This window comes from Colossoma macropomum, unplaced genomic scaffold (assembly GCF_904425465.1).
Source record: "Colossoma macropomum unplaced genomic scaffold, Colossoma_macropomum, whole genome shotgun sequence".
NCBI classification, from domain to species: domain Eukaryota; kingdom Metazoa; phylum Chordata; class Actinopteri; order Characiformes; family Serrasalmidae; genus Colossoma; species Colossoma macropomum.
The window spans coordinates 34855327-34977766 of NW_023494802.1; the positions used below are offsets into that span (position 1 = coordinate 34855327).

The 122440-nt window shown below is 39.1% G+C and overlaps 1 protein-coding gene across 1 annotated transcript; it reads left to right on the plus strand.

Moving 5' to 3' along the window:
- Positions 1–2277: 2277 nt before the first annotated feature.
- vwa5b1 (von Willebrand factor A domain containing 5B1) lies at positions 2278–95945 on the plus strand. The gene is made up of 23 exons (XM_036591535.1): positions 2278–2387; positions 13475–13667; positions 19920–20081; positions 21120–21339; positions 23207–23361; positions 24989–25120; positions 35469–35593; positions 37879–38055; positions 44510–44620; positions 47559–47761; positions 54109–54223; positions 54741–54926; positions 63002–63200; positions 66199–66392; positions 73673–73886; positions 74719–75012; positions 78993–79130; positions 81508–81639; positions 84325–84393; positions 84700–84769; positions 92696–92698; positions 92898–93021; positions 95253–95945. The coding sequence occupies exons 2-23, from the start codon at positions 13529–13531 to the stop codon at positions 95943–95945; spliced, it is 3855 nt and encodes a 1284-aa protein (XP_036447428.1). The 5' UTR covers positions 2278–2387; positions 13475–13528.
- Positions 95946–122440: the final 26495 nt, after the last annotated feature.

The following is a 122440-nucleotide window of genomic DNA, read 5'->3' on the forward strand; positions in this document are numbered from 1 at the left end:
AAGAGGAGAGAAGGAAAGAAAGGGTGGCAGAGAGAGGGAGAGAGACAGAGGGGGAGACAGAGAGAGAGAAGGGGAAGAAAGAGAAAGAGGGGGTGGGAGAAAGAGAATGGGTAAAGAGAAAATGAGAGAGTGGGAAGTAGAGAGAGAATGAGAGAGAAAGGGAGAGAGAAGGGAGGGAGAAATAGCTAGAAACAAGAGGGAGAGAGAAAAGGAGGGAGAGGGAGGAGAAAGACAGAGAAAGGGAGCAAAAAGAAAAAGGGGGCTATAGAGAAGAAGAGGGGAACAAAGACAAATAGAAAGAGGGAGAGAGAAAGAGCATTAGATTGAGAAAAGAGACTGAAATAGAGAGAAAGAAGGGGAGGACGACATAAAAAAGGAAAGAAAAAGAAGAAGGATAAAGAGAGAGAGAGAGAGACAGGGGGAAAGGGAGAGAAATAGAAAGGGGAATAGAGAGCAAAAGAGAGACAGAAATAATGGAGTGATAGAGAAGGGGGAGGATGAGGGAGGGAGAGAGAAAAGGTAGAAAGAGGAAACAAGAAGGGAGAAACGGGGGGGATGAGAGAATGAGAGAGAGAGACAGGGAAAAACAAAGAAAAAGAAAGGAAGGGGGATATTGAGAGAGAAACAGAGGGTTGAGAGATTAAGAATGAGAAAAGAGGAAAATGGTGGAGAGAGTGAGAGAAAAAGAGAAGAGGTGGAGAAGAGGATAAAGGAAGGAAAGAATTTGTGATGAAAGAGGAAGAGAGGGAGAGGAAAAGAGAGACATAGAGAAAAATGAAGGGGGAGAAAAAGAGATGGAGAGAAGGGAATAGAGAATGGGAAAGATAGAGAGACAAGAAAAAGAGAGACAGAAGAAAAGGAGAGAAATATCGGATAAAGTGACAAAAAGGAGAAGCGATAAATACAAAGGTGGGGGAGAGAGAGAGCAAAAGAATAAGAAAAGAGAGGGAAATGGTGAGAGATATAGAGAAGGGGAGAGAGAGAATGGGAAGGAAGAGAGAGAGTGAAGGAGACAGAAGTAGAAGAAAACGAAAAGACAAAAGATAAAGGGGGTGAGAGAAAGAGAAAGTGAGAAAGAGCAGAAAAAGAAGGAGAAAAGAGTGAAAAAAAGAGGGAAATGGAGAGTGAGAGAAAAGGAATAAAGAGAAAGAGAAGGGGGTGAAGAGAGAAATAATGGGAGGAGAGGGCCAAAGACTGAGAAAAGAGAGGGAAATGGAGTGAGAAAAAAGGGATGGAGAGAGGAAGATAGGGAGACTGGAAAGAAGGAAGAGAGACAGAGGGGTGATAGACAAAGACAAAGAGAAGAGGGAGAAAGAAAGGAGAAAAAACAGAGAAAGAGAGAGAGAGGGAAGAATGGGGAGAAAAAGAAAGGGAAAGGAGAGAGAGAGAGAAAGAGAGATAAACAAAAGGGGGAGAGAGAGGGAAATGGTGTGTGAGTGTGACAGACAGAGACAGAGAGGGAAGGAGAGGGGGAGGAAAAGGAGAAAAGGAAGGAAGAAAGAGAGGGGAGGGAGAGAGAGAGTGAGAAAAGAGAGAGAGAGAGAAATTAGGGAGAGAGAGGAGAAGAAAACCACCACATGAAAATCATGAAAGTGGACGTTTGGGGCTCAGCAATCAGCGAGAGAGAGAGAGAGAGGGCGAGAGAGATCAGATAAAAGATAGCTTGGCTGTCTTTGGAGGCCAGATCCAGGCGTGCTTTATGTTTATGTTTTCCTCTATCGGCGCTCATCGCTCTCTTTCTTTCTCCATACATGCTGCTGCATTTCATTTAGAGCCCCCCAGTGCCCCCCCCACCACCACACACCTCCCGAACGGCTATCAAAAAGGACACATGAATAGGCTCCATCGTCACTGATTGAGGTTAGGGGAGGGGTGGAGGGGTTGGAGGGGGAGGGAAGTGGTGGTGGGGGGGATTGGGGGTGGGCTGGAGGAGTCGTGGATGGATGGACGGATGGACGGATGCTCGTCCCTCTCTCCTCCCACCATCATGCCCCCAACTCCAGCCATAGCAGCATCAGCAGCAGCATCAGCGCCAGACTGGGCTACTTTTTATAACCACATGTTGCTGTGCCGACTGACTGCATTAGTGTTAGCCTGCAGCTGCTGCTTTCTCACTCGCACACGCACTCTCCCTCCCTCCTTCCCTCCCTCCCTCTTTCTCTCCCTCTCCGATGTTTTGTCCATCAGCGAGCGCTAGAGTGCTTCAATTTAGAGTTTCAGCCACCTGTGACAAGCTGATGTTTCCTCTACGCCATTCACACGGACAGCGCTGAGAGAGAGAGAGGTAGACAGAGAGAGAAAGAGAGAGAGGGGCTGCTTTTCATGCTGCTCCTTGCGAGTATCAGAAGAGAAGTGACCAGCAACAGCTTAACTGACCCAAATGTAAGGTAAGATCATCGCTTTTCAGATTTTTCCAAAGTCTGTGGTTATTATTCTGAACTACAGTTGTCTGTTCTTGTATGTCTTTTGGCTCTTTGCTGGGAAAAGTGTGAAGAAGTGGGCAGGTAGAGCATGCACAGATGTCAAAATGACCACTAATGTCGCTCAGAAATCTGACAAGCCGGTCAGCTTTGCTGGCATGATTCTTGCACATTCTTGCACATGCAAACCACAGCAGGATTGATCAGAGAGCAAAGTAACCGGGTGGTGATGTGTACACAGCAGCAGCAGAGCTGCATGTATCAACAGGTGGCTGCCGTGTCCGTGACGCCTCCTGCGGTGTTGCCCGTCTCCCAGCATGAATGGAAGCAGGCAGCGGGGGTGTTTATTTCTGATGCTCTGTAACGCTTCCGATCCAGACTGCTGTGATGAGCAGGGACGGACGATACCGCTGACTGTCTTCATGATCTGATACTGAGGAATACAAAAGGCTGCCTATCCTGATACCTACTGATATGTGCTGATACTTTTAAAAGTGGTATTATGTAAATAGAAAGAGGAAATTCAATGATTGTCCAACTCCTTCTCTATTAGAGGGTTAATCTAAGTAGCCTTTTTGTCCATGGCCATGTTATAACAGGGGATTTCTAATTCCAAGAAGAGTGCAATGAATATTTACTTTTTATCCTTTAAAATATGGTTGAAAATCTTCGCATTAGTCTTAATTAAACTTGTCCAGGCCAGCACCAACCGGACTCACCACAGGGTCCAAAAATTCAGAACCACTGTTCGTGATGAAAGTGCATACATTGCACCGCTAACCAGTGACTTCCAACACTGAGTGCGTTTTCATGTGCTTAGTAATCCGATAACTGCAGAAAATCAGATTTCGTCAGTTACCCATTCAATGTGTTGACATGTGCTTGGGTAATCAGATAATGGGAAAACTCCTGGTCTACATGAGTCAGGCTGTAATCAGATTTCTGCTTTGCAACCGGCCGAAAAACTCCCAGAATAAGATGCGATGTGAACGTAACGTAAATCTCATTTTTTCAAAAACATCGAATCACTTTAGCAGAAAATGTTAATCTACGTCATCTAGAGGATAAAAAATATTCAAGTTCTTCATTTTGTTAAACTCTGCTGGCTGTTTCCAAGAGAATGTTTGTTTACACACATGTACAGAATGAGAAATCTGAAAGAAATCAGAGTAAGGGTATGCATACACTGAGAAACCTGGATTTTCTAATTGGATTTCTAGGCCTTAATCCAATCAGAGAAATCGGAGCATACTGTTTACATGACCTCTTGAATAATCAAATAACTGCCAAAAGCTGATGAACATTGCATTATTAAGTGCATGTAAATGCACTCATTGTTCAATTTTTCTGACCGCTACTTAGCATTTTACTCTTACTGCCTTAAATAAAACCCAGAATGAGATCCTAGAAATTGCTGGTAGCTTGAAATTTACCCCAAGAAAGGCAGTCACTCTAAAATCTTTTAGATGAACAGACAAGTGCTGATGGTTTGTTACCTCAGATAACGTTATTAGCCGCCGCTGACATTGGGCACTGATGTGAGCCACTAGTTAGTGACTTCCAACACAATTTCTCTGAGTGCCACTCTGCATTTTACTATTACTACATTAAATCAAAGCCAGAACATGACTACAAAAAATGCCAGTATGTGACATGTCTGGAAATTTCCAACAAGAAAGGCAATTAAGGTAAAATCTTTAAGATAAACAGAAGAACGCTAATGCTCTGTTACCTCAGCTAATATTACTAGCCTAGTTTTTTCACCTCATTTCTTTTATCTTGAAAACACTGGATTTGTGAAGAGCTAGTCAGCTGATCTGAAATGTGATAAATTCAGTAAATGATGTTGATAGTTTTATTTCACTAACTATTTATGAGTAGAGTGTAAAATGAACTTGATTTTGATGTTTATTAGCGCTCTCACTGTGATGTGTTCTGTGCTGCACTCTGCTAAACAACGCTATGCTGAGCTACACTCTACGTCTGATGTGCAGTGTGTATTCATTGACTGAATTGACTGAAGCAATTATAGTAGTTTTAAGGTGTTAAATGATTAAAATGACTTATTATGAGGTTCATCATTACTTATCTAAATAATCCTTTTCCTCGTAGAGGAGAATTCCCCTTTTTTCACAATATTCTGCACGCTTCAATAGTTGAGGTTAAAAACAAATTCATGCTACACTGTAGAGAAAGTTAGCAATATCTTTAGAGTGGTCATGATAGGAACCAGGTGTCCCAATGTTCACAATGCAATGGCAACCATTTTATTTACTATCCAAAATGACCAGTGACCCTACATATCTTCTAAGTTTTATATGTGATGTTGATAATGATAAAATAGTGGTACTTCTGAAAAAATATCTCAAAACCCTCTGTATAAATGGATTTTAAAAATATGTTTTAAGCCAAAATCTTTTCTGGAAACTATCGTAAAACAGTGTCTTAGGCATCAGGCAACATATTGATAACCAGTTTATTTAATAACTTTCTTTGAGGAAAGAGAGGCTTTAATGCATTAAACTCCTGAGATGTCTGGTTCCTATCACCACCACTGTGAACAATTCTGTTTCTCTATAGAATGGAGCTTTTTCTTCAACATTCTACTACATTTCATTTTACAGAAATTTTGAAAAAATTGTGGAATTCTCCTTTAAAAGGACTGTGAAATACATGAAAAGAATAGACGATTTCAGTGTCTTTCATTTGCACTGCAACATCTACAGCTTAACTCTAGGACTGCATTTAAAACTATGTACTATGCTATACTGTATAATACAACACTATACTATACTATATAATACAACACTATACTATATTATACTATACTGTACTGTACTGTATAATACAAGACTATACTATATTATACTATGCTATACTGTATAATACAACACTATACTATACAATGCTGTATTATACAACACTATGCTATACTGTATAATACAACACTATACTATACTATACTATACTATATTATACTATACTATACTGTATAATACAACACTATATTATACGATCCTATCTGTATAATACAACACTATACTATACTATACTATACTACACTGTATAATATAACACTATATTATACTATACTATACCGAGTAACACAACACTATGCTATACAATACCATACTATATACATTATACTTATACATAACCATGCTATGCTATGCTGTACTATATTATGCTATCCTATAGTATATGTTCTGTGCTACTGAACATGCTGCTAATGGTGGTGTGCTATTTTTACATACTATTTGTATGGTAATATACAGTTTTGAATGCCGCCTTAAAAAACACAGAGAGTGACGTCACAGCAAATGTATGAATATGTAATGACAAGCGCATCTACCTTGAAGGCATGGCAAAAAAATTGACCGTTACAGCCAGCGCTCCCTCATTAGCTTCTCCCTCCAGGCCTCATGGGCGATTCGGCCATCTAATTCTCATGGGAGTGAGGGAGAATTTTTTTTCTCTCTGGATTCTGAGATACATGAGACAAGTTTAAACACGGAAAGCATTAAAAATGAATCTCATCACGGAGATGATATAATTGAATTTGCAGAGTGGGTGGGGCTCCGAAGTTCATGTCAGAATCTTAACGAATGATGGCTGATGGGATTATAAGAAAGGAAAAGCTGAGCGTGAAAGACAAGGAGGTTACTACACATATCCAACGTTTCTTCTGGTTTCAATAACAGTAACAGCCTCTACTCTTCTCAGAAGCCTTTACACTAGATGTTGGAATATTGCTATGAGGATTTGGTTGCATTCAGCCACAAGAGCATAAGTGAGGTCAGGTACTGATGTTGGATGATCAGTTCTGGATCACTCTAGCTCATGCCAAAGGTAATGGATGGAGCTCCATCACTACAGAGAACACGGTTCCACTGCTCCACAGCCCAATGCCGGGGGGCTTTATACCCCTTTAGCTGACACTTGGGTATAGTCGGATTACATGTTTTGTTGATTTTCTAAGTAAAATTACTTCAAAACATTCTATATTTTCACTAAGAAAGTCAGCAAAGTATCATTTGATCAGGGGTGCACAAACTTTTGCATGCATGCAGGGCAAAATACCGGGCCTGTTTATCTTCTTTACCAGCTTGAATTCACAAGTTAAGACGTCTGGGACCATTTAGGTTTTTTTTTGTCCGCTCTCCCGGTCCTCGTCCACCGCACTCACCCTGATAAATGAGTTACCGTCCACTCAACCTGACCACTGTGTCGTTTCTTCCACAAGGCTACAATCAGATTAGGAGAAACCTGTTTAGAGCAGCCGTACCTCTGGACACATGATGGCAGTCTTGGCACGGGCTGGCTGGGAAGAGGGTTAATGCACTGCGTCTGTCCACTCTCATTGTCACAACACAGCAGAATGCTCCTGCCTAATGAAACAGCGTTTCCTCTGTCTCTGAGTTATGGATGGCTCTGCTGGATGAATGGTCCTGTTGTTGCTCTGCTCAGAGTGATGTTTAATCTTCAGCTGTAATGTCTTTCCTTGTTCTGGGACAGTGATTAGCTATAAATCCTTGCTGCGTATAATCAAGTCCAAAGGCCATCTTCACAGGAAGTGCAGAGATAGAGGAGGAAGGCTATTAGTGGCTCCCATTCTTTCTCCATGCGCTCACCATGAAGTCGTTCCATTCACTTTCACAAGATGTTGTTGCCAAGCTTCGTGTATTCACAGAGCTGTGGAACCGCTTCTTATTTACAGAACCAGTCAAAGGTCTGGACACACATAATCGAAGTTGCCAGCTCACAGAGATCCATCCCATGGCTAGTTGTGTGCAAAAGTTTTGGCACCCGCCTCTGGTCAAACGACATGTTTTGTTGATTTTCTGAGTGTAAATAAGTTGACACTTCCTCTACAGAGGACACACTTCTGCATATTTCAACCCCTTAAATGGCCAGGGCCCACCAGCAGGCCCAAAGTTTAATTACACACTTCTATAACCTAAGAAGTCCCTGCAATTACTGAATAATGAGCCTTAGTATGTAAAAAGCCTACGATGCTTGTTGAATTTAACTTGTTTGGAAAAACATAAATAAAACATAAATGTGTCTAGTGCAAAAATTATGGCGCATTTTATATTTTATGTGTTATAAATTCAGCAAATAAACAAAAACTGTGCACTAAAATTTGCAGAAAATGTCATATTTAGGTTTCTCTGTAGAGCTTAAGTTACAAAACTTACAAAACATGTCACTTTACTTGAAGTATTCAAACTTTTGCATACAACTGCCACCCAGATAGTAAACAAGGGATGGCCCAGTTTTGGCCCACACTTACCACTTTCATCTGGCCCACATACTGGCTGAGAAATGATGGCGATGACTTCTTCTGAGTCTGGGTGTTGGAACGTTAACTTACTACTGAATGTTCAATGAGCACAGAATTTTCAGTCAGCCAGGAATCATTTTAAACCAAATTTGAATTTAATTTTAAACTAGGATATTTAGTAGCTCTTGTGCTGGACTACCTACTTTTTTGGTTAACAATAGAATATCTTACCAATTCCAGTATGCTGCCATATCATGCCATCACATTGATGAAACATTCTAATAATGTTACATAGCCTTGATAAGAGGTCCCACAATGTTAATATAAAGCGTTTTATGTTTGATGTTATATGAATGTTCTTTTAACTTTTTTTTTATCGAGATTGATGGGGCATAATTATTCCAGCTAATAAATTCACATCCTAAAAATATTTCCTTAGCGTTCCATTATGGTTGTGGAAATGTTGATTTGGAATGGTCCCAGAGTGTTCAAAATATCAGGTTTCCTTTATGTTCCAAAAATTTTTTTAAAAAGAATTTAGAAGTTAGAAGACATTTTAACCTCATTGGAATCTTGTTTTGGAATCTTGATATAAAATGTGTAGTTCTCCTAATGTTCCCAGGACCTCCAACTTAAGAACAACGTTCTGGGAACATTAAGAGAACTAGACATTTTAGATGTTCAGGGAACGCTCCAAATCCACATCCCCACAACAAAAATGAAATGTTAGGGTAATATTTCAGAAGGTAAACTTGATGCCTATGTATTCATTTATTTCCTAAGCAAACATTTTAAGGGGTCTGTATCATGGAGTAACAAATGGAAACCAAGCTGCAAAATCTGTAGCTTGTTTATCTTATATTGCATACAGACATGGACAAATTTGTTGGTAGCTTTACAGCTCATTGAAACAAGGCTTCATTCCTCCTGAAAAATGATGAAATTAAAAGCAGGTGTATCATGTATACCTGCATGCCTTGTATCACACGTCTTCAATCTTATAATCAGTCATTCCGTCTGTTTAAATGGAGAAAAGTAGTCGCTCTGCTGCTTGGTGTCATTGTGTGCACCACACTAAACATGGACCAGAGAAAGAAAGGAGAGAGTTGTCTGAGGAGATCAAAAAATATATATACAAGCATGTTGAAGGTAAAGGCAATAAGACCATGTCCAAACAGCTTGATGTTCCTTTGACTACAGTTGAAAATACTATTAAGAAGTTTAAGGTCCATGGGACTGTAGCTAACCTCCCTGGATGTGGCTGCAAGATGAAAATTGACCCCAGATTGAACAGAATAGTGTGAATAGTAGATAAAGAGCTAAAGTAAACTTACAAACTTCCTAAGAGATACAAGTTGAACTCCAAGGTCAAGGTACGTCAGTGCCTGATCGCACCGTCTGTCGTTTTAAGTGACAGTGTGCTCCATGGAAGAAGACCCAGGAGGACTCCACTGTTGAAAGAGAAACATAAAAAAGCCAGAGTGGAATTTGCTAAAATACATATTGATGAGCCACAATGCTTCTGGGAGGATGTGCTTTGGACAGATGGGTCAAAACTGGAGCTTTTTGACAAGTCACATCAGCTCTATGTTCATAGATGAAAGCAAGTTTTCAAAGAAAAGACCTCAGTTATGTTTTGGGGCTGCTTTGCTGCATCTGGCATGGGGTGCCTTGAATTTGTGCAAGTCACAATGAAACCTCAAGACTATCTGGAGCAAAACGTACTGCCCAGTGTCAGAAAACTCTATCAAAGTTCATAATAACTCCACTGTGATAATGATCCTAAACACACAGCTAAAAGCACCCAAGAGTGCATAAGAACAAAACATTGGACTATTCTGAAGTGGCTTTCTGTGAACCCTGATCTGAATCCTATTGAACATCTATGGAAACATGCAGTCTGGAGAAGGCGCCCTTGAAACCTGGAGCAGTTTGCTTAGGAATAGTGGACCAAACCAGTGCAGAAGTTTCACTGAGAGCTACAGAAATTGCAAATTTGCAATGATTGCCTCTAAAGCTTGCGCAAAAAGTATTAGGCTGAGGGTTCCATCATTTTTGTCGTTTTATTATTTAAAAAATTCAAAAATATTTTATTGCAAAGTCTGTTTTCAAATATGGAATAAATAATGATGTATCCCAATTACTTTTGTCAGTTGCAAGCTTTTTCAAAGAAAATTGTGTGCTCTTCTTTTTCTGTGTAAGGGCACCAACAATTTTGTCCCCGTCTGTATATCTATTCAGCCTGCAGCAGTTTAGCCCCTCCCATTTACGTTGACATATAAGGAGTGTTTCAGCCTGGACTGCGCAATACAGGACAGCCAATCAAAACATACATTGGCATTAAAGGCACAATAACAAACACAGCTTGTTTAAATCTAACAGAGGTTGGAAAATGGTCATGTAAAAATGAATTATGGCTGGTTCCAATGCATGAATCAAACAAATGTCGTAAGGTCAAAAATAATAATAAAAAAAAAGACATGGGCCCTTTGAGTTCTTTTTGAAATGCCACCCAACAAATAGTCTTCAACAACCAACAAGGTCTCAGAGTATGTGGAACCATTTGAAAAGCATCCAGCATCTAGCTTGAGAGGATGCCAAGATAGTTTTGCTGTCCACTATTATTGTAAAATGTAAAAATGAGTGAAAATGAGGAAAACCTTTCATGTCCAAACCTTTGGCTGGGACTGTACTTTGGCTGGGATCTGCCTATTTTTCTGACCATGGAAATGGGTCACAACATAACAGTGATGCAAAAAGTGGACTTTAACTGTAGTGACACCCGACTGTTTCGTTCTGTCTGCCTGTATCAGTGTGCCATATGGCTCTTTTGATGCGCAGGAAAATCTGATTCACTTTGATGGAGCTGCTTTCTTAGAAGTTTGCGATGGGCGAGTGGAGTCGACGTTTGGTGTGCCAGAAATCTCCCAGCATGCCTGTGGGGTTCTGAATTTCACATCACAGAATGGTTATGAATGATGCATGATTGGAGAACAAGAAAATAAGAAAGGCTGAACATGAATGAAGTGTGGGTCGGCCTCGTCTCGCCAGCTTTAACAGTAGAACATTAGACAGCAGGGCGAAATACTCGTCTTAGTTCATTAGCCGATACGTTTGGTGTCTGAAGTTTGCTTCTTTAGTTTTGCGCTGGAGCTACAAGGCTAATTTAGCTAACAAATAACGGAAGTTGACAAATAATGATATTACTGAACAGTGTGAGGCCAGAGTGTGACGATTTAGGTATGCAGACAGCTGTAAGCTTCCATTACCTGTTAGCTGCATTAGCCTTGTAGCTCCAATAAGAAGCAGACTATCAACATCAAACATTTCTTGGCTGATCAGCTACACTCTTAAAAAAGATGGTTCTTCAAGGGTTCCTTGGTAAAGACAATGATTCTATATAGAGCCATAACCACTCAAAGAACCACTTGCATGCTTAAAGGGTTCTTTGCATGGTGAAATGGTTCTTGAGATTGATGGAGAATATGTTGTATATGGTTCTACATAGCACCTTCTTGAGAATGGTTCTATGTAGCACCAAAAAGGGTTCTGCTATTGTTACGATGTCAAGCTTGCAACAATGCAACAACCATTTTTGGTGCTATATACAACCCATGTAAAGAACCATTAAAGCATGCAAATGGTTCTTTGAGTGGTCATGGTTATACATAGAACCATCATCTTTATTGAAGAGCCATACTTTTTAAGGCGTTTGACCCCATTCCCCATTTGGCTGAGGGGAAAATGGTGTAAATACAATTTTTTCCACCAAACTATCCCTTTATTATGGATTTATGACTATTTGTTGAAATGTCTGCAGGTGAATGTGGTCCAGTTGGGATAGTTCTGATTAGACATGATTGTGAGAGCTGTTTTGACTGGGAATAAAAAGACTAGATATGCATCTGATGCATGCAAAAAGTCAGGTTTGACTATGTGTCTGGATCTAGCCTTAGGAAAGCAATGGTGCTTTAGTTACAGCCTTGGATAAACTCTTGGGATTATGTACAATTAAAAAAGATTAAAAAAAGATATTGCCTCACTGCTACATCTGAGCTATAATGCGAAACCTCATATACACTGTAGCTCAAATCTTTAGAATTTGTTTTAATATTGTTGTATATACATAAATGTATTTGCCATTAAACCATTAAGTTATTTATTTTTCAGTGAAATGTACACAAAAGCAAGTACTTATCACATTTTTCAGTATTTGGTGTTTCCGCCCTTTGACTTTGTTACAGCTTCCATTCTTTTTTCAGGAAATTTCCTTTAGTTTAAAGAAATCTGCTGGGATATTTTTCCACACCTCTAAAGTTCAGTCTTAGAAGTTGGTCACTTTCTCTGTTTCTCACAATCCAAGAAATCCCAAACACATTCAGTGATGTTGAGGTCTGGACTCTGGGGTGGACAGTCCATTGTTTTCACCAGCAGCTTCTTTGTCTTATTTGCAAATATTCTTCTTTTTTTGACTATTTCCTTTTCTCAGTAAGGGCTTCTTGACAGCTACCCATCCTTTCAGACCCATAGTGTTGAGTTGTCTTCTCACAGTGGAAGCATGGACAGAAACACCTGTGGATTTTTTCAGATCTAAAGAGAGTGAAGCTTGATTTTCTCCTTTCTCTCAAAGATGAAAGCATTTAGTACTATTTATCTGATGGGGGCAGTTTTGGTGGTCTACCAGGCCTTACACAGTTGTTAGGAGTCCCATTTTTTTGCTTGTTTTTCTTTGCTGTTTCTGACGTGACAGAGAAAGCTGTATACAGGGCTGGAGTGGTGACTTGTTTTCAGACTTCGACTTATATGATTTCTCCTGCCACACTCACCCACACAGCCCTGCCTTCGAGCAAAGTAACTTTTTAAAAGATCTGCGCATTTTCATCTTTGTGTCTTACTCTTATTTAATATTTCTATGCAACACGGAGATAACCAAGGTGGTCAGCTTGTGATAAAATAAAAACTGGCTACATCTTAAATTTGACATAGTCATAACGATCAGTATGCTACAAAGCAATGATCACTATCTAAGTTAAAATTTTCACTGCCCACCTGCTCGGATATGTCCTTTTCCTCTTTAAGTAGCTTTTTCATTCTTGTCTTCTTGGTGCCATTTTTGCTTTTTGCAGTTTTAGTCAATCTTCACATGATTGACGTATGAAAATTATGACATTATGACATCGTCATTCCATATGATGTGCTAATCTCTGATGTTAGCTTCTGTTCTTCAAATTTCTGTTCCACCTTAAATAGTGCAGCAGTTACATGCTAGAGCCTGTACAGGCATCTCAATGTAACTGCTACATCATTTAAGGTGGAACTGGAAATGAGAATAAGAAGCTATCTTCAGCTTCATGTAATGTCAATCCACAGTATGAGAGCCAGTTATGATAAGCAAATAATGGATTACACTCACAGTATCCAGCCCAACATGCTGCAGGCCCATTGACTCTAGCAATGGCTGTATAGCATTGAGAATGAAATTATAATTGATTAGTATCCAGCAAAGTGACTTTATACATACATAGGTAATTATATTGTTCATCACCTGCTTCTTGATGCCTTTTCCAAATGCTAATTAAATTAATATGAAATATATTTGTAATACTTTTTGGATACTTTTAATGTTTTTATATCATTCATGATTCTGTGTAATATAATTGACTATATAATCCATTGATATGGTAAGTGTGTTGACATATATAATTGAAGTGACTCTGTGATATAAGTAAGTGTATTTGACTGGGTCTTTGTTGGTGGTCTGTGTTTTCAGAGACTTTGCCCACCGCAGCTGTGTTTGTGCCAGAAGTCCTGCCAGTCTGCAACCATGCCAGGCCTGATCAACAAGGCCAAGCGTAGCGCCCTGCCGCTCAGCGTCTCCGACATCACTTCCTGTGTCCGGGGTTACACACTGGCCATGACGGCCTCCATGACATATGAAAACATAGAGGACCACCCCATTGAAGGTGAGAGTCTCAAGAACTGAGCTAACATGGCGCAGCATTTGGGAGTCACTCCGCAAAGCAGGTTTTCTCAGTTTTGCTGGATAATTTATGGTTAAGTTACTCCTTACCTCTCCTCCTGTCCAAATGACCACACCATGGTTCTCAGGGTCCAGTGCTGGGTGGCACATACAGTGCACATTATTTGTAGACAATGCTGAACTGTACAGTACATGGATCCCTAAAGGGCTGGAGTTACAAACACTTGCTGAATATCAAAATATTCAGTGGCGAAGTGTAAATATTAGAACTAGGCTTTTAGTTTGGGTAAATGTCAAAATTCAGTTAAACAAAAAAAAAACACGTCTATGACAATTTCTCAATTTTTCTAATGCCCCTGTGTGATTTCTTAAAGTATTGCAGTGGTGAACTAATGCTTGAACCTGAACATCTTTTGTTGTTCTAGATTAAACAAAGACATTTGAAACCTGTAAAAGACATTACATGTTTCTTTGTTTAAATTAAAGCTTGCAGCAGACAGTAACATGTCACTGCTGTTGGAACAAAACCTCATATCTCCGAAATGGTAACTGTAGGAGCAAACTTTCTGAGATTTTTTTGGACCATTTCTGCAGGTCGATTCATTATGAAATTTTAACTGGAGTTTTCAAATTATGTAGAAAAGAAAAAACAACAAAAGTGGAGATACAAGGTTTTTGCATGACAGCAACGATATACATTACACTATAGCAGTGACTCTTTCAGTAAAGAACTCATAGAGCTGCCACTGTTTTCTATTTCTAACAACTGACTGAAACCTGATTAGACTACAGCTCATATTCACAGTCAGTAATGGTCTAAGGCAGAGGTATTGCTGGGGGGCATGGATAAGAATTGAGATAGAAAATTGCAAAAAGTAAATATTTAAACAACCCTGTCATAATACTGTTTTTTATGTAGCTCTTATTGCCCTGCTGCTTTTTATTTTATTTACTATAAAAGTTCTGGACAAATTGGATGATTTGACCTGATTTACACATGTGCTGCAGTAGTTTGTACATTGACACGTTTGTTTTAGCTTAGGGGGTCCCAAGTTCTCAAAAAACTGGAAAAGGAACCTCAGGAGAAAACGTTTGAATACCTCTGGCCTAGAATGACCTTTATTCTTACGAAATTTGGTCCCACTCACTGTAAAGCATTGATTGCGCTGTCACTTCTTAATTACTTTGGCAGTTAATCTGATGCGTCAGTCCAGCTCCTAAAGGCCTAACCAGTGGAAAGCCTGTGAGCTGTGTCTAGGAAGATGCCAGTGCAATTCTGTTTGGACAGTTTTCCTTTTGCCATTTTAAGTTTCCAACCAAAACTTAACAAAGTAATAAGAGTATCACTTGAGGAGTTTAAATGCAACATGCATGATGATAAAGTAAAAAGAACATATTTTTTGGTTCCCAGAAACCACTAGGCTTTCTCTGAAGGCCAAGCAGGCCCTCAGGGTTCCAGGCTTAAAATATCATAGGAGAACCTGTATTGAATCTCAATGTTCTTGCACTGTGTATTATCAGATAACATTACTGCTTTGTTACATATCCTCTGTAATTATGTTCTTATATTATTTGAATGTTACTTTATGATACATATTACAGTATTAATTCCTTTCAACAACACAAGTTAATTGGAATTGGGATGGGTCTACTGTTACCAACACATCCTTTGAGGACCAAGCTGTGCTTTCTTCATACACTTTGAGTCTCAATCCTCTGACTGACACACAGTCACTTTAAGACACACATGAATGAGCAAGCATAGCCTGAGCAGCACCCCGAGGAGCCACAAAGACGTTCATGGCAGACGGAAGACATTCCTCTGCCACCTTCCTTCCATCTGGGGAGAGCTCAGCGCTGTCACCCATGCTAGCATTTCAACATTAGCCTGTGGCACACACACATACAGAACACCACATGTACCACATATACAGATCTGTTCAAAAACCTTTAGACACCTGAGAAAATTACAGTTAAAAGCTATTTAATTGGACAGTAAGTGTTTATTTGCTTAGAAAAACTGATTTTAGAATAATAGAATAAATACAAATAATAGTAATACAACTAGAAGAGGAAAGTTTGTGAGTGAACTTTAAGTTGGCATGACAAAGCAATTGCTATGAAATTCTAGGTGGTTGCTAGGGTTTGGCTATGGTATCCCAGGTAGTTGCTAAGGTGTTGCTAGGTCAATGCTATGGTGTCCCAGGTGCTGCTTGCTAAGCAGGCATATGGCATTGCTATAGCGTACCAAGTGATTGCCAAGGTGATGCTAAGCCATTGCTATAGTATTCCAGGAGATTGCTAAAGTTTTGCTTGACCTCTACTATATTATCCCAGGTGGTTGCTAAGGCGTTACTACAGCATTGCTATAGCATCCAAGGTAATTGCTATTGTGATGTTAAGCTATTACCATGGTATTCCAAGTGATTGCTAAGGTTTTGCTTGGCCTTTGCTATGTTATCCCAGGTGGTTGCTGTGATGTTGCTAGGCCTTTGCTTTAATATCCCAGGTGGTTACTAATTTGTGTGTATACAGATGCTAGTATGTATATGTATCTGTATGTAGCATCTATGAGGGCCAGTTTGAGAGATGTCCCTTGTGATATAACTTGGGGCAGTTAGATTTGAATTTTCTCAACATTTTTCTATTCATTTCCAATAGGAAAAAAATGAAAAACTTATTACTATACTCATACAAGCACTACGATCCTTCAAAGTTTGGTTCGTGAAAATGGTAGAATTATAAAGCAAAGAACAGTAAGCTAGCATTGTGAAGCCAACTCAACAAGCTGTACCAAACCTCTCTTTGTTGAAGCCCAGTATTAACTGTAGTCAACGTCTGCAGTTGCAAAGTCATAACAACATAAATTGTGAACAGCTGGGCTTCAGGGTGGAACTGCAGACAGTTTAGGGTCAACCTAAGAAAAATTATTGTTAATGCTGTTGAAAAAATGTATGCCCTTAATTATTGTTGCCTTATGGCATTATTAACATGTTGGCTTTGACACCACTACCAGGAAGACTTTGTAGTCCCAACTGGTATTTAAAAAGTATGTTTTTTCAAAGGTAAAGGCCTAAATCTTATTCTTGACCACAGAAGCAATTGAGAAAATGCATCAGAAGCCTTATCAGCCTACTAATCTTTTTTCTGAATCTGGTGCACTGTGCTTCAGAAGGACAGGAGTAGGCCTGGAAATGTCACTAGTACCTTATGTTTATCAACATTTACATTTATTTATTTGGTAGATGGCCTTATCCAGAGTGACTTTGACTGGAATTTGATGTGCAGGTGTAGTTCTGAATCATGGTGGTGAGGCAGTGTGAAACTGAGCTCTTTAAAGCCTTGAATATCACAGGGAGCCAGAATCAAAATATTTAAATATCAGAATATTTATTCAGACGTACAAGGAATTTCTCTTGGTGCAGGTGTCAACACAGACAAACAAACTCAAGACAGACTAAGATATACTGCATATAGACATTAAACAGACAGTACAGAATTTCACATTTCTTGAGCTGTCACAGAAAATACACACACTGCAGAGCAGTAGGGCTTCTTCATAACTGCAGTGCTGTGTCTGTCCCATTTTAGATTTTGATTAATGGTGGTGCTCAGGATTTTATAAGAATGTGCTCTACTGACTGTGGAGCCATGTGGTTCCAGTGGAGCCAGTGAAATGATCTCAGTAGAGGAGCTACATAGGAAAACTTCGGGAGGTTGTGGACCAGATTAGTTGTGGACCAGATGAGCTTTGCGGAAAGAAATTGCATGTGAGTGAACATCAGAAAGCAGGGAACTATAATAATCAAGTATGTATTCGCAGTCATTAGGAGAAATTTTCTACAGATGTTCTGAGGTAGGAATCTGCAGGAAACACTCCAAGATTTTTGGCCATATATGCTGGATATCCTAATAGAGAGGCAAGGAGTTTAGTCCTGTCTTACTGGGCCTCAGTTTTACGCAGTGGGTCTCCATCTACAAAGAGATATCAGATGCGGAGCGATATCTTCTGTGAGATTTGAGAAGAGGAACAGAAGTAGAGCAGAGTATTATCAGCATAGATGGAGTAGCCATTTGAGCTCCTCACAGCTCCCAGTTATTTTGTATACAGGGAGAACAGAAGTGGGCCAAGAACTGACCCCTGGGGAACTTTGAGGCGTTGCAGAACCGAGACAACTGCTCCAGGCTGTCTGGTAGGATTGATCATAACATAAGGGAAAAAATACAGAGCTGTGCTGCCTAAGTTCCAAAGCTTTGGTGGTTGACAGTGTCAGAGCCAGCTGACACGTCAAGGAGAATGAGGACCATGAACATAGATTTCCTCCTGGCTGAGCTTGTGAAGAGCTTCTGTGACTGACAGTTGAATGGCTTCCGTGGAGTGTCCAAAAGCTGGATTCTCAAAACAGGACAGTCACCCACTTGGGCCATCCTATCATCTAAGTCTTGGTCATAAGTGGCTGCTCCAGAAATCAAAAGTCAAAACATAGGCACCTGAAAGCAGCAGAATAGGTATGCAAGTCGCGTCGTTTTAAAGAAAAATGTAGGCCCGTGATTGGTCAAGAGTAATGAATGAATGAATGACATAGCATTAGAGTCTTCCTGGCAGAACTTTTGATAAAGCTTCCATTTCTCTGCAGTTTATCCCTTTTTTATACTTTTATATGTCAGTAACATACACAATCAGACAGTCACATGTACATATATATACATACATAAAGCATAAAAATAACATTAAACAACAATAAGTTCTTGCCATTGTTGTCACCAGGCCTCATGATGCATTGAGAAGATCGCATAATGATCACAAAGTGGTTCCAGGTTTAGAAGGGTCAAAAGACCATCATTAACAACCTCCACAATGCTTTGAAAATCCAGCCAAGGCTTGTATTTGGTCTGGTTAGTGTTGGGAAGGTTGTTCCTCTGGAGATGAGAAGATGTGCCAGTGGGAATCTGGTGCCTGTTCTGTGGTTTTGAACACTAATAGAAGGAGTGAAGTGGATCAGTAGTCTGCAGCATTTGTTGGATTGAGGGTGGCTTTCTTGAGGCATAATGGTGAGAGGGATTACAGTCATCACTTCATCCTCAGTGAGTGATTTGAAGGTTAGCAGAGTCAGGCTAGAGTTATGTGTGTGGGTTGCCTCTGCCTTGGATGGATGATTGAAAGAATTGCGGATGTCGCGCTTCTGTTCGAAGTATGTCATGAAGTCAATTGCAGCATGAGACGATTGTTAGTAGGAGGGGGATTAAGCAGAGAGAAGGAGGAAGGCAACAATTTATGTGGGTTTGAGATGCAACCATTGATTTTGGAATGAAAGAAAATCCAGCTTTTGCCACTGAGACAGCAGAAGGAAAGGAAATGAACAGCTCAGGATAGTTGGTCAGATTCCTCAGAGATCTGTATATTTACTTTTCCTCAGCTCTGTTGTAGCATTGTTCTATCAGGTCTGAAAATGTCAGAGAACCAAGGACTAGATCAGAAGTCTTCAATTCCATGCCTTGAATCCAGTTCACTGTCCTAGTTGTTGTAGTCACTGGTAGTTAATTGAACAGTTGTTGGTGTAACCGATTGGCCACCTTGTGTCATACATACCAATGATTACAAAATCCAGACCAGAAGCTGGAGTCAGCTGAAGATCTGTGATCTAGGTGGTTTAGAGCAGGGGTCTTCAACTCCCAGCAAAGTTTGATGATTTCCTTGCTCTAACACTCCTGTTATGGACTGTGGTGGACACCTGGCCTCCAGGCCTAGAATGGAAGACCCCTGGTTTAGAGGTGAAAGGGCAGAGTGAATCCAGAGAACAGGCATAGGCAGAAAGTCATGGTGGAGTCACTGTGTAGATTGAAGTTTCTAAGCAGGACAATTATCTTCAAGAAAGACCAGCCATCTTCACGAAATCAAGACAAACGGCTGCATTTCCCAAAACTTTCACAGCACATTAGCTATTGTTACAGAGCAGTCGGAGCACTCAAAATGATACTACAGCCCAGTATTCTTCAAATAGATGTGGTCCTGTATTGAACAGAAAAATCCAGACAACAAAAAACGACTTCTGAATCAATAGTCCCGCCATTGAATTCAGCAGTAGAGCCCACTTTGTCATAACAAAACTTTTTTAAGCAGCTGATTGACATTAAACTACTACCTTTTATTTTCCTTATACTGATGCATTTCTGTGCACATGTATTAACATTTTATGGTTGTGTCATATATCGTTTTTTGTCCCCTTTCTTGAAGGTATCTTTATTTACCCCCTGGAGGAGGGCGCTGTGGTGGTGGGCTTTGAGGCGATGATATCCACTCAGATAATAACAGTGCAGATCAAAGACAAGGCGAAAATCGATGACTGTTACTTCGACTGCTGCACAGCCACCAATGGAGCCCTACAGAGTGGGAGCGGTGAGGCTTCATGCTTTTCCTTTAGTCTTTAGTGTTCCATTTACCCAAAATGTAGCCATGTTTGGTGTCTAAAGTTTGCTTCTTTGGTTTTGCACTTGAATTATGAGGCTAATGTAGCTATCAAGTATCAAGCCTTGCCTAGATATTGATTAGCAAACTTTAGTCTTGCCCTTGCTGGATGTTCTTTTTAGACAGCAAAGGCTTGCTGATAGTGCACCTCACATGTAGGTCAAATTTGTGCAGTCTCTTTTTAATTGTAGATGCATGCACTTTGACAACAGTGGCAAGAGCTAATTGTAGATCTTGTCATGAAATTTTGGGGTTCATGAAACACTGGGGCGGCCTGGCCTGGACCAGTTGGCTGTGGTTTTAAATTATCTCCTCTTGTAGATCATCTTCCGGACAGTGGAATGATTGATTTCCAGTACTTTGGAAACCAGATAGACATCTACAATCTTCTTTCTGAAGGCCAACCTTTTGAAGAATGACAAACATGTTTATTTCAACTGTCACTTATTAAATTATTTCATGTTAATCCATCAATATTGTTTAAATGAAGATCAGATACCTGGATGTGAAAATAAGTTCAAAAAGTACACTTTTCCTGGGGTGTACTTACTTCTTCACAGGCCTGTATGTCCTACAGTATCAGAAACCGCATTACATGTGAGTTACATTAGCTTTGTAGCTCTGGTATAAAAGTGAAGAAGCACACCTTGGTGTAAAACCTTTTGATGTAATGGATTTTTCATTTCCAACTAGCGCTTTGGCCTCTTGCTGAATGTTCTGTGTGGTTGTCCTTGATTTGAAAAGACTGTCATTAATATCATAAGCCCTACTAGCAGATGAGTGCTAAACTAAAGGGAGGTTTTGCCTTTCATTTCTTAATGAATACCTGCATAATGCGATCCCTTCTTGAGAACTCTTGGTATAAGACACTGTGGCAGTGACTCCACTTCATTCCTCATCAAAGGTAACAGAACACGTAGATTACCAGGTCTGGACAGGGGCTTGATTGGATTTGCAACTGTGCTGCAGGTCAGGTGCTGTTAGACGAGGATTTGGAGCGGAGGGTGCTTGTGGTGAACCTGGGGGTCATTCCCCCTCTGGAGACCGTTAACGTGCTGGTCAGCACGTCTTCTGAGCTGTCGACCCTTCCAAACGGAGGCATCCGGGTCACCTCACCACCTGTCTGCACCCCGAGGGTCCAGCGTTCCATTAAAGAGGAGCAGGCCTTCTCTCCAAGCACAAGCAGGAAGTAAGACCCCAGTTACCTCTTGCCATTTGAGACATTTCAGCAGCTAGCGCTTTTCCATTAGTCATTTCTTAGCCACCAGTGCACACTTGTAATGAAAACTGACTTCTCGGGTATGGTGCTGGGGTTGCTAAGGGCTGCTGAAACACCTCCTGAAAATCACTCAGCACCTCCACTAGCACCCCCTGCAGAATGTTCACATGCAGTAGGGAACCTAGAGATTAAGGCCTTTTTCATTTCATTTCAGGCCACAAATGTAAAAACTCAGTCAAAAACGAGAAGAAAACACCTCTTTGATAATGCTAGCACTATCAGAATTTCTGCTAGCACCCTAATGGGATTTTAGCAGTTATGCTAAGCTTCTGATTCATGTGAACATTTCTGGGCTGTTAAACGTTAAATGTGTGCATGTGAAGCTTGTAAAAGATGTTCTATGTTTTATTTGAAGCTTTTAAGAGATACATTATAATGAGTCCAAAAGTCTGAGACCACACTGAAAATCTGTTTGTTTTTTCATTTAAACTTGGAAATAAACAACAGAAAGTTTAAAATCTCGAAAAATGTAAAACAAAGAAAAGTTATGAAAATTAAACTGAAGATTTCTGGGTCAGTATTCAAATTGAAGCAAATTTACAACACTGCCCACATTAATGCTTTTGTACGAAAGGTTTTCTTAGAGCTTCCAGTGAAGCTTTTGTTCTGACTCTTGGATGGATTTGATTTCCTCATCAGAGGCTTTCACACAAACTTATTGAGTCTATGCCAGGAGTACCAAGTGCATGCTGTCTTTAAAGCAAAAGTGGGGTAAACCAAATACTGAGAAATTCTGAAATTCATGTAAATATGAAAAATTCTACTTTTCACTGAAATTGTTATGCTGATATCATTTGTAATTAAATTATTGTATTAAAGAAAATAAATTAAACTAAATGTAACAACCCCTTAAAATCCCAGGCTTATTAGATACTAAGGCTACAGTAACTACAGGGACTTCATTGCAAACTGGCTGAGCTATTCTTAGGTTATAGAACTGTGTAATAAAACCTTGGGCCCACCTGAGAAGGAGAGTGATGCCCACCTGCCATTTTGGGTCAGTAGGTTTCAGTTACAGTACTGGTTCGGCATCCACAAGTTTGTTTATATCCATAGCCTGTGCTTGCACTGGGATAAGTGAAACAAGCGATAGTATCCTGTCAACCCCAGTGCTGGCACATCACCACAATAACTGGATTTTTTTTTTGGAAAAAGAACATATAATGCATCAGTTGTGGTACACAAACTTCATGAGTGCCATCATAAGCCATCATAAATAAAGAGGAATCAGCTCTAACATCAGTTATCCAAGCTTAGAATACCAAGCTTTTGTGGAAAGCAAGGCTTTAGCTTCACTATGGCCATGACACAAACGCTTCTGGACATTTCAGCAATCTTATGGATTAATTTGTGGGAAAATGGCAAAAACTGTACTGTAGATGATTGTCAACTGACTGGAAAAGCTGCATAACTTCAGAAATGAAGTTTTGGTTTTTAAGTTTTTTTTTTAATTATCGTGCCTTGTAGTTTGAAAGTTATTGTAAAGAAATAATTACAATTATTTACTGTTTAGTAGCTTCTTGATGTTTCTAAAAGTACCCTGAAGTATTGTGTCATCATAATATTTGTCTGCACTATGTATGTTATTACTGTATATAAAACTAACAAAAATTATCAATATAAGTGATTCCAAACCTTTGAATTGTATTCTAAGCCCTGTATGTATCTCTACCAGTTAAAGGGGACAGTACGTCATGTTGTAAGTATTGTGCTGATATTGAGAAGAATAAAGCAGTGAGATCAGAGATTTGTTTTATTTTCTTGTTGTTTGACTCAGGAGAGACAAACACCACTGTGCTCTGGGTTCTCATGAGCAGATGGCCTTGAGCGGCCAGCTGTGTCTGGCCTGGCTGTTGGAGGAGGAGTCCATTAATTCCATCGACTATGAGTTCAACTTTCAGCTGGAGATCAGAGGGCCGTATCTGTTGGCAGGTCAGAAGCTTACATAGTCTACCTGTTATTCACACAGAGAGACAGACATAGATACTACAGATACATAGAGAGTTGCCAGAAAATATTTTATGGTAGTGACAGTTCTTAATGTTAAACACCGTTTTTCAGACTTTAAAACAGTGGGATCTAACTACCCACGTTGTGGCCATAAAGGACAGGGATGCAGTCTCACTTCCTGCTCTAAAATGCAGGGACGTGGCTAAAATAAGACTCCGCCTATGGACTAAAACTCTTCGTTTCAGTAGTGACATGAAAAAAATTATAATAGATTTCAATGGATTCTAACTAGGCCTGGGTGATATCTAAAAATAATTAGCACAATATTTTCTAGTTTAAAAAATTGTGATTCTCGATTATATTGTGATCGCACTCGCTGCTGGAGGAACTTCAGGATGCAAGAGATTTCGAATGCCATGTTCACGCGCGTATTTTCATTTTTGGTTGTTACAGCAGCTTTTTCATTATTCAGCTAACAACACGCAGCTAACACTAAAGCTGTACGAAAGATACAGCAAATTTTACTTAGTAAATTGCACATAACCGAGACAGTGGGAATTTATTCTGCTATAGCATTTTAAAGGCCCCATTATGCTTTGAACAGTAGAAGTGAATAAAACATTATATGTACATATTATTTAATATTATTCATCATCTTTTTCTGATCCTGTTCCCAGCCGTAGATGGGGATCAGAAGAACTTTCTCTCCAGGTTAGCGCTAACTGCCCCATGGTCATACGCACTGTAGCTTGGTTTTTTTACTGTAGTGAGTCACATGGAAGCAAACAGAGGCTCCAAAGCATGGCAGCATTTATTTTAAACTTAATGTAAATTCAATGCAAATCAAAATAAGTAGAAAGTAAGGAGCCGTGTGGCAGGTAAAGCTAGCATTGCAGTGTGTAGCTAACACAGGCAGCTTCTTGGCAAACTTCTCTCTTTCTTTCAGAGAAAACTTTTGTGGAACATCCCTGCACACGTCTTAAATGTGAACCCCAATTTTCCAACATATTTAACCCAATTTTCTCCCCTAATTTGATCATGTGCAAATCCACCCACTAGCTAGGTCTCCCCCAAACACATAATATTACCACCAGCGCTAAGAGGGTAAAAGCTAGCACAAGCTTCCTTCAAGGCATGTGAAACTAGCCACTGCCTCATTTCGAACAGCTGCTAACCAAACGTCATTGGACAGCTGAACGTGCTTGGAACACTAACTGCCAGTTCTGTTCGGTTCTGTCTGATAGATAGATAGACAGACAGAGAGACAGGCTGGCTGGCTGGCAGACTGATCCACACCACATGCTGACTGAAAAAGGCACATTTTTTCTTATCATGTCTCATTCTGTTTGATATGCCATGTCGTAGAATCAATATTTCAGAATAGGATGTATGATAAAGTGTATTTCGATAGACGAATAGTCAAATCTGTCATTCACATACAGATTCCCTCATACATATTTAAGGCTTAGGTTTTTAATCACTAGTAATAACTGCGTTGCAGTATTTGCTCTTTGAAGACAGTGAATTGATGTCCTTGGTGTGGTATCTTCATGTCCAGGCCGCTGTGCAGCTACTGGTGTTACATGCTTTGGCTGTGTGTTTTGTGCAGGAGTGGAGAGCCCCTCTCATGCCATCCGGGCCGATGCTGACCCATCTGCCCGCTCTGCTACCAGCATACTGGTCACCCTGGCAGACAAATACACGTACGACTGTCCTGTGGAGATCCTCATCTACCCCAGTGGTGTGTAGCACACACATACACACAAACCAGAAACATGTACGCCCATAAATAGACATTTACACACATGTACACATACACGCAAACTCATATACACAGTTAAGCTAGTCTATTATACCTACAGATGGTTCTGGTTTAGTGGTTTAGTGGCTGTTGATGTGACTGTATAGTCTGATTACAGCTTGAAATATAATGAATACCATTCATATAAGGCTTAGTCAGGTTCAGACATCTTTATGTATATATATATATATATATGTATATATATATATATATATATACACATATATATATATATATACATATATATATATATATATATATATATATATATATAGATATATGTATATATATGATATTTGTCCAGTTTGGATTGGGTTCATATTTCATGCTCACATTTCTGGTAACCTTTCTGCCTTCTTTTGGTTCCACCTTTGGTTTAGTGGTGGTCAGGCTGGGCTCGGGTTGGGACACAATTTTGTGAGTCTACAGTAAAGGGTTTAGACAGAAATTTGTCAGGCTAAACTTGGGCTTAGTTAGAATTTTCAGGCCACAGATGTGCATATATTCAAAATTTGTTACCATGGTTTGGGTTGAATTCAGGCAGAAAATGTTTCTGAAAGTCTGATCTGAATTTTGTCAGGCTACACTCAGATTTAGACAGCATTTTGTTGGGCTACAGTTGAGTTAACAGAATTTTGTTGGGCTACAGTTGAGTTAACAGAATTTTGTTGGGCTACAGTCGAGTTAACAGAGTTGTTTTGGGCTCCAGTCGAGTTAAAACAGAATTTTCTTGGTCAGGTTTGGACAGAATTTTGTCAAGCTACACTTGTGGTGGGATAAAGAACATAGTAATGCTATATTTAGGTTTCGTTTGAAATGTCAGGCCCCATTAATGCTCAAAATCTAATATGACATCCACATTTTCAATGTCATAAACCTGGGATGTGATTTCAGGACGTTGTATAGCAGGGGTAGCAGGTATAGTCATGTTTTTCTGCTTATTCATCCACAGTAATGGTCATCTTCAGACTTCAGCACATCATTCATGGCTCACTGATGCCTCTGTGAGATGGAGAGTAGATGACCCTCTTGTATGGAGTGGTTTAAAGGCATGCGTACTGAACGTTCTGCCTGGATCTTATTCTTGTCCTGATATGACCATGGTATAATTGCACATAATTAGAAGTTCTCAGAGTATCTGATATTACAGCATCCTCATGACATGCCAGCTCAGTGTAATCAGTAGTGAAGGACTGTTTTAATATAGCTGTAGTTTGCTCTGGCAGTTATATCTCTGGAACACTGTATCATATTATGCTCAGGATGAGCTGCAGAAGGCTTCACTGTTTTGATATGTCAACTGTACAAGATCCAGCTTTCACAGCCGTAGAGTAGTATGGCAAAGACAAATGGCTTGGGATTGCAATCTTGGCGTACAGATGGTGTTGTTTGTTTTAGAGTACACTCTTCTTCTGCTTGCCAGAGGAGAAAGAGGCTCGCTTGGTCCGCTTATTTTTTCTCACTCTGTACTGCAGTCTCTTGTACTGAAGCAAGAACAACATCAAGGATGCTTTTCTGAAAGGATAAAGAAACTAGAAGATCATATGTCTACTGGCATCACACCTCTGTTTTGGTGATATTACAGAGAGTTCTATGTTGCTGCAGGCTTTCAAAGCAGCTATGAGGGTTTGTTGTGAGGTTTTGCTGCACTGCCTATCAAAAGTTTGGCCACACAAAGCTTCTCAGAATAGTTTTGATACAAACGCGCTAATGATTCTTTGTCAATTTGGTATAACAAGAAGTTAAAGGCTACCAGGTTAATTACAAAAAACAGTAAATATTTGTGACCATATTTGGAGAAATATTGGGGCAAATCCTGTTATGGGGTCAAAATGCAGCATGCATATTTTATATACCTCAAATAGAATGTGGTCATCTTGTTGGCCACCTTGTTGTCATTTTGTATTCCCATAGCAACCTTGTCTGCGAATTTATGGCCTTACCCTTCAGAATGTTTTTGCCGCATAAAGTTACTTTTTGAGTATTTTTAGATTACTAAATTGACTGTTTAAGTCACAGAATTTACACTTATTTTATTAACTTTCTTCATGGCTATAATTAAGCACCATTTTGAAGCATGTAAACAACAACTTGTAATGAGAGTTAGCCAGTTAGTACGAGCTAGTACAGCCTCCACACGGTGGGGTTAGTTTCAACACAGTGTTCCAACTAAGCCTTCCAGAGAAAACATGAGAGAAGCCAGTATCACCATATGAATTCAGCTCATTTTTTCAAGGTTTTAGTCAGAGCTTTACCAGAAACGTACTAGGATGCATGCTTGCCTACGCAGAAGCTTAAGGGTCCCAGGTAATTTTTAAGATTTATTAATTCTCCCCCGACTACCTGGGCCTACCCAGATTGATCACAGGCCCACCCAATCAAACAGGGAAAGAAAATTTATTAAGCGATTTTTTTAAGATAATAAAAATTGCTGTCACTTTTGTATGGCAAATTAAAATTATGCTCTTCACCAAGCTCTGCCTTATTTTCTCAACCCTCCAGTCACTGCACAGCTACCGTTCGTATCCACCATTGCTTCAGGCCTCCGGTTCATTATGAGCACGCCAGTGTTCATATGTCAAGGTTAAAAGATGTAACTGATGACTTCTGATAGTGAGATTCCATCAAGTAGAGTTATTTCTACTCAGCCAAGCTGAAAGAAACATTGTTATCATTAGTTTTCAGTGAATTTAGTAATTACAGTACTCTTTTACAACAAAGGCTAAACTGGGCATTGTGAAAATGTCGGTACAAACATTTAATGTTAATGTTATTTCAGTGCATCAAAGGAGAGACATGAATGCACTATAAATGTTTTTCACGCCTGCCATGGCAATATGTTTTTGCCTTCAATGATTAGGTTTTTTAAGTTTCCTGTGTTGTTTTCTCATCTTAGTACATCTCAGCTTCTTCTTTTTTGCCAGCTTATTTGAATTTTCCATTCCACCTTAAATAGTGCAGCAGTTACAGGTGCCAGAATGTAACTGTGGCACCAGTTAAGGTGGAATATAAAATTTTAAAAAGAATCTGGCGAATAAGGAGATCATTTTGACTTAGTTAGGGAATCGACTGCCTTCTCAGTGCAGTGTTCCAACCTTGTCTGGCCATGGCTTTTAGTGGTTTGGTTCTGGGCTTACGTTTGTACAGTAATGGAGCAATGATGAATGGCAGTGACAGAAGAAGTTGACTGGCGGCTGTGCTGAGTGCATCTTCTTTAAAAACAAAGGTTTTCAGTTTCTGGTACTGTATGTTACTACACCCCTAGGGCCCACGACCACATGTACACCCAGGGCCTATGAGCAGGTTAAAAAACCCTTGTAGGAATGTCATATAAATAAACTACTGTACATTCTAAATTTATATTATGCTTATATTTGCTGTTCTACTTTGTAGTTATTAAAATGAATTTGTTTCAAACTGCCTCTTTTCACTAATCATGTTTATTTTAATGCATGTTTTTACTGTATTTAGGTTGGATTGCTTGCTTGGTTCAGACAACATTAAATGGTGTTTTGCATTGATTTACCAGACTTTTTAGTGACTGTTACAACTAACCTCCCCAGTCTGTTACTGTTAACCCTGCCCATGGGGTAAGTTGTAATGTTTGCACTTACTCGACCTTTGGCTGAATTGTAAATAAATAGTGGCTACTGCAAAAAAAATCATAAACTTACATTGCAAACATTATAACTTACCCCATTGTCGAGATTAATTGTAACAGACTGGGGGGAAGACAGGAAAATTGTTGAAAATTGAACTATTTAAAGTAATAAATACATTCTGATTAAGCTTACTTTGGCCATTCATTTAGCTAAAACAAAATGCACTGCTTTTAAAATGGAAAAAATCTCTTGTTCAAATTTGAGCAAATAAGACAAATGTGATGAATCATAATTGACCACACAAACTAATTATTTTAATTGTTTGACAGCCTTATTAATTTTATGGAAATGTTACTTGTTTCACCAGATTGTGTGGGCATAACAAGCATATGCCATGGGCACCCAAATGCCCACATGCACGTAACTAGACACTGTGCTCATGGGTTTTATAGCCGTATTCAACCCAGTGTGACGCACATGCTGCAACACCCTGGTGCACGCCACACTCAGAAAGTCCTGACCACCTGTGGTCACACAAGCCATCCTGATATTATAGAGCTGGGCAGTTGGTGGTTTTCTGCAGGCACTCAAAGCTGAGGAGGACACGCACACACACACACACACAGACACAAACACTCTGTTCTCTAACCTGTGTGTTAACAGCACAATAGAGCCTCTTGAAGCCAACCAGCCTTAAGGCTTCCCCTTAATGCTTCTTAATGCTTCTGCACACCCCCGCTGAGTGTGGGCCGCTTATTAGATCAGAAACTATTGAAACATCATTCCCCGCTCCGTATCCTCCCTCGCCGCTGCCTGGTGTGGGCTGCTGCGCAGACATCTTCAGGCAGCTGCGAGCTCTGAGGCCGCTCGCTTTTTCCTGCCTTCCATTCTGCCTTTATTATGCTCTCCTCCCCCAGCACTCGCTCGTATTGACCTCCATCTCTTGTCGCAGTAAGGGAGAAATGAATCTGCCTGTTCCGACCTCCCCTCCTCAAGACTGACTCGCAGCCAGCGTAGCACAACCAAATCCAGCAGAGTGTGTTATGGTGCGGGAGGGCCAATAGGTTCCCCTGCTGAGAGCCAAGCCTTTTTATTTGATTTCAGACCCATGAATTCCACAGTTATCATCTCACATTTTCTTTCATCTGAGCGAATCACACTGCTTCATTTTTAACCCAGCAAATTTTACAGTATTGCTTCTGTAGCAGCCAGTTTTGTAATGTTATTTATAGAAATGGTTGGACAAAAAAATCTAATGCAGGGGATTGAAGGGGACCTTCTGTGGGGGTTCAGGGGCATGTAACATGGTTTGGTAAGCTAATTGGTGGATATCAGGATGTGCATTCTGACTGACTTTGATATTCGAGTATCTGTAAGTGTTCATGAATGGATTTTTGGTTAACCGCAGGTTAACTTTGTAGGGCTGTAGGATTACATTTGCAGGTAACGGCACTGGTGTCGCACAAAAACATAGAAAATTTCCTGTTGGATGAGTAAAAGACATGTCTCTTAAGATGAGCTGATGAGTTAACAGAGCTAACAAGCGTCATGTTGGATGCTGATGAGGACTCGGTGTCTCCTACACAAGGTATTCTCACCTCAGTGGATGATGTGCCAACATGTTGTTTGTCAGAGAAATATATTTACATGGTTTCTGGACCTAGCTAACATCAGCTAGAGCAGCTAGTCTAGTTGGCGATACAGCCATGCTATCTCTGCCGTCTTATTCATGTCTTTAATAGCGAGGACTTGGCAAAGCGCTCACATTCAGGCACTCATGTTTCAGCAAATATACTCACAATGAAGAGAAAAAAATTGTCATGTTTCTCTGAATTGAACTGTAAATTTTCTCTGGTGATTCAGTACTTGAATACTGGCACCTCGACAGTTAACTGAGTACTTGAGTACCTGTGCACATCCCTTGATGATATAAGCTTCCATTATTTGTTAGCTACCTAAGCCTCGTAGCTTTAGTGCAAAACTAAAGAACCTAACTTAAGACACCAAACAAGTCTTGGCTGGTTGACATTTGAACTAAGCGAAAATTACATGAATTGGGTTTTTCACCAAACCATTCCTCAGGAAACGTCACAATATTGTAGTGTTTTGATCAAATACTGTTCTTTTATGTGAACCGCTGTGTCCAGTTTTTTCCCACAAATGCACAAAAGAGGAACACATGCTGACTAGGGCTGGGAGTTTGCAGAAAGAGCTGATTTTCTGTATCGTTGAGGTGCTTTGTGTGAAATGCATACGTTTATTAAATGCCTTTAGAACTTTTCAAAGAAATGAAAAAAAAAAACAGTTTTCTTGTGTTTTCTGTATTTCATATCTTGAAAGTCTTTAGTTTTTTCGTTCTAGTTCAAAAATAGTGCCATTTTTTTATTAGTAATTTAAACCAATGTGTCTTATTAACAAATTGACCTACTAAATTAAATGGTTTAAGACTAAAAATTACTGAATAACAGGGTTCAGTCCTAGGTAACAGGGAGTAACAGGGTTGACCACAGAGATCATATTTCCCATTGAGATGATATTAATGCAGTACAGTATAAAGTATAGTATAGCATATAACACAGATCAGAAGTCATTCAATTATTTGTTTCAAGCCATTTCCATTTGATTTTCATTTAAAATAATTAAAGGTTAAAAAATTTAGCCTAAAATAAGCAGCATTCAGTAGTGGTTTGCATGTTGCATATTAACTACTACTAATAATAATATCATTTACATACATTAAAAAAATATAAATGTATATTCTTCTTAACAATAATTTTGGTAACAGGGTTGAATGGTCAAGCTATTTATATATATGAATATATATAGACATATCAGTGTCAATCAAGATGTTCACAATAATTGGAATGTTCGGTTTTTACAGGTCTGGGTAACAGAGTGGCGCATAAAATGTGGGACAGGTTAAAATGACTATTAAAACGAATATACTAAAAAATAATTATTTTAGTATTTCATTGCTTAGAAATGAACCAAATAACATTTTAGTGATAGTTGTACTGGAAGATTTTAATGAATGTATTTCATAGAGAAGCCCAACATCACCATATTAAAGGTGAATACAGACATTTGTTTTTATGATAATTTAAATGCTAATTTAATCATTTTATTTTAAGTACAGATCCCTTCACTTTTCACAGAAATAAAAAAACCAACAGCAGTCACTTTATCGCTGATAGAAAGGCAATGGGACATAAACTGTACCACATTTATGATAAGTGCCATATTCTGCCGTCACTCTCTAGACGGCCAGTCTGAAAAATAAATCCTTCCCACAACACTCGTATCACTAGACTGGGTCTATTTTCCTTTGGACAAAGTGTGAAATTTGTAAGAAAACAGTGGCTTAGAGTCAGCTTGGCCAGAGCTAAATCACCTATACCACCTGAAGCTGACACAAAAATCAGGTACTGTTTAGTGAGCCCCCAACAGACAAGTTAACTTGGCTAGCATTAGCTCTCTTGCTAAGGTCATATAATTAAACTGGCATCTTGTGTCCCTGAAGAACAACTGTGGTGGTAGCACATGAAGATAACCTGTAAAAAACTGACTCTTGGAATCAACTGTCGATTCCCTCACTTGGAATCAGATTGAGTTGACTTTTAAATGGTTGCATCTTCTCAGATAGACTGCCCTAGCCTAAAAAAAACATGAAAGAAACAATTATTATTCATATCCTTTGCTGCTGAATGAACTTGTTTGCCTGTGGACTACAGATGGACAGCCACAAGCAATCTGTTCCCTGTTCCCCATGCCCCCCCAGCATGTGTGAGCAGTGCTAATAATAGAGCTAATATTATCATATAATGACATGCTAACTCTCCCCGAAGGCTTTTTCCACCTCTTTCCTCTGCTCTGCAACTCTCTTATCACTCAAGTCACCTGTATTGACTGGCTGATGGATTGATGAAGCAAAAGCACCAACAACAGATCGCAGGTTAAGAAAGCAATGATCTAATGACCACTTCTCCATGAAATTACAGTCTGGCCTCTCCATTCTGATGTGCTCACTTGTGATCATGAAATAGCATAGCATGGAAGATCTGTTCCAACGTGAATTCACAAAAGCCTTAAGATCATCTTAAAGCTTGGAATTCTACATAATTCCCCTTTAACCAAATGTGGTCACTCAGTTAAAGCTAAAGTTAGCTTTTTCAGTTTAACACTGAAGCTATAAGGCTATGTAGCTAGCAAGTAATGGAAGCTAATTCATAGTATTCAATTATGTCCAGAATGACCACGAAAAACATTAAAAGATACTTGGACATTTTAGATATACTCTCCAGAAAATGCTGAGTGGAGACCATTAGCTAGGTTGGTGGCCTGGATTCGTCATCAGACCTTTAACTACATTCAAATCTGACCTGTTTCTACATCAACACTACATATATCCATTTAAAATTAAACCATTACTTTAAGTAAAATATAATATATACAAATATAATTTTGGCATAACGTATTCGTAAAATAATGCTTTGTCACATAAAATGAATTGAGCAGTGACAACATTTAAGCCTTTGGAGGATCACAGACTGAAAGCTGGCAAGTTCTGCTTAGTTCAGTATTGATCATTTGTCTCTCCTGGTCATCCTACTCTAATGAGGACCGAATACAGTCCACTTACAGAGAATATAGAATACAGACAAGTTAAAAAGTGTGTTATCGGTAACCAGCAGTCTAATTCCTCACCTGGTTGCAGCTGATAGGGACTAATTTCAAAGCTAACAGCTACACAGTGAAAATGGGTTAAAGTAGCCTGATTAGCTAAAATTGTTTAGCTTGTAAGTAAAATAGAAACACATTCATTTTACCACATAAACTGAGCTGCTGTGTGTGGTCATGAATGCTGCTCTTGATCTTATCATTTTATTTATAATTTTTTTATTGATAATGTTTAGCTTACTGACCAAGTTAGTTATTTAATGTTCCTTTTTCCTTCAAGTCTGGATAGTTAGGGCCGTTTGTCTTGCCTTTAGCGAAGATTTTTCTCTTCTCTCAGACACGAGTGTAGTACGTTACATTCACGCACCACAGAAGTGATCTGTCTTCCAGAGACAGTGTTCTCGCTCTTTTGACCCTTGCCCATCCAGAGTGTTTTTAATCAGTAGAGCTGGAGTAGTGAGAGACTTTATGAGCATTCAGAACCATCGGAAGGTCATTTTAACCACTTTTCCACTGCATGGTGCGACTCGACTCTACTCGACTCTACTCACTTTTGGTACCAGCTACATAATTTTCTACAGAGCACTGCTGGTGGCATCCTATACAAATAAAAATAAGGTGTAGCCAGCATCCTAACGCGTGGCCAAGACTTAGTAAAATGTTGGAATGAGATCATGCCTTATTAAGCTGTGGCAAAGGCTTAATTATCTCATTCCCATGCCTATCTTGTTTCCATGCCTTACTAAGTCACAGCCATGCATTATTTTTATTTATATGGAATGTCACCAGCGGGGCTCAGTAGGTTTTCCACTGCAGATTTAGTAAGATATCCACCTCAATGCAGCTAGTCATCATAGTGATGCCACATGAAACTGCCCTCCTTCTGTTCAAAGGAGGCTGATGGCAACAAGCCAAAATACTGCTGGAAAAAACAGTAGAGTTTGGGAAATACTACATCAGAGTTCACATGACGAGATGATCCTCAAAGGCGACGCAAGAGGGTACGCTAACCTGTATTTAGCGTTTCTCTCCGACCAATCAGTAGTCTTCAACGTTTTTATGACACCATTTGATATCAGCTCAGCGTGCCTGTAACCTCAACAGAGGTATACCAAAAATAGAACCAGGTGCTAGATTTCCCTAATGGAAAACAAAAAAAGGCAAGCATAGTTGAGCTGAACCGGTGCCATGCGGTGAAAATGCAGAGAGATAAAAAAATCCGTGGGAGATATCAAGTGTGGCATGAGATAGTGACATTACAACAAAATGTGTGAGTCTCACAGCCAGTACGTGAGAGTTGGCAGCCTTGGTTTGGGAAGCGGCAGTAATAACGCAGCAGGAAATCTCAGCTGTTTAGACTTCAGCTTTTATGTGTTATCACTACAGCAACAAATCAAATAAAATCATTTAAATATAAAACACTCAAATATATTAGTTAGTACGCTTTAAAAAATTGTTTTAAACTGAGTGTTCCTGAGTGCTCAGTGAGAACTGTGTACACTTACCAGGATTGTAGAAACATGTTGGGATGCTTGGTCTTGGTTTTATCCTCATTGATCGTTTGAAGCGAAACAGGAGTCAGCCCAGTATTTGAACAGGCTATAAATGGATTTTTCAAAGGCAAATGAATTCCACTTTAAGACGGCAGTTCTTGAAGTGTAAAAGTACCTATTTTCCCTTATGGTATTGGTGCTACAACTTTAGGTTTCATTTAAGTAATAATTTCTTAAAGCAAGAATTTCACCAACAATCACATTGACATAATGTTTAGGCCTGCAGTTTGTACAACTAATTAATAGCCATAAGCTTCCATTATTAGTTAGCTACATTAGCCTCAAAGCTCTAGTGAAAACTTAAGACACCAAACATGTCTTGACCTTTATATTTGAGTAAGAGGATTGTGTAAATCAGATTTTTGGCTAATATATCACGTTGATCCGTTGAGTACACGGTTTAATGAGAGATACTGACATTGCTCTGAAGTCCAGTTTCCTGTTTGCTGTCTCTAGAGCCGCACCTGCCCCATGTCCTGATTGAGGATGGGGACATGACACTGGAGGAGTATGACGAACATCTGAAGGGGAGGAGTGACTACATAAAGGCCACCAAGAAGGACTCCAGCAATGAAAAGAAAGTAAGAGAGAGAGAGGATGGGGACAGAGAAAGGATGAGGAAGGGGTGAAAGAGGCAAACTATTCATTATGTCCAGCAACTGCAGTAATGAGTTATGGAGACACAGGTGGTCAGGATAGGACCTTAGGCTTTAGAGCTCTAGTCTGAATGTGTGAAGCTGACAAATGACTTATAGCAGTGAAATAAGCAACAAACCTAATGTCTATAATGAGCTGATGATTATTTGATGTAGTATGCTGATAATGGGCTGATAATTAGTAGCTTATCTGATGAGTTCATTACTCAAGAGAGTTGAATAATGAACCAATAGAGCACTACTCTGAAAGGAACAGAGACCAAGCACAGCATTGTTCTTTCATATCGTTTGCCCGTTAGAACCTACTTTCTGCAGCTTCACTGAAGTGCAGACTGTGGAAATTATGGCAGATATATAAATATGTTTGCTTTGCTAAGGAAATGTGAATCATATCTTCAAAAATTAAATAGTGGAAAGGAAACTTGCGTAATTGGCAAGAATTTTAAACATAAAATATATTCTACAAAGAATATAAAGAGAACATCCGTCAGCAAGAAATTTGAAGGCAAAATAAAGTATAATTTCTTCACTGACCAAAAGTTTCCTTACTTTTGGATAGATTCTGCCCTGCTAGATCTGCCCCAGTCAACTGTAAGTGCTATTATTGAGAAGGATTTGGGAGCAACAACAGCACAGCCATGGAACGAATGCTCAGAGTGCTAGCACATAAAAATCTTCTGTTTCATCAGTCACTACAGAGTTTCAAACTGCTTCTAGAAGGAACATCAGCACAAGAACAGTGCAGCTGCTCACACACCTGAGATCACTATGCACAATGAAGGCTTTGGCTGGAGTGGTGTAAAGCACGACATTACTGGACTCTGGACCACAACATACAAAGACATTTAAGACAAGCGTATGCTTCCAACTTTGGGCCAACAGTTTGGGGAAAGCCTTTTCCTGTTCCAGCATTACTGTGCCCCTGTAAACAAAGTTAGGTTCATAAAGACATGATGAGTTTGGTATGGAGAAACTCCAGTGTCCTGCACAGAACACTGACCTCAACCCCACTGAACACCTTTTGGATGAGCTGGAATATCGATTGTGAGCCAGGCCTTCTCATCCAACATCAGTGCTTGACCTTAGAAATGCTCTTTTGACTGAAGGGGCACAAATTCCCACACTCTAAAACCTCGTGGAATGCCTTCCTAGAAGAGCAGAGGCTGTTATAGCCACAAAGGTGGGGCCAACTCCATATTAACACCCATTGTCTTGGAATGGGATGTCAAGCTGATATAGGTATGATGGTCAGGTGTCCACACACTAGTGGCCATATAGTATGTATATATTATGAATATATAAAATATATAAAAAACATACTTCCTTTTCTTACATTGTTAAGAAAATTAACGTTAGAATATATTATAACTGAATGAATTTGAGAAACGTTCATGAAGTTTGCCAGTTATGGCCCACTTTTCTGCAATTTTATCTGAAAAACCGTATGTATTTCACAGAGAAGTATGAGTAGATGTATTTTCCTTGCCAGACTCGCACAAAAGCAGGTTGCAATTAGATCCTCAAGTGACCGTTATTCCTCAACAGGAGGCCGAGAACATTCGGCTGCAAAAATGATGGGCAATGAAAAGGGGTTTCTATGGAAACCACCCAAGGTCTTCGGTGGAGTGGTCTAGGTGTTTCTACCTACAGAGAGGTAGAAGAGGGCTTAAGCACCTTTTTTATTCTTCTGACATGTTTGCACCAACAATTAAAGTTTGAAAAAAAAAAGATCACCACAAAAGATTTTAATTTTAGAGAGAGCGAGTAACAGTGAGTGCTAATTTGCTGGGATATGAGATCCATTAATAATGGAGTATAGCTAACCCTGTGCACATTCATTTAACTGGATTTCATATCGCCGGTTCCAGCAGCATTGGAAGACATAAACACGTAAATGTAATTTACTGACAAAGAACGTAATCTCTTGAAAGGGTAATTGCTACTTTGTGCGCTCGGAGGAATTGAATTATTTAATAGGCTGGTCCTTTTTTAAGTGAATCTTATGGCATTCTTTTGCACTCAAAAAATTAGGACCACATTGTTAAACAATGAGAAACATAAACCCAAGAATTGCTTTGAATTAAAAAAGGCATTTTAGCATTTTAGAGATGCTAGCAGTATAACAGGATGCATGCTAAGCACTGCTTCAGCTACTAGAAGGCAAGGGTCATCTCTAAATCTATCTATTGGTCATCATGTTTCCTGTGTAGGTGGATATCATCCATAAGAGGCTCCACAAGGACATCCTCCACAACCCTGTGGTCATGCTGAACTTCTGCCCGGACCTGCAGTCCATGACATCTGACCTGCGGAGAGTCCAGGGAGAGTTTATCTTCCTCATTGACCGCAGCGGGAGCATGAGTGGGGTCAACATTAGCCGGGTTAAGGTGAGGACTTTCGAACACTGTGCATTTCAGACTTTGTCGTTTGTGGGACTGGTGTAATATGAAGGTTTGAGGACGTAGCGGTGAGCAGTACCAAATTTAATTTCAATATTTTTCAAACACATTGGCCATTTTATCAGAAACAGCTACAATATAGGTGCTCTTTATAGGTTTATTACTGACTGTACCCCATCTGTTGCTGCAAAATTTATCACCCACCCTCTATTAGCAGAAAGGGGCCACCATAGGACCACTGCTGACTCAATATGATATGATATGATATGATATGATATGTCGTGGATGATTCTCAGCACAGCAATAACTCCAGCATGTTAGCCGCGTGGTAGTGTGTGTCACAGTTACAGTTTCTTTTTCTGCAGTGCTACAAAATTAGGGTAAAGAAATACAACAGTGGCTCAGCAACAGCTAATAGGCTAATGCCCAGTACGTGTTGTCATGCCAGCACCAGCCACTGGATGTTGCTCTCTCAGATATGAGTCTTAGGCTGGGATTACACAGTGAAACCTTTAGTTGCTTGAAATCTACATGAAACTAAATTGCACCTGAATTACATAATGTAAAGCATGTCAGCTTTGTGAAACAAGTTTCACAAAACAGCCAATCAAAACACAGATAATGCATCTTTTGGACACTTGAAAAGTAGATACTCCTAACTGCCTCCTTATGTAAGGTTAGTAGTTTTATTTTGTCAGTTAAGTAAGGGCTAACAAGAAACAAATGAGTGTTTCTTGAAGCTAGCATTTCTGTAACCAGCTGGGAAAACTAGCCGGCTATCAGTACAAGCTGTTTAAACTTGTTTCTCTCTTTTCAGTAGTCAGCCTTTCACTCATACTCTGTTTTCTTCGTCAGGCATGTTTACAAGTAGTAGCGCTGTGAAAGCTCTCTTCCTGGTTTCTGACACAGCCATTTCAAACAACGACAATGACAGCTGGGAAAATCATGCAAAGACAATAAAAATGCAACGTAATATTCATATATAGATTGATTCCCCACCGCAGATGACTAAAATCTGTTTTATTTGGCTAACTAGTGGAGTGAACGAATGTGTAGCGTGGGACTGTCAAATTACACATGGAAATTAGGTTGCAGGCAAGTTGCATGAAAGTTTCACTGTGTAAAACCTGCAGAGCAGATTTACGAAGAGACTAGATTCTTTTCTCGCAAGTTTACTTCTAAAAGTATATTATTTTATGTGCTTCAGGCAGCTGTGAGAATCATTCAAAACAATTCATCTTTGCAGTAAGAGTGTTTTTGCCAGTCCAGTTATGTCTATGTAGGCTAGAATGATGCTGCTTGAAGAACATAGATTTGGGTCCTGACTTTACTGCACTCCACTCATTGCATGGATTAGTCCATCAGTAGCACAACTGATTTAATTTAACGAAGGACTGATTAGACAAACTAGGACTAAATCTCAAGTGGCTCCCTGCTCCCTATATAGTGGACTATATGAAATATGAATTGTGTGGCTATTTATTAGACATATTATGCACTGTTAGGGTTTGAGAGCTATTATTTTAAGACCTATGGCTCCCATAGGGAGTAGGGAGCCATTTGAAATTCAGTCTAGGTATTGGATGGTAACTGTAAATATGGGCTTCCCTTGAGGACACATCTGGAAATGGTTAAGCAATCACGCTGACACATAAAATCACAATGGTTGTTTACTTTTTTGGAGTTTTTGATTTTTTTAAAAGAGTTTTGTAAAGTATGTATGCGATTGAATAAATCAAATTTACAGCTAGTTTAACTTCTGGTGGGTGGGTTCTGAAACGTAACATATGCTGTTTTTTGCTGGTGACCAGCCATGCAGGTTTTATTAGCAGGGTATATACCTTTATAGGAATAATGACCTTTCCCCACCATAATCAAACTGAAAAAAACTGAACCTGTTTAGCATTTTAATAAGACTTATATGATGTTTAAACAGCGTAGATAGATACAGATACTGAAACTAATGAAGAATGCCAGTGAGAGCACATGCAACATGCAAATGTGTTCTCACAAGTGATGTAAGAAGATGTAAGAGTTGTATTGAAATGTAAGTGGGGAAAAAAGCAGTAGGTAGGAGATGAAAGAGTCTTGATACGAGAGAAATGGAAATGCAGCAGTCTTTTTGTTTGTAATGTAGAAATAAAGTCACTTTGAAGGCATGCTTGGTTCTTTGTTAAAGACACAATAATAAATGAGTCATCATACTTATGAGGATAAACTCCTGTTAAGTGAAAAGTCTGGCAAAAAATGACATTCACACTGTACACCAAATGTAGTCAGACTGATGAGAGATGTTTGGTGTCTGAGTTTAACTTAGCTAACAAGTAATGGAACCTTATGTACAATTAGCATTGTACAAAATGCATGCCTAAATCATCATTCACCTCAAACAGTGTTAAGTTGTTAAGACATCTCAAATAGACTTACCTATGCAGTGTCTGACACTGTATGACAACCTATTATCTATGAAAATGGACAAAAGTACAATATGAGCACTCTAAATTACTGTAGAAATGACTGCCAGTAAATTCTATAATTTTTAGGGATGCATCAATACCATTTTTTTCAGACAGAGTACTAGTACATGTACATGTTTAAGTCATAATGAGTAACACAGGGTTACTTACAATTAAGTAGTTGTTGGTGTAAATAAGTGCAATGTACCTTAACAGTAAAAGTACTAAAATCCAGCTGATTTTAAATGAAGTGCATTAGCTAGCTATGCTACATTTGTTGCCTTATATCAAGTAGTGTTGCAGTGCACAAGAACAGTTTTGTTGCACATCAGAAAAGTGCTTCTGTTCAGCTGTAAGTAAAGTACATTTCGTAGTTTTGATCTCCGCTCCTCATCTGTCTCTTTCGACAACAGTCTCTGTAGCACAGTGAAAGTAGGAATCACATCCGAGGCTAAAGCATCCACTTATCAAGTTTTACGTCTTGTTGGAGTCTTTTTGGCTGGTTGTTTGAGCTGTAATTGAATGTCCTCTAAAGTCAGGCATACACTGTGTGAATTTTAGCAAGCTTTTGTTTTAGAACCTTCACCTTTTTTTGGTCACTCACACTGCACGTTTGAATTGACCGTCTTGTATGGACAAAGCCTACGATTTTATACTCACACTGTACAAAGACGCTTGGTCAGACTGACATGCTATGTGAAACGCAGCCCCTACAGACAGCTCTGTCTATGGACAGTTATCAATAAAACTGCTTAATTCAAAAGCCACATCCGCCTGAGTACTGAGCAAACATGCTGAGAAACTGTGATACAGCAGCGTTGCTAACTTGTGTCAGACTATTCACTGAAACTAAAAGCAGGCAGTGGTGTACACAATAGGACAATATGACCTATCCACAGCCTACTTTACAAAGACAATATAAAAAAATCAACTTATTATCATTTATACCTCGCAATTCTACTCAGTCAAACAGAGTAAAGTAAACTCTCGTGCTGCAAGAACTTTTTGCCTCAGTTTTGTTAACCTATGTGTGTCCACTTGTATTGGTGGAACGGAACGGATTAAAATCGCGCCCTGTATGCCTGGTAAAATGTTTAAAGTGGCCAACGATTTGGCGTTCAACTGCTACAGCGTCGGCTACGCTTTGCTGTGAAAGCAGACCCTCGTTCAATGCCAGTTTGAGTCATTTGTTTAGAGCTACCTGATGAATCAGATATTTGTATTGGTGCATTTTAAATACAAGTAAATGAGCATGGTATCATGGCGATACCCAATACCACTATCGGTATCAATGCATCCCTAATACTGTTACACAAAAACTTTTAAATCCTTTTTTATTCTATGCCTCAACAGCTAATGTAAAGCATAGTTCGTAAGTAAAATGCATGCTATTGACATGTTGCTTGGCTGTACTGAGATACTGAGCCACAATCAGGTCGATAAAGTCCTGCAGACACCAGACACCACTTATTGAAACATGGGATGCTGAAGAGGTCTGCACGCCGCTGGCTGCATGAGTGATTTTGGTTGCGGTGATGGGTGTGTGAGTGTTTGGGAGCAAATGTTAAACACGCTGCGGAGTGTGTGCTGCTTGCTGAAGCCAGGCGCGTGACGCAGGAGGCAGCGATGACTCACTCTGGGTTTGATTGAGGATGCTCCTGCACTGCCACCATAGTAGCCTGCCTTAAAGGAGCAGGTCAGCCTAATGAGAATGATACCCAACAACCCCCCCCATCCCACCCCACAAACACGCCTGACCTTGGAGATAACTTCATCCCCAAAGAAATGTCAGACGTCCAGGTTTATCCCTCTGGATGGGCAGGGATGGAGGGAGGTGGAAAAGGTCTGAGACAGGTTCACTTTTAGAAATTCACTTTCACAGAAAAACAGTTTCATTATGTGTGTGATTTGCTACATTTACAGACTAAACAATATAAAGAAAGCATTAATTTAATACTTTATTAAGAAAATTCAAGGCAAAATCTATTCTCTACATTAAAATATCCTTTTTGCCTTTGTAAAGAAAACAAACATTTTGTTTTCACAAACTAAAGAAAAACAACCATTTCAAGTATTTATACACATAGAAATTTAAATATCCCATCAAATTTCACTATAGTCTGTCTTTTTTTTTGTCTAGCACCCAACGCTGCAACCAAAATCACTTATTCTGAGAGTAGATCCTTCTTACTGTGGGTAGAAAGCCAAAAAGACAATTGAATTTGTCGCAGTAATGTCCAAAATTAGATACCAGATATTGCAATATACCAGGGGGGCACAACTCCAGTCCTGGAAGGCCAGTGTCCAGCACAATTTGGAGATTTCTCTGCTCAAACACACCCACTAAACCTGACAATTAACACACAAGTCTAATCCGGTGTGTTTGAGCATGTAAATGAGCAAACTCTGCTGGACACAGGCCCTGCAGGACTGGAGTTGTGCACCCCTGCAATATACACAATAACACAATACGTCCATCAGAAAAAGGCTGGAGTTAATATTTGTCTTTGAGCTGAATATTTTTTGAATATTAAATGTGAGCAAAAATGTCTTACTGCCCAGCGTTCACTCTCTGGTTCAATTTGATCCGCCCTTTTTTTGGATTGGTTACCTTGTGAAAAATAACACATGACGAGCGGAGCCTTTCCAAAGTTGAAAATTTTCAATTCGATAAAAAAAAAAACGTTCCACAGCGAAACGAGTGGAGCCCATGAAATCCATATCGTGCCCTATATATGTATGTGGTTTTGGGCGAGAACCATGTTTCATGAGCAGCAAAGTTGGTTTCACTTTCTCATGTTTGAGCTTCTTTCTTTAATAACAGTTGGCAAAAAAGGTTAATATGTGTGAATTAACACTGCAACAAAAACAATCAGCTTTCACTTTGTTTTTGTCTGAAATTGATTTCTATGGGACTGTCGTAACAGCTATGACAGCTTAGTGACCATCTATAAATTACATTGCAAATCGCAATCAACGGGGTCCAAGCACTACGTGCCTTTTTGGAGCTACTAGAACACAAATGATCAGCAAAATGGCCGCTATGTATAACAGGTGTAGGGTCTGAATAGACGAAATCTACCAAATTTTATACACAATAAACTTTTGGACTTGGTAAGGTAAGAAATCAAAATACGCAACATGAACGCTTGTTAGCTGGTGCCCCATAGAAATTCTGGCTATGCCACTGGATCGAGCTGGTGACAACCAAGTGAAACCAATCTCAAGTCATTCCTTGAAGAAACTTTGGTGATTTAGGTCAACATTGCTGCAGTGAGGATGATGACCATGAGCTTGCCTACTTCATTATAGCTTAATTGTTATAAAATTACCAACTCATTACCATAATCCGAGTGCCTTTGCCTTTTTGCATGAGAGGCAGCAGTTTGGGAAATGTGATGATGTAAGAAGAGCTTTATTAGTCTCTTTTATTAATAGTGTAAAAAAAAGTCATGAGAATGCAAGCAAAACAGCCCCTTCGCCCATGATGACCTTACATTGGAGGACTTTCTTTTTTAACCAGTCAGAAATCTGAGAGAGCCTGGCTTACAAGTGTGTTGGCCTAGGCCCCCCATGCCCCTTCATTGCTATGCCCCTGGTTCAAACTAGATCATCCTTGAAACCAATACCTGATATCGAATGCCATCTATACTAGAACCCCCTACCTTATAGCTCCTCTTTGTTGGTGACTGATGCACAACTTTTGACCATCTGCTATTCCTGAAACAGTCATACAACTCATAATTTGTAGTGGCCAGTTAGTGAAAGAAAAAGGTGTGTGTTTCTAATAAAATGAATGGTGAATGTTTTTTCTTTTGTATGACAGTATAAAGAGGGGCTCTAGTTTGACCTTTTCTTAGGACCTCCTCTGTCCTCTTCTGCTCTGTCCTCCTCCAGCCTCCTTTTGTACCCTCTCCATTCAGCTTTTACTTCTTCCTCTCTCTGCTGTTCCCTCATTCTCTTGTATTTCTTTGCTGTGTTGCCAGGATGCCATGGTGGTGATTCTGAAAAGCCTCTTCCCCGCCTGCCTGTTCAATATTATTGGCTTCGGCTCGACGTTCAAAACACTGTTTGCAACCAGCCAGAGCTATGACGAGGTACAGCGCCCACCAGGAGCCACAACAGTGCAGTCGATTCACCCCGACCTGTCCTGTTCTCAGTTTGTCACTCTAATGGTGTTTGGCAGTAATTTCTATTGAGGCAATATAGTTTACATTTTTTATAGTCGTATGCAAACATTTGTTCAAATGAAATGTTTTGTTGATTTTTTAATTGAGCTTAAGACAACACATCATCTAACAGGAAGTTAATTATGGTCATTTTATATCATTTTTAGTGCACAATTTCTATTTATTCACAGAATTTTATTGGAAATAAAAAAAAATACACAATAGAAAATGTGTGATAACTTTTGTACAGGCCACATTTTATGTCTAATTTTTTTCCAGTATGTTAAATTCAGCAAATAAACAGTAATTCTGCATTGAAATGTGCAGAAGTGTGTTCTCTGTAGAGGATATGTAACTTATTTTCACTTAGAAAATCAACAAAACATGTCATTTGATGTAATTTATATTATATGCATAGTTTACTAAATAACACCTTCCCTCAGTGCTGTATAGCCAGTTGGTCATATTTTATTTTATGTAGCATAATTATAAGTATATTCATCATTACAATGTATATACAGTACTGTGCAGAAGTCAGACCACCCTTTAGTTTATTACAGTAAAAATAGCCATTACATACAGGTTGTTTACAAGTTTTCAGTGTCAAAAATGAGAAACATATAATTAACAGCAAATTACACTGAAGCCTCAAGAACTGAATATAATTTTAAATCTATCATTTACACAATCAAGTACCCAAACACAACTTCTAGAAATTCCTTTCTTAAGCAGAAAATGCGACCAACTTCGAAGGCTGAACTTTGGAGGTGTGGAAAAATATCCCTGCAGATTTCTTTGAAAAACTGAAAGTGAAAAGACTGGAAGGGTGGACACATTAAATACTGAAAAAAGTGTATGTCGTTGTTGAGGCTTCTGTGTAATTTTCTATCAAATACGTGTTTTCTGCTTTTTTCATGCCATTGAAAGTGAATAACTTTTTAATGGCAATTTGGACCGGAAATTAAATCAATCAAAGGATGGTCTCTGACTTTTTCACTGTATGTTTGTTTTCTGTACCATTTTATGTTTAATGTTTCTAGGTCTTTGTAGGATACTGTAAGGATAGAAATAAGATAAAGGCAAAAATGGAAAACCTCCATAAAAAATGTTAATAAAAAGGAAGTCCCATGTAGCATTATACAAGTTAGTTCATGCTAGCTGCTCTTCACTCCCTTTGATTCATTATTAACAATATTGGCATGTTAAGTGAAGTATCTCTTTAATGCTGATTGGTCAGGGTTAAATTCCTGATCGAATGTAACATCAAAACTTATTCAGAGAACTTAAATTGGCTGTATAATTGTTCGCTTAAGTCCCTGTAATGTGGTTTCAGATAACGTTTCACGCTGAAACCTGTTATTTGGCCATTACCTTTTCTGAAGTGACTCATATACTCAAGCAGAATAAGAACAGGTCTGCTTTCATTAGCAGAAGTGTTTTCATCAGTGCTAAAGAACAGCACAGAGAGGCTTTACAAATTCACACTCACATTATGTTTAAGGCCAAATACATTTTAGTACTTTCAAATCAAGCTATAAAGACAAGCTTCACTGGTTCATTATTGACCTGTATTTCTGAGCAGATTTCTCATAGTTTGGACAAAAATACACTTTACAAATGTAATCGATCAGCCAAAACATGGTTGGTGTCTGGATTTTGCTTCTTTAGTTTTGCAACTGCTGCTACAGTGCTAATGTAGCTAACAATGAATGGAAACATACACAGATCAGGCATAACATTATGACCACCTCCTTGTTTCTATGCTCATTGTCCATTTTATCAGCTCCACTTACTATATAGGTGCACTTTGTAGTTCTTCAATTACAGACTGTAGTCCATCTGTTTCTCTGCATACTTTGTTAGCCCCCTTTTACCCTGTTCTTCAGTGGTCAGGACCCCCAGGGACCCTCACAGAGCAGGTACTATTTGGGTGGTGGATCATTCTCAGCACTGCAGTAACACTGATATGGTGGTGGTGGTGTGTTAGTGTGTGTTGTGTGTTGAGTGGATCAGACACAGCAGTGACCACTGATGAAGGACTAGAGCACTACAGCAGCACATGAGCTATCGTCTCTGACTTTACATGTACAAGGTGGACTGACAAGGTAGGAGTGTCTAATAGAGTGAACAGTGAGTGGACACAGTGTTTAAAAACTCCAGCAGCACTGCTGTGTCTGATCCACTCGTACCAGCACAACACACACTAACACACCACCACCACGTCAGTGTTACTGCAGTGCTGAGAATGATCCACCACCCAATTAGTACATGCTCTGTGAGGGTCCATGGGGGTCCTGACCACTGAAGAACAGGGTAAAAGGGGGCTAACAAAGTATGCAGAGAAACAGATGGACTACAGTCTGTAATTGAAGAACTACAAAGTGCACCTATATAGTAAGTGGAGCTGATAAAATGGACAATGAGCGTAGAAACAAGGAGGTGGTCATAATGTTATGCCTGATCGGTGTACCATTCAGCATTGTGCAAACTGCAGCCTAAATCATCACACGCCTGCCTCAAACTGTGTGCAGTTGTTACGTAATCTCAAATAGACTTACTCATGTGGTTTCTGACACTGCATGACATGCTGTTATCTACAACAATGGACAAAAGTACATTAGCATAGCTAAAATCAGTACTAGCAACAATCTTGAGGCCTGAACCATCACTTTAAGTAATTAACTAACTCAATTAACCTCATGAACTCACATTTTCTGATTCTAAATTGATGGATTTGACCTCAAGTCTGAGTTACGCTGCTGAAATACGCTCAGAAATGCTAATGCCTTTCGTAATTAATGAACATTAGGCCCATGTAGCATTACGCAAATTAGTTCATGCTAGCTGCTCCTCACTTCCTTTATAGGAAAGCTTAGCTGCGGCTTGTGAATATATGAGGAAGATCCGGGCCGACATGGGCGGCACCAACCTTCTGGCTCCACTGAACTGGATCCTGAGGCAGCCTGTGCAGCGCGGTCATCCTCGCCTGCTCTTTCTACTGACCGATGGAGCGGTCAGTAACACAGGGAAGGTCATCGAACTTGTCCGCAGTCACGCTCGATTCTCCAGGTATGAAGTCCCTGACTGTGTGGTCATAGCAGTGAACATATTGACTTTGATGTAGAATGTTAATTAAAAAAGGAGTGTGAGGGCTCAGCGGATGTAGAAGATTTGTCAACAGTATCAATTTTAGTCCACAATATCAGGAGATATGTTAGTTGTTTTGGTTAAATAGTTGCTTTTCTGACTGATACGCAGGCCTGGATGATGAAGTTATCAGCCCCTGGGTACAAATGTTTGGTGGGCCCCCTACATGGATATCTTCTTTTGGCAGATTATATGAGGGCTGTACATGCTGTTGGTTCAGAGTTGAAAATACATTTCAGACTTTTAACTGACTTGGACTTTTAACTAAAATCCTTTTGTTATGAGTGACCTCATACCTTAATTATGTTTATTTTACTAAAATGAATGACTGAACATTCCATTTTATCACAACTAATACAAAAATAACACCTTCAAAGCTTTACCAAATGTTTCTGTAGTGACTGTTTTGGTGATGACAATTTTAGCAGAGCTCAAATGCTAGCCAGCACATGACTAGCAAACACAGCTTTAAATAGTTGTACAACATAAAATCATAATATTTTTCATTAAAACACAAAAAATTACTCAATTGGAAAATATATATGTTTTGGTGGTGACAAGTCTTAATGTTACACACTGATTTTTAGACTTTGGGACACATTTACTTCAAACCTATGGGATCTACCTGCTCACCATGAGGCCACGAGGAACATTTTCTGGAATTTTCTGAGATAACAAGATACGTAACTCATTATTTCAAGATAACAATTTTGTTATCTTTAAATAATAAGAGAAGTAGCTCATTATTTCAAGATAACAATGTTGTTATTTTGAGGTAACAAGACAAGTCACTCGTTATTTCAAGATAATTATTTTGTTATGTTGAGATAACAAGAAAAATAACTCATTATCTTAAGATAACAACTTTTGTTGCCTCAAGATAACCAGAAAAGTACCTTGTTATTTCAAGGTAATTTTGTTATCTTGAGATAACAAGATAAATGTGGAAAAGCATTTTTAAATGAAGCTTTTTATGTAAATTTAACTCATAATAAATCTAGGTCTTTCAAGTTCACTTTAAAAGAAATTATAAAGATCTTTAGGAAAGACAAAAATATTTAAATAAAATTATAAATACAAAAAAGTAAGTATTATTTTCACAAGTTGAAATTTAGAGGTTAGGGTTTGGGACAGACACCTCCCAATAAAAAGTACCCTATAAATGATGTGAATGATGTGAATGATGTGATAAATTGATTATATTTAGCGTATTACTATCTCAATTAATGCCTTGAGTTTAAATAGATCATAAAATTACATGTTTCTTCTAAATACTTTTCTCACTGTGAAACCGAACTAATTCAGTAGATCCCGTCTATATTCCTCACATTTGAGAGAGCACTCATCTAATATGAATTGTAATAGCATGCATACCTGCATTGTTTGTGCCTGTAGTTCATTCCAGATCAAACTAAACAGATGTTTCTTGCACATGCAGGTGAAGATATATTGCAGAGCTGTGATTTTTACACCTCTTACTGGAAGTTAGTTTGTCACCCACTGATCTCCTCGCTGTCAGATCAGATTACAGCAGGAGTCAGAGCCCTTTCTTTTTATTTCTCACTTTTTCTGCTCTCAGAGGCAAGGTTAGGCTAGATTACTTATGTCTGAATTGCAGCAAAATAACACAGGGTGCTATTTGTTCAACACAGTCGACATCAGATCATGGTCCAGCTCACAAAGGATGGTTAAAATAATCTTGTGTTATTCAGTATGGAGCACTATTCATCATTGAGAGTGGAACTAACAGATGATGAATCCTGCACCTTCTTACAGAGATGGAAAGCAGTGAATTAACTATTCATGTTACAGTACATGAGTACATTTTCACATGTAATAGTGATTTTTGAGAGTGCAATTAAATTATAATAGGTTTATTTTTACTTGAATTCATTTCTAATGAAGTATTAAACTATTCTGTCCTGTTCTGTTTCAAAGTTATGCCAGTTATGCCTTACTGACCACTGTAGACGTGCCGTCATTTTGTAGTTGGCACCATGCTCTTATGTCCATATTAGGACCTCCGGGTCTGAGCTCCATTTTTCTATAGCCAGAATAAATAGGGTTTTCGAAAAATCGCCTCTATCGCCCCCTGTGTTAAATAAAAATGTTCAGAACCCGATACGTTTTGTCCTGTGAACATTCTTCTCTCGAATACCACTGGATCCTTTGAATTACGAGGTCGTTAAAGAGTTGAATTATGAATATTGCTACATGTGAGCTAAAGCTACTGCGCACTGAATTCACATCATTAGACTGACAGCCTCCTTAAGCAGGTTATCACCCCCTGATAAACTGATTCAGGCTCTCAGAATATCATAATTTTTATTTTAATGCTGGTAATATTTTTCTGAGGACATTTTCTCAGGACATTCGCCAGCGACTTTTCCCGTTCCACCTTAAGTGGTGCAGCAGTCACGTTCTGGAACAGGGAAATTCGAACAAGCAGCCGGCGAAAAAGAATCTGACTTCAGCTTCATGGAGGGTTGAAAGGCATGATATGAGGAGGTTTCTCCATTTCCGTTGCACAGCCGAGTAACATTAACTTATTTTTGCTGTTTTACAGAACCGACAGGTCAGTATTTTGTCTCGTTTGCTAATGTTTGTGTTAGCTAGCCACAGCTGCTGCACCATTTAAGGTGGAACAGGAATATTCAGACAAGAAGCTACGAAAAAAGCTTAATTCAGCCTCGTAGTTTTAACACGGGTAGTATTTTTGATAAGGAGTTTTAGCCTATCAACATATTCCACCTAGAGGTTTTATTTACGAGTATACCCGTAAATATGTGCTACTGTAGAACATTTTGATAAGGTAGTCAGCTCAGCTCGTCAGAGCACAGCCACAGCCCTCCTTAGTTTCATGTAGCTTAGTGAACAGAACAACGCATGACTACAGTGGTCTAAGAATTTGGCAAAAAAAAGTACATGATCTTCCATGTACCCCAAAGCTACAAGGCTAACATTGCTAACAAACACTGGAAGTCAATATTCAGCCAAACCATTTTAAGAAAAGAAGCCAAACTGAGGTAAGATGTCTAGATTGTCCCGTAGCTATCTCGCTAATTTTGTTAAAAAATTACAACTCACCTCCAAACATCCAACCCAAAGCTGTGGTAGTTTTTCAAAGGTTCCTCTCACCTTCCAGATACATCATCAGAAGGGAGTTTGTCTAGTCTTTAAACCAGAACATCTCACGCTGGAGACTTTGGCACCACAGTAGGAGGCAAATAGGCACATTTGCAAAAGATGTATTGAAGTTTATGCTTCTTTTATTTTGGATAAGGTGTCCTAACAAAGAGAAAAAGGCCAATTTTCATCACAGGGTGACTCTAAACTAACTCAAAGTAACTGAGTATTTTTTCTTCCAATAAACTTGTTTACACATGCTTGAGAAATCTTCTTGATTAGTCCTTATATTCAACTGAATCAACCAATTAACATTACAGTAGCACTCCTCTTTTCAGATGATCAGCACTCCTTCCACACCTGCCCTCTTGTCAGTAATTCTCCTCTGCTGGATGGAGGCAAATCGGACGCTCTGTCCTTTTAAAGGATGAAAGCCAGTCAGTGATTTCATTAGGAACATGCAGAGTCTGCCCAGACTTCCAGTGTGTGCGGAACTGCACACTGAGCAAACAGCAATGAATCTCCAGCTCTGATGTGTCCTGCGGATGTTAGCGACAATGCTAAAGGTTGAGCTGAGTCCTTAATCACTTTGCCTTCATCTGGTATGCATGAACTACCCCAGATGCAGCAGATAGGGCCGAGGTAGCAGTCCAAAGCCTCCACATTTTCATCATCAAATCTAATGAGATTACTGATTAAAAAAAAAAAGTCAGGGCTTCTTTATCTTGGCACGGGTAGTGATGGAGGGAAAACATGACTAATTATCTTTTTTGGCTTCATGAAAGTGGTCTACTTGCCAAATTTCACTATTGATAAAGCAACAGTCTGCAGTGAAGCGGATATTGTCCGGGGAGATATCAGGAAGCTCAGGGAGATTCTGTTTTTTAATCAGGTTTTCAATTTGGGCCTGATCTTGCTGTTGTTCACCCACAAACACATATGCAGCACTGTGCCACTCTTTCTTTATTTAATTTTCAGTCAAAACAGCCATTAAAGAATAAGTTATTCATTTTTTTAGAGGCATCCATCCAATCTTAAAATCAAGCAGTTACAGCTGTGTCCTCCTGCTGCTCCCAGTGGAGTCGCTGACATCATGCTCCCCTTCAAAGACACTAATATCCACACAAGCAGCTACCCAAGCTCACCTCAGCTGCCTTCAAATTTCTTTCTCAAGAGCATCTAAAATGAACAAAGGAGATATTTTGAGTAGATGAGATATATGATGATCCACTTACATAAGGAAGAAAACTGGAGTTCAAATAATTCTTAAAAGATATAGAGAAAATGGGAGTCCTAACAACTGTGCAAAACCTGGAAGACCAAAACTGTCCCTATCAGATAAACTGTACTTAAAGATGTCACCTTTGAGAGAGAGGAGAAAATCAAGCTCCACAAAAATATGTACTAGAATACTAAACTGTTTTATGGACTGATTAGTCTAAATTTGAAATTGTGATTGCTTGGATCGTGAGAAGCAGGAAATGCAACCAACTTCTAAGACTGAACTTTAGAAGTTTGAAAAAATATCCCTGCAGATTTCTTTGAGAAACTGGAAGTAAGTCTCCTGAAAAGAATGGAAGCTGTAATAAAGGTAAATCGTGAGTACAATAAATACTGAAAAAATGATATTGTAGTATCAGGATAGAGGAAGACACAGGAGAGGCCATGAATCCACTATGAGAAGTGCTCTTTATTAACCACAAGGGCAGAAAAGCACCTACATATAACTGAACTCACGTGAAAGGTCACCACTTGCCGTACACTTCACTCTCACAGTGACCACCAATCCGCATAACCTAAACCCACGCTCCTACCATGAGCCTTCACATGTGGCTGTCTGCATGGCCACACCTCCAGAGTATCTGTGGCCACGCCAGCCAGTAGCGGGACATTACAATATTATGTTTTGTTTTAGAGCTTTTGTGTAATTTTTGTTAAATATATATTTTTTGCTTTTTGAATAACTTGTACTTAATGACCTTTTTGACTGGAAATTAAATGAAGGGATGGCCTCTGACCTTTGCACAGGACTGTACTTTGCAAATCCATTTTGTTATTAGAATATTACTGTTAAACATATTTTTTCATGCACAATTTGTGTTGGCCATCCTCTATCCGTTTGTCAGTTGTCAGTGTATGACCACAAGTTTGTTGTTGGCTTGTTTGGGTAGTGGACCACTCTCAGCATAGCAGTGACACTGACGTGCAAAAACGGCCTAAGCCAAACCGCCACCATATCAGTATTACTGCTGTACTGAGAGTGATCTGCATTCATTTTGCAATATTAGAATAGATTAAAAACATCAAATGTACAGTATATATGGATCATCCTACTGAAATGGTTCAAAGTCAGAATTGAACACACATTTCAAGCTTTTAACTGACTTTAGACTAAAATCCTTTTACTTTGAGTGACCTAATACCTTAATTATGTTTATTTTATTAAATGAAATGACTGAACATTCCATTTTATCACTAACATTACTATCACACCACTACTAAAACTTTACCAAATGTTTCAGTAGTGACTGTTTCGATAGTGACTAATTTTGGGCAAAATTCAAAAACACCAGCCTGTACATGACTAGCAAACACAGCTTTGAACAGCTGTACTCACATAAAATCATTAAAACACAGAAAGGGTTACTTAATTGCAGAAAATATGTGTTTCGTTAGTGACAATTCTTGATGTTACACACTGATTAGACTTTGAGACACATTTACCTCAAAACATTGGGCTCTAACTTTACCATGTGGCCATGAGGGACAGTTATGCAGCCTCACTTCCTGCTCTAAAATGCAGGGGCGTGGCTAAAATAAGGCTCTGTCTATGGACTACAATTCTTTGTGTTTCGGTAGTGACATGAAAACGTGGAACAGCATTTTTTGAATGAATTTTTATATGTAATCCTTAAAAAATGTAAGTATTATTTTCACAAATTTAGGGATTAAGGTTTGGGACCCAATTTTCCCAATAGAAAATACCCCATAAATGATGATTTTGTATATGTTTCACTTCTTACTATCTCAATTAATGCCTTTTTAAAATAATTGTTTGCTGAAGTATTCAAATGTAATTTTTGTGAGATGGTGGTGTAAGAGTTACACCGCTACTGTTTACTGTATATGTGCATGTTTTGCAGGTGCTACACGTTTGGAATAGGGCAGGGAGCGTGCAGACGGCTCATAGAGGGTCTCTCCTCCGCTTCCAGAGGCACCGCTGAGTTCCTGGCAGAGGGAGAAAGACTGCAGCCCAAGGTTTTCATTCTCACTGACATGTTTATCCTCCACTGTGACAGCTGGCTATTCAGAACGTCACTGCTGTGCAATTACAGCCTGGATATAAATTGTGGAGTCCCCACAACTATTAGCAATTAACATTTCATTCTGCTTAGTTAAAACATAAATTAGAATAAATGGTCAATCCAGACAGCACAGATCTTTTTCCTCTGCTCTCTAAGAGTCAGTGCTAATTGTACATCAACACTACCATTTAGGTGTTTGCAGTCACTGTTTTCTATAATGTAAAACCAGTTTGGTTGCATATACAGTATATTGTTTGGCTATAGCTAACAAATTTACTTGATTTGTTAAAGTGCATATTGCTAAGTTTAACACACACAGACATGTATATATATATATATAGTATATATAGTATAGTATAGTATATATAGTATATCAGTAGTGTAGCTTCATTATATGTAGTACACTTGGTGTGAAAACACAAGATGTATAAACCCCCATTTGAGCCATTTGTTTGTTTGTGGTCTTGCAGATGATTAAGTGCTTGAAGAAATCCATGGCACCTGTTTTGAGTGACATCTCCATTGAATGGCTCTATCCTGAGACGAAGGAGGTGTTACTGTCTCCAGTGGGGACGACTTATCTGTTCCCTGGTGACCGGCTGATTGGGTACAGCGTGGTGTGTGACACTACCCGCTACCACCCCAACCCCAAGTCTGTAAGTACACTCCAACAGAGCACAATAAAACCACTCAGAACAGAGTGTACACTCCAACCGAGGGCAATAAAAGTGCACCTGGATCTCACCTTAAGCATTCACTATAGGTAGAAGAACAACAAAAAAGTTTTGTGCAACTAAATTGGTTTTATATGATTGTAAACATTGATTCCAAGCTTTTGAGCAGCAAATACAAAGTTCTGAATGGTGATGTATGCTGTTAACCTTTAGTCATTTGTTGTCATTTTGTCATTTTATATTAATTTTTAACTCATAGCTTGCTGAAACAAGCAGTTACTAGGCTGCTAGGTTGCTATGGTATCCAGGGGTTGTTAAGGTGTTGATAGGCCATTGCTTTAGTATCCCACATGGTTGCTCAGGTGTTGGTAGGCCATTGCTATGGTATCCCAGGCGGTTGCAAAGTGTTGGTAGGCCATTACTGTGCTATCCCAGGTGGTTGCTATGCACCCCATGATGCTTTGACTTATGTTCAGAACTTCTGGCTTAGCAAAAAAAAGACAACACATTAAATACATGTAACATCCTAATGTGATAGAAATGGGGAAATAAGTCAAAATATTAAAAATATTCATTTGAATGCTAGAAGTGTCAGAAAGTTAGATGCTTGAATGCCGATGTTTGTATTCAATCCATCAGCTGAAACCTGAACCTTTTAGTAGAAAGAAACCTGAAGAGAAACTTTTTAGTAACCAAAACCCTATTTATAGCCTACACAATTTACATACCCTAATAAAGTCGATCTAGCTTTGTAGCCTCTTAGCCACTGGTGGTTCCAAAATGCACTTTGTCATATTCTTCATAACTTTCATATTTCATAAGCTGCATTCAAAAAGTGGGTGTCATATGAAAGCTGTAACTGTCTTCTTTCCAGTCAAATAGATGCGTAATGTAATTTTAAACCCTTATAATAAAAAAAGCTGAACTCACAATTTTTTCTTTGTCTACTGAAAGTCGACCCATTTTTCCACAAATCTGGGCTATAAACTATAAACAGATGGCGTCTCTTCAGTGATCTGCCCTGTAAAAATTAAGTACAAAGAGCGTCTAAGATTTTTGGCTTTCAGCAGTAAATTGTAAGCATACAGCGATATGTGTATAATCATAAAACACATGTTCTGTTCATTTGAGATGAGCTTTTACAAAAAAATAAATAAATAAAATAAAAATTTGCAGATACTGAATAATTTGCCTTACGATTTGGTCATGTGAATTCAGATGGACAAGCCAAAATATACCCTGGAGCATAAGAGGTTAATTGTGTTTACACTCAGAGGCAGAAAACCATAAAGCAATGGCATTACATAGCAATGTGTAATGTAGAAATCTTTAAAACGTTTTTTAAACAACAAGAACTACAGCTCAGCGCTATATTGGATTTTGATGTCAGCTAAACTTTAAATAGACGTTTTAGGCTTGTGAAAGACTTGCAGGTAACATTTGTTACTTTGACATTTTTAACTAACTCCTTCTTCAAAGTCTTGAACTTGAATTGCTTCCTTTATTATTGCAGTGTTAGCATGTTAGCCAGTTAGCTTTCTGTTGACCTGCTCAGCCTACTTTACTGAGGGCAGAATATCAAGTTATAAAGAGAAGTGTAAACCAGTATCTGTTAATCTGGAGACAGTGATGATGTGAAAAGTAAGGTGGATGGGGAAAAATGGAAACACAAGCACACTATTCCTGCAAAGTTTCATGGTTCTAGCTTGAAAATTGTGACCCGTGAAAATGGAACCAAAAACCTGTAGAATAATTAAACACAAAAACGGCAGGTTTGCTTTGTCAAGCCCACTTAAATAGTTATATAGAAAAGTTACTTTTGTGCTGGGTGCGTGGAGGAATGATGGGTCTGGAGGCTGTTCTGCCGCGTTGCGAAGGGTGTGTGGACATGTCCTACACCAGTATAGTGAATTACGACAAATGCAGGCGGGAGTGGACGAGGACAATAGGCATACACTAAAAGCCCTCATGTTATTGGTATATTAAATCATAATTAATTATTCTCTTGCAATTAGTTGCTATCACTTCATCCAGGCAAGTACTTTGTATTATTGGGTTGAAAATTCAGATTTCAGATTTTCGGAAAATTCACTAATTTTAGCAAATACTACGATCTCAAAAAGACAAGCAATGAGAGAGTACAGGGTGGAGTTACCCAGCATTCTTGGCGAGTTAGTTGAATTCTGTTTATTAGATCTTCTAAAACATATTCACATGTTATATATAGGTTAAGTGTAAGTTTGGATGCACTTTATATGTTTTAGTTATTCTAACTAATATGTTTTGTGTCGTTGCTTAGCAGTCAGTTTGGTTGTAACAAATTTATAGTTTGGATTGATATTGTTTATTGTTTATGTTGATATTTCAGTCAAATTTAAAAATGAATGATGGTGTCGTTACTTAAACTTAAAAGCTCACGTTTCTGCAACAGTATAGTTTATGTGGTGCATATGTATACTTTGTTTGAGTGTATTTAACTCCATGTATAATTTCAGACAACTTAAAAAATTAAGTTCCAATGCTTAATTAATTTGAGTTAATGAGTTACCTATAATATAAGCTTAACTTAGGGTTTAGAGTGTAGGCAAAGAGAGCGGGTGTTGGTGGGCATGGTGTGTAGTTGAAGCAGGCAGGTGCAGGCAAAAATGGCGCTAGGTTTTGCAGTTAGGCGTGGGCAAGAACGACACTAGATTTTGCATGCGCAGGTGGGCACGATTGGTGGTTGAAAGCGGACGGCTGCGGGCATTAATAATCAAACCCCTGACCTCTACCTGCAACTTTATGATTGTGTAGATGAGGCAGTTTACCACCTCAGCGCAAACCACAGCTTCCAGACTCTTCAAAATATAACCACTGCTATGTTGGCAGGGTTTTTCAGACTTTGAGGAGCAATTGGAAACATCTTTGGTTGCATCCAGGACCCCACGGCCCTCATTAAGAAATCTTTAATGCAGTGGTCACTCTCCTGGAGATCTGCCTACCTGCAGGTTTCACCTCCAACTCAAGTATAACACACCTCATTCAGCTAATCATGGACTTCTGAAGGCAATAATTAGACAGATCAGGTGAGGTTAATTAGAGTTGGAGCTAAAGTCTGCAGGACAGTAGATCTCCAGGAGTAAAAGTTCCTGACCACTGCTTTAGGGTATTTTATGAATCATAGTCTCAGAGGCAGAACTGCTTAATTACATTTAATCAAATTATTTTTTATAATAGTCTTTTAGCAGCTTTCCAGAAATCCAGGTCCAAGCACCCAATAGTGAAGTTACAGTCTCAGATTAAGGTTGCATGAGTGGGATTTAAACAGAGGTAATCGGATTATATAGGGGAAAGGTCAGAAATAAGCCAGTGACCAATGTTAAAAGTCTGCTACATCCAGAGGGACCGCTGACTGTGCTGGACATACACAGGATGTTGGAGGTATTAGAGCATGGCAGCTGATATAGAACCAAAAGCAGATTCCTGAGGCAGCCAAAGGCCCACGAGGCTTGTTAGGACCATAAAGATTACAAGGTCATGGGGGATGTGAGACAGACATTGATTACAGACTCTGGAGCGTCCAGGAAAGGTTACAGAAGGCCAGAGCTTCAGGTGAAGTTATTGGAGGCTGGTAATCATCTCAGTGTGGATGAAGGACGTGGAGACAAACATGACAGAACACAGGAACACAAGGCTTTAATCTAACAAGATGAGGGCACACAAAGCAAGCAGAAAAGACAATAACAAGAAGGTGCTAGAACAGTACAATGATACAGAAACCTAAGGAGGTGCTCCTGTTGTAGTACAGCTACTGTAGCGGCCAAAGACACCTGCTTATAAAGAATTACTATTTTTACATAGAACATTATCAAAGACATCAAAACTTTGTAATGACTCATATGGAATTACGCAGAGATCAAACCGTGTTAAAGAAATCAGAGCTATCTTCTATTTTAGGAACCACCCCCCCACCTCCGCCCCCCAGCTTTGCTTGATCTTTCTCTCAAGCTGCTTCATGACGACCTGAGATGTTTTTCCAACAGGACTGAAGAACTTCCACATATGAGGAGGCCTTGATGGCTCCTGAAAATAACTGTTGGGGAGCAACAAAGGGTTCTTCTACTGCTGTGATGTCAGGCTTGTTACAATAGAAGAACCTTTTTGTTGCTATATAGGACCATTTTCATCTACAGCAGATTATCAGTCTGAAGAACGCTTTCACAATGCAAAGAACCTTTTAATCATGCAAAGGCTTCACTGAATGTTTATGGTTCTATATAGAACAATTTTCTTTACCAAACATCCACCAACCACCGTGATGACGGTGATGACAGATGACGCGCTTTGGATCATGAGCAGTTCTTTCCCTTCTTCATACTCTTTTTTCTTATCATTTTGGTACAAGTTGATCTTTGTCATATTTGTCTGTGGGATGTTGTTCCAGGCCTTTCAGATGTTTTTTTTCCTGTTTTGAGGCTTACTATTTGTTTACATCATGTGGTAAACCCTCTGTTTTTACTCTGAACAAGTCTTTTCTTGATTGTTGAGTTGGCACAGATACATCTACCCCCTGGAGGGTCTTCTTGATCTGGCCAACTGTTGTAAATGGGTTTTTCTTCATTGGGGAAATAATTTGTCTGCCACCATCACAGTTATTTTTTGCGGTTTTCTGGGTCTTTTTGTGTTTCTGAGCTCACCAGTGCATCACCAAAATTGAGGGGTTGTGTGCAAATGGTTGTAATTTCTACACTGTGCTCCTGATGTGGATATAAATACCCTCAAATTAAAGCTAAAATTCTACAGTTTGAGCGCATGCTATTAAATTTCAACTCTAATAAGCTGTAGTAGACAGCTAAAATAACAAATCTTGGTTGATGTCCAAATATTTATGGACCTGACTGTATTTTAATGTCTAGAGTCACACACTGAACGTAGGACAATACATTTAGGCTTGATTCAGGCCTCAAGAAATCTAAGTAATTGTTTGAACAGGTTTATTATAACCTGGAGTTATTGCTACTGTTTGTTTTATATCAGGTAAAAGTCACCAGAATCCAATGCAGGCATTTGCAGTCTAAAAACTGGCATGGTGGATTTGCACGGGACTAAAATTGTTGAGAAACATCGGTAATAATTACACCCACCTCTCTTGTCTGAGTAGTATTTTGGAAATTTTACACTTTTAGGCATTCTGAAAGCCTTCAAGATCATGAAAAGCGTACATAGTCAGGTGTGTCCAATCATTTGACTGGTTCTGTAGAGCAAAGTTAATTAGGACTGTAATTAGCTACAGATGTCAGTACAGAAGCAGAGCATTGGGACATGCCCATGTCAGGTGAGTGGCATATGTAAATGGCCATAAGCAGCCAACAGGTTTGGCCCACAGAGCCGGAAGAACGACAGCAGGGGCACCGTAGCAAGACCTCTACTTTTGCCATATCAGGCAGTCCTGTAGTGATGGGGAGGAGGCTGGTCCAGGCAGTAGCAGGAACTAACATACAGTTACAACAAAGACACAGTTCAGATTGTCAGTGTGGCTGGGACAATACATAAGAAATGGTGTATGACATGTTATTATCCATAAAAACAGTGTTATGTGTTGTACTTCGGTTCATTTTTATACAAGATAGTATGTCTTACAGTGTTAGAAACTGGTTTCTACCAAATTCCATCAATTTTCCATAAATTTCTACATAACTAAACGGTTAAGATGTAAACAAAGTCATTCAGAGTGGTTTCATGTGAAATTCTCCGTTCTAGAGAAAAATACCGAGTGAGAATTGTTCACAGTGGTGGTGATAGGAACCAGAAGTCTCAATGCATCTAAAAGCTCACTCACAGAACGTAATTAAATGAAATAGTTACGGATACGCTGCCGGATGCCTGAGAGTTTTGAGAAAAGCTTTTGTAACCTGTCTTGCACTGCCTCGTCTTTTTCTGTTTCAGTCTTTGTTTTGTTGTTTTTCTGGGCCATGTGCTTTTGTTGATGTCTTCTATCATGCGCCTTTTGTCTTCTCGTGCCAGGTGCTTTTGTTGTTGTTTTGGTCTGTGTCTCTTCCCTGGTCCTGCTTCCTTGTCATTTGCTCCACCTGCCTGTTGTCTGTAGCCCCGCTTTCTCATTAGTCCCAGGTTTTTCTTGTTTCCCCTCAGTGTATTTATACCCCTGTGTTTGCTCAGTCCCTTTGTCTTGCGTTGTCGATATGTTCACTGGTCTTATTGTTAGGTTTTATTTCATCATGGACGAACCTCTGCAACAGTGGTTTTAAGGTCCAACAATGCACCTTAGATAAGTTTTTCCTGGGTGAAAAGTACATATTTGTATCTCATAACCTAATGTTTTAAAACAGAACAATAAAATAAAAAGGCTGGAGACGAGACGGGGGTGTGTGTGGAGTCAATACAACTTAGAAAATATAATTTCAATGGAATATGGTACAATAATGTTCCCTGACTAAAGGTACTGAGATGTACCCTTGAGGGTACCACCTCAGTGACAAGAGGGGCACTGCCCCAGTGACAGTTTCATACTTTTATTTCTGAGAGTGTACAACTTCTGAAGTGGGGAAACTGTATAAATTGGACTCCTTTAAAAATGCTAACCCAAAGCTTTACTAAAGACCTAGGTTTTTAGCTCAGACACAAACTCTGTGATTGATTCTGAAACTGTACACTGACAGGAAAGTTGTTCCACAGCTGGGAACCTGCACCGTTTAGTGTTTCCTGTTCTCTAATACACATTCAGCTCATCAGCTAATTATCAGGCCCTTCGTGAGTTGAAATCCCAGCACTGGGATTGAACACCGGTGCTTCAAGAACACTTAGTTTTACCGTCAAACACACTCTATCTGTTTTGCATTTCCTCAACAATCAGTAGGCCATTTCTCTTGACACTTATCATCTGCCACATTTAATTCAAATCATTTTTCAGGATATTTCATTAACATTTCCGAAATGCCAAGACGTCAGCTTTGTTTAAGAAGCTGTCAATAAAGAAAAGAAACCTCAAAATCAGGGATTAGAAATAGTTAACTGAAAACAAAAGTGAAAAACAAAAATGAGCCATATTTTTCACAGAATTCCAGAGAGTGATCTTTATTTTAACCCCCTTTTCACAGTCACATGCAATTTCACAGTCTGCTGTTTCCATCTGTTTTAGAGGTCCCTCAGTTGATAATATTGATGGAATATATCTGTATGATGGAAATGTGTCTGACTTACAAAACCAGAGGTGAACTGAATTTTCATCTTTGTAGGTGAGCAAACAAGTTAACCTTTTATTTAAATGCTATTTTGTTGTGACACCAAGAAAGCTGATGTTGTGCTGACCATTTTATCTCAGCACAGCCACTTTTGTGCAGAGATGTGATTGTTTCCACAGCAGAGGGTTCTCACAACCTCCCTTTCACCCCTCTTTGCTTGCTAGCAGCTCAGCACAGTCACATTTCACACACACAGAGCCAACAGTGTCATAGTTTACCTTATATGGGGAAAATATTTCATTTTTATTATTTTAAAAGAAAAATATCTGAGGCAGTTTTCATTCCATCAGTGGAATAGTCTCTGGAGGGCCTGCAGACAGAGGCTACAATGTGGTAAACTTGTTAATAACATATTTATTTTTCAGTAAAACGTTTACTGAATACATATATACCAGTGAAGTTATTGAGATGTTTATTTAATCTACTCACAGTATGATAAAAAAATACAGAAATATTGAAAGACTGTTCAGATTAACCAAAATTAAACGATATTCATTCCTAATCACTTTCATTCTATGAAAATTAAATGGGAGGAAAATAGATCATTATTAACTACCCAATTTAAAATAGCTAAAGTTTTCACTCCATTTTGTTTGTTTTGTTGTTTTTATTCCTTGTTCAAAACTGTGCTGTGGTCACCAGCCCTCCTCCTGGAGATTTACCTTCCTGCAGGTATCACCCAATTTAACACCTCATTCGCTAATCAGACTTCTGACAGGTCAGGTGGGGTCGATTAGATTTGGAGCTGGAGTCTGCAAGCAGGAAAGTCTTCAGGAGCAGGGTTGGTGACCACCGTTCTATGGTTTGCTCTTTTTCCAGGACAAGCGGCGACGCTACAGCATGATGCGCTCCAATGAGTCGGCCAGCTCCGTGTTCTACCACTCGCAGGAGGAGGAGCCTGGGAGAAGCGGCTCGGACGGACAGGGGCCTCCCAAAGACACACCGGGCACCACGTTTGACCCTTACCAGAGCAACATGTCCGAAAGCAGCCCTGTCACTGCAGAGCAGGAAATCATCGGTAAGGATCCACAACCTGTTCCAGAATTAATGCTTGACTGCCTCACAGACCTCCTTTGACTTGTTGCCTCATTGTTAACTGTATGACCTTTTAAAAACAGCCTGCACAAAAAGAGTCTCACCGAATGTTCCACCAACAAATCTAAATATTTCCCCAAGTGAGCTTAAAAGTCTGGTAGTTATGTGATGGTGCAGTCAATGACTCGATAACTGTTGGATTCTGCTTACTATACAAGAGGTGGGTAGAGTAGTATAAACCCATGCTCATGTAAAAGCACTGTTACCTCTGAGAATAATGGCAACATGAGTAGAAATATAAAAGTAGCAGGTCAAAAAATTACACAAGATCTGAGTAATATATACAACTGCGGTTGAGCTTAATCCAGCATTTGTCAGGATAGGAAGTGAAGTTTGTTAGGCCCTGCTCTGTTTTTCATGCAGTCTCGGTAGAAATAAATTGCTAAAGCTCAAAAGTAGGGTAGTCAGGTGTCCAGTTTTGAGATCAGTTGTCCTGTATCTGGTTGATCCTCTTGACTAGACATTGAAATCCAGTTGAGTCTCACTCTAAACACATTCCATCGATTGAAGTAGATAAAAAGCCGTTATAGTCCTGTCAATACACTTCGGTCTCTCTTATGCTTGCAAGGAGCGCATGATATTTTTAGGGGCAGGTGCGTTCTGCGGCTGTGTCTCAAATCACATATAGCACTAAATACAATTTTAATTAATGGAGTTAGAAAATAATGGGGGAAGGACCACGTACAAAAACTCCTCCTCCTCTACAGTCTACGCCCTAGAAATTCTCTCCCTCCCTTTCGTTTCCTGTGATGGAAACTTTGCCATCCAACTTCTCAGGCACTGATCTTCCCAAGGATACCACAGCTACATCTGCTCACGAATCCAAGATCTCAGACAAGCTCATGAGAAGCTAGCATCAGCCTAATCTGGAGTTCCTTGGGGGTCCGGCTTCCTTGATCTCAGCAAGCTGCACCAGAACTCCTGCCTAAGCTTCTCAGAGTTTCTTCCTCTCCTCCAGCTCAGTTTTGGGTGTGTATTCAGATTGAGATGCAGCCTGTGTAAAACGACAAAAAAGTCTCTTTATCTTATACATCAATAAGACTACAGAAGAGTAAACAATAGTTATCTCATAGTTTTATCGAATCAAATCAAAATCAAATCAAATCACGTTTGTCACATCAACATGCACACAGGTGTGCAGGTGAGTGAAAATCGTAGGCGTGTAGTCTCTTCAACAAAATATGAACCCACTGATATACACCAGTATTGCACCATTTTCCAAATATACAACTTTCATAGTAAGTTATGAAAATAAAAAGCTATAATATATTCAAATATACGCATTTCTATATATGCAGTTTGGCAAGTCTGAGGTAGAAGAGATGCAGGATATACTAGTGTTAAAGTATTATTATATATATAGGTTTAACCTATATTGGTTTAACCTATAATATTCCATGTATTATTAATATATTTTCTTAAAGTATAAAGAAAAATGTGAAACAAATAATAAAAAAAACCCCAGATAATTATCAAACATTGAAAAATAATGCAAAAAATTAACAGATGTAGTAAAAGACATAACCTCTCCAAAACCAACAAAGAAAAACAAGGACTGTACACTTTCGACATGGTTCACAAATATAAAGGAGAAATAAAGAAATACAGGAATTAGTAATTAAATACTGATAAGTAAACGTTAATTCCTTTTCTCACAAATAAACTTCTCAGAAAAGTGCAAGTACATCAAAGTGGACATTATATATGTAACTGAGTAGATGTAACTAATTACTAGCCACCTCTGTACTGTACAGTGTGAAAAGTAATACGCAATATACCAGTAACTGTCAGTGGTATACCAGTGTAGTGAACAGAGACATTATTCAACTGTGTAGGACACTCGTCCTCCAGCAGGACATTGCAATTGACAACCCCCTGCAGTCACAGTACACCAGTATGCACTTTCAAACACAGCCGGAGTTTCCTAATCCAGCCCTCGGGGATTCCTGACTACTGCAGTGTTTTACTGTGTTGCAGCTCAAGCAGGAGTCAGGCAGTGAGTTCTCCGCAGACCAATCAGAGTCAGCTGCACTAAGAGCTTTTTTATTTCCCTTTGTTTTCAGTGAGAGAGACTCACACTGACTGCTGTTTCTGCCCTGTTTTAGATGCTTGTCTTTGGGAAAGAGAAAGAAAGAAAGAAAGTAGGGGAAGGAGAAATAAAGAGAGACAGAAAGAGAAAGAGAGTGGAAAGAGAAAAAAAGAAGCACTTTAAGAGAAAGAAAGAAAGAAAGAAAAAAGAAAGAAAGAAAGATATAGAGATAGAAAGACAAATACAGTGGAGAGAAAAAAGATAGAGATTGAAAGAGAGAAAGAAAGAAAGAGAGAAAGAGAGGGGAGAGAGAGACAGAAAAGAAGGAGAAATAGAGAGAGAAAGAGAGGGGAAGAGGAATAAAGAGAGAGTGAAGGTAAAAAGAAATAAAGAAAGAAAGAAAGAGATGTAGATATAGAAAGAGAAACTGATGGGAGAGAGAACGTAAAAGAGATAGAGATATAGAAAGAAAGAAAGAAAGATACAATGATACAGACATAGAAGAAAGAGAAAGAAGAGAGAGAGACAGATTGAAAAAGAAACAAAAGAGAGATAGTGGTTGAAAGAAAAAGAAAGAATCATAGGGAGGAAGAGAGGAGAAAGAGAGATAGAAATAGAGAGAGAAAGAAAGAGATAGAGTAGAAGAGACAGAAAGAAAAAAGGAAAGACAAAGAATGCGAGGAAGAAAGAGAAGAGAAAAAGAGAGAAATGGGAAGAGAAATAGAGAGAATGATAAAAAGACTGAAAGATGGAGAGATGGAAAGGAAGAGACAGAGAAAACGAGGGAGAGAGGAACGGATTACCTTCTGTTGTTATGAATAGTTTGCACAGTGCTTGATGATGATTGATTGATTGATTGATTGATTGATTGATTATGGAATCCTCATTGTAGGGGCCGATATGGGCACAAGGAGACGCGCATACAGCACCAACCAGATTGAAGACTATAACCCGCTGAAGAAGGTGTACACCCCCAGTGACCCAAGCTCAGCAGTGGGCAAAAACCCTCTGAGGAGAGCCAAAGTCCAGGAGCTCGTTGGCCAGACCAGCCCTGACCACGGGGCCCAGTGGAAGATGAACTATCAGGTCAGTAAGACTTCAGAACGTATGAAAGAAAAAGCATCTGAGCTGTTATTCAGAACATTTTCTACAGCTTTCTCTCATGGTAACAGATGATAAGCGGTCAGTGTTTGAGAGCATCAGAGCAGCACTGAGAAGCTACAGCAGTCTTGAATATCTTCACTGAATACAAATACTACAAGGACACAGTGTCACTGATGTGACTATCTAAGCTGTGGAGACGACTACAAGAGTCTTTTTTGCTTGTGTCTCCACCACCTAGATAGAATAATGCTTCCCATATCAAACAGCTGTAGTCGTACTACAATGACAGCAGCACTGAATGTACCGTGTTTGAGTACTTTGTGTGTTTACTATGGTTTCTAGACTTTTAAATATACACACAATTTGTGTCTGTAGACGTACAAGCATGTCAGATCCTGCTGGTTTGGATTCGGGGCACTTTCCTTTTAGAGAATAGGCTGATCAGTACTTCAGAACCTGATGCTTCTTTTCGAGATTTCGAGATTCGAGGGTTTTTTCTTTAAATGGTAAATAGAATATCTGTCTTTTTATTAATATCCTCTGTATATATCATAAAGAATTGCCTTTTTTATGCACGGGTATTTGTTTTGGGATATTAGTAGTGTTGCGTTGACATGACTGGATCAGACACGGCAGTGCTGCTGGAGTTTTTAAACACATCTCACTGCTGGACTGAGAATAGTCCACCAAACAAAAATATCCAGCCAACAGCGTCCTGTGGGCAGCGTTCTGTGACCGCTGATGAAGGACTAGAGGATGACTAACAAACTGGTTACCAGTGCAACACACACTAACACACCACCACCACGTCAGTGTCACTGCAGTGCTGAGAATGATCCACCACCCAAATAATACCTGTGGTGGTCCTGACCATTGAAGAACAGGGGGCTAACAAAGTATACAGAGAAACAGATGGACTACAGTCTGTAACTGTAGAACTATAAAATGCACCTGTATGGTATTTTAATGCCATATTTTGTCTTTTACAAATTTTTTTATTAATAACCTACTTAGCTGCTGAAATGCTGCTGGTTTCACAGAGCTCCCTTTAGCTAACCTGATCTAAAGTTAGTTTACATGTTGTGCCACTAGTATGCTACTAGACTACAGATAATTATGAAATATTAAAAAATAATGCAAAAAAAGATGAACAGATGTAATGAAAGACATACCCTCTCCAAAACCAACAAAGAAAAACAAGGACTGTACACTTTTGACATGGTTCACAAAGCCGAAGCTGAAGTCAGCTATTCGCTAGGTTCTTGTTTGAATGAAATTTAGCTAGCTAGCCACTGAGACATCAGCATACTATTAGCGATTTTTAATGCTTGTTATGAAGACATTAAACTAAGATAATACAATTATTATCATAATTTTTAATGGAGAAAATACTCACTTTTGTGGGTTTCTTTGTTCGCTTGTGCAGCCATCTTGCCATTTTTCTTTTTTCTCATAACACTCCGTTTGGAGTGTTACTTTGAAAAACCTCCGTTTGGCGGGCCTTGTAGCTCTAACACTTTGCTCTACCCCTCTATCTCAACAAAAAATCGGGACACCCTACCCCAAGGCGTGAACGCGCAAAAACGGAGGGGTAAGGGCTAAGTGGTAGGGGCAAGGGGTGAAATGGGATCGGGCTGTACATACAAAAAAGTGTATTTATACGATTAACCAACATTATAGTCTATAGCCTGTATTTTATTAGTGTATGAAATTATCTTACATAAACGTTTGTAACCGCTGTTTTCAACTGAATGATCTGATTCACTTCTTAAAGTTCTGTTTTAAAGACTTTCGTCAATCTTATCTATGCAGATAAGGTTTCTTTGGCTAATCTCTCCAGAGCCATCTGCTACAGCGAAGAAGCTGTCACAATAATAAGAGACTAAAGTGGGGAAAAGCCCTGAGGATTCAGCTGTTTTTTAGCAGGAGTGATCTCATTTTCTGAGCTCTAGTCTGGAGTCGGAGTAATTCAGTCTTCTTTCTGTCACATCTAAACACAAATACAGTTTGGGCTATTTACTCAGAGGAGGGTTACATTAAAAAAAAAGGAATTCGAAAAAGGTAATTCGCTTCTCAAATAGAGGCCTGGCTTTCAGGTAGAGGCTGTTAATGACATTCTGTAATGCATGGCCACACGCCCGGTAATCCAGAATCTCCTTCGGTTCCACTGACAGGGGGGAAAAAAGGTTATTGGCTGTCACAGAGAGATGCGCCAGTGTTGAAATTGCGGTGGCAGAGGAGAGATAATGAGGTGATGAAAATATGCCTGACCCAAAAGAGGAATTTGAATGCAATCAAGAACACAAAGCAAGAGTGAGATCCTCCTGCTTCTTCCGTCTGCTAACAAGGGTCCCGCTCGTTTTCTACACCACAATCAGGGTTTCTTCACACATGAAGAGAATGAGGGGTACATGTGTGTTTGTGCCTCCTAACGGCCCTGAGTGTGCTCCAGGCAGCCTCTCTAGTCGGAAAAGCAACAGCTGAGAACATGTGGGCTACATTCAATGCTAATTGTTTCCCTTTCTTGAGCTTTTAGTTCAGTGCAGAACACCCCACCGATAAATCCAATACATGAAAAAAGTCAAAAATTACTCTTGTCACAAAAAGCAAGGTTTGTTCTGAAAATCTGGGACGAAGACCCCTAATGGATCATATAATTTTCTGCATCAAGGTTACTTTAATAGAGGGAACATATCAATAGCTTCGCTCAGGCTTTTTTCACAGCAAGAAATGTTTCATTAAAAAAAAAGGCTCTGAGGAATATTGCAGAGTAATACTGGCGATAATAAAGGCCTTTGATTTCCCCTTCAATGAGTATAATAATGACTTTAATGGCACACTTAAGCAGGCAGCTTTTCTCCACCATCAAAAACGCCGTCTACGTCCAGGTGAACACTGCCAGGGCTATGACTCAAAGATATAATAATGAAAAGGAAAAAGCTGTTTCTTTTGTAGATTCTGCATGTGGTATAATGAGCTTTTCCTTTTTCCATATTTGGAAATGACAGCAGAGCCGAGTGGTAGAGGAAAAAATCGGTACAGTATAATATCACAATATTTTAGGTTTAGTACAAACACAATACCAAAAAAAGTTTGGACAGTATGTGAAACGCAAATAAAAACAGAAGCAGTGATGTGTAAATCCACTAAATTTGAATGAAAGAAGTACAGAGACAAGATATTGTCAATAAACACTACAGTGTTGCATCCACAAATGCAAGTTCAACCTGTACTATGCACAGCAGAAGTCATCTGTCAATAATGTCCAGAAATGCTGCCAACTTCTCTGGGCTCAAGCTCATCTGAAATGGACTGATGCTCAGCAGAAATGTGCATTGCAGTCTCTCAAGTCTTTCAGATTTGTTTATGGACATTATGAATGTTGTGTTTTCTGGGCCAACAAAGTAAACAAAGAAGTTACCACCCAGACTGTTACCAGCAAAATGTTCAAAAGCCAGGGTGTGTGGAGTCTTAGTGCTCATGCTATGGGTAACCTGCACATATGTGAAAGCAGTATTAACAGTGAAAGATTTGTACACATTTATGAAGCAACATATGCTGCCCTAGACTCTGCATGGCTGTGTAATCAAAGAGTGTGGGTGCTAGACTGGTCTGCCTGTCTCCTACTGAAACATGTGGTGCAATATGAAGTGCAAAAAATTAGCTGAAGACTCATATACCTGAAAAATGACAAAAAAAATGAAATAAAACATAATTTAAAATAAATTAAAATAGGATCAGTCGGTGTCTCCAGTCTCCAGTCATTTATTAACTGTTTGAATGTGTGGATAATTACCAAAAAAAAGTTAGGTAATAAGGCAAAACAGCAAATATTGTGTTTTTGTACAGATGTAAATTTAATACAGGGTAAACAGAATTGACTAATCACTGCTTTCTGTTTTCATTGGCATTTCACTTACTGCCCCAACTTTTTTGGGCAGTGGTTTCTAGTATTGATACATGGAGGCCTTAGTATAATATATTTTTGGTTTTATTATTAATATACGTGATGTGTATTAAGCTCTTTTTAAAATTACCAGATTACCAAAATGCATTTCTGTTTTAACCCACAAGATACCGTTTCTTTCTAGAGAGACCAAAGTGTCTTTTAGTGAAGGGATTAGGGATGGTTAGATAGTGTAATGGATTACACCCTCTCCAATATCAGCTTTCAGGCAGGACAGAAAGCATCATTATAATATAATAAGGCTAATTAAGCCTAGTTTTGTTGGAACCACCATCAGCTATTACTACTACTAATAATAATAATGATAATAAGTAGAGTGTTCAGTAATTGTTTAAATCAAGTAAACCTGTTTAAACTATACAGTTATAGGGAACGATATTATTTATTACTGCATTGTTATTATGGTAGCAGTGGCATTCAAGGCACTGCTATGCAGTTGTCATCTAGTGCTAAAAGAAGCAGTAGTGGATCTGTGCACTCCTTGGACCAGTCTACATTCTGGTGCACGTATCTTTCATGTACTAGTGCTTCGTGACTTTATTCTCACCTGGAACAGAAAAAATATAAAAATAAAGCTGCTTAAACAACACAATGAAGAAAAATTCACAAGACACAGCTCAACTTCAAGAAGAAGTACTTGATGCTGTTACTTTACGTTATATTAGGTCAGCGTTAACGTGAAAAAAAAACAAAAACAAAACCATGATGTGTTTTAATGAATACGTTTCTTTCTTCCATTATTTTTTAGCCTTATGTTGGTAGGGTATAAGGGCAATATTTAATGGTGTATAGCGCCACATGCTGCTTGTTTTGGGTGACACCTGCACATGTGCATTTCAATAATGGTATGTCAGTCAGTCAGTCAGTGACTCAGTTAGAGCCATCGACTCTTGTAGGCTGGCCACTTGGTGAGATTCAAGTGTAAACTTCGTTAGATAAAACAAGTTTTTGTGGTCAAAATTAATAAATCATAATATATTGCATTATGTCATTTTGCAGTGCTTAGCATATCACATGTTTAAATTTTGCAGAAGAATTGCATTGTGACTTCCACACCTAGCAGAACCCTTAGTGGTTATAAAGTTGTGAGTACAGAGTTAAATGACTGTCTCAATGCAGGAGTTTCCCACTTGCCTCCCAAATTCCCAAACACATGCAAATACCCACCTAATTACACCACAAACCACCAAACAACATCTGTTGAACTGCCACAGACAGATAAAGTCAACTGCTGTATGACTGTGTATACAGTGAGAGTGCTTAACATCATAGCTGAAAATAATCATTAGCTGTTCTATTAGTTAGCTGAAAACACTCTTCAAGCGGTGGAAGAACCGAAGTGGGTAAACTGAAGTCTAGAGTTATTATTGTCGTTTTCCTATATGTTCAATTTACAATACATAACAACTTTTTTAATTGTAATTAAATTTAACTACATAGGTACAGAATTAATAGCACAGTATATAAATCACTACATATACATTCAATAATTTTTTAATTTTGTAATTCTATGCAACTGCATAGTTAAATAATTCAAACATTGCCAGGTTCGAGTCTGCACTTCTTTCTGTTTTTTGTTTTTGTTTCGATGGTAATGATGCGGTGTCACTAATGAAGCATTAAAAGCTACCTGACTGCTAATAGCACCCCTTTATAGAACTTTCAGTCTGCTAAATGTGAGTGAATGAGTGAGTCAGTGGGTGAGTGAGTCAGTGACTCAATCAGTAAGTCAGTCAGTCAGTCAGTCAGTGAGTGAGTAAGTGAGTCAGTCAGTGAAACAGTCAATGAGTCAGTCAGACAGTCAATCAGTCAGTAAGTCAGGTAATCAGTCAGTGAGTGAGTGAGTGAGTCAGTCAGTGAATCAGTCAATGAGTCAGTCAGACAGTCAATCAGTCAGTAAGTCAGGTAATCAGTCAGTGAGTGAGTCAGACGGTCAGTCAGTCAGTCAGTAAGCGAGTTAGTCAATCAGTCCATAAGTCAGTCAGTTGGTCAATCAGTCTGTCAGTCAATCAGTGAGTCAGTCAGTCAGTTGGTCGATCAGTCAGTGAGTCAGTCAGTCAGTTAATTTGTCAGTGAGTCAGTCAGTAAGTCAGTCAGTCAGTTGGTCGATCAGTCAGTGAGTCAGTCAGTCAGTTAATTTGTCAGTGAGTCAGTCAGTAAGTCAGTCAGTCAGTTGGTCAGTTAGTCAGTGAGTCAGTCAGACAGTCAATCAGTCAGTAAGTCAGTTACTCAATCAGTCAGTGAGTGAGTCAGTCAGTCAGTCAGTCAATCAGTCAGTGAGTGAGTCAGTCAGTCAGTCAGTAAGTGAGTTAGTCAGTAAGTCCAGAAGTCACTCAGTCGGTCAATCAGTCAGTAGGTAAGTCAGTCAGTGAGTTAGTCAGTCAGTTAATTTGTCAGAGAGTCAGTAAGTCAGTCAGTCAGGCAATCATTCAGTAAGTCAGTCAGTCAGGCAATCATTCAGTAAGTCAATCAGCCAATGTGTCAGTGAGTCAGTCGGTCAGTCAGTCAGTCAGTCAGTGAGTTAGTCACTCAGTGAGTCAGTCAGTGAGTCATTCAAAAGCCAGTTCCATGAGGTGCTCTACATCTAACAGAAAAGCTTTCCCTGAAACAGTACAATACACACTACAATAACTTTATATCAGATTTTACTCATAATAAAACTTCTTCTACTTACATCTTGATTTGAAGTTCCATACCTGACACTCCACATCTGACTATTTATCTGCTTCATACTCAAAAACAGAGCTTGTGATACAATTGTGATGAGCAAGGAAAATGAGTTGGGTTCAAGTGTGAGGTCTGTTTATTAATGCAAATCCAAGAATCACTGTCAGAGACCACAGCAGAGGTCAAGGCACACAACACAAGCATATCAGTAATCCTGAACACAAGTTCTAAAACAGGATAAACAATAAAATAGAAGGAAAGAAGAAACAGAACACGACTTAACACCATCAGGTTAGAAAACAAGGCATATAATTAAGACTTGAATTAAGACATCAAGACATGATATTTTGAGAAGAGCAGACAAAACAGGAACTCTTTATACAAAATCAGACTAATTCAGCAACAAGTTGATGATGAAGGGGCAGATTCAAATATCCACATTAATAAGATATATAAAATATGTTACAGACACAGTTAGTCTTTGAGATTAATTCATTTAGGTACTAATTGTTTTATTCAGGGAGAAATGCTGTACTTATTTGACTCTAGTCAATTCAACACAGTGCTTTTATGGAATCTTACACTGTACTGAAATGGCACTATAATATTGTATCTGCTTCTCATGCAGCCCCAGCTGGCCAGCCTGTGTGCCACCTCCTCCAGAGGGCAAGGCGTGGTGGGACACAGACCTGCACAGCTTGAAGAACCCCATGGTGACCCTGAGCCGGAGCAGACTCAGCCTAGTCCCAGCGCACAGCCGGCCCAAACACGTGGCCCAAACATGGAGGATGGTTCCAGATCTTCCACTGACAGCCCGTCACTGGGCAGCGTGGGAGAGGCAGGTCAGTCTAATCACCACAACTCTGGGTCCATCACTGAGCATTATAGGATTGACACTGCCATTCAAAAGTGTGGAATTAATGTTTCCAATAATATAAAACTAATAAGTTGGCTTGACAAAACCAAATTATTGTCCTATTGTTCTAATCTACACTCTTCTGTGCCATTTATCAGTAATGTACATCCATTTCAGTGCATTCAGCAAAGTCAACAACATCTGTAGGTACTGAAACATGTCATTGCTATAAGTGCTTAATGTGTTTTCAAGAGCTTGAAATAGACTCAGTACTGAAATATAGACCACCCCATCCCTAACTGTACTGTACATTTAAATATACAGAACAGCACAATGTAATGTGAGGCTGTGCTTATGCGTGCCGGAAAAAAGACTGTGTATGTAGGTCAATGCAGAGGGCATGAATGTGTGTGAAACACCATCATTACCTGCGTTCCAGTGATTTACTGATGCGATGACACAGTGTATGGTTAGCATCATAGCTGAAAGTAATTGTTAGCTATTCCATTAACCTTCACAGTGAAAGACATTTAAAGCAATGGAAGAACGCAGGAGAAATCAGTGGGTGAACAGACGGTGCAAACACATTCTCATTAAAAAAACACAGAAGCGTCATTACATTATTAAAAACATGACATTGCAGAGCACGAAGACCCTTTTACATCAGCCATTCCACTGAATATGATCTGGAAAGACGGATTACGCTGCATAGCCTACTGATATTCTGATCTTTAGGATGAATTCATGTGTCAAAACAGTCCCTTCATGTACTGTAAACACTGTGAACAGATGTTCTCTCCACTGGGTTTTGTTATCAGATGGTTACACTCACCAGCTTTGCGAAGCGGAAACGCCTCAAGATCCGCACACCCCGGACTTCAAAGCCATGGGGCAGGTTAAAGGGGACTGTAAGGCGGTTGTGTCCGGCCTGCTGTGTGGAAAATCCGTGAAATGGGAGGTGACCTTCGACATCGAGCCCTACCTGAAAGGCCGAGAGCGAGAGGAAAAGGTCCACGAAGATCTGTGGAATGAAACCTTCCATCACCTGGCTGCACGGTCCATCATTCAAGACTTTGAGCAGATGGCTGATAAGGAATGTGAGATTGAGCACGGTAAGTCATGAGCCCATACAGTCCTGGTGCATTCAAAACAGAACAGGGAGTAGGAAAAATCAACAGCTTTGAAAGCTGTAATTCCCACTTGGAAAGTCAGAGCTTCTCAGGAGCTCTGACTTCTCCTGGTTACATTACTTCAACATTTCAGAACTTACTGTGTGAAGTAAGAAAAAGACATAATAACATGTATAAAGTTTCTCTTTAAGGGTTACATAATATAAATAAATGTCATCTATAAATGGAGATACTACAGTAATCGGAAGGTTTAGTTGGTCTTTGCAAAATTTGATCTTCATCAGACAAGCAGTAGCTTATACTAAAGGTGTTTTTCCACTAGGCAATACAGTACATAACTGTATGCTCATTAATCTGAACCCAGAGCTCTCACATGAGCCAATGTTAACAGTAAACCAGGGCTGCAGCTGGGGTGAGGCTGGGGGCTGGGGGGTGCCTCGGCCTTCTCACTTGGACTTCTAACTGCTTAAAAAAAAGCCCTCTGATACCAATGAACATGTTACAAAATGTAATTTTAGACAGGAAGAACCCAAAGGCACTGAGTTCTTGCATCCTCATGCCTTTATTCCATCTTAAACAACTAAACCTGACCACCAAAGCTCTCCTTTGATCATAATCTATTTTCCGTGGCCGCTTTTACCATAGCAACATTTACACAGCTTGTATCCCAAAAGGCAGGATATAAAGCAAAAACCTTGGATTGACGCTTTTTAAACCCCAACAGGTGAACACAGCTCGACTTAAGTTAAGTTTTTACTACAAGACGGTTAAGTATGAGGTCAGCAGTCATAAAATAGAAAATAAAATAGAAAATAAAAATAAAATTTCTCTTTTTTGTCTCCTTACTACAATGAAGTAGGCTAGCTGGTGGTTGACAGCCCCACTATAGTGGTATCTGGGACATAATGCTTCCTCGCTGCCTATTATTTGATGATATTATGTAGCTGTATGTTCATATAAAGTGCTTTGTACTTGTAGCTGGCATTGTAATTGCTCCTTTAATCGGCCTGCCAGATCTCGCTTCTCTGGTAGACTTTCTTTTTTGTTTCTCCTCCTGATAATGCTCTCCCAGTGTAGAGAGGCTGGAGACAAATGCTGTGTTCAGGAAGGGGGGCTAGGGGGGTATAGGAGCATGGCTTCCCAAGAGAATTTTTTTAATGGCCTCAAAATATTTATCATAAACTTTTAGAGTAGCAACAGCCAGAAAACGTATCAAAAATGGTTATTTGGCATACAGTAAATCAGTCTCTTTGTAGTTTTTATTAAGTACAGAGCTAGTATGACTTATCATATCCATCCACTTACAGGCACAGATCGAGCTAAGGTACTGAGGTCAAGCAAAGCTATCTCCTCTCTCTTAGATAAGTTGCAAGATCCTAAATATATTATTCAAAGACACAGATTATAGATCAGTTCAGTCTCAGTTGGTGCAACCAGAAAGAGTGTGTAGGCATGTTTACTGAGCTAGGTGACAAAATGTCATGGTTATAGCGACAAATATATTTTCTCAGTTAAGGTTAATTAAATTCTGTATTAATTTTAATTGAAAGCTAAAGAGAGCTGTAAACAACTCTCCCTCACTTTCATCTTAATCACTAACCTCCTTCAGATCTGCTCCTTCTGCCCCGTCAGTCTCCTTCAGCTTCTTTCTCTCCCGCTCTTCCTGTGTTTACTAATACACCATTTTATTTAACTCGGGTTTACAACTCAACGAAATAATGAGAGATCAAGTGATTACATTTTTTTTGTTTTAACTGGCAAAAATCTTCTCATCTTACTGGCCTTTAACAGAGTTACCGACTCATCACTTCATTTCCATCTACAGGTTGAGGAATTGAGGGATCTGAAACTGTGTTATGATCAACGCTATATGACCTTTACACTGACATTAACTTACTGTAAACAACATTATAGGGCAAATACTGGTGTAGCCGTTTCCAAGTACTGAAGGGGAAAATATAAAAACAAAGCATATAAAGAGCTGTCAGTAACGCTATTATCTCTCTCGCTCGTTCACACTCTCACTATGAAGTGAATTAAACAGCTAGCTAACTTATGTTAGCATTAGCCTAACCTGTTTCTTTGCCTGACCTAAACTGAAAGTTAGCTAGCTAACAAGCAACTGAGTAAAAACCCAACAGCCAGCTATGCTGACCATAATTCACCACAAATTCATATTGTGGCTGGGTATCTTCACTCTGTATGTTAAAGATTTTAAATAAGGTCTAATGTTTATTTTAGTGAGTTTATAGCCAAAGTCCTGTTTTTAGCTTTAGCAGTTGCTGAATACTGTGCAGTGAGAGTAAAACCGGAGACCCTCACTCAGGTCTGAGATGACTGGCTTACAACTTACGAGGTCTGACATGACTGGATGAACTCGGTGTTCCACTTTTCACATTACGTTAGTTAGCTAATCTCTGGTAGCACTGCAGAGGCAGCACTGCATAACAGCCGCAGCGCCTCCCGCAGTTTGCACCCTGCTATTACAATATATTGTGAAAACTGGCCTAGTGACGCCTGTGGTTGAAAGGTTGTATGCACCTGATGGTTAACCAGTAACTTCACTCCATTTGGGTGCTTGGTGAAAGATACACCCACCACATGCAGAAAGAAAGGAGGTCTGGAGAAAACATATTCTGCTTTTTCACTGCTATATTAAAAAGGACATAGATCACATGGCAGTTTATCAGGTATATTTTTTCCCCCGTCACCTCCAAGTTTATCTTTTTATCGGTCACATCTTGTAAACTCGTGTGTCTCCAGTTACCCACTTGTAAATATGACTTTGTTGACTGTTCAAGTGCAAATTACCAGTAGAAAAATTCCTATTTCCCAGCTTCTGACACCACTCGAGCTCAGCATTCTATCACCCGGATCATGTAAATGGTTGAAAGATTTCAAAGACATCCATAGTTTCTTTATTTTGAAAATGTTTAATATGAATACACATGCTAGAAGATTAAATACAGCAAGCAGCAGCAGTCAAAAAACTATTTTTTCCAATAAGGTGCGACATCTGCTTGGAAAATCCACCAAAATCACAGAGATGTGTATCTGGACATGACTAACTTTATTAGACAACAGCTTGTTGAGTTTGGTGCAAAACAGTTGATAATTCTTTTAATATATTTTGATAATTTTTACAATATAATTGAATAAAAATTAATAAAGGAATTTGTACATGATTTCATGGGCATGACGAGCACATGCCATGGGCAACATAATACCTGCACATACGCAGGTATTATGCAGACCTCGGGTTTATACATTCAAGTGTCATGTATTCAGAGTTTATGTGGCCATTGTATCTACACTGATTATCTTACCTCTGTTTCAATATACTGGTTTTAACAAGTTCTAATCCTCTTGCCCTTGTCATTTCCCCTCAGGGGGGAACCCCGGCGCCATCTTAAGGGCTGTTCCATTACTTTATTAGCTCAAGTGAAGGGTGTTAGATGAGCACTCGGAGGGGCGAGGGATCAAGCGAACACCAGTATCGATTTCAGCAGCAGAACTTCCCAGAATTCATTGCGGCCTGACGCATTTCCCTCATCAATCCTGAAAACAATGGCTGATAAAGCTGTTTATAAGCCATAGCAATAAACTATTTTAAAATGCTCAACATTTCAAAACCATAACATTAAATATTCTGGGCTTTAGGTTACAACTGATACAACTTCATCACTTTCCTCTGCCAGCTGGCTCGTTAGCATGCTAAAGGCTATACGGCTAACAAGAACAAAAAGAAAGGCATGATTCTACATCAAGTTGATAAAAAGACAGAGCAGTTACTCACACACGTTGTGTATGTTATGCTCAAAGTTCTTAAAAAACGTTTTGCATTGCAAAATTCACATGCCTAGATGATTAGCTCACTGTGGCTAACACAGGGACAGTTCTTGCAAAATCTGCCCCAGTTGGACAATTCTGGAGCAATCACATGACTTTATTTTTCCCTTCAGGTTCTGGTAGGCGGTATCAGCTGTACGCCATGCAAACCAGCAAGGCCTGCAACATCCTGAGCAAATACACAGCCTTTGTGCCCATCGATCTCGACAGCAATGAGTATTTACTAACTTCCATTGAGTACCTCCACAGCGGTGAGTCATGCCTCTGTTTCTCTAATGAGCATTACACTTTCTGTCAATACGCTTCCTCACATGAAAGAAAGCAGGGCGCTTCGCTAACAACCCCTTTCACATGAGAGAAGAAGATTGAATCCTAGCTCCGGATTTAAACCATGAGTCACACGATGCTCACCAAAAAACGGTTTTATAAAAGAAAAACAAATATTTGTACTGGCGCTGAATTGGCTATTGGCCCCTTAAGCTGCAAGAAACACTTCAGTTCCTCACTCTGTACAACCATGAAACTTAGTTATTAGTTTTAAAGTAAAATATTAAATAGTTTAAATATTAGTTTGGAATGACAAGTCCTAAGATTTACAACTAATTAATAGTATTTATGAAAAAATGAAAATGATTTGTATTAACATTAACCACAGACTTTTCTGCTAACTGTAACAGCAAAAATTGCTAAACAGATCTCCAGTTTTGTCACTTTTTATTTTTTGTATAATAGTTATCCTTTGCATCGTGTTAAAATTTCATGATGAATGATAGAACAGCAAAAGTCTAGTTATATTAATTTCTATTAGAAGTTAGGAAGGTTTTTTCTTCTCCTGTCAACTTGCCATTTTGAAGATATGAAGTTTTGTTCAGACTGTGATGATATTAAAGGGATATTCATATTATTGTGAAAAAATAATGTTGAATAAAGGGTGAGCACTTAATGCGGATGATGCATCTAAAAGAAAATCTGCATTCATGGGCTCACACAATCCTGGAATGGTTTATCAGGAGAGTCAGGGGAATTCCCAGTAAGCCGGTAGAGTTTTGGTTTGGTACAGCGGGTTAATGAATAAACTCACAGCACAAGAACATTTAAACTGTAAATGTCACACCCAAATGTATATCTGTAGTAAAGTAGGCGCCCTCATCTCAAGTGATACAGTTCCGGGACTGTAACTGAGACTCGTACAGTGGATAGAGACTAGATGAAGCTGAAATTAGCTTCATTTCCCCTTTTCATCTTAAATGATGTAATGGTTATGTTCAGATGCCTGTACATACGTTACTTCAGTTCATTGAGTCATTACAGGTAAGACATAAATAGACCATAAACATGTTTCATTTCCTGCTGTGGCAGTATGCTTTAGCCGATGATGATTAGGTTAAGGTGTTTAAGATTGCTGTGTTGTTTTTCCTTGTCTTCACACAATCAGTGGGAAGCGGTGGAATATGTAGAGTGATGACTGCATGGCTGTTAGGAACAGCCTATAGCCTGATGTAACTCCAGGTCTGAAAACAGGTCCCACTCCAGCCCTGGCCTTACTTAAAGGATTTATTTGATCTGCTGTTCAGTCTTGACTCCTTAAATAAAAATTGACAGTTTTTTTTTCTCCCTAAAGATTGCAGCATTGTCCATCTCAAATTCTTTTAAAGGAAATCAAACATGTAAACGTGTTTGGGTGCTCTAGATGTGTGGATTTTTTTGGATGATGCATGCAGTTCTAGTATAAACCATTATGCATGCTCAGTTTGAAATAAATACTGTTATTTTTTTACTTTGAGTACATATATGAGCGTGTACTTTTATACTTCTACTTGAGTAAAAAGTCTTTCTTCAACTCTTACTTGAGTATTTTTTACTGAATTACTAGTACTTTTACTTAAGTAAGGGACTAGTTTACCTCTGCCTTCTCTGTGATTAATAAAACAGATGATGGTTTATTGAACAGCTGAAAATAAGAGCTTCCAGACTGCCTTTATTTAAGGTTGGTATTTTTTCATTTTGTCAGTTTTCTGAGCCAAAAAATAAAAAACAAATGAGCTTCTTGAATACTAATAGTTTCTGTAAGCGGCTGTCTTAACTAGTCAGCCAAAGGCAACAGCTGTTTAAATGCCTGCCTGTGCCACCATTTATCCTTCTTTGTAATTCTGATGTTATCGTATCTACGTAGCTGGATTCATTTCCTGCTCTCTTGAGATTCCTTTGGGATCCAAAGTACAACAGTTATTACAGAAGAGGAAACCGAGATGAGCTCCTCGATGACCTTGCAGTGCTTCTAGGACAGAACAAGCAAGACATCAAGCAATATAGCCGTAATGCCTACTTAGACATGACAGATTCTAAATTTAAATATATAATAAAGAGTCATAGGTAGACAGATAAAAGTTATATACAGTCATGTGGAAATTTGGCTAATTATTGGAGTAACTAAATGTTAACAACCTCAACACACCTTTAATTGTTCCTGTCAGGTTGCGTGGAAATTATATTGCATGCAACTGACAACATGCAAATAGCTGCATCAAAGTACTTGTATCCCTCCTGCCGTTTATGATTTGGAAAGGATGTAATTTATGGTGATTCTGACAGCACATGATGCTACCTGTGCTCTGTTTTCCTTCTCAGGGGAAGAACTGAAGAGAGGCTCACACTCAAGTTCGCGCTCTGGAAGCAGGAAGAGCCGTGGCTACTCTGTAGGCCTCGGACGCTCTCAGTCTGGCCACTTGCCTGAAGGAGATGAAGAAACACCGCTGCTTCGTAAGACCCATCCAGTGATGTTCAACATAAATGTAGAATTAGGGCAGAGTACATTAGCACAGCAGTCATAGGTTGAATGAAAGATGAAGGATATTTGTCCACATCCACAACTGACCACCTGACCGAGGTAAAGAGACTGGAGGGGTGCAGTGCAAAAATTTATTCATTCAAAATAATTCAAAATAGTTCATTTATAAAGTCATTTTATCAGGTGAAATGATCTTATTCCACTGGCAAAGTGGACGAATATTATCTAAGTAGATAAAACCACTTAAACAAGTGAAAATGTCTAGAAATTGGCTGAATAATCTTATAATATTCTTATATCTCATTATTATATCTCATTATAAGACATATTAGATATATTGATTTTGGCTGATTTAGGTGCTAGGGTATCATATTTCGCAGTGTGATATTTTGTTATACAGATTTTAAGTATATAACATGGATATTGAATCATGTTACTCATTTAAACTAATTACTGAGACAGGCTCACAAACAGAATTTCAAGACATTTTTTCTTTTCTAATTTTCTAATAAAAATGAACTGAATAAGATAGAACTGAATCAAGATATTTTGCCCCATTTCAACAACTACTGTAAGCTTTCTGCTAAACAACATTCACTATACAATGGCCCAAAAAAGTATTTGGACACTTCACCCATTTAACCACTAGTCAACTTTAATAAGGTTCTGTAGATGACTTCATAAAGTGTTTAACAAAATGATATTTGTTTCAGAGTAAGACATTTTTAGCACAATCTCAAACTGATGGTAGACTCATTTTGTGGAGTGGAATTCCAACCAGACTGCACTAAGGCTACTGTAAAGCACAGAGGTGGAAACATCAGTCTGGAGCTGTTTTTCTTACAATGGTTTTAGTGAGCTTGTGTTCATTGAAGGAATCCTGATGAAATGTATAAAGGCATTCTGGATGCAAACGTGCAGAAAAGAAATAATGATCTGAAACTCAGTAGACACTTTTTGAAAGAAAATGAGTCTTGGAATGGTCTGTTTAAAATGACATTCGCCTTGACATTTTGTTCCAACACAATGAACTTAATACATTTTTAAGCATAACACAAATGTCCAAATACATTTTCGGGCCTGTTCATCTATTTATTCAATATCTATTCATTTTGAAAAGAGATTTTCTTTTTCTCTGAAGTTATATCATAATTTTTGTAGTATTTTTTTAGTTCAGTAAACTCATTTTAGTCTATGGGGAAAAAAAAACAAATGATCTTCTTGAAAATCACATACTGTTGTAAACAAAAACATTCCACAGCCTATACATTTTGTCCCATGTACTTTTATCGCCACTATTTTTGGTGCTACATAGAACCATTGTTAAGAAGAACCATATCGTCACTTTCCAAAGAAAAACAAACATCTCCAAAACATAACTTTACGAAGAAGGCAAAAACATTCTTTCTTTTTTGAATGTAGGTTAATGTACAGAGATATTATTTCAGGTAAATGTGGAGCATTTCTGTTGGTCCGTTCATCATTTTCACACAATGTAAAGGGCATTAAACAATGTTCCCTTCACTAAAGAACCCTTGAAGAGCTAAGGATTGCTCTGAGGGTTGTACAGTTTCAGTAGCTGAAGTTGTTATGTAATAATGTTAAAGTTTAATTGTAAACTTATTTCATGTGACATCAGTTTAATATCTAATATCTAATCTACTCTATTCAGAAATGTTTCTTGAGAAATTAATAACTCGCACTTAATAGTCATTTTGACTGGAATACGAATATATAAAGGGTGGTCTCTGACTTTTGCACAGGAATGGAGTTTGTACAGTACTGTGCAAAAGTCAGAGACCACCCTTTATATATTCGTATTCCAGTCAAAATGACTATTAAGTGCAAGTTATTAATTTCTCAAGAAACATTTCTGAATAGAGTAGATTAGATATACGTTAATCCACTTGCATAGAGAATGAGAAAGTCAAAAGAAAATAAGTTTAAAAAGGTGTTTCCATTTGAACTGGAGTTCAAAAAATGATAAAAAAATAAAGAAAAATGGGATTCCTAACAACCATGCAAGAGCTGGTAGACCTACAGAACTGTCCCATCAGATCAACATTAAAGCTTTCATCTTTCATCAGAGAGAGGAGAAAATCAAGCTCCACTCCTGCTTCAGATCTGAAAACATACACAGGTGTTTCCGTCCTTCCACTGTGAGAAGACAACTCAGTGCTACAAGTCTGAAAGGATGTGTAGCTGTCAAAAAGCCCTCACTGAGAAAATGAAATAGACAACAAAGAAGAACATTTGAAGCTGCTGGTCTTCTCAGAATAATGGACTGACCACCCCAGAGTCCAGACCTCAACATGACTGAATGTGTTTGGATTAATTGGCTCGTGAGAAGCAGAAAGTGCCACCAACTTCTAAGACTGAACTTTGAAGGTGTGGGAAAATATCCCTGCAGATTTCTTTCACAAGCTATAATGAAGGCCAAGAGTGGACACACTAAATACTGAAAAAATGATTGAGGCTTTTTTGTGATTTCCTGTAAAATATATGTTTTGCTTGTATTTAATAGCCATTTTACCAGGAAGTTAAATAAATAAAGGGTGGTCTCTGATGTTGGGTGAGCTTATGTTGGGAACCAAAATATTGGTGTGTAATGAATGAAGTTAAGCTTCTAAAGAGGCCAAATGTTGTTTTTTAATTAGACGAAGATGGCACTTCTCCCTGTAGCACTCCATCATCAGCTGGATGGGAACGATGCACCTTTCCAGAAGGTGAGTTGTTGCTTTATTAAGTGACACAGCTGCTTTCCACATTCAGTTCACATTGATTCCTTAAGAAAGAATATCCAGGATACTAGCAATAAAACCCACACTCACAAAGACAAAGAACATCTCTTCTCTCATTTCTCACTGTTTAAAATTACCCTGCTGTGAGCTACTGTTCCTTCAGGAGCAATGCAGCATGTGTGACACGTTCTGGCCCTGTGTCTTCTGAGTGCGAGCTGTTAGAATGTGTGTGTGGGAGGTTAACCTGCCGCTGCTTCTCTCTCTTTTTCTCTTTTTCTCTCTCTCTTTCAGCCTCTCAAAGGAGTTCGTCGGTGACCTCCGACCACTCACAGAGATCAGTGGAAAGCCTCTTCTCCGCCAGGTGGGTAGAGAGAGAACGAGAGAGAGTAAAAGAAGTAGCGTTCTAAAAGCTAGGCTGCAGTCCCAGGTGGGCTGAATTTTAACCGCTCTGTCGTTGAAGGCTGTTCCAATCAGAAGGATCCTTCAAATTGGCTAAGTGCACAAGATGGTGCGGTTTAGCTTCTGATATAAGCAGTGGGTGCATAACAACATCTGCTGTTGTCTTAGTTGGTTCTGCACAAAGACTTTCTACAGGAGATTTTAGCAGATCAGCCAAAGATCACAATCAATGTATCGGATCGTTCGCCACAGATGAGCAAAAGAGACTAGGGCTTCAAAATATATGTAGTATATACACTTAAGTCATGGGACAGGAACTAGTATCGTGTAGGACCCTCTCTAGCCCGGTGAAGTGCAGCAACTTGATGTGGCATTGATTCCACAGGTGGACGGAGGATGTCTGGAGGGACGTTGAGCCATGCTGTCTGAATAGCCACCCACAGCACTGTGGTGTTTGTAGGTGAAGGATTTCGGGTGTGAATGGACCTCTCCACCACATCCTATAAATGCTTGATTGGGCTAATGACGGGTGAACGTGCAGGTCACACCATTCATCAGAACTCTCCAGAATGCTCCACGAACCAATTCTGGGCAACTTGGGCCTGATGGCACGGTGCATGAAGTCCATGAAGGGACTGCAAATGGTCACCAAGCAGTGAAACGTAGCAGTCACTGATCAATGACTTGTTTAGGTGGTCCAGTGGACCCAACACATGCCATGAGAACACACTCCACACCAGTATGGAACTACACAAACCCTACCATCAACCCGAAACAATTGGTACCGTGACTCAGTGAACCACACCACATGTTGCCAGTCTTCTAGGGCTCCAGTTAGCAACCTCACAAGCCCAGGTCAGGAGCTGTGTCTGGTGTTGTGGTGTTAACAGAGGCACTCTGGTGGGTCTTCTGCTCCCATATGCCATGGAAGCTAAAGAATGTTGCACTGACCTGCAGGATAGGCATGTGGGGCCTCCTGCATTGAATGTGGATGTAATTTCTGCCAGAGTTGCTTGTCTGTTTGCATGGACAATTCTAGCCAGAGGCCGCCAGTCACGATCATTAAGCATCTGTGGGCGGCCACTGTGCTGTCCACTGTAGATGGTGACGCCTTCTATCTGGCACTCACTATCATGCCTCGTTCAAACTCAGAAAACTCATGTCACCTTGCCATGAGCATGCTGGCCAGTGTTCAACCTCACTCACAAGATAACACCTCACAACCTCTACAGGTGTGAGCGTTCTCAAGCCGGCTCCTGAGATAACACCACTTCATAATCAATTTACATACTGCTATCCCATGATTTTTGGTGTGTCAGTATCTATCTATCTATTTCTCTCTCTCTCCCCCTCTCTCTCTCTCTCTCTCTCTCTCTCTTTCTCTCTCTCTCTCTCTCTCTCTATATATATATATATATATATATATATATAAATATACATATATCAAGTCTATGTTAAATGGAGCTAGTCTTATAGAGTTTTCACACTCAAATCCCAATACATTACCAGCATACCGTTACCATTGATGTTAAGGCTTTGTATTCTTGAAACTTGCGGCCCTTAAATGCTTAAACGCTTTTTTTTGGGGATGCACACATTCACACCTGCCACAAAAGTCATGTTAAACAGGCTGTGACGCAGAGGTGGTCGATATGGCAAAATGTAATATCACAATACTTCAGGAAGTTTTTTTGCCACATTTTAAAAGTACTTTCAAAATCCAATGAATCCAATTACTTGTATTCAACATTTCACATGCCGTGCTGCACCAAATCACTAATAAGATGTTACAAGAATGCAAAAAACTAGAGAGAAGCTGCAGATGGTGCTGCCATGCATAAAAATGATGCAGCATCACCAGTGAACGTATATTTGACAGTAAAATATTTTTTCTTTTACTTATCGGTATTGATCAGAATGTCTGAATGATGAGAAATACATCATTGATCGTGGTCAGATTCTGCTAAATTCTCATGTAGAAAGTCACCAGCTGAGACACTGGCAGATGATGTTATGCACACACTGCTTATATGAGAAGTGTATGCAGTCATCTCATGCAACTAGTCACTAGAGAGCATTTGCAAAAAAACAGGAAAAGGCATCCCATGGCCATGTTGTTGACATTCCATCCGCATAATTTGTGTGAGCAGTCAATGCCGGCTATGGCAAATCAATATATCAAGAAAAGTCAGTTTGATCAGAGGTGTTGATCCGTACCTGATCGATATCTTTGAGTCCTGATTATGCAGTATCGCCCTTGATAACATCCAAACATCTATAATTACCTTGTAAATACTGCACCAGAATCCACATTGCAAGTAAGCATACAAATCGCTAGACAAATTGTTTCGTCTGTGGGTGAGGGTCAGTGATATTCTGTCTTTACCATCAACTACACCATTGTGATAAAGAAAGTGCTGTATCTAAGTTTGATGTGGTTATTCAGTGACGTTATTGCTCTCTTGTTTAACAGGCTGTAAATTGAATGCACCTGCTTGTGAGTTGAGCAGTTTTAGTTTGCAGCATAACACTTAATTACAAACAAATTAATGCTTTGCCTGCCACGTTATTATCATTCACATCAGCAGTATTTTCTCCATTAAATACTTTCTCTTTTCCAATGAAGTGGGAGTAGTAAACAATCCATTTTGTATTATGTAATACAAACAAGGAACCTTCAGAAGACGGTGCTACAGAGGACCCTTCTTTTTCAGCTGCAACCTAGCTTTTCAAATACAGCTAAAGAAAACACGAGAGATGGCGAGAAAGGAGAGCAAGGAGTGAAGAAAATGAAGGAGGAAAAAGAAAGAGAGAAATAGAAGGACGAAAGAGAAAGGGCGAGAGAGAGAGAGAGAGAGAGACAACCAAGGAGATACAGACAAGAGACAAAGGAAAAATATGAATAGATGAGTGGATAAATATAACAATGGGAGCTTCTTTTGGACATACAGTCAAGTGATTACATCCTACCATGCTCTGGTGTGTATAAAAATGCTGAGCAGGCCCAGCTGACCGTAGTTTTGGATCAAGATGCTAAGAGGAAAGATCTAAGACTGTGTCTAAAACCACATCCTACCACTACACCCCTAAATGTGCTGCTATTGGTGGTACCCTTTGGATATCGCAGCTGTCGGAACAAAACCTCATATTTCCATCTTTGTTGTTTTTCAGTTTTTGACATGATTTAAAAGTGCCTTCTGCACTTTACATTGTGTTTCAATTTCATGACGAATGGACCAAAACAAACGGCTCAGAATTACTTGGAAAGAAGTCTGGTTCCATTGACTTACACTAAAAGTACAGTTTTTTCCTTTGTCATTTTGGAGATACATATATTACTTAGTATGGTAGTATGCTGTTTTGGACGCAGCTTATTTGACTTTGGAAGAGGGTTCATTATTAAGGAACAAATGGCAGGAGCTTCAGTCACAAAGACTGCTCAACTGGCTAATGTTTCACTAGGAGCAGTGACATCAGTCAGTAAAAGTGTTGAACATTGTGGCCGAAAGCACACATTCAGTGACTGTGATGCTTGTGCATAAGTGTGATATGTAAGGAAAAACAGAAGAGCAACTGTTCCTCAGGCCACTGAATGTCCATGTGGGGGTCATTTTGCTGGCATAGTTTGAGTCTTGTCTGCTTAGAGGGAAGAGTCAGAGCAAATCAATACAAATTGTTATTATGGCTCATCATCTTTAACATATCTATCCTGAGAGAAGTAGTCTATTCCAGGATGACTCTGACCCCATCCACAGGGCACTGAGACGTCACTGAATGGTTTGATGAGTCTGAAAATGATGTATATCATATGCTATGTTCTTGGCAGTCACAAGATTGCAACCCATTTGAACAACTGTGACAGAGTTTGGACTGACATGAATGACAGTGACAGTGAATCAACAGAACACTAATTGAGGGAATATCTTTTAGAAGATCCCTCCAGTACAGTAAATGAGACTTGTAGAATCCATGCCCAGGCACATTGAAGCTGTTTTGGTAGCTGGTCCAACAGCTTACTTAGATGACAGCAACACATATTGGTTTTAAGGGCATTACACAGCATTGAAGAATGAGATATTAGGGGAGGACAATGACCCCAAACATAAAACCAAAATAACAAGACTAGTTTCTAAAAAGAGTGAAGGTGCTTGCATGGTCTAGCCAGTCCCCTGACTTGAATCCCAGTGAAAATTTATGGAGTATTTTGAAATTGGGAGTCCATCAGAGGAACCCTCATGATGATCAAGATGGTTTGGCAGGAAGAGCAGGCCAAAATAAAATGACAGCGCTTCAAAGAGCTAATTCCTTCTTACAGTAAACATCTCAAATTCACCTAAACATCTCTGTAATTGCCAAAAACAGCTTTGCAACAAAGTAATGTTCATAATTTGGAATACTTTTTTTCCTATTTAGTTTTTTAAACATGTACGCTTACATGTACATACTTTTTCATTCATATTTCAAGTGCATCGTCAAAAGACATAAATTTGAAGTGGATGTATGCACTGGAAGATAGAAGCAGGGAGAACTACAAGTATACAGAGAGAAATCCACAAAAAGGAAGAAAGGTTGAAAATGAAAAGAGAGAGAGACTGTCAGAGTGACAGACTGTCAGTCCTGTTACTCTTTATCTCTTCCACTTCACACAGTTGTAAGTGTCACTCATTTTGTAAAGAAAAAAGAGGAAAAGTTGCTGAAAACCACTCAATAAGAGCCTCAGCACTCTGCTCCTCAAACCAGAAACTGGATTCTAATGGCTAAGATGCCTGTACTCTTACAGGTGAGAATTCTCCCAGAGTGTCTACAGAAAATGTTTTCATCTTCCAATCTGAAGTGATTTGTTGGTGTCTTTTTATTGCTCTAATGTTTACCTTGCAATATGCAAAAAGGGATACAACAGAAAACAGCAGAACAAAAGCTGACCCTAGACGAACTCTGACGTACACTGAGCTCAGATCAGTTATTCTGCAGTGTATCATTGCACTGTAACTAAATATAGTTTTTTAATAGTTGCATTTGCATGTTGATTGCTTGTCAGGCTGTTGCTTATATGAAACGAGTCCAGCATGGAAAGAGAATGAACTGTTGCACATATTAAATGCATTAAAGAACATATGAAGGCTGTTTAGATGATTCTGCTTGTAGATATAGGACTAATATGAAGACGTTATTGCTTTTGAGAAGGGTTTTCTCAAAGGCCCCTAGATATTAAATCTCTCAGTCTGGGATATGTAGATGCAGATAGTTTTACCTTCATGCTAGAACATGAGACATCCTGGGGCTTCCTTATAAAAACAGTTGGATCCAAAAGAGATGAATTTGATCTTCTCCTGATTAGATTGGATGCATTTCTCTGTAAATTGGCAGATATAATTTTCCTGTAGATCTCTAAATTTGTTTTGCTGCTACCGTACTATTGATGAGTTACATCATCAATAAAGATTAGTGAGCCCGTTCCAGAAGCAGCCTGTTGTTTTCCTTGGTCGAGGTGTTTGATGTGTGGTTTGATTTCTTTCTCTTTCAGACCATTACACATTGTTGTATTGTCTATGCCCAACGCTTCTGCAATTGCTCTGATTGATTTTCTCATTGATTTTCTGACTGATTGATTGATTGATGCAGTCTTCAAAGGTAAAACCCAGGGCTCAAACCAAGGGTAGATATTCAGAGCTATTCATTGTTTAAATAATCAATCTAACAATCTCCACACCTGTTATTCCAGTATTTTTACTCACTTAAAAACTGGGATATATCAGGTAATAAAAACTGAAATCCTAATCTATCGTCTCATAATCATCTTTTGATCTCAAACCCAAATGTCTTTAGTGTACAGCAAAAACAAAAGCCTCATTATCTACCTTGCCATTTCTTTTAGATGAGACTGTATGGTGTGCATAAATGGCCTTTGAAAGTTTCCTTACAGAAATGTCACATATATTTCACATGTGAAGTATAAAAAAGCACATGTTCACAAGTGATCAAACCTTTTTTTTCTCATGTTCACTTTCACATGATCACATAAAAATCTTATGTTTTTTTCTGTAAGGGTTTAAAGTACTTTCACACTGCTCCCAACCACCTTTTTCAATTACGGTAATTTGCCATCATCTAATCGACTGTAGCGAATCACAGTCCTTATTTTGCATATTTATGAACTATGAAATCAGCTGCTTTTTTTTTAAACTTGACTTTGTAAGTTAGAGTTTACAAATGCTCAGTTTTAGGGTGCAAGTGGAAGTACATTCAAAACAATGGGACCAAACTAATATGGCTCAAATATCTGTGTTGGTCCTTTTTTTTCTTATCCTTTTGCCTGTGTTCATTTCCATACAGAACCTAGCACAACCTGCAACCTACCAACAATAATTAATCTTGTCATATAATCATGAACATGCAACAGATGTGCAGTTTCATATTGTAAGTGTCTTTTGTTTATCTGATTACTACTGCTAACATAATGCTTATGGCGCAAGCACTTCTAAGCAGTTATCAGTGAATCCCTTAGTAAAATCTATCCCTGAATATTATTGGAGGAGCCTGTTAGCCTTTTAGTGATCTACTGGACTGTTACACTTCACAAAAAGGCTGTCAATCAAGTCAGTGTCAGAGAAAATCAAAATTAAAACTTGTCTTAAGGCAAATTCTGGGAAATATTTTTGGAAAGTGATTGAAAAGTATGAAATCTTTTTGACAGATATTAAATGGCAGTGCCTGGTCTTTACAAGTTACTCTGTTATAATACTTTTATATAAACCATTCTTAATTCTGACCACTTTCTATAAGAGCAAATTGAGAATGAATTTAATTTTTTATAAATCATTCAAATGCTAGAAATGATACCCTGGACATTTGCTGTTTATTGTTTGGTCTTTGCTCATGATGCATAAGGTCATGGTTTTGCCCGTCAGATCAGGTGGTTGTAAGTGTTTATTGATTGTTCTGACCTTGTCTGTGGTGTGTTGCTGCTAGAGATCCCTGTAGAAAGTTTCTATAAGGAGTCTTATTGATTGGAGGCTGCTTAAAGCAGTCATATGGCAGATTACAGCAGAAGAGAGGTTTTCTAATGAATAGTAAAAGGGTATTACTCCTCCACTGGTGAAGCATTTTTAATAGCTTTCTTGATGGCCTTTTGTCTGGAACCCATAAGGTTTGTTTCAGTCTGGGCAATGATGTTTCAAGTGAAGAGGCACTTCTTTAGCTGAAGTCTGGGTCATCTCCATAACCCAGCTGAAGTACCGTTACTCTGATCTAGTGATTGATTACCATATCAGTAAACAGCTGTCGTCATACTACATGCGCAGGATTTGTACATAGTGTTTGTATATGTAGGTTCTAGCTTGGGGCTTTTATTTCACATACATGAAGTTTGTGACTGCAAACACAAGCATTTGTGAGATCCTGCTGATGTGTATTGGGCTAATGGCAGTTTCCTCCCTTTCAAAGATGCACTTAAAACCAGCTTGAATGCTAATAGCTCCCCCTTGTGGAGAATCTTCAGTCTGCTAAACGTGAGCGAATTAGTCAGTCAGTTAGTAAGACTGACCAGCAGAACAGTAATATGACATCTCAAAATCTTAAAATTGACAGTATTTCACATTCCGAGCTTGATTTTCAATATAAACATGGCAAAAAAAAACACATTTTCAATTCATCCCTTAATAAACATTAAAACATCAATCTAATAATATTAGCTGAATGTTATACAATGCTAACTAGGATAGGGTTGGAATTGGTTGTGGTGCTAATGCTAACTTAGATGAATGACAGTACACGCTTGATTTAGGGTAACTGATGCTCCACTGAGACAAACTTATAGGATAAAGAGAACCCCCCACCTCCTCCACCCCATACTGGAGTACTATTTGGGCAAACAGCCATATCCTGTCAGTCGGTCAGTCAGTCCGTCACAAGCTAAGTCGATGAGGTTCTAAAAAAAGCTGTACCCCTTTCAGAACATTCTCGGTTCCTATTCCCATGGTTCCCATTGTATGGAAATAAAATCAAATGACTGTGCATGCAAAGCTTCATGCTGAGGAGAAAAGGTTGGCATTGGTATTGTTTGGCTACATTGTGTCAATCTACTCTCTCAGGTTGAGCCTGACTAGAACACGTCTCCTGACCAAGGCAGCCAGAGGGTTCATGTGCCGAGCTCAGAGCAAAACCAGCGACTCTGTTGGAGAGAGTGAAAATGACAACAGAGACTACATCCCTCTGGTTTGTACCCTTTCATTCATTTGGTGACATACAGTAATGTCTGAAATTCAGAAGCCACCTTTCATTTAATTTATTTATTTCATTAAGTTATTTATTTTTCAAGAGGAGATTAGATATAGGATAACATTCTTGCATTAGGAAAGTGAAAAAGTGGAAAGGAAAATAAGTGAGAATAACAGGAGATTCCAAAACTGGAGTTCAGAAAGAAAGAAAATGGGACTTGAGCAACCATGTAAGACCTCTTAAACCAAGGGTTCTCAACCTTTTCCACCCCAAGGCCCACCTGTTTATAACTACAGAGCACAGCTTATAACTACAGACTGAAAAAGATCAGATCATCAATTTTGTTTATCTTACCTAGTCCTCTGCAACATTTTATTTGTACATAAGTATTAGTATTTATATTGGTTATAATTTGACAATGTTTGATTCCTTGATTTTTCAGTTAGTCCTTTTTCCACTTATGTTTTTGTTACAAAATCACGTTGCCAGCACAAACTATTGCCTCCCCCTGAGTACAGGCCCACGGACCACCAGAGGGTGCATGGCTCACTGGTGGTCTGCAGCCTACAGGTTGAGAAACACTGTCTTAGACCACCAAAACTGTACCCATCAGATAAACAGTACTTAAAGCTTTCATCTTTGAGAGAGAGGAGAAAATCAAGCTCCACTCTTGATTCAGATCTGAAAGGATGTGTAGCTGTCAAGAAGCCGCTACTGAGAAAAGAAAATAGTTAAAAACAAAGCAGCAGCATTGCCAATAAACCAAAGATGCCAAACCTAAACATCATTGAATGTTTTTGGGATTACTTGGATTGTTAGAAGCAGAAAATGTAACCAACTTCTAAGACCGAACTTTGGTGGAATTCCTGTGGATTTCTTTGAAAAACTGTAAGCGAGTCTCCTAAAAGGAGGGAAGCTGTAATGAAGGCAAAATTGTTGAGGCCTCTGTGTTAAATATATGTTTCCTGATTTTTTGGGGTGATGCTGAAATATGAATATCATTTAGACTTTCTGATGAATAACTTTATGACTGGAAATTGAAGAGAAGTGAGAAGATTTAAATAGATCAGTCACTGATTAGCTTACCTACCAGCAAAATCAATGAATTGGTCCTTAATATACATATCATTATAATTTCATCATAGTGCAGAAAGCATAAAAACCTGGGCTTAGATCAGCATCTAACCATGGTCTCCATGAACAGTCTAAAATTGGTAATTGATTTGCATATTACAGCTAAATTAAAAGCCATGAGCTTTAGATAGATGAGTGATGAAAGCTCATAGTGAGCTTTCATGTACAGTCATATCTATAAGAGCCAGCTGTTTCATAGCTTCTAAATAGCCCGCCAGCATCCAGTAGCAGGCCTGGTCTTGTTACTCAATTAGGAAATAATAGGTCTTGTGACATTAAACAGGCTATGTTTGATATCCTAAACCTAATTAAATAGATGTCTTTTTAGTGTTTACTGTGTAACTCATTGATTGCGAGATCAGTTTAATGCAGTTCTTTTGAGGATATCCTCCTTTGTAATTGATAGCAAGGCATAGCAGGATCAATAAGACTGTTTAAGAAAAGGTCATAGAAATCAGCAAGTTACTTGACAGTTTACAGAGCTCATATATTCAGAGTGCCTTTACTACTGACATTCCTAACTGCACTGTGCTGTTTCCAAATCAGTTTATTCTGCACTGTGAATTAAATAAGCTAACCCAGTGGAGAAATCTGATCTTTCGTCAGTAGACTCTGCTGATAAAAAAAGTCCAGAGAACCAGTTTCTCAAAGGGATCTGTCTTTGAATTTTCACTTCCAAATCATTTTTCTTACTGTCTTAGCATACAATGAATTAAATCAGCATACAAATAGAGTAAGCTCGTCCTAAACCAATATCTCTACATAGACATGCAAAATGAAAAAGTCCCAGAAAGCAGTATCTCAAAGGTATCAGCCTGGTTTTGGCTTCCAAATGTGTTTATACAGTTTTAGCATAAAACAAATCAAATCAGCATACAGAATAGAGTAATCTGATCTCAGATCAGTATTTCTGAATAGACATTCCACAGGGAACAAAAGCCCAGATATTACTTTTTCGAAGATATCTTTGCAAAGCTTCAGATTTTGGCTTTTGAATTGAATTAGCTCCTAATATATGGATGTTTTATTTTTATTTCCTCCATCTGGATTGAATTAGCTTTTAAAATATGGATACTTCCCTGGCTGTTTTCCAGGTGTCTTTGCAGCTGTCGTGTGGTGCATTCATGCTGGATGGCGCTTTATGCGAGGCCATCAACGTGCCCATGGACAAGCTGAAGTGGACGTCCCCTTTCACCAGCCACAGGGTCAGCCTCACCCACCTGTCCCACCACTCCAGCAGCAGCAAGAGAACCGACAGCCTGGAGGTCCACCACAGCTGCTCTCCCCCACCTAAAGACCCTGACCTCAGCTCCGAATCGGAGGAGGCAGCACCTCATAGCCCAAATTCTCCCAACCTGGCCCGCAGCCCTCGAACCGAAAGCGGCTCTTCGCTTTTGGGCGGCCCCTCCTCCTCCTTATCAACTGATCCACCTCTTTCACCCAATAACTCCCAGGCTGACAGTGGGCGTGGCTCAGAGTCGGAAAACGTGGACACTCCCCAGCCCATCTCGCCCGGAGGCCTGCGGATGGTGACCCAGGAACTGGAGAGCATGGTGTGGGCCACGGCCGTGGCTTTAGCCTGGCTGGAGAACAACTCGGCCAGCTACTTCATCGAATGGGAGCTAATTGCGGCCAAAGCCAGCCTGTGGCTGGACCGGCAGACGGTCCCCGAGGGCCGAGACCTGGCAGCAGTGAAGGCCGCCGCCAACCAACTCTTCATCATCCTCAGACATTGGGATGAGAACCTGCAGCTCAACATGCTGTGCTACCACCCCAACAGTGTCTGACGGTATATAGAGCCCAATGTGTAAACTATGCTAATGCTGATTTTGTTTTTTTTTGTTTTTTTGTTTTTTTTTTGAGGGGATATTTTGCTGTAAAGCTTCAGAATGCTGACATTACATGTCTGTTTTGATTTGATGTGCACTAAACCTCCATGCAGATTTACCTTTTGTTTACCTTAGCCTCCCAAAAATGCAATTGATGGCAAAGAAATAGATACAACAGCTCGGGTCTTGCACTTTACTGTTTCTTTTCTTTTTCTTTGCTTCTTCTTTTGGAACAAAAACACCAAACCTTTCATTTCAGATCACTGCCTAATTATTCCTGAAATGCTACAGTGCTGCGATACCTTCTATGAGAGGCAATCTACCCCATTTGGAGTCTCATTAAATGCTGTCACTAGGCACTAATTCTGCTTGAGGTTTATCCTGACACTCTAGAACATTAAATCGGGTGATAATTTGATGGTAAATTATTCATAGCGAAGGTTATATGCAAACAAGTCAATGACCGTGACAGCTACTGTGTTGGACGTGAAAAAAGAACTGCTCCAGTGTTTTTTTTTTTTTTCTTTCTGATGGCACATCCAGTCAGTGACGTCCACAGTGATGTTGAAGCATGTTAGCGTGTGTTAATGTCCTGCGTTGTGGAGGGAAGCAGGCTGGAACAAATGTCAATCTGTCTGTGTTTGTCTCAGAGGTAATTATGTAAATATTTATTTTGTGAACTTCGTGATTGCTGCTTGCCATGACGAGTAAAAGCGAATCTCATCTGCTGCGAATAAGACTGTTGACGATCATCCACTTTCTGCGGTGTGATGGCATTTCTTGGTTTTCTCACTAAGGCACTGGAAGATCGATCAATTTGATTAATACTATCATTGTCAAAGGCAGCGTAGTTGAAATATTGTATTTAACATGCAGCGTATTTGATTGTCTTTGAGGATTTAAAAAGATGTCAAATTATTGCTGAGATGGCACTTTCTGTAGGTCAAAGTGCTCTCCAGTCTTAAGTGCCTGACCCAGCTGAACTTCTCCAACGAACTGTTACATTTTTTAATGCCACTTGAGGTTTATCTCTCATTTGTTGTTTACTAGTGTGTTTATGAGGTCAGTGAATCTATGGCTCAATGAAGTTTCTCGTTGTTTTATTTAGTCTCAAAACTGGGAAGCCTGTTTCCACTTTAACCATTTAGTAAATCAAAATTCATCACTGAGATAGGATTTCAAAATTATGAGATAGGTACAATAATGACCAAGTTAGTCATAGAGATGAGATACTCATTTTTGAGTCATAATTATGATATACAAAGTCATAATTATGAGATAGTATCTCATAATGAAGTCATGATTCAGGCAAAATATAAAGTCATAATTATGAGATAGTATCACATAATTAAGACAATCTCATTAATTGTGAAGCTTTCTCATTTTCCTGAGATAATACGACATAATTCTGATATGCTTTTACAGTATTATCATAAATATGAGATACTTGTAATATCTCAATATCATGAGATAGCAATTAGTATAGTGAGCTAGCATGTCATAAATATGAGATAGTATCTTATAGATATAATTCTAAACTACTGTTACAGCATCATGTCAAATGAGACACTCATAATATCTCAGTATGAAAAATGTCATAAATATGAGAAAGTATCTCATTATTATAGATAAAATTATACTATTACAGCATCATGTCAAATATGAGACACTCAAAATATCTCAGTATGAAAGATAGGCATAAATATGAGATTGTCTTACAATCATGAGATACTATCTCATTAATTGTGAAACCTTCTCATTTTCCTGAGATAATAAAACAATTGTTTTTACAGTATCGTCATAAATATGAGATACTTGTAATATCTCAATACCATGACACAGCAGATGGAAAAATGAGATAGCAAGTCATTAATATGAGATAGTATCTCATTATTATAGATATAATTATAAAACACTATTACAGCATCATGTCAAATATGAGACACTCATAATATCTCAGTATGAAAAATAATGTCATAAATATGGGATAGTATCTCAATGACATAATAATGAGACACTACCTCATGACTTGATATCTCATTATTCTAACTACTATCTTAATGAGATAGCAAGTCATAAATATGAGATCATGAGTCTTAATGAGTCATCGTTGAGATAGACTATGAACAATTATAGTACCATAGTTCTTGCAGCATCTTGTCATTGAGATAAAATGTCTCATAATTATGGCTCACTAAATGGCGGAAACAGACTTCTGTACAAAACTGAGCAAAAGCGTGGCAAATTGTAAGTGAAAAGAATCAAGGTTCTGTTTTTTTCTGCTAAGCTCTTGTCTGTTATCCACTGGAATGGGTGTTTTTTCTGTACACGATTGTAACCGTTCTCTATCACTCAGGTATTGCTCCTGTGTAGCTTGGGTTCCTCTGATGAGCATGGTGTCTAATGAGATGCATGAGTATGAGACAGAGAAGCCTCTCTCCTCTCTGGCTCCATCCTGCTTGCGGGCAGCGGGCTGAGAGAGTAACCACCGATGTGTAAAATATATGCTCGTGAATGTGGCCGTCGACTCTTTGCGTAAAAAGTGGACTCCATTTTTTTGAGGTCAGTTGTGTTTCTAAAGTGGCTGTCAAGCTCTTGTTGACTCGCCGTAGTGCTGCTAGTGCAATGACAGAGTGTGTAACTGCATGTAATAAAGTCTTGCTGCTGAGTAACTGATGCGAGAGTGTGTTTGTGTTCATTTTATTGTCTCCTGCTTTCTGTCACTGTAGCCACAGAGGAACTGGACGCAGTATTACTGACCCATAAATTCTGCTACCGTGAATGAGGAATAGCTGGAATTGCTGAATTATTCTGGCAGCTAGAGTAGACGTTTACTAAGACTGTGAATAGTAAATGAAATTACAATATATTTCAATGTGCCTTTTCAAAACCAGCTTATCTTTCAGCGGTGATTGCTTGTCAGAGATTGATTAGTTATCCTGCATTTCAGACTGTCCTTCAGTCCACTAATCGAGGACCTTTTTTTAAAAAAAGACCAGTATTATTGCATTTTCAACATGGACTCAAAAGGGGTTGATCTATTTTCTCTTGTACACTGTTTTAAAACGGCAGCTGCCGCTTGCAATGTCTGAATCTGTGATTCAGAATTTCATGATGAACAGACCAATGGAAAGTTTGGGAAAAAAAATCCTTTTAAGTTAGATTACATAAAAGGGCCCAAACTTAATTTTTCTCACTTTTATAAAATGATAACCAATTGTTGTCTGTAAACATTAAACATTTCAAAATGTTTATTCTTAGTGCATGTAGTTCATATTTTGAAGTGTTTTCACTGAGTGTGTTTACATGCACTCAATACTCCAATCATAATCGGATTTTTGCAGTTATCTGATTATTCAAATGGTCACGTAAACAGCATAGTCTGATTTCTTAGATCAGAGTCTAGAAATCCGATTAAGAAATCTGATAAAGAGAGCTGGATTTTATCTCAGTCATCAGATTTCTCAGTGCATGTGTACTCGTACTCTGATTTCTTTCGGAATTCTCAGTCTGCACATAGCCAATGGTGGGTACCAGAAATAAGTGAGCAGTGTTGCTGCCAGATGGCAGCAAAACACTTTTGGAGCGAGTTGGTGAAACCAACTACATGCTTGACGAAATGAAGCATTTAAATATTCTTCATCTTCTAGATAGTGTATATTCATATTTTTAGGTAAAGTGGCGCAATGTTTAAAAAAAAGCTGCATGAAGATGAGTTTTTCATTATGTTTACGTCACGTCTTCTGTGAGTTTATTGGCTGGTTGCAAAACGGAAGTCCGATTACTGCCTGACTCGTAAACCCCGAGTTTCCCAATATCTGAATACCCAAGTGCATGTAAACGCATTGATCGGATTACTGACACAATCTGATTTTCCACAGTAATCTGATTATTAAGTGCATGTAAACACACTCATTGTTTTTGTGATGTTACAAAAGACACATTTACACATATCCACCTATTAAGCCTATAGCAGTTTAGCCCCGCCCATTCCCTGTGATGTTATAAGGAGTGTTTCAACCTGGACTGCTTTTTGAAGGAGGCCCAATACACGGGACCATTTCAAAACAGTGCTTAGGAACATCAGTCTAAGGTAAAATGAAAGGTTGGAGAAATGGGCAAATATAAAAATGACTGTAAAATGACAAAAATGTACTGTTTTTGGCACATAAACCTTTAACAGATGTTAGGACCCTTTGTTTCTTCTCCAAGTAAGGTTTCTGTTTCAGATATATGAGGTTTTCTTGTTTTAATGAAACAGAAGATGTCACGTCTTTCCCTGTATTTTCTGTCAGCCTCAGACAGCCTCACCTCCTGCCTCCCTCGGTATTAAAATTGTTGCCAAAAGCAATACTTTTTGTAACCAGCAGATGCTGCACCACACTTTGGAAATCAGGAGAGCAGGGAGAATCAGTTTTTGTCATAGCAGGTTACATTCTCTATTAGGGGACTGTAGTATATCTGGGCTTATGGTACTCTAACCCCTGGAGAGAAAGCTGTCTCCGCCAGTGTCACACAGCTACACAATTCCCTGCCACAAGTGGTAAGTACCCAAGCCATGACTAAGCCTTTATGGCCCATTAGTGTCCTGTTAGGCATGCGGATGACCTGATTTGCTAGCATGGTTTAGGAGAAAATCCTAAAACTTCACGTCTCTCCATGTAGCGTCTCATTTACTTATAGGTCATCCTGACCTCACACAGATCACAGCAGGCACGTCAATGTATTTAATACCAATTACCACTGAGGAGGGGACCTGGCCTTGGGCAAAGAAGAGAGAATCAAAGAGTTGGTCAGGATAACAAGGCTTTGATGATGTTATCAGCGCTAAAGCATGATGAAGTGGAAAGAGGGAGCGAGAGCGAGTGAGAGTGCATGTCTGGAGGCAGCTAATCAATCCTCATTAAAACAGAGATGATCTTCAGGAAGCCAGTCATGACCTGGCTCTTGCAGAAATCAAAGGAAGCTGAGCTGCCTTGAACGTGTCTCGTCTAGATTCGGTTTGGTGAGGGCCACCCGGTGTCAACCTTTAAAGTGACCGTTTGGTGAAAAACGTTTGGTATCCTTCCTTCATTTCCTTTCATTTTGAACTGGAGCTACAAGGCGAATGTATCCAACAAATAATGAAAGCTTATATTTGTCTACATCTATTTTAGACTGACTCTTTTCTTAGTGTAACTTTCAATGTCATTTAGTGAATTTATGAGGTTTTATATCAGCTAGTTAACTGTTCACAAACATGCTGTTTTCAAACTAAAGGATATGAGGTAAAATAATATGCTAGCAATGTTTGCTGAGGTAAAAAACAGATACTTAGCATTTGTCCGTTTAACTTATCTATTTTAGACTGACTTTTCTTAGTTTAACTTTCAATGTCATTTAGTGAATTTGTCAGGTTTGATATCAGCTAGCTAACTCTTCACAAACATGCTGTTTTCAAGCTAAAAGATATGAGGTCAAATAATATGCTAGCAACGTCTGCTGAGGTAAAAAACAGTTACTTAGTACATACATTTGTCTGTTTAATGTATCTTAGACTTTTCTCAGTGTACCTCAGTGTCATTTAGTGAATTTGGCAGGTTTGATATCAGCTAGCTAACTCATTACAAACATGTTGCTTTCATGCTAAAGGATCTGAAGTAAAAAAATAGGTTAGCATTGTCAGCTGTGGTGAAAACAAGCTTAGCATTTATCAAAGATTCAAGATTAATTGCCTTTTTCGATCCCTGCTAGAAAACCAACATAGACCAGCATGGCTGGTCTCCAGCAAAACCAGCATATGCTGTTTTTTGGATACTGGTATGCTGGTATGTTGTGCTGTTTTTTTTTCAGCAACATCATTTAGTGCAGGGGTTGCTAACCTTTAGCAACTCACAGCCCACACAAATGACCACAAAAGCTTCCGCTGCCCACAAGAAGATTTAACCCAGTCTGATCGTTTTTTCTGACTCACCTAATGGGATGGCTGATGTTCTCTGGCAGCTAACAAATGCTGGATGTCAGGCTGAATAGAGGAAGTTGCAAATGGAGGTCTGGCTCAGTTCAGTAGGTTTAGACTCACACTCACCATGTTTATTCTTCAAGTGATGGCATGAATTTGATTTTAAAGCTTTATTTGAAAGCACCTCTTAGCAACAACACAGCGGTAGATGCTTGTTTTCAGCTCCTGCGCATGTGAAGCCTAGCGCTAGCTACTCACTGCTGCGTTTTCTTTGTTTCAGTTTTTACCTGGTTTTCTCAGTGTTCTCTGTCTGAAATGCAGTGCTCACTTCACTTGTAGATGTCCAAGCTTTGGGATCTTTCCTTTAGAGCGAGCTTCATTTTAACCATTATGATGGATAAAATTCATAAGATCAAATAAATTAAACATTTTAGATTAATGTGTGCTGAAAATGTAAACATAACTGCCTAGCATTCTGCCAGAACAATCAATGAGCTTGACCTAAATATATTTTTATTTTTGCAAATAATTATCAGAACAATATTTGAAAATTACAAAAAAAAAAAAAAAAAAACAAATGTCCAGACATCCGGTGGCCTCTAGCAGTACGAGCACAGCCCACAGGCTGAAACCACTGATTTAGTTTATCAGGTTTGGTATCGGTTAGCTAACTCTTCACAAACTTGCTGTTTTCAAACTAAAGGATACAAAGTGAAAAAAACTATGCTAGCAATGTTAGCTGAGGTGAAAACAGGCAGTCTGTTTATCTTTTGGCTGCCTTTTTATCAGTGATTTTTGTGGGTTTTTAAAAAATGAGTTAGCGCAACGCTAATTGGTGTATCTGTATTGTTAATCTAATGGTAAAGACAGGCACAAGGATGCTTTTGCTATTTGGTGAGGTTTAAAGTGTCTTTTATGATAGTGTGAAAATCACAAAAGCATATGAAACTCAATAAGGTTCTTACAAAAATCCTAAATAAAACATATGGTAAGTAGTAATAAGTCTGTTGTAAAATTGCTGATCTAAGTCAAATGGACCATATCCCATATGTTTCTTGCATTTACTTTACACTATGTGGCCAAAAGTTGGTGGACACCTGCTAATCCAATGTTTCTTTCAAAATCAAGAGCATTAAAAACAAGTTTTTCCCCCTTTGCTGTAATTTTACACTAGATGTTGCAACAATTCTGTAAAGATTTGATTGCCTTCAGCCACAAGAGCATTAGTGAGGTCAGGAACTGATGTTGGATGATCCATTCTGGTTCACAAACATCACCTTAACTCATCCAAATGTATTTGATGGTGCTGGGGTTGGGGTGGGGGGAGGGGGGTATACCCCTTTAATCCATGCTTGGCATTAGGCATGATGACTTTAGGCTCATGTGCAGCTTCTCCAGAGTGTCTTATTTTATTGGTCAGTGCTTTTCTATGGAGTTTATACAAGCTGTATGTGTATTTGGACTCCTGTGTCAGTGGGTACACCTTAATGCAGCTGAATTCACTAAAAAGAAGGGGTGTCCACAAACCTTTGGACATATAGTGTATTGAGGTCCATGTATAAACATTATGTGGGTCTATGTACCCAAAAACAGCCGTCATTTTATTCTGCATGACCATTTTCCAACTTCTCTTTATTCCTTAGTATTAAACAGGCTGTCTTTTTCACTGTGCTTTAAAGCCGCTTATATGCTCTGGTTGGCTGTCCTCTATTTTGCTGCATTCAAAAGCAATCCAAGCTGAAACACTCCTCATAACTTCAGTGTGAATAGGGAAGCTAACTACTAAGAGCGACATCACAAACACAAAGAATTCAGGCTGTTTGTGCAGCTTAGATTCCACATGGACAGCATGGACTGGGAAGTGAATGGGACATTTGCGATACTACATCAAACTCAATATTTTAAGAATATGAAGGACATTTGTTTTATTCCATGATTCCCTGGAAGCCTTAGTCTTGAACGTGCTCACATTGGAATATTCACATTCTCCCTTTGCCTTTAGGTTAGATTATACCTTGATTTCGTTATCTAACCCGAATGGCACACTACAAGTCCTAAAGACATTAATATATAGCCTATAGTCTCTTGTCATATTCCGCATCATGAATACGCCTCTACGTTATGTAAGCGCATGTTTCTGGAAATACTTCAGGTTGTGCAACAAGTAACAAGACGTTCCACATGATGTGTGGGTATTGCTGGATAGAACCTGACGAGAAGTATAACTAATCTAAGAACTTCTAACTACCTATTTTAACACCACAGTTTATACTGGCTATTACATGAGAAGACAATTTGTCCTATATTAACTCAAGAAAAGCAACGTGCTAAGGTTAGCCATGTGAGAACTTTTGTTTCTATGGGAACTGGCAACATTGAGAAGAACTCCTCACAAACCGCTTGTCAAGAAAGCAGGGAGCTACAGCAGAAGCACCTCAGTGTCTTTGATGCCACAGCTTTTAAACACGTATGCATGCAGTTGTAACTGACTGCATAAAAGATCATACAGACTCCTGGTGTTTATTCTGCAGAGAGTCTCCTTCAGGGCTGGGTTGACAGTGAGCTATAACCAATTGCCATTAACCAACCATGACTGAGCGCGCACGCCAGTCTGGATTTCCCCGTCATGGTTGGGAATTCAATTTTCAAGCGTCGTGATCTGAAATGCACTCCATGCTTTGAGGCAACCCTCTTCTTAATAAAGAATAACAATAAGCTTATTCATCATTACAAAGGGTGAGGAGAAGCTTTTGCACCAAGGGTATGTGATAAAGTGCCTACTCACCCAGACACCTCAGAAATACTGCAGGCCTACTGATATTTGAGCTTCATAATTAATGCCAGAAACTGAAACTGTTACCCTGAACAGCTGCGCATAAGTGATCAGGATTCTGCTGTGTGTGGTTTTGTAGTTTGTAGGGCTGTCAGGTGGGATCAGATATCAAATCCAAAGTCAAATATTCAAACATTGCAATTATTGCATTGACTTGTCAGAAAAGGTTCGCCATGTAAAGCATACCTTTTGGTTACCTCACGCAAGAATGTATTTCTGCCCATGCAACATCTGCCGTAACATGTTTATAGCATGAATGTGTCAATGTTATGTAGCAGGGTTCAAGTAAAGGGTAACACTTTACTGTACGGTGCTGTTCATAAGGTTACATGACACCCCCATAAGCCTGTCATGACAACTGACATAACCCTACATAACTGTTTATAAATGCTTATTCGAATAGGCATTATCTGTCATAAAGGCTATTTTGGCTAACTTTGTTCAAAATTGGTAAATGTAACCTTTATAGAAAATGACACCTATTGGAATAAGCATTTATAAACATTTATGAAGGGTTATGTCAGTTGCCATGACAAGCTTATGTAGGTGTCATATAGCCTTATGAACAACACGCTACAGTAAAGTGTTACCAAGTAAACATAGCCTATTGCTATAGAATTGCTAAAAGCTGACAGATGTTTGCAAATATCCCCATACAGTTTAAAGCTTAAATTAAATTTTTGTTTTATTTGTTCAGTAATGACATGTTCTTCCTTCCATTTGCTAGTTGTTTGTTGCAATAATGTTACTAACTAACTGGCCTGGAACATACTAAGAACATTCATACCTGAAACATTCAAATGGATATTTTCTGGAATAGACAAATGTTCAAATGTCAAATTTAATTTGACAGCTGTAGTACTTTGTGTATGTAAACAGCTTACTGCAACTATTAGATTAAAAGCCCTCCTCATAAACCTGGAGATTCATATGTTAAATGAATACTACATTCTAACACAGTGTGAATGAATAAAAGCACGTAAAGACCAGTTAGTATGATCTAATTTGTGTAATGGCAGTTGGTCCCTTTTAGCTGCCATTCATTATTAGCTATGTGAGAATTTTAGGTGAAGTAGTCTTTTAATGGCCATTATTCTCAGCGCGGAGACACTGCAGTCTTGCCCAGGGGAGTCAGCCAGAGTCGTAATGATGCCCGGTGTGTCTGCATTCAATGAGGGAGTCAACTATCTGCCTGGACCTAGAATGGCTCAGTAATTGACATGTGGTACACAGCACAGGGCAAGGGTGTCAAACTCAAGTCCTTAAGGGCCAAAATAATGCAGTTTCTCCCGGTTACTCCGGATTCATCTCACAAAGGGCTCAATTATTAGCCTATCAGTTAAATCAGGTATGTTTGAGTGGGAAAAACATTAAATAGTGACCCTACAGGACGGGGGATTGAAACCTCTCACTCAGGCTCCTGGGTATAATTAGCCAAGGAGTTGAGTCAGAATTGGTTGAAGGGGTCAAAACACTAAATGCCCCCACTCCCCAAGTCCTGGGACTGAAAAGCACTGCCGTAAGTAATGCACTAGTGTTTTTTTACTATGAAGCCATTTGGAACACAGCCAGGCTTGAGTGAGCCTCGGAGAGGCCCGGTGAGCATGAATGACCTTGCGTAGCCTTATTAGCATAAGCAGAAAGAGGTCTAATTACACACCTAGCCTCGCAGGAATGTGTCCAAATGAACCCTCCCCCACACCTGGCGCTGACAGCCATGTGTAATTGGGCCCTCTTTTCAATTTGAACCTGGAGGATCCTCAGGGATTGGCTAGGAGAAGAGGTCACCATAGCAACGACAGCATCGTGCCCGTTCCTCGGTCGTAATTAAGCAGAGGAAACCTCTCTTTTCACACTCAAGAATCCGCTGTTAAAAGCATTTGTCGCGGGTGAGTTCCTTGGTGGTTGTGGCCGAGGAAGTTTAATGGTGACTTATGCTTCCTCAATCCTGACTTTCGCTTCCCGCTGTCCAGCAAGTAAAGGGTTCTCCACCTTGAGTAAATGTGGATGAAGTGCAGAACTTCATCCACTTCCACTAAGAAGGTTCTTTCTCAACTGAAAGTAGACCACTCAAGTCTGCTGAAAAGTTATATTTTTGTATGGTACATGAATGCGCCGCTGAAATTTTGATTGTGTTTCTAGGCAACCATCACATGTGCTAGTTCTGTGAATAGCCACTGCCTTTGAAGTTTCCACATATTGATTCTGTTCCCCCTGCTCGCGGAGTATCTTTGGAAGAAGGATCCTTGCAGTGATATGCAGTAGCCCTGCTACCCCCACTATCTCTTTTACTCGAGAGACAAAACATTTGAGTTGATTACTCTTCAGGCAAACAAGCACAATTTGCTACAAGTGCTGTTCCAAGAAACGTGTTCCTGTTCACCTCGGTGTCTCGGCTGTCTTGGGTTTGGTAGCAATGGGAAAAAGAGAGAATGGAGGTCATATGGTGGAAGAGGTCCTGGAGTAGCCCCTGACCTTGCTGTTTTCCTTGCACCTGTACAACTGATCCAACTAATCATCTAATTATCAAGAAATTCCAGTTGAAGTTGGTGTGCAAAAGCAGGAAAAACTCTAAAATGTCAAGTGCAGCAGCACTCCAGGACCAAGGTTGAGAACCACTGACCTAGAAGATTGGCCATTTTCCCGGGATTGAGTGCCGCAGCTGCAGAAATGGCACAGAGAGTCATGAATGAAGCTGCTAGCTGATTTGATGGGGGCTATGAACCTCAGGGATGTTTTAAAACCATGTTAGCAAAGGGGCTTGGAAACGTCTTTTTAGCCATAGTTTTAGCCTCACACATAAACTTGCATGTGATATCTATTGTAGGTTAAGCTGGCCACAGCTATCGGGATTTTGCCAGTTCTGTTTTGATTGGCTGTCCACATGCCCATGTGTTCGCGCTTCCATTCAGTGGGTTTTATCGGCCCCCTATGCACAGAGTGACTGAGCCTTTCAGGCAGGATATAGTCATCAAATTGGAAAACGTTTATCAATTTCATGGCATAACACAGTTCATAATCACATGGCATAATGGCATAATCACAGTTTTATTTGTATTAGCTGTTAAGCAAGGTACCCTCACTTGTTCAGTGGTGAATTCAATTCGTTGAATGCAGGTTTATTTTTCTGGTAGCCCTATTTTGGAAGTTTTAGATGATGTGCTAAAACGACAGCCTGTGATTGGTTATTTTGCATGACAGTCAAAAAGCCGTCCCCTCGAAGTAGGTGGTTCTTGGTCACATCAAGAGGCAAAATGCAGAAGACTGACTGATGATGGGCAGAAGTCTGGCTTGGGACTAAACAACTGCCTGGGCACTAGAAATTCTTCATGTGCTACCATCTCAATTGATCCTCAGGGGCACAAGGTGTCAGTTTAATTACATAACCTATTATATATTAGCAAAGCAATTTGGAGAGCTAATGCTAGCATAACTTAGCTGATCTTAGCTATCGTGGGCTACCTAAAGTTTAACCTTTTACTGCTGAGAAAACTCTGTCTCTGTAACATTTAGGCCAATATCAAGACTTAAAGATGCTTTCTGGCCTAAACTAATTTATCATGTTTATTTATTTTATTTTTGATTTATTTTATTTGTTGTGTTACACACTATTTTACAGTGCAGCATTATGTCCTTCAGCCTCATTGGTCTAATAAAATTCCCTTTTTTTTAATGTTTTCATGCATTAGTGTGCCCGTGGTGTCAACCAACCTTCACTACGAGCCTAGCCACTAAGCTATAGACTCACAAAGACTCACAAAGTTTAGAACTAATTTAGCAATGGTTACTAATTTTTCCATTTGGTCTGAGTGTCCTTTGAATTTGTGATACATCATTCAGGTTATTTATTTATTTTATACCTAAATGCTGACGTCTTTCTCAGGGGACCAAAAAGCACATAGGCCTAAGTTGAAGCAGCTTTTTCCAATATTGTCTCCTGGGCTGGGCTGGATGTTGGTGGTGTCTCTTAGCTGTTCCCTCGAGGCGAAGGCAGCACAGCGCTCAGACTGGCCGCTGGCGGATTGTAGGTAGTAGCTCTAAATTAATCATGACTGACACACGGATGATTCCGCTGGGCTTTGCTGCTGGAGAGCTGCAGGATCGAGTATCGCCGCTGCTTGGTGATGGCCGGGTGGTATGGGTTTGGCAGGACGGCGGGAAGCTACTGAAGAAACCCCAAGCTCCGTGTCATTTGATAGATTATTACTAATTCAACAGTGCAATTGTGTTATTGCAGGAGCGTGCATGACATGTATAGGGAAGGAAAAATTGTAGTACACTGAAAATGATACGAATGGATGGTATACAGGCTGCTGATTACATAAATAGTTCGAAGAAATAAAGGTATGACATGCATCATCAACTGTTTTTATTTAAAACATTTAAAAACAGTCCTCACGGTGACTGTTGGAGGCATGATGAGCTTCCCTCTATGAATGGCCAGGGGATCAGTAAATCAATCTTTTAATGAGGCTCACTGCAGGGCCATTCTATAATCACATCAGTGTGTCTCAACCCCGTTACAGATCATAGATCCACCACAGCAGGAGGCACGAAGTGATATCAAGGACGTTTCAAACATTTGAGGGTTTCTTTTGCCCTGCTTGAACATAAACAACAGCCAAAGTCATCAGTTTTCAGCTTCCTTCACTGTAGTGGTATAAAAAAGGATGTTGGATTCTATGTAGTCACGTTTTCTTCTAATAGTGCAATACTTCTGACACTATTCTCTCATCATATTTACGAGCACAATAGACCTTTCTGAGAAGAACTGAGATCTTTTTTGGTTCCCTATCAAGATGCTTTAGCATTCTTAAAACTCGGTGGCTAGGCCCTGATATAAAACACAGCCATAGGTGAAGTTACTGAGAGTTAACAGAGGCCATAACTGCCTGTTAATCTGTTTTTTTTTCCTTGGCATAATAAGATGATAAGCACTTTTCTAGCGTTTTAAAGATTATATAATGAAATGATTTTGCTTATCTCTAATACCCAGTCGTTTAGTTCACCTTTTTCTTATATAGGGACCTGGTTTTCCATTAAATAAGGAATTCCATCTGTTTTGCTCAATGTCTGCATAGTTAAATGGTGAAGATGTAAATTCATTTAAAGTAGTTTGGTGTCAAATGCAATGTTCTGGAGAAACCTACCCAGTCAGAATTGTTTACGGTGGTGATAGGAACCAAACGTTTGCAGAGTTTAACGCCTCTGAAAATTCCCTCACTGAAAGTTATTACACAAAATGATTATGAATACATTGCTTGATGTCTGAGACATTGTTTTATGAGAGTTTTCAGGGGATTTTGGCCTAAAACATGCTGTTTTTTAATCTGTTCATGGAGGAGAGGTACATGCAGGGTGTTGTAGGGAAAACAGTCCCCAAAGAAAACTTATATTTTCAGATTTTAAACTATTTTACCCTGATTTTTCCCACTGGTAACAGGATTACTAAAAAACGTATCTTGTTGGTTTGGAAGCTCTTAATGGATTAACAGCTTCATATATTATAGAATAACTTACAAAATACATTCTAAATTGTGTTTTGAGATCATAACCATTAAATATTGGTCAAACACCTAACATTAACAGGTTTAAATATCAATTCAAAACATATTTATTTAGATAAACCTACTGGTAGTTTTTGGATAGTAAATAAAATGGCCACATTTGTGTTGTAGACACTGTGAACCCTGGTTCCTATCAGCACCACTGTAAAGAAATCTAAGATGTTAAGTCTGTCTACAGTGAACCATTTCACATCAAACCACTCTGAATGACTTTGTTTATATTGATTGAATTTTGCTTAAATTTTCAAAAATTGGGAAAATTCTGATTTAAATGAAAACAAAAAGTACACTTTGCAGTATGTATGAGAGGAGCACATCTCAAATGAGCTCAAACCCCTGCACTGAAACTGAGTGTCCCACCACATGGCCTCAAGGCTGGTTCTCTAGACACAGCTTAGTCTGTTCCATTAAATCAATGTCTTTTCTTCACTGCATAACTGTTTTGAGCAGCATTTAAAGAGCAGGCCTTATCTTCTACCACCAAGGCCTATGTTGCAGGCCTTTAGCCTATGTGCATGGTCAAAAACGATTTATCCTATACAGGCTATCCAGTACAGCTGCACACCACAGGACTAAGAACCTTTTCAAGACCAAAACATCTGATATGTCAATACTTTGCCAAAAATGTGCATAGCACAGATTATCAGAAGGCTGTGCAATGATAGGGATTACACTTTTTAAACCAGTTTGCATGATTTCTGTTGAAATGACTGTATAGGTCAGAACAAAGATCACAGAGTTCATGCAGCCAGCTGATAATGCAGATTTAAAAGACTCTACATTGCATGCAATTACACAGAGTCAGGACAGAGCTCAGATTTCAACAACCTCTGCAACAAACTGTTATTTTGGCCAAACTAGAATCAGAGTCGATTGATGTGAACATACTTCGTTCATTCACTAGTGTTGACTGAGGCTTACTGCATAACATCACATGCATCTCAGTCAACCAGGAATGACACATGACAATAGCTTCCAATTGCTATAATGGAAGATATAAGCTGTTTTCCTAGAAGATTTAAGGAATAGTTAGGAGAAAAAATAAAACTTACACAATTACCTTAAATGTAGTTGATTGGCCAAGACATGTTAGATGTCTGAAGTTTGCTTCTGGAGCTATGAGGTTTACGTAACTAACGTAATGGAAGCTTATGGCCAACAATTAGCATCAAACTACATGCCTACATGTGGTTTTACACAATGTGTAAAACCACATCAGTTGCAGTGTTAAAGGGGAATTTCACAGATTTTTCTTTCAATGTTATCTATGAAAATGGACAAAAATATGTTAAAATCTAGCTTGGTGGCTGGTGCTACATATTTATCTGTGTGATGTTCTTTTGTCCAGTTTATAGAGAACAGCGTCTCATTCAGTTTTAGAAACCACATAGCAGGTCTATTTGATGCAAACATGATGATTTAGACGTGATTTTTTGATGTTTTAAAAAAAACTTTTTTTGATTTCTTTTAAAGTGAAGATTTATAATGCAATCTTTAAATAAAAAAAAATATATAAAAATGAAAAAAATATTTAAGAAATGCTGTTTCATGCCTTAATAACACTACCAACATACAAAGTGCTTTAGTCTGTAGGCAGAGCCTTACAACCTCTACATTTGAGCCAAAGTCTGAAAATCAGCATGTAACATTAATAACTGTCACTAATGAAACACACAAGTAAACTTTTTTGTGTTTTTATGAAAATGTTATGATTTTATCCATGTATCTTGCAGAAAAAAACAGCGCAGACCAGCATGCAGTCTGTTCTGGTCTAAGCTGGTTGATGCTGGTCTGTGGCTGGTTTAGCTGGTCACCCAGCATCAAATACACAACATATGCTGGTTTTGCTGGTGAACCGCCATGCTGATCTATGCTGGTTTTTCTAGGTGGGTATAACTGTTCAAAGCTATGTTTGCAAGTCATGCACTGGCATATGCTCAAAGCTAAAACTGTCACTACCAAAACAGTCACTACCATTTGGTAAAGTGTCAGACGTGCTACTGTTGTTTGGTAGTGACAAAATGGAATTTTCAGTCAAGGATTTTAGTCTAAAGTCCAAGTCAGTTAAAAGTCCAAAATGTGTTTTCAACTCTGCCTTTAAACCAACTCAGCAGGATGATCCATATAAAATAATTTACTTAATAAAAAAGTAAATAAAATAACTTGTAAACATAACTAATTGCAAATAACAGTGTACATTGGGCCTCGTAGCACTAAAGAAGCAAACAGGACATGATTATATGTTTTGTAAGGTGAAAACTGCAAATTTGATTCTTTTTTGCAGAACTGTTCCTCTAAAGTGAGAGGGAAGAAATAAATCTAGGATCTGGAACAGACTGTCTTTGCAGGCAGCGTGCTCTCTGCCTTGTGTCGGGCCCTCGTGTAGGATGCTGAAACTCCTATAAAAATAAACTCTTCTTCAACTTCGTGGCAGATGCTGCTCGAGGGCGAGGAGCTGGGGCGGTTGCCATGGCAACAGCCCCTGCAGCCCCACGGCCGCTGCCCTATGCGTACGGTTACGGTGTGCTGTTTGAGCTTCCTGCGGGACCGAAGACTTACTCACGCTCTTGTGTCTGTCAGCTTCTGCTAATGATGACAGGCGTCAAGCAGAGAAGAGTCCTCTCACCAACAGCCCTCTGAAACGGAGCCAGCGATTCACACATGGCAACGTGATTCATCTCTGCTGTCGTGAAAACATACTATCATCCGTCTTGACAGCTTTATTACCCCCCCTCCCCCAAAACCATTTATAGATGACCACCCTTTCACAGCTTTGAGCATTTTATACAGCAACAAGAAATAAAAAAACAAACTCAAAGCAGCTTGACGTGTTGAGATAATTAGGAATTTCTGCTCTCCTGCTGGTGCAGAGATAGGAGAGGTTCTTATAGCAGCAATTAATTTTTTTTTCAAGAATATAAGGTATAGTTATTGCTGGGTGGTAGTGCTAAAATTCAATATCATTATACCTTTCAAATATATCACAGTAGGAACAGATCAGATGACTTAGATTTGAGTTTCCAATAAGGTTGATGAACTCATGCTTCTTAAATACTGCAGCTCAGTGCTTGAAGAATGCCTTATAAACCTGATAGGCCTTGTTTTGACTGGACTGTTTCATTATGTTTACTTTCCTTAAACGGCCCATCTCATGGAAAACTGCATTTTCCTTTATTTTGACTAAAACAGTTGTAGTATGCAAATATTTAGTATAGAGTATTTGTGATGCAGTATACCCATTCCATACAGTATATATGTACACTGACCAGCCACTTCATTAACCCTCTACTGCGCAATGTTGCCTCAGGGCAACAAACCCATTTTCCTCACTTTACAATAACAATATACATATTTAAAGACAATGACAAGGTTAACAATAAAGGGAAGATGTTGAATAAATGAATAAAAAGCATGTATTTGGTCATACTCTCTTTTTTAAACCTCTTTTTTAACATTCAGTATAATGTTTTTTGTTATGAGAATTTGCAGAAATATGTTTGTCGCCCAGAAGCAACACTGTGTGACAGTGGGATGGATTTAGTCAGTCACAAGCACACGGCTTTATATCATTTCTTCTCATAGCCGCACAATGTTGCCTCAAGGCAACATACCCCAAAAGAGCCCTTGCACACATTATTTTTTCAATATTTTTTAAATTTAATAATCAGGTCCATTTATGCAAGAAAGGTGAATTGAACATCTTAAAAAATTCTCTCCTAATGCGTGCAGTAGAGGGTTAAATACACCTCCTGTTTTTCCTAATTGTCCATTTTATCAGCTCCACTTACATATATGTATACTTTGTAGTTCTACAATTACAGAGTGTAGTTCATCTGTTTCTCTGCGTACTTTGTTAGCCCCCTTTTCACCCTGTTCTTCAGTGGTCAGGACCCCCACAGGACCACCACAGAGCATGTATTATTTGGGCGGTAGATCATTCTCAGAGCTGCAGTGACACTGACATGGTGGTGGAGTATCAGTGTGCGTTGGGCTAGTGCGAGTGGATCAGACACAGCCGTGCTGCTGGAGTTAAGAACAGACAACTTATTGGTTAAAGTTAGCCAAACTACTTGCTTGTTAACAAAACAACAAAAAACGTACCTGAAATCTAAAGCACTGCATTGATAAGACCATAGCTGTGCTAGCAAGCTATCATTTTGATATCCAGAATGATGAACGGATCAACTGTAGACGATTCTAAAATGTCTGAGAAAGCGGTGTAACTTTAAGAAAAAAGTTCAAATTAACTCTTATTTCAAAAGTGGACAGTATACAGCATGTCATTAAATAGTTAAGTTCTTAATAATGTTCCCAAAAACTTACAATAAACATCTCAAAGTGCCAATTATTGTCGAGCTCATGGTACTTTATTAGTAATAAGTCAGACAAGCTACTCCAAAATTGTAACTTTGCAGGTGAAGGCAGATTATATGTCACAAAATTTTATTTATACCTAAGCCACGCCCATTCACACTGAAGGTATGAACAGAAGAGGTATGAATATTATTATATATGATTTATTTACTGTTTTATATATTCTGAATTGTTCTTCCAAAACAATCTAGAGCAACCAGCAATGTCACACACTGCAGTTAACTGTCGTAGACTGGACACCACGTGTAAAGTGCACAAAAATAAAAGAAAAAAACAGAACTAAAAACAAGCTGCTTAGCAACAGGGAGACCACTTTTTATGGAACAGAATGTTACCATGGAGATAATGCTCATTATCTATCTGAAACTGAAAATGAATGACACCAATATAGTACACTGGTATAGACAATGTATCACAATACGCAACACTCATATATTGCATTCACTGTTGGTTTACAGTAATGCCAAACGCATCAAATCAAAACAATATCTGTAGCTAATAATGTCTCTCCACACAGCAGTTCTTCACTACACACTGACCGCATTGATATTGCTCACTCCAGAGCTTCATTGCACTTCAAAAGCGAGTGTGACACCAGCAGTATTAATCATTGCTGTTTGAACTGTGCCAATTGTGTACAATGGCTGAAATTCAGCAGCTGCACTGGAAGTTAGTGATGGCAAGGCAGAGCAGCCAGGTGTGGGTGGAGAAGCCTTCTGCCTTATGTGGAGTCTATTCAACAGAAATCTATGCAGCTGAGACCCGTAATGAGTTCGGTTTCACACTCATTTTTCCGTCTCTGCCGTTCGCTACTACAAGTGATGTTCCCGAGCCAATTAAGGGGCGTCCGGGGGGTTTGCTCTGTTCGCCGCTGGAAGATCTTTTTGCTGTCTCCCGCAGCAACAGAGGCATGCTAATATATGCATACTACACATGGTTTTAAAAGCAGAATGGTGAAGACAGGGTGATTAAAATAGCCATCATATGCATTGACTGTTCAAGGGTGGGCAAAATGGCAAAGATATCATGATACTCAAAGACATTTTTATGATACATGATACATATTGCAATGTTTGGTTGTTGAGAAGTTTGTGAACAGGTTGGAACAAATGAAATGCAACAGCAAAACTGCAGTTGCACATTCAAAAGTTGCAAAAATAGAACGATTAAGTGATGAATCAGTAAAATAAGATGATGTCATAATGGGATGATATCCAATCTAATTGTTATTATGCGATTCACGCAGTCACTCAACATTGGTTGTTATGGTTTACAGGCTAATTACTCTAAACCTATTCTAATTTCTTAATGCATTATTCTGATTTCTTAATGAAATATTCTGTGATTTGATACCAATAATATATAATCAGAATATAATACTGTGACGCAATTTATAATGTTAAACATATCCACAAATCGCCCAACCATAATAACTAATTACAGGGAAATGAAGACCAAATTCTCTCTTTAACAGATATACTTTGCCTCCCACTCATTTCTGATGCAGGGGTCTAAAGCTGTTGATCTAAAGCAGGGGTGCCCAGTTCTGGTCCTAGGGATCTACCACCCAGCAGAGTTCAGGTCCCACACACCTTGTTCTAGTTTTCAGTACCTCTGTGAAGGCCTTCGTTACCTGGATCAGACGTGTTAGATTAGGGTTGGAGCTACAATCTGCAGAGTGGTAGCTCTTCAGGACCAGGATTGAGCACCTCTGGCTTAGAGTCCTCTATTTATTTCAACACAACCCTTAATTTATTCACAATACATGCAATCAGTAACTAGTATTTGGTTAAAATACATGCAAATCACCCTCATTTTTGTTAATGCTAATGACAACAGAAACTAACATTAGCTAACTATGTCACCCTATTTCATTATTCTATCTGGTAACACATTGCAAGAACGTTCAAAGACTGTAATTAAAGTTAGCGTGAACAGAACATATTATCCTCCCATCAAACACATTACTTTGGTTCTTAATTTTCACCATAATAGCTTTCAGATTGTAGTGGCATGTGTCTCCTCAGGACTTACTATTCCTAGCATAACCATGGAAATGGGTGTAGCGCACTGATCTATGTATCAAGTCTACTTCAGGTGGACTTTCATCAATCAACTTAGGTCATAATTCTATTTCTATCATGCAGATCGTAACAGCTAGGCAGCAAGTAGACACTATTTAGCAATTTCCCCCAAGAACCTCTAAAACTATCCTTACGAGTGTCATGCGTTCCTTCAAAGTGCTCAGCGAGGCATATTTAGGTGTGTTCAGGAAAACAATTTTCAGTAACGAAACCTTAATAATCTAACAGCCTCATTAACTGGATGTATTAGCATGCTTAAATAATTGAAAGACTAATCCGAGGCAGATACGTACCGCAGGCATGAGTAATATCAAGCTAGATTAATGTCAATCTCTTCTGGCCCTCAGACTATTTTCATACACTTTGAAAGAGGTAATATCTCATAGATCAAAGCCAGTGGAGTTTAAGGTGTTTGTCGTTTTCCATGAAATACAGAGAGAGAGAGGGAGTGTGTGAGGTTGAGTGATGATAACCTTCTCTCTGATGATACCTAATTAAAAACTCTTCCTGGTAAATGACTCAGTGTAAGTATTCATTATTCAGAAGCGCTCCTCAAGATCCTCTTTTTTCGGGGGGCTTTGAGGGTTGTTTCAGACCTAAAGTTTCCGTCAGGTACATTGTGATGCTTGATGCATCCGAACCCAGTTTCACAGAGAACGCTTAGGGAAGAATATAACAAGATTATAATTGTTCAGAGAACAAAATGAAAACATGTAAGAAAGCAACGGTGATTTGATGTTCTCATGACAAAACCACAGCAGTTTCCAAAGCAACTCAGAGACAGTCATCTATATTTAGCCTGCAGAGCTTTTGTTTTGACCACGTTTACGGGGAAATCCAACAAAAATCGCCCTCGCTTGTCATAATCCCTGCAAATTCTTTGTGAGATCAAGTCGACTTTTGAGAAGCTTGAAAACGTCAAGTCTTCTTTTATCTACAGTAAATAGTAACACGTCACAAAAAATTGCAAAAGATTACAAAAGATCAAACGACTTGTCACACTGTGCTTGGAAAGGTTGGAATGGACACTTTCACCATAGACCTCTGAAGTCTTGACATCATTTTGTAGTCAGTAACATTCCTAAATAAGGAACTCAGGGTCTCAGCAGTTTTTCCATTTGGGCAAAATGAATCGCAATTTCATTAATCAACATTCTCGCACCCTGTGGTCAACAAAAAATGTTCCAAAGCAGATTCATTTTCTCCTTTAATTGGCACTGAGTCCTGCGAATTAGGACTTCTACACGAGCTAACACTGCTAAGCACTGAGCTGATGATGTAAGGCTGGCAACTTTTGCAGTAGTAATCTGCACTGTTAGAAATAAAGGTTCTGTGCAGGTACATTTTTGTTCATCAAGGTAAAGTACAGTGGAAAAGTACATATTTATACCTTTTTGTAACTTAATGTTTTAAAACAGACCAATAAAATAAAAAGCCTGAAGATGAGATGGGGTGTGTGGAGTCAATACAACTTAGAAAATATAATTTCAATGGATTATGCTACAATTATGTTCCCTTGAGGGTACCACCCCAGTGATAAGAGGGGTACTGCCCCACTGACAGTTTTGTACCTTTATTTCTGAGAGTGAACGTCAACACGTCAATTCAATGTGCAGGAGTAGAGTGTTAGCTTGGCTATAGCAAAATCTATATTTTGACTCCTTAATGGTCTCTTTAATGCAGAAGGTCCAGTGAAATTTGGAGGTAAAATGCACACAGGGCAACACGTATCACGTGTGGTACCATTGTTTACCACAGGGTATAATAGTGAAGATTTTCAAGAACGCCATTCGTTTTTCCCATTCCAAAAAAAACCTGCTTTAACTTTCTTAATTCCTAATATGGGAATAATGTTGACCACAAAATGACAAACGACTTCAGATGCACTACATAGTGTTTGCCTCACACTGAACTGACTGTGGAACAACCCAAAGATTTACTGTTAAGATGTGATTTTAGAAATGATCGTCATCAGCCTTTTTAGATATGCAGTGGGTCTTAACGAGTGTACATTTCCGAATGTCTTTGTTTTACCCTACTTCTTTTTCAGAGTGGAGATGTCCACTCTGAGCCATGCTGTAGGTGGAGAGTGGATCCGAAGCGGAAAAACGATGATATCGACATCTCTACAATTACTGTGCACTTACAAATTATAACATGGTTTTAAATGCATCACGATGAGTTGATGGTTGGAAACGGGCAGAGTTGAAGTGCCTCCCACAGAGCCCGGCACCATCGGTGGGAGAACTAGGACAACTTCCCTTCACGGTAAGGAGGTTTCCATAGCAACCACCGTGGGACTTTTTGTTTCGGATAGGATAAACGTGTCCCTGGAGACCAGTGATTGTTTCATCATGGTTCTCACGCACAAAATGTTGCAAAGGCATACAGTAATGTATCCATTGCATTGAAAGAATGTGCATGTTGCAAATTATAAGCAGGCGCTCTCCAAAACAAATTAGTCTGAATGGGGTGGAACTGCGGGATTGGGCTTAGCGCTGATAATCCAATGCTTACAGGCTGCTAAACTACCTACTAAACCCTTTGAAGGTATGAAAGGAGGTCCTCTGCAGTTGGGTGTAGGTGGAAGGATGTTTATGGGATGCTACTGCAAACACAAGGTGCAACAAAAGACTCTAACAAGCGTTTCACACAAGCCCTTATCCAGCACGAGAAGCTCATCGAGAGGCCCTTGAGAGCACCATCATTCAGTCCCCGACACTCAGCAGAAGGCTGCAGCGTTAAGTGCTGAATAATTGAGTGCATTGCTTTGATGCTGAGCGTGCGCGTGCGTGTTGTTTGCATGGCGGAGGGGGTGCAGCGTGCTTCCAGGCTACACAGGGCGCATCTGTTGCCATGGCAGCCAAACTCGCTTTCATGTTGGTGGAGCTGAGGGAATAAGCAGCCATGCTCATCTCACACACATACGCAACATCCATGCTTGCAGAGCAGCTTATCGTCGTCTGTTCCCCTGCCCGGCAGATGCCAGCACAATATGCTGTTTACTACATTTCTTTTTTTTTTTTTACTGTGGGTGGAGCAAACGCTTGTCTGTGAATATGGTTTGCATAAAGTCAAGTCGCTCCCAGAAGCTAAATTCTTGGTTGCACTGCATTTCCAAGCTGTCCAAAGTAGTTCGCAAACCAGGCCCCGCAGATGCTCCACCTGCTCCATCACAAGTTGCAACACATAGGAATAGAAAAAAAAATGTGGGCAGGTTTAAGAACCACTGCACCACAACTTGTCTACAAATGCTCAAGTTAGGAAACTAGCTGGTGATTATCAACTGTCTTAGTTTTAGAGCTCAACCCTGGTTTAGCAGGGATGTCCAATTTTATCTGCAAAGAGCTGGTGTGGGTGCAGTTTTTCATTCCTACAAAGCAGAACCACACCTGAGTACTGTTTGAAGCCTGACCAACTGCTTAAACAAGGTGAGCTCTTGCTGGTTTCGATTAAAAACCTGCAGCCACAAAGACCCTTTGTGGATAGGATTGGACATCCCTGCTCTAACCCTAATCTTAACCTCAGATCAACATCTAAACTAAACCCTAACCCTAATCCAGGCTTGAGCTCTAAGACTATAACTATTGATAATCAACCGAGTTTCACCAGTTAGGTTGCGGATAAGGCTGGACACTCCTGGGATAGAGTGAAAAACCAAGGTGATGGTAACAGATATTTTGCTCAGAATGTAAGTGAAATCTTCCACAAGCAATGTTAGAAGTTCTCGCTAACTTCCACCAGACTTAGCCACTGAAAGAATCCACCCCCTCGCTTCAATCCCACGCCCTCCCTCCAAATCTCTCTCCAAAGACATGCATGAGCACAGGAACAGAAAGTTCCAGCAGGGGTGAGAATCATGATCCAGAAAGTGCTGGTGTGGGTTGAGGATTTTGTTCCACGCAAGCAGTCACACACCATCACGAAACTTAGCAACGTCTAATAGAAGTTGGAGAATTAGCTAGGTGTGCTTTTATAAACTAAAACAAATCAAGCGACACACTAGAGACTTATCTACTTTTTTAGTTAACAAAGGCCTGGTTAGTGCACAAAGACAGCCAATGTTAGCTAGCTAACTTTGTTGTGTACATTATTATGTTACAGTTTTGGGGGATTCATTTTTTTGGAGAGTAACAAATTACAGCAGATATAAAATAATTACATCAAGGCCAGTATAGCTTTTCAAGCTGTTCGAATCTCTCAAGACTCTCCCGCACTGTAAAGACACACCAGCGCTCAGCCTTGTCTTCATTCTTTAAGACCTATTTCTACACTCTTCAAAAATAGTGCATCATTTCTGCCACAAACTTTGACCTCTAGGTTGGCATTTGAGCATTTAATGCAAAAAAAACAAAACAAGAAAAAAAGCTAGAATATATGCAAATGTGGACGGAATTTTGAAGAATTGTGTCAACGTGACGACTCCAAAACAGCTCAATACTTCAACAGTGGCCCTTGTAAATGTTTTTTCTTTTGGTATCTCAATACAGCAAAGTTGTAAAAACTGACTGTTACAGTGATGGTTAATAAAAAAATAAATCTGGTTGAATAAGGCAGAGTTGTGTGGGTGAGGCAGATTGAAGCACAGACTCCTTGAGTACCACACACACGCAGACAAAGAGAATACAGCATTTTCTCATGACATTTTATTATCTTCTTCCTAGTTCTTTCAGACATTTCACCAGTAACTGAGACTGGAATTGACTGGAAGAGATACTAATGAGGTAAAGTCAGGATTACCACAAAAGGCGCTCTCTCTGCAATGAAGTTGAAGCTGCTGTTGAAGGTATTTTGGGTTTATGGACTGATAAAAGGTTAATGTTAATGCTGAGTAGCACTGACTTTACCTAACCACCTAGGTTAAACCCAAACTTTTGCTAATGTGCTAACCCAAGGATGGACTTGACTAACGCTGGCCCGATAACAACCGTACTGAACTGCTGATAAAAAAAAAAAAAGCCAAGAATGTTTGGATTTCTCACAAAGTACAGCTACATGACCCTTATCAAACCTTCACAACTCATGAAAACAGAGTTCTCACAAAAGCACTTTTTAAACAAATAGTGATGTTGCCAATAATGACTGGCAGTGGTGGCTTCAAATTAACATTACACCCATGTTCCTCAATCAAAATCATGGTAAATCCATATAGTGTGTTTGACATGATTCAGCTCATTGTGTATTGATCAAGCCCCTCATGTGATGAGTCAGGTGCAAGACCACCAAATAAGGGACTGAGTATGTCTTTGTTATATGAAACCATGCAAATTAATGAAAAGCTGTCTTTCATTCTTAGACAGACTGGGATTTTCAAACAATTGTTCACATTCAGCCGTTTCTCATGTATGTCATATGACAGTCAGGGGAACCTCAGCCCTGAACCTCTCCATTTGGATAAACCACGTTTAGCTGCAATAAGTTGTGTTATTGTAGTAAGAAAAGACAGTTAAAACGTATTATAATGATAAAATGAAATTCGGTAAGCACTATAAGGCTGTCTAAAACAATGCCCTATGCCAGGGGTGCACAGACTTTTTGTCTTTGTGGGCCAAAGTGTAATGTTTGTGGTGGGCCAACAAAGTCTATATAAATAAAGAAGGTAGGGAGTTTTTTTTTTTTTTAATGTGTTTTATAACGACACTATATTTTGCACC

Bases quoted from the DNA above. Each gene is read 5' to 3' on its own strand.
- vwa5b1 (XM_036591535.1), top strand. From the start codon at position 13,529: ATGCCAGGCCTGATCAACAAGGCCAAGCGTAGCGCCCTGCCGCTCAGC. The intron at 25,121-35,468 runs GTGTGTAGCACA...TGCTGTCTCTAG, and splicing joins GATCCTCATCTACCCCAGTG to AGCCGCACCTGCCCCATGTC. The intron at 63,201-66,198 runs GTAAGGATCCAC...TCCTCATTGTAG, and splicing joins TGCAGAGCAGGAAATCATCG to GGGCCGATATGGGCACAAGG.